Source organism: Aquarana catesbeiana, linkage group LG05 (genome assembly GCF_042186555.1).
Source record: "Aquarana catesbeiana isolate 2022-GZ linkage group LG05, ASM4218655v1, whole genome shotgun sequence".
NCBI lineage: Eukaryota > Metazoa > Chordata > Amphibia > Anura > Ranidae > Aquarana > Aquarana catesbeiana.
In genome coordinates, this window is record NC_133328.1 from 4,879,712 (window position 1) to 5,023,890 (window position 144,179).

A 144,179-nucleotide genomic window follows, 5' to 3' on the forward strand; every position below is an offset into this window, starting at 1 on the left:
CATTTTGCTGTCAGACTGTTCTAAACACGGGAAACATGCGCCCCTTTACAGGCATACTATAGACACCCCCAGCTTCGAAATTTAAAGGGATATTACACTTTTATTGTTTGACTTTAAGCATTATTAAAATCACTGCTCCCGAAAAAACGGACGATTTTTAAAACTTTTTTTTGCATTGATACATGTCCTATGGGGCAGGACCCGGGTCCCCAAACACTTTTTAGGACAATACCATGCATATTAGCCTTTAAAATTAGCACTTTTGATTTCGAACGTTCAAGTCCCATAGACTTAAATGGGGTTCTAAAGTTCTTGCGAAGTTTTGGCCTGTTCACAAGTTCTGGTGCGAACCGAACCGGGGGGGGGTTCGGCTCATCCTTAGTGAGCACCCACAATTGTCCCCATCCCTGCACATTGCGTCCCATCAAGATGCCTATCCACTATATTATTATTTTTTATATATATATATATATATATAAAATTTAAGGTACCCATGTAGCGCCATCAATCTATGCAGCGCTCCACACACACCCACACTGGTCCCCACCCCCAAGGGGTCTGCAATCCAAGGTCCCCAACTCACACCCATAAACCAGGGCCAAATTTTGGACAGAAGCCAATAAACCTAACAGCGTGTCTTTAGAGTGTGGGAGGAAACCAGAGTACCCGGTGGAAACCCACGCAGGCACAGGGAGAACATACAAACTCCAGGCAGGTAGTGTCGTGATTGGGATTCGAACGAGCGTCCCTATTGCTGCGAGGTGAGAGTGCCATCCACTACACCACTGTGCTGCCTCACAAATGCTCTTCTGGAAGAATGGTCAAACATTCCCATAGACACCCTCCTAAACCTTGTGGACGGCCTTCCCAGAAGAGTTGAAGCTGTTATAGCTGCAAAGGGCGGAGCCAACTCAATATTGAACCCTACGGACTAAGACTGGGATGTCATTAAAGTTCATGTAAAGGCAGGCGTCCCAATACTTTTGGTAATATGGTGTATATTACATTCATTTGGGTACAGTGTTGGGTGACTGAGTGATGAATGGTAAGACAAACTGGACGGGACGGGGAATTTAAGATGCCAACCCTGAAGTGGTAAAATTGCGGAGAGCTTTATGGGAGATCCAGACAAGGCGTCTCCAAAGAAGATGTCAGGAGGAGATGATGGGTCAGCACCATTTATGGTCGGAGTGTCAAAGATCATTTCCTCCTGAACAATATCCGTGTTTACACATTCTGTTGTTCCTTTTCATATTTCTGCTTTCGTCATGAAGACCAATATGGAAATTCTGTGGATGTTGTAAAAGCTCTTCACATGGGTAGGGTCAGCTTAAACCCATGTACCCACTGACAGTTCACAAATCATGGGGTCCCATACAGCTTACCTGACAGGCCCCCCCATGACCATCAGTCCTATCCTCTGCAACCTCAGCTGCACAGATGAATGTCAAGTGATTGCCAGACCATTGTTCCTAATTTTTACTGACAGTCTATTGACTGGAATGGTACCAGCTGATTGGAGAAAAGCCAATGTAGCACCAATATTTAAAAAGGGCCAAGATATTCCCTGGGAATTACAGACCAGTTAGCCTAACATCAATAGTATGTAAACTCTTGGAGGAGATGATAAGGGACTATATACAAGATTTTAGTAATAAGAACGGTATCATTAGCAGTAATCAGCATGGATTCATGAAGAATCGTTCTTGCCAAACCAATCTATTAACCTTCTATGAGGAGGTGAGTTGCCATCTAGATAAAGGAAGGCCCGTAGACGTGGTGTATCTGGATTTTACAAAAGCATTTGACACAGTTCCCTATAAACGTTTACTGTACAAAATAAGGTGCGTTGGCATGGACCATAGGGTGAGTACATGGATTGAAAACTGGCTACAAGGGCGAGTTCAGAGGGTGGTGATAAATGGGGAGTACTCAGAATGGTCAGGGGTGGGTAGTGGGGTCCCCCAGGGTTCTGTGCTGGGACCAATCCTATTTAATTTGTTCATAAACGACCTGGAGGATGGGATAAACAGTTCAATCTCTGTATTTGCAGACGATACTAAGCTAAGCAGGGCAATAACTTCTCCGCAGGATGTGGAAACCTTGCAAGAAGATCTGAACAAATGAATGGGGGAGGGGCAACTACATGGCAAATGAGGTTCAATGTAGAAAAATGTAAAATAATGCATTTGGGTGGCAAAAATCTGAATGCAATCTATAGACTGGGGGGAGAACCTCTGGGGGGATCTAGGATGGAAAAGGACCTGGGGGTCCTAGTAGATGATAGGCTCAGCAATGCCAAGCTGCTGCTAATAAAGCAAACAGAATATTGGCATTAAAAAGGGGATCAACTCCAGAGATAAAACGATAATTCTCCCGCTCTACAAGACTCTGGTCCGGCCGCACCTGGAGTATGCTGTCCAGTTCTGGGCACCAGTCCTCAGGAGGGATGTACTGGAAATGGAGCGAGTACAAAGAAGGGCAACAAAGCTAATAAAGGGTCTGGAGGATCTTAGTTATGAGGAAAGGTTGTGAGCACTGAACTTATTCTCTCTGGAGAAGAGACGCTTGAGAGGGGATATGATTTCAATTTACAAATACTGGACTGGTGACCCCACAATATATAAATACCGGACTGGTGACCCCACAATAGGGAGAAAACTTTTTCGCAGAAGAGAGTTTAACAACAAGACTCGTGGCCACTCATTACAATTAGAAGAAAAGAGGTTTAACCTTAAACTACGTAGAGGGTTCTTTACTGTAAGAGCGGCAAGGATGTGGAATTCCCTTCCACAGGCGGTGGTCTCAGCGGGGAGCATTGATAGTTTCAAGAAACTATTAGATAATCACCTGAATGACCACAATATACAGGGATATGTAATCTAATACTGACATATAATCACACACATAGGATGGACTTGTGTCTTTTTTCAACCTCCCCCACAGTAGGTGCCGCCGATATTGTGTCAAGCGGCGAGATTGACACCTGCAAGCCCCGTTGCGGGAGCCAGCGCCAAGCTCTGCCGCTCCTCCCGCTCGCCGCCCCAAATGGATTCCTATGGATGCGCGGCGTCTCGTGGGGGCGGCGAGCAGGAGGAGCACAGCCTCGATCCCACCGCGCTGGAAACACAATATCGGCAGCAGGTACTGTACTTGTAACTAATGAATAGGAAGCACTCTTGCTCATTCACAAACTGAAGCAAAGTAAATACAGTTTTACTATGCTTCAGTGATGAATGGACACAGGAGTGATTGGTACTGATCCCTCACTGTGTTCCTTCATATTTACCTGTCCCCCTTCCCCCACTCTCCATCATAAAACATCCCCAGGAGAGGAGGGAAGCCAGCGGCGCTGTAGGGGAAAGCAGCACAAAGGGGGCAGGGGGGGGGCAAAGAAAGCAGATGGAAGGGGCGCATGTGCTGGAACCCACCCCCCCCCCGAAGTGCAGCCAGAGGGGGGAAGAAGAGGAGAAGCCCGCCGCTCTGCAGGGGGGAGGCAGAAGAGGATCGTTGTCTGCAATAAGACAGTACAGCCGGGCCCCCCGATCAGAGGGGCCCGGGCACAGCACGGGGGGGACGGGTACTACCACCTGATCAGAGGGGCCCGGGCACAGCACGGGGGGGACGGGTACTACCACCTGATCAGAGGGGCCTGGGCACAGCACAGGGGGGACGGGTACTACCCCCGATCAGAGGGGCCCGGGCACAGCACAGGGGGGGGCGGAAACTACCACCTGATCAGAGGGGCCCGGGCACAGTGGGGGCGGGTACTACCCCCGATCAGAGGGGCCCAGGCACAGCACAGGGGGGGCGGGTACTACCACCTGATCAGAGGGGCCCGGGCACAGCACAGGGGGGACGGGTACTACCACCTGATCAGAGGGGCCCGGGCACAGCACAGGGGGGCGGGTACTACCACCTGATCAGAGGGGCCCGGGCACAGCACAGGGGGGGCGGGTACTACCACCTGATCAGAGGGGCCCGGGCACAGCACAGGGGGGGGCGGGCACTACCACCCGATCAGAGGGGCCCGGGCACAGCACAGGGGGGGCGGGCACTACCACCTGATCAGAGGGGCCCGGGCACAGCACAGGGGGGGCGGGTACTACCCCCGATCAGAGGGGCCCGGGCACAGCACAGGGGGGGCGGGTACTACCACCTGATCAGAGGGGCCCGGGCACAGCACAGGGGGGGCGGGTACTACCACCTGATCAGAGGGGCCCGGGCACAGCACAGGGGGGGCGGGTACTACCACCTGATCAGAGGGGCCCGGGCACAGCACAGGGGGGGCGGGTACTACCACCTGATCAGAGGGGCCCGGGCACAGCGGGGGCGGGTACTACCCCCGATCAGAGGGGCCCAGGCACAGCACAGGGGGGCGGGCACTACCACCCGATCAGAGGGGCCCAGGCACAGCACAGGGGGGCGGGTACTACCACCTGATCAGAGGGGCCCGGGCACAGCACAGGGGGGGCGGGTACTACCACCTGATCAGAGGGGCCCGGGCACAGCAGAGGGGGGGCGGGTACTACCACCTGATCAGAGGGGCCCGGGCACAGCACAGGGGGGGCGGGCACTACCACCTGATCAGCGGCCCTGGTAACCGTACCGATTATTACTGATCGTTGTTACTTTATCCGATCGTTCTGCATTCCCCTGAGAGCACACAATCAGAGATACGACAAGTTACCGTTCTTCTCTGTTTTCCAGGGGAAGTCCTTGTTATGGGGAGTCCGTCCCCAGGAGATTCGTGTCCCCCAACATCGTCCTCAGAACCTGGCTGGCAGGGTAGAGTAAACCTTCCAGTGCCGAGGCACCCAACCAGCGGCCTCACCGCACAGCAACCTGGAGGCTGTTTTGGAGTGAAGAAAAGCCCTGGAAGCAGAAGGAACTGTAGTGTAGGGGCTGCATGACTGGGGGGACGCTAAACAGAGATGCATCAGGAAGTAGTGGGCAGGAAAGGGCTCAGGGGGGCGGGACCCACAGGCTTTTACTATGTGGCAGGGACCAGGCCTTGTTTTGGATTTTAGGTGTTTACATGTTTAAAATTGTTTTTTTTGCTAGAAAATTACTTAGAACCCCCCAAACATTACATATTGTTTTTTTTTCTAACACCCTAGAGAATAAAATGGCGGTCATTGCAATACTTTTTTTCACACCGTATTTGCGCAGCGGTCTTACAAGCGCACTTTTTTTGGAATAAAAGAATAAGACAACAGTAAAGTTAGCCCAATTTTTTTTTTAGATTGTTAAAGATAATGTTACGCCGTGTAAATTGATACCCAACATGTCACGCTTCAAAATTGCGCCCGCTCGTGGAATGGCGTCAAACTTTTACCCTCAAAAATCTCCATAGGCGACGTTTAACAAATTCTACAGGTTGCAGGTTTTGAGTTAGAGGAGGTCTGGGACTAGAATTATTGCTCTCACTCTCTACCGATCGCGGCGATACCTCACATGTGTGCTTTGACCACCGTTTTCATATGCGGGCGCTACTCACATATACATTCGCTTCTGTGTGCGAGCTCGTCAGGACGGGGCGTTTTAAAAAAAAAAAAAAATTTCTTATTTATTTTAATTGATTTTATTGATTTTTTTTACACTGTTTTTTTTTAAAAAAATATTTGGGTCACTTTTATTCCTATTACAAGGAATGTAAACATTCCTTGTAATAAAAAAAAGCATGACAGGTCCTCTTATATATGAGATCTGGGGGGTCAAAAAGTCCTCAGATCTCATATTTACACTAAAATGCAATTAAAAAAAAATGACATTGAAAAAATGTGCCTTTAAGACGTATGGGCGGAAGTGACGTTATGACGTCGCTTCCGCCCTGCAGTGTCATGGAGACGGGTGTGGGGGCCATCTTCCCCTCACTCGTCTCCATACACAACAAGTGAGAGGACACGATCGCCTCCGCACCGGATCGCGGCGGGAGAGGGGAGGCCCGGTGCATCACGGATCAAGGTAAATGGCCGCTGATAGCGGCCGTTTACCACATGATCGCTCCGTCAAATGACGGAGCATCACTTGTAAACAAACCGGCGTCCTCCCTCCTCTCTCTGTACCGATCTGTACAATGACAGTGAGAGGAGAGGGGGAGAGATCGTTTGCAGCGCTGTGGGCACTACAGATCCAGCCCACAGCGCTGCTCAGTGCCCATACTATGCAATACTCTGCCAATACTCGCCAATACTCGCCAATACGCTGCAATAAATTTTAACAGAAACAAAGAATTTTTTAATTTTTTTTACCGAATTTTCAGTCTTTTTTGATTAGTAGCGCAAAAAATAAAAAAACCCAGCGGTGATTAAATACCACCAAAAGAAAGCTCTATTTGTGTGAACAAAAAAGGACAAACATTTCATATGGGTACAGTGTTGCATGAGTAATTGTCATTCAAAGTGTGAGAGCACCGAAAGCTGAAAATTGGTCTGGTTAGGAAGGGGGTTTAAGTGCCCGGTGGTCAAGTGGTTAAATACCGTATTTATTGGCATACAACACGCACTTTTTTTCCCCTTAAAATCGGGAAAATCGCGGGTGTGTGTTATACGCAATCCCCTGCGATCCCCCACTGACCGTGAGCTGAGCGATCGCCCGGCCGAGTTTGAAAATGGCGCCGCCGGCGCCGAAATACATAGCCGCGACTTGCGACGGCTCTCGGCCACTTTCGGCTCCACTCGTAATCCCGCCCGGAATGGGCGTGACTGTGAGCCTCGGTTCACACCAGAGGCGGCACGACTTGCAGGTCGCCTCACCGAGGCGACCTGCACACGACTGCCGGGGCGACTTGCAAGACGACTTCTGTATAGAAGTCTATGCAAGTCGCCCCCAAAGTAGTACAGGAACCTTTCTTCTAAGTCGGAGCGACTTGCGTCGCTCCGATTAGAACGGTTCCATTGTACAGAACGGGAGGCGACTTGTCAGGCGGCTAGGTCACCTGACAAGTCGCCCCCGTGTGAACCGAGCCTGAGCGAAGCTAGCTGAACCTAGCCGAGTACACTCGGCTATCTGTATATGGGCGGCGCTCGCTCCACTCACAGTCACGCCTATCCCGGGCGGGACTATGAGTGGAGCCGAGAGCCGTCGCAAGTCACGGCTATGTATTTCGGCGCCAGCGGCGCCACTTTCAAACTGCAGTGACACTGACAAGTAACTGCAGCCTGGGCAAGGCTGCAAATGGACACAGACAAAGCTCCAGATGGGCACTGGCAAGGCTGCAAATGACACCAAGGCTGTAAATGACACTGGACAAGCATGCAGATGGACGCTGTGCAAGGCTGCATTGATGGGCATTTAAAGGTAAGTTTTTTTTCCTTAAAACATTTTTTCCCTTAAAATTTCCTCCTAAACTTGGGGTGCGTGTTATACGCCGGCGCGTGTTATATGCCGATAAATACGGTAACTTTTTCAATATTTTTTTTCGCAGTGCTTCTGGGGAAGGGGGTGGGGGGGTGGTATGGGGACGGTGTCAGTAGTTTTTTGTTTTTTAATAATTGCTTTTTTTTACTTTTTTTAAATAATTGCTTTTTTTTTATTTTATTTTTTTCCTTCTTTTTTTTTTCACATTGCTTTTTGGGGGGAGGGGGTTGGGGCAGGGGAGAGTGGTGTCAGTAGTTTTTTTATTTTATTTTTTTACACTTTTTAATTTTTTTACACTTTTTTATTTTTTTAAACTTTTTTTTTTTAAATATTTTTTGGGGGGCTTTGGTGAGATGTCAGGGGTCTAAACAGACCCCTGACATCTCCCCATTGAGACAGACAAAGGGACTGAGGACACACATTCCCCAGTCCCTTTCTCGGCACTAAAGATGAATGAACAGGAGACAGAGGCTCCTCTCCATTCATAAACTGAGCAGAGTAATTTCAAATTGCCCCGAACATAGAGCTTCCCATGGAAGCACAACCAGGCCAGATCCTTAAATTTAAGGGGGACTCTATCCAAATTAATCAGATTTCCCCACCACTCCCCTCTCACACGGATCACCTGGAGCAGCTTCAGAGAGACACCTTCCTCCTGACACACCTGTGCTCCAATGATGGGTGGGGCACTATTCCACCCACTGACACCAATTATAGAGCACTATTGATCTTTTATTGAAAAGAATCAAGCAACCAATTTTATACAAAAGTAAAAAACAAAACCATAGTACAAAACTTCAACAGAAATCCAAGGAATACACATCCATGATCAGAATATATACAATATATACATAATCCACTACCAAAACATTTTTAGAAAATTATTTACATAAAGCAGCAGAGAGGGCCTAAGAGGCACAACCCATCACCTATGATCACCTATGTACGCAGCCATTTATCAAAAATTAATCCAAAATAATAATAATCTAGGATGATAAGAGACAGACAGCCACACCTGGGAAAGAGACTCCTGGCAGTCAGGGAGGCTTGAAACCCCTCCACGCCTTCAACCAAGCCCCCTGACTCCGCTTGTCTCTCTCAAGTACCCGAATCTTCTCCACCTCATGCAGAATGTCATACACCACCACCTGAACAGGAAGGATTTTATGCCGAATGCTGACCTGACACCGTGCGTTCCAAGTGAAATAACGGACTACTAGGCTAACTAGAAAAAGTGTATCTAAACAAAAAACACCACCAGTATTGAATGCTCCGTACACCCACTCAGCATAACCCAGCCTGGAGAGGAAAGGAACACCGAGGGCCCGCCCCACCTGTTTGTACACTTCTATGTTAAAGGGGCAATGAAGCAGAAAATTGTCCATAGTCTCCTCCTCACCTGCACACTCCTCCCGAGGACAGCTACGATCCACCCCACTGCGGAATTTCAAATTGCCCCTAACATAGAGCCTCCTATGGAAGCACAACCAGGCCAGATCCCTGAATTTAGGGGGTACTCTGTCCAAATTAATAAGTCTTAACCCTGCCCTCAAAACTGGGCCTGGGCATTCCCTTAAGGCCAGTGGGTCATGAAAGACTTCACTCAAGACTCGACTCATAAGGACTTTCCTCTGAACCGATCTGAGATCTTCAGCCGACAATCGCCACTGCCGTAGTAACTTCAGGCACGGAGCAACATAGGCTGGTAGCTGACCACGATGACCCCTGAGATTCTTCACTTGGCCACCTTCTTCCCAAAGTCGTAGAAAAGGCCTAAACCAAGACATGTCTTCCCATCCAGGAGGTTCCACTGCAAGCATATTACCAATGTTAAACTTGAGAAAAAGCAGTGAAAAGAAAAGAACTGGGTTGACCATACCTAAGCCACCCTCCCTCCTGGATAGATAGGTGACATTCCTCTTGATGGGGTTCAGTCTGTTCCCCCACAGCATCTGGAAGAACACACTACTGACCCTAGCATAGAGAGACACTGGCAAGATGCAGACAAAGCTGACATACAAGAAGATCGGAATCAGGTAAGTCTTAATCAGATCAACCCTTTCCCTCATAGATAACTTCCATCTCTTCCAGCTGACCACCTTAGTATTGGCAATTTCCAGTCTGCCTTCCCAGTTTTTGAGGCCATAATCGCCAGGTCCAAATTCAATGCTTAGTATCTTAATTTTTTCCTGGGGCACTGGAAAGGTGTCCGGGAGATCAAACCCCTCACCTTCCTTTCCCATCCAGAAAACGTCACTCTTTTCCTGATTGATCTTGGAGCCTGATGCTTCAGAGTAACATGATGCCAGAGATACCACCTCCTCTGCTTCATCCGCCCCGGTGACAATCACCGACACATCGTCCGCATAGGCAACAACCCTCAAAGGCGGCTCACCCGGGAGCCCCACTGGTACCCCACACAACATGCCTCTCTCTACCTCCTGATGAAGGGGTCGATTGCAAACACATAGAGCAGGGGACAACCCTGACGCACTCCAGAGCCAACCTCAAAGAACTGCCCAACCCAACCATTAACAAGAGGAAAGCTTTCTGCCCCCTTATACAAGACTTTCAACCAATCGACAAAACCACCCGGCAGACCGTACTTACTAAGGAGCAACCACAGGTACTCATGGTTAACACGATCAAAAGCCTTTGCCTGATCCAATGTCAGCTAATACTTTCCCCAGCCTGCAGCCCTGCATCGCTCCAAGGCCTCCCGGACAGCTAAAACCGCTGTGAAGGTGCTCCTACCCTGGACCGAACAGTGCTGATGGCGAGAAAGCAAAGACTCTGCTACTGACGATAGGCGCCAGAAAATGATCTTTGCCAGCACCTTTCTATCGACATTGAGAAGGCTAATGGTGCGCCAATTCTCAATTATTGAAGGATCTTTACCTTTTGAAAGAAGAATCACAGCCGAGTGCCTCATTGAAGGAGAAAGTACCCCCTCAGCAAGGCAACTGTTAAAAACCTCTACCAAATGTGGGGCCAGAATAGACTTAAAGGCTTTGTAAAACTCAGCCGTCAAGCCATCCGGTCCGGGTGACTTTTTGATGGCAAACTGTTCTATTGCCCTCATCACCTCTTCAACTGTGATCTCCTCTGTCAAATTCATTGGGACATCTTCATCAGTCCAAAAAGCTTTCCATCCTGTCACGGTCAAGCTCTTTCCTCCCAAGAAGGTCAGCATAAAAGGTCCTCATGACCTCCAGAATCCCTGACCTGGATTTTGTCATGGAACCTGTAATGTCCTTAAGGCCAGCAACTGTTTTAACTGCTACACCTTGTTTGCAGTTCTGGTAAGGGTCAGGCGAGTGGTACTTCCCATAGTCCCTCTCCAGAACCAAAGAGGCATGCTGGTCATATTGACACTTCTCCTCCTCTCGAGACAAGAATATCCAGCTTCCTCCGTAAACGTTGGTAGGTCATGTATTTATTAAACTGTTTTCTGTTGGCTAGGCCCCTGAAGAATCCAGCGATCCTCTTTTTGGTCAGCTCCCACCACTCAGCCTTGCTACTACAAAAGTCCAGGATGGTCACCTGTGCCTGAAAGAATTCCTCAAAGGATTGTCTAACATGTTCTTCCTTGAGTAGAGTCGAATTCAATCTCCAGATGCCCTTGCCCCTCTGAGGGGCATCTGAAGCATTCAGGACCACAGATAGCATACAGTGATCAGAGAACTCTACTGCCTGCACCACTGGGGGCGAGAAAGCAGAGGTCTCCTTAAAAAAAAAACCTATCTATTCTACTCTGACTATTACCTCTATGAAAGGTGAACCCGGTGTCATCCGGGAAGTGCTTAATGTGCACATCCACAAGACCAGCATCCCTAACCATACTATTTAAAAAAACGCTATCATATCCCAGCCTGTCCTTGAAGTCCTTCCTGTCCTTGGGCCTAGTTACTGTATTAAAGCCATCTCCGAAAACCACACACATTCAGTTTCCCATTAGGAATAGTCAGTTTCTGCTGCAATACCAGCTGTCTCCTGAAGCTGTGCTGTAAAGTCTTCAGCAGCTGTGGGGCAAACAGCTTTGGACTCAGCTAAAGGGGGGTTAATTGGTTGGGCTGACACTTGTAGTTCCTTTGCAGGAATGTCATTTTTTAAATGCAACTTTTGCTGCACTGCAGCTTTAGCAGGTACAGCATTGCCACACATAGGAATAGCAACTTGATTGTCACTGGGCACACTTTCAGCATTACTCATGGTTTTAGATGGCACAAAAACAAGGTGCAAACCATTCATAAGACTGAAGAATAGAAAAGCCAGATTAGACTTTGCCAAAAAACATCTAAAAAAGCCAAGCCAGTTCTGGAAAATAATTCTTTGGACGGATGAAACTAAGATTAATTTGTACCAGAATGATGGGAAGACAAGTGTGGAGAAGGCTTGGAACAGCTCATGATCCAAAGCACACAACATCATCTGTGGTCACATGGTGGAGCTTGCAGTGTGATGGCATGGGCATGTATGGCTTCCAGTGGCACTGGGTCATTGGTTTTTATTGATGATGTGACAGAAGACAGAGCAAGCCTGATGAATTCTGCAGTGTTTAGAGAAATACTGTCGGCCCAGATTCATCCAATGATTGGACGGTGCTTCACAGTACAAATGGACAATGATCCAAAACACACTGCAAAAGCAACCCAGGAGCTTTTGAAGGAAAAGAAGTGGAATATCCTGCAATGACTGAGTCATTCACCTGATCTCACCCCAATTGGGCATTTCACTTGCTAAAGGCAAAACTAAGGGCAGAAAGAGCCACAAGCAAAGAACAACTGAAGACATCTGCAGTTAGAGCCGGGCATATATATATATATATATATATATATATGGACCTAACTGTATGTAAGACTTGTACTTTGACAGGAAGTCAGACATAATTCCTGTACTGCAAAACTTGGCCCAGTCTGCATATTTAATAAATAAAATAAGGTGCACCCCATATACAGATATGATTGATAACTCTAAGCAGAATTTTGATAATAATAATATTCCATACATCAGAATTGTCCTAGCACCATCATTTAGACACATTTACACCATTTTCTACCAGTAACACTTTCTCTGGTGTTTTCAGCCTCCCACACCAACCTGTGACATCCTGAGTACGCGGTGTGATTATGCAACATGACATACTGACAGTCAATTTATAGTGACAGTGACAACCTCCAAATACAAAGATGATTTTAATGGCCCCAAACAAGCAGAATACTCAGAAAGGTGAAAATGTGAAAGTAAGGATTACATGAAACAAAACATGGTTATATATTTTTATATATATTATATATATATATATATATATATATATATATATATATATATATATATATATATATATAAAATAATGTTTTATTTCTTCTATCTTTTCATGTGACAACACTGAAGAAATGACACTTGTCTACAATGTAAAGTAGTGAGTGTACAGCTTGTATAACAGTGTAAATTTGCTGTCCCCTCAAAATAATTCAACACACAGCCATTAATGTCTAAACCACTGGCAACAAAAGTCAGTACACCCCTAAATGAAAATGTCCAAATTGGGCCCAAAGTGTCAATATTTTGTGTGGCCTCCATTATTTTCCAGCACTGCCTTAACCCTCTTGGGCATGGAGGTCACCAGAGCTTCACAGGTTGTCACTGGAGTCCTCTTCCCCTCCTCCATGATGACATCACAGAGCTGGTGGATGTTAGAGACCTTGCGCTCCTCCACCTTCCATTTGAGGATGCCCCACAGATGATCAATAGGGTTTAGGTCTGGAGACATGCTTGGCCAGTCCATTACCTTTACCCTCAGCTTCTTTAGCAAGGCAGTGGTCATCTTGGAGGTGTGTTTGGGGTGGTTATCATGTTGGAATACTGCCCTGTGGTCCAGTCTCTGAAGGGGGGGGATCATGCTCTGCTTCAGTATATCACAGTACATGTTGGCATTCATGGTTCCCTCAATGATCTGTAGCCCCCCAGTGCCGGCAGCCCTCATGCAGCCCCAGACCATGAGACTCCCACCACCATGCTTGACTGTAGACAAGACACACTTGTCTTTGTCCTCCTCACCTGGTTGCCCCCACACACGCTTGTCACCATCTGAACCAAATAAGTTTATCTTGGTCTCATCAGACCACAGGACATGGTTCCAGTAATCCATGTCCTTAGTCTGCTTGTCTTCAGCAAACTGTTTGTGGACTTTCTTGTGCATCATCTTTAGAAGAGGCTTCCTTCTGGGATGACAGCCATGCAGACCAATTTGATGCAGTGTGCGGCGTATGGTCTCAGTATTGACAGACTGACCCCCCACCCCTACAACCTCTGCAGCAATGCTGGCAGCACTCATACGTCTATTTCCCAAAGACAACCTCTGGATATGACGCTGAGCATGTCACCTCAACTTCTTTGGTGGACCATGGTGAGGCCTGTTCTGAGTGGAACCTGTCCTGTTATACCGCTGTATGGTCTTGGCCACCATGCTGCAGCTCAGTTTCAGGGTCTTGGCAATCTTCTTATAGCCTAGGCCATCTTTATGTAGAGCAACTATTGTTTTTTTCAGATCCTCAGAGAGTTCTTTGCTATGAGGTGCCATGTTGAACTTCCAGTGACCAGTATGAGAGAGTGAGAGCGATAACACCAAATTTAACACACCTGCTCCCCATTCACATCTGAGACCTTGTAACACTAACGAGTCACATGATACCGAGGAGGCAAAATGGCTAATTGGTCCCAATTTGGACATTTTCACTTAGGGGTGTACTCACTTTTGTTGCCAGCGGTTTAGACATTAATGGCTGTGTGTTGAGTTATTTTGAGGGGGCAGCAAATTTACACTGTTATACAAGCTGTACACTCACTACTTTACATGGTAGCAAAGTGTCATTTCTTAATTTTTCTCATTTTTTGATCACATACTGCATTCATCTTGCCATCAGTTTTGACCAAATTTCCTGTGCCTTTGTAGCTCACACATCCCCAAAACAACAGCGATCCACCTCTGTGTTTCACAGTAGGGATGGTGGACCATTCATCATAGGCCTTGTTGACTCCTCTCCAAATGTAGAGTTTATGGTTGTGGCCAAAAAGCTCAATTTTGGTCTCATCGCTCCAAATGACTTTGTGGCAGAAGGTTTGAGGCTTGTCTCTGTGCTGTTTGGCGTGTTGTTTGGCGTGTTGTAAGTGGATACTTTATGGCATTTGCGTAGTAATGACTTTCTTCTGGTGACTCGGCCATGCAGCCCATCTTTCTTCAAGTGCCTCCTTATTGTGCATCTTGAAACAGCCACACCACATGTTTTCAGAGAGTCCTGTATTTCACCTGAAGTTATTTGTGGGATTTTCTTTGCATCCTGAACAATTTTCCTGGAAGTTGTGGCTGAAATTTTAGTTGGTCTACCTGACCGTGGTTTGGTTTCAACAGAACCCCTCATTTTCCACTTCTTGATTAGAGTTTGAACACTGCTGATTGGCATTCTCAATTTCTTGGATATCTCTTTATATCCCTTTCCTGTTTTATACAGTTTAACTACCTTTTCCCGCAGATCCTTTGACAATTCTTTTGCTTTCCCCATGACTCAGAATCCAGAAACGTCAGTGCAGCACTGGATGAAAGATGCAAGGGTCTGTCAGGAGTCCAGAAACTCATTGACCTTTTATACACACACACTAATTACAAGGAAACAGATCACAGGTGAGGGTGGTTACCTTTAACAGCCATTCAAACCCCTTTGTGTCAACTTGTGTGCATGTTATCAGGCCAAAATCACCAGGGTATGTAAATTTTTGATCAGGGTCATTTGGGTAGTTTCTGTTGTCATTATGATTTAAAAAGAGTAAACACAGTTGATTGATAATAAATTGGTTCAGCCAAACACTAACCACGAGTGAAAGAAAAGTTTTTGTGTTATCGTTCATATTCTCTGAAAAATGGGCAAGAAATCATAAATTCTGCCAGGGTATGTAAACTTATGAGCACAACTGTATTTCATGTGTATTTAGTGGCTCATCATCTTATGCAAAGGCAGAGCTTGCTTTATCTATACAGCTAAGTCAGGAAATGATCGCCCAGCTGTCCCTTATCTTCACACGCATTATGTCCTGATCACGACTCGTTTGCGTTCAGTTCTGTGATTGATCATCTCTGTTGTAATTATTGATAAGGAATGTGGCCCCCCCCCCGGCTATAGGATTATGTCCATTTCTTACCCAGGTGAGTCAGTGCAGCAGATGTCCCCGGGGAGTGCGGGGGTTATATGGAGGGACGCTGATGGGTTGCTGAATCCTGGTCCTCGTCCTACAATGAAGCAAATCCAGAGATTACTTATCGGGATCCTTTCCATCCAGATTCTTCTTTGCGGTAAGTTTTAAGAGTCAATTCAGCTTTGATTTGCATTTTTTTTTATAGGTAAAAATTTGCTATTTTCCAATCTTTTTTTTTTTTTTTTAAACAGAAAAGTTTTTTTATTTATCTCCAACGGGAGATGTGTTTCCATATACAATATAGTTATACACAAACATAAAATGTTCTATAATAACGGAGATTACATCACGATTCAAGGCGTAACAGTAAAGCAGTGATTTACAACCGTTTCATAATATATCGTGTTAGGAATAAATCGGCAGTGTAAGAAATGATAGGTCTATCTATAAAAAGGTGTTTGCATATGTTCATACAAGACAGCTTACATGTTAGTAATGTGGGGATTCCCTTGTAGGTAGGCGGAAGACCCGTGTAGAGACAGCTCCATGGCTGGTCCAGGATATGGTGGGGTCTTTGCTCATATTGGTGTGGTTTTAGCTTTTGGCAGGCGCCCCATATTTTCACAATTTTTTTTAGGGTATTTATGGCTCATATATGTAAGCTTGTAGAGAGGGAGGGTAGAGTCAATCAGAGCTCTCCACTATGCAGCTGTGGGGGGGGCTCAGGTTGCTTCCATTTAGTTAAGATGACCTTTCTGGCATAGAATGAGGCATAGAAAATTAGTAGTCTTTTGTGTGTGTTTGTGGTGACGGTGTTGGTGATGGTGTCACAGATGCCCAGGAGGAGAATACGGGGGTCACAGATGTCCAGGAGGAGGATACGGGGGTCACAGATGCCCAGGAGGAGGATACGGGGGTCACAGATGCCCAGGAGGAGGATACGGGGGTCACAGATGCCCAGGAGGAGGATACGGGGGTCACAGATGCCCAGGAGGAGGATACGGGGGTCACAGATGCCCAGGAGGAGGATATGGGGGTCACAGATGCCCAGGAGGAGGATACGGGGGTCACAGATGCCCAAGAGGAGGATACAGGGGTTACAGATACCCAGGAGGAGGATACGGGGATCACAGATGCCCAAGATTAGTTTACGGGGGTCACAGATGCCCAGGAGGAGGATGCAGGGGTCACAGATGCCCAAGATTGGGATACGGTGGTCACAGATGCCCAGGAGGAGGATACGGGGGTCACAGATGCCCAAGATTAGTTTACGGGGGTCACAGATGCCCAAGATTGGGATACAGGGGTCACAGATGCCCAGGAGGAGGATACGGGGTCACAGATGCCCAAGATTAGTTTACGAGGGTCACAGATGCCCAAGATTGGGATACGGGGATCACAGATGCCCAGGAGGAGGATACGGGGGTCACAGATGCCCAGGAAGAGGATATTGGGGTCGACTCCAATGCCAATCAGCAGTGTTCAAACTCTAATCAAGAAGTGGAAAATGAGGGGTTCTGTTTAAACCAAACCACGGTCAGGTAGACCAACTAAGGCTGCCTACGGAGTTGATGCTCTGGACCACCCCCTCCAGAACTGTTGGATAAGGGGGCAAGACCACACCTCATGGAAGAATGTGCCCAGTTCAGTGGTGCACCTATGAATGAGCTGGGTATATTCTAGAGAGCCTTTGGGGGGTGTAGTATTCTCTGTGGAGGAATTATAGCTGGATGTATCTGTCCCTAGCTGATATCGATAGGGGAATATATTGTTGGATCCCTTCTTCCCAATCATCATCCGCAAGAGAAGGTATATCCACCTTCCATTTGTGAAAGAGTTTGGTCCCCCTGCCATCATCCTCACAGGATATGCGAAGGTACAAGGAGGAGAGAATGCGGTCGGTTCTGCTGGAAATAAGAAAACGCTCCACCACATGTGACTTCAGATGAATTTCAATGGGGAATTGGGCTTGTATCGCATGTCGCGGTTGCAGGTAGCGGAAGAACATTTTTGCTGGGAGTTGGAGGGTGTGTTTTAGGTCGTTATAAAAGAGAAGTCTGCCCTCCGGCATGATTTGTTATAGAATTTTAATGTCATATCTAGCCCAGACCACTGGGTCCAGGATAGATAGGAGGCGGTGTAGCCTAGGATAGCCCCAGAGCGGAGTATAGGAAGAGAGTGTGTTAGGCGGACATTTGTTCCTAAACTCCGGTCGTCGTGCGCAATGGAGTGGTCATTGCTACGTGTGCTTTTGGACCCCTAAACACTACATTGCTCAGAGCTGAGTAGGACCTCAGGATGGCTGCCTCCAGGTTAACTGAGGGGTTATGTCATGATTGTGTGAACCACCATCGCACTGTCACCACCACCGCTGCCCAGTAGTACTGTTTAAGGCAAGGAAGTGCTAGTCCACCACAGGAGAGAGGTAGTTGCAAGGTAGCTTTAGCCACCCTGGGGGGGTCAAGCCAGCCCAGATGAAGGCGTTCATCACCTGGTCTAGTTTTTGGAAACAGGAATTAGGAATGGGAACCGGGGTGTCTCTAAATACATACAGAAATTTGTGGAGACATTTTGAGGAGGTTGATCCTCCCCACCGGTGTCAAGGGTTGGGTTTTCGAGGCCAGACATCTTCGTGTGAGTTGTTGAAGGACCTCTGTGCCTAGTGCCTCTGTGTAGATAGAAGGTGGGGTGTGAGGGTACCATTTGTTCTGACTCTAGCTGAGGGGTTTTTGTACATCAACTTTATCCATGAAATAAATTTAGGACAGACATTAAACTTCTCTAGGACTTGCCAAAGAAACTCCCACTCAACCAAGTAGAAAGCCACTACCCCCCGAGACCTCGTGGCTACCGCATGGGATATGTTTGTGTACAGCCAACATAAGTTTATGTCCGTGCCTTTGCCTGGCATGAAGCCTATTTGGTCTCCATGAACCAGGGAAAGGATGACCGAGTTAAGACGGTTTTGGGGGCATATTAAAGTCTCCCGCTAGTAGAATAGCAGCAGCTGGATATTGAGCCAATATTGGTGTTAGTTTATGGAGGATATTAAGGGAGGCCAGAGGTGGGTTGTATAGCCCAACGATAACCATCTCAACAGTGGCGTAACTAGAATCTTCAGGGCTCCAGGCAGTGGCGGAATTTCCAGGGTCGCACCAGTCGCACTTGCGACTGGGCCCTGGAGTTCTGCCCATGTGGGGGGGCCCTAAAGCCCGGGATGTGGCTCGGGGGTTGCTGGCTGCAGTTATGAGCAGAGAGTGTCTTTTACACTCTCTGTCACACTACTCGGACCCTCCTCGCACAGACATCGGACAGGAGAGGAGAGGAAAGAGATACAGAGAGCAGGATCTTCTCCTCCCGCCCCCCTCGTGTGTGTCCCCGCCCACATTCCAATCCTCGGCAGCTCCGTACTTAGCAAAGAGAAAATCCAGCAGCCTGCAGGTAGATAGTGGAGGAAAGGCCAGCTTGTACTATGGATGCTGCAACCCTCCACAGAGGATCCACAGCTCTCCAGGTCAGCCAGTCGCCTTGCTTCTTATGAAACTTCTCAGTGACTGAAAAGAAAGCAGCACACAGGTGGGTCAGTCATTGATTGTGTTGTCCCCTCCAGAGCCCCTCAACCAACACAGCAGCCCACTGGGGTTTCCCTAGTGTGGTGCACTACAAGCTCCAGCATGCTCTGCCAGCCCATGGCTACTTTCAGACTGGGGCGGGCATCAGCGGTAAAGCGGCACTATTTTTAGTGCCGCTTTACCGTCGTTTTAGTGGCGCTATTCGGCTGCTAGCAAGGTGGTTTTAACCCCCCGCTAGCGGCCAAAAAAGGGTTGAACCCGCCCGCCAAGCGCCACTGCAGCGGCGCTTTGCCGGCAGTTTTGCGGCACTGCCCCATTGTTTTCAATGGGCAGGGGCGATTTAGGAGTGGTGTATACAGCGCTGCAAAGATGCAGGACTTTTTTTTACTGTCCTGCAAGCGCACCGCTCCAGTGTAAAAGCCCTCAGGCTTTCATACTGGAGAGACAGGAGAGGCTCTTTACAGGCGCTATGCAGGCTCTATTTATAGCGCCTGTAAAGAGCCTCAGTGTGAAAGTAGCCTTAGTGTATGTATAGCACAGGCTAGTAGATCTTGTTTGCTGACCAATCCAGGGCCCAAACCTCCATCTATGGTAAGGGAAGTGTCCCCCACCCTGCCTCTCTTATCTCGCCAGCCCCTGAGCACACTTATGTAAGGGAGAGCTCTGTGAACTGTAATGTAAAGGGGGACTCTGATATACATGGGGGGCTTTGGTGAGCAAAGTCCCCCTTACATCAGGATTCCCAGAGCACCTCTTACATCAGTTTTCCTTTACATTACAGTCCACAGAGCTCCCCCTTAGGGCCCTTTCTCATGGGCGGACACTGCCAAGCAAATCCACCTGCTCAGTGCGGGATCTTTCCGCTGATCCCCACCGAGCAGGCGGATGACAGGTCCATGTCTGCTCCACTTGTGCAGAGTAGACACAGACTGCTGTTCTCTATGGACCGGTCTGACTGTCATCCAATCCGCTAGTCTGTTTTCATTGGAGCGGATGCAGGCAGGTATAAATGGACACGTCTGTTTACATCCGCCTCCCCATAAAAAACAGTGGGTGGTCCGATCGGTTCAAATGTGTAAAAGACGCCAGAAAGGGGTCCTGCTGCAGGACCATAATCAAGGGCCCCGCGATGGGAGAAAAGGACACCGGGATCATTAGAAAGGGCCCCAGGACCAGAGGTCAAGGGGCCCTTCATGGTTCCTTGCACCGGGGCCCTGAAGGTTCTAGTTATGCCTCTGGCCCCAGTGCAAGAAACTATGAAGGGCCCCCACCAGGGGCGTTGGTAGGTCTACAAAAGATCTCGGCCTAGAGCCCATAGCAGCGAAGTAAAGAAAGTCATACATTTGGGTGTGCATACGCAAGTATATAATATAGGATCCCCAAGAGTCCCCCTTACATCAGGGTCCCCAGAGAGCCCCTTACATCAGGGTCCCCAGAGAGCCCCTTCCTTACTTCCTTACATCAGGGTCCCCAGAGAGCCCCTTCCTTACATCAGGGCCCCCAGAGAGCCCCCCTTACTTCAGGGACCCCAGAGAGCCCCCCTTACATCAGGGTCCCCAGAGATCCTGCCTTTGCATCGGGGTCCACAGAGAGCCCCCCACCCGCCTTACTTTAGGGTCCCCAGAGAGCCCCCCCTTACTTCAGGGTCCCCAGAGAGCACCCCTTACATCAGGGTCCCCAGAGATCCTGCCTTTGCATCGGGGTCCACAGAGAACCTTACTTTAGGGTCCCCAGAGAGCCCCCCTTACTTCAGGGTCCCCAGAGAGCCCCCCTTACATCAGGGTCCCCAGAGATCCTGCCTTTGCATTGGGGTTTCCAGAGAGCCCCTTCCTTACATCAGGGTCCCCAGAAAGCCCCTCCCTACATCAGGGTCCCCAGAGAGCCCCTCCTTACATCAGGGTCCCCAGAGAGCCCACCCTTACTTCAGGGTCCTCAGAGAGCCTCCCCTTACATCAGGGTCCTCAGAGAGCCCCCTCCTTACTTCAGGGTCCTCAGAGAGCCCCCTCCTTACTTCAGGGTCCCCAGAGAGCCCCCCCTTACTTCAGGTTCCCCAGGGATTCCTCCTTACATCAGGGTCCCCAGAGAGCCCCCCTTACATCAGGGTCCTCAGAGAGCCCCCCCTTACTTCAGGGTCCCCAGAGAGCCCCTTCCTTACATCAGGGTCCCCAGAGATCCCTCCTTACATCAGGGTCCCCAGAGATCCCTCCTTACATCTGGGTCCCCAGAGAGCCCCCCCTTACATCTGGGTCCCCAGAGAGCCCCCCCTTACATCAGGGTCCCCAGAGAGCCCCCCCTTACATCAGGGTCCCCAGAGAGCCCCCCCTTACATCAGGGTCCCCAGAGAGCCCCCCCTTACATCAGGGTCCTCAGAGAGCCCCCCCTTACTTCAGGGTCCCCAGAGAGCCCCTTCCTTACATCAGGGTCCCCAGACAGTCACCCCCCTTTCAGAGGTTCCCCTTTACCTGGCAGGTCTCCACTGTGCACCTTGGACCCCCAGCACATCTCTGTACCCCCCCCCCCACACCTGGGGGGAGGTGGGAGGCAGCGATCGGCAGCTCTATGGTGTCCACGGGCGGCGGGATCTCCCTGGGGCTTGTAGTTCTCTCTCCGACTATATCCACTGGAGAGGGGAGGGGCCTCTAACCCGGTACGGTCGCCACCTCATCCCTTTAAAACCAAACACATAATAATTACACAGATTCTGTGGCTGATTAAGGTGGTAATTAAACTCACTTGGTGCCTTATCTGCATTAAATCAGCCTCAGAACCCGTGTAATTCATATGTGTTCGGGTTTAAAGGGGTCAGATGGCAACTCTATAACCCGGGCATGTATTGAAGGGTGAAGCCGATACACGTCAGAGGCCCCTCCCCTCTCCAGTGGATACAGTCGGAGAGAGAACTACAAGCCCCAGGGAGATCCCGCGGCTTGCGGGCACCATAGAGCTGCCGATCGCCGCCTCCCATCTCCCCCCCCGCATGTTCAAACGGACAGCCAGGGGTGCAGGGGCTGTATGCAGATGTATGCAATATGCAGATGTGGGGGCTGTATTTTTTAATGTAGTTGAATACAAGGGATCGTTTTACCTTGGACTTCAAACCACAAACGTTCCAAGACAGAATATTAAGGGGAGTCATTCACTTATTTTAGTGAATACCTGAGAGCATCGGATCAACCTCAATAGTATAAATACCCACCATAGCATATCAGCAGACATAGCACCGGTCATCCTCATACATGCACAATTATATGAGTTACCTACTCCCTCTAGTGGAGGTAAATCAGCGTTACATGCCTTAAGATCAGACAAAAAAAAATCAGAAAAAAAAAGAGGAAACAAAAAAAAAAGTGGATAAACATGGAGTATGAACATTTACTTCAGTATGATCCCCAACCCCCCCCCACACACACACACACACACATAGCTCCCAATTGTCCCTGATTTGGAGGGACTGTCCCTGATTTGGAGCAATGTCCCTCTGTCCCTCTTTCCTCCTCATTTGTAGATAAAATGCACTTTTTATCTTTCAAAAAGTGTTTCCCAGCGCTAAACCTTTCATCCAATTTCTAAATTACATTTGTAAATGTTAAAAGCCAATATAAAGGAATAGTAGAGGTAAAAAAAGCTCTTGTGGATTTAATTAACCTTTTTTTTTTTTTTTTTTGGTTAATTCCCCTTTAAGGGGGTGTGGCAGGGGGCGTGTCCTATGCCTACATACGTTTGCTAGTAGGTGTCCCTCATTCCCATCTCAAAATGTTGGGAGGTGTGCCCCCACCGTGCACCGCCCCCCCAAACTGCGGGGTGCCTTCCTCCCAAAACATTTAGTGACAACTGCCCATGGGGCATGTGAACAGTGGAGCACCAGAGCGTCACAGTTTGTACTCAGCGAGTCCAGTTATGGAAAAATTAGGATAAACTATCCCTGCAGATCAATGGTTCGCCCGGAGTGTACCCTTAAACTTAAACTAGTTGCCAACTTGAAACTGCATCCCCCTCTGTCAGTAATGCTTGTAGGAGCGGGGAGATCACCCCGGTACAGTGCCGCATGCAGGTCCCCGATCAACAACGTCTCGTACTCACAGTAAAAGCTCCTATGAAGGGTCAGGGCCGGTGATGTTTAAAGCCGGGTGGATGGGGGAGCTGATAGGAGAGTGCACAGGTCATGTGCCCACATTTCCCGGATTGCCTGGGACATTCCTGCAATTAGCAGCTCTGTCCCGGGTCCCTGGCACCCTCATTCCTGGACAATACAGTGTCCCGGAATTGCCCCCTGGCCCTGGACCCATCTGATGCCTTCTAAAATATCTCTCACATCACTGCTGTCACTCACTGACAGCCTGTGGTGGACCCCCTGGCTGGTGAGACCCCTTTTACATGAGCCACTGGCTCAGTGCCCAAATGGTTGCTAGCCACTGCCCGCCTCGCACCTAGCAACCAGTGACGTCATGAGGAGGAGAGAGACAGAGCCCCAGCATTCACAGCGGGGGGAGATTTAACTTCCTCCTCCGCACCTACTGATTAGCACCACCCACCTCCTCCCTGCATCGTCCAGCCAGCAGCATGCAGAATTGCTCGAAGGAGAGATGAGTTTTGTAGAAAGGCAAGTGAATCCAAAGCACTCACCATGGACAGATCGGGGTTCAAGTCCTCAGTCAGCTCTCCCCCAGCAGCCAGCGTTCTGTGCTGAACTGTCAGCACTTCACAGGAGCTCCAGTGTGCGTCAGCCTGGAGCTAGCACTGATAAGAGGATGGCAGACAAGGGGTCTGCAGATGAGATGTCACCCTTGGAGGGATGAAAGGAGGACACATCCTTAGATGCTGGGATGTGACACCCCCCGAAAGTGAAGGACTACAGGTCCCAGCATGAACCCCTCAGAACTGAAGATGTGATCTCCCCCACCCCAATCTGTGAGGAACTACAGGTCCCAGCATTAGCATGTGAAATCTATGGGGTCACACCCTTAATTCTCAGGGATCCATGCTGGGACCTGTAGTCCTTCAATTTGAGGGGGGCATCACATCCTTAGAAATCAGGGGGTTCATGCTGGGACTTGTAGTCCTTCACTTTTGGGGATCTGACCCCCCAAAAGTGAAGGACTACAGGTCCCAGCATGAACCCCTCAGAGCTGAAGATGTGACACCCCCCCCCCGTCCCCTGCATGGGAGGAGTCACATCAGCAGCCAGGGGCGGGAGGGGCGTTCACTTTCCCGGGACTCCGCTGTGTCCGACTGGTGGCAGGCTATAGGTGACAAGTAGCACACTGCATCTGGTGGCAGGCTACGGGAGGAAAGTGGCATACTGCATCTTCTGGCAGGCAACGGTGGCAAGTAACAAGCTGCATCTAGTGGCAGGCAATGGGTGGCAAGTGGCACACTGCATCAGGTGCCAAGTGACAAGCTCAGGGTCCCCACTGATTCTGCATTATGGTGAGTTGAATAATTTCATTATATATTACAATGTAGTCAACACCAGCTATTCGCCTAGCAAATCAACCCTGCCGCCGAATTCCCTGTCAACCCCGAGACTACATTCCCCCAACCCCCCCCCATATTTTTTTAGGAAGGGGGGCAGGGGGGGGTGTCCCTGAATGGCAGTTTGGAAATGTGGTCACCCTATGTTGTATGGGGTTGAGGGAGGCCTGAGCAGAACAATAAAATAAAAGGGGGGCCATGATGCCATCAGGGTCATCCTCTTGGGAGTGTCTCGAGCCATCGGGACGCATCTTCAGGGGAGGTAAAGATATGTCCCTTCTCCCCATCCTGGACTCTCAATAAAGCGGGGAACAGCATGCAGTATTTGATCTTACAATTGCGGAGGTCAAGTTTAACCACCTCAATACCGGGCACTTTCCCCCCTTCCTGCCCAGGCCAATTTTCAGCTTTCAGCCCTGTCACTTTTTAAATAACAATTGCGCGGTCATGCTACACTGTACCCAAACTAAATTTTTATCATTTTGTTCCCACAAATAGAAATTTCTTTTGTTGGTATTTGATCAACTCTGCGGTTTTTATTTTTTGCTACACTAATAAAGAAAGACCGAGCATTTTGAAAAAAAAAGTTTTCCTTTGTTTTTGTTATAAAATTTTGTAAATAAGTAAGTTTTCTCCTTCACTGATGGGCACCGATGAGGCAGCAACGATGAGGTGGCACTGATGGGTACTGATGATGGGCACTGATAGGCAGCACTGATGGGCACTGATAGGTGGCACTGATATGCTGCACTGATGGGCATTGATAGGCAGCACTGATGGGTACTTATGGGTTGCACTGAAAGGCAGCACTGATAGGCATTGATGGGCACTGATGGCTGACACCGATAGATTTATCTGATAGGCATCACTGGTGGCACTGGCAGGCATTTTACTTTGGCACTGATTGACAGCTGCCTAGACACTGATTGGCAGCTGCCTGGGCACTGATTGGCATTTCCCTGGTGGTCTAGGGTGTCATACCTGGTGGTCCAGTGTGGTGGCCATCCCTGGTGGTCCTGGGTGGGCATCCGAGGGGGGGCTGCGCTGATAGACAATTAGCACAGAACCCCCTGTCAGGAGGTCAGCCGATCAGCTCTCCTCTACTTGCGTCTGTCAGATGTGAGTGAGGAAAAGCCGATCAACGGCTGATCACATGGTAAAGAGTCTCTGTCAGAGGCTCTTTACCGAGATCGTGGTTGCGGCGTGTCAGACTCACACACCGCAACAACGATCGCCGCAATGCGCGCCCCCGGGGGTGCACAATGGCTTGATAGCCTGAAAGAATATCGCAACCACTTTGCTGACGTCATTTTGTTATATGGTGAGCGGCAAGTGGTTAACCTGATCAAAGGATCTCCGCTGCTTTTGTGTGTCGACCGAGTAGTCGGGGGAATATCATAAGCTTTGCCCCCTCATGGCGGAGTATTTCAATCTTCCTTGCTTCCCTCAGGACCAGGTCGCGATCCCTGCAGTTCAGGAGTTTAAGAATAAAAGTACGTGGAGGAGCTCCCGAGATTCCCCACAATAAAGTCAGAGAATTGGGCTCTCGGGAGGAGGGTCAGCAGCAGGTGTTCCGTGAACGCTGTGGGGTCATTACCTTCCGCTCCCTCCGGCAGCCCCACAATACGGAGGTTGTTTCTGCGAGTCCGGTTTTCAGCGTCCTCCACACGTGCCTCCAGGGTCTTCATCTTGGTCTGCATCGTGTCCTCCGCCCCCTCCACGCACCTCTCAGTCTCAGTCAGCCGTGTGCGAAGGCAATCCATATCCCTCCAGTTTAGGCTGACATCGAGTTGCAAAGTCTCAATTTTCTCCGTGAGGGTAGTCTGGCAGGTGGTGATGGGCTGCATCAGAGCGTCAAAGTTAGTCTGCTCCCTCAGCTCCGGATCAGTGTCCTCCGTCTGGGACGCCATATTGACCGCCTTGGAGGGAGGAGGGAGTTTCCCCCCGTTTGGGTCAGGATTCGAGGTAGTGGTCTGCAGGGAAAAGGATACTAATCCGGACGAGGGCTCAGAGCTCTCTCAAGGCACATCTGCTCCAGTGGCCATCTTGGACACGCCCCGCTATTTTCCAGTCTTACCTGAATTGTCTTGCTAAACTGGGGAAAAATATATAGCAGATATGCAGGACGCATACAGAACCGTTTTTTCCTTAATTTTTTTTTTTTTATTAAAAAACTTCCTAGCTGCAGTAAAGCACAGACAATGTAAAAAAAATACAAAAACCGGAGATATTACTTGAGTTTAAAGGCTTATCGGCCACCCCGCGTACATTTACTGCGGCAGGGCGTGATCTGACACTTACAGGTCTGGGGACGCGTGATTGGACACAGCGGGAGCCATTTGGCGGGTTCTGGAGTGCTCGCAGTCTGTTGGGACCCACCGATCGTTCGGGAAGGAAGCAGAACGGCTATGTAATGAAACAAGGCAGATTGCCGTTCTGTCAGTAGGGAAGGTAGTGATCCTGTGTTTCTGCAAGGCAAGAACACGGATCTCTGCCTTCCCATAGTTACAAGCACCCCCCCCCCCCCCCCCAACAGAGTTACCAAGCACATTTTAGGCACACCTTTAACCCTTTGATTGCTCCCTGATGTTAACCCCTTCCCAGCCAGTGTCATTAGTACAGTGACAGTGCATATTTTTAGCACCGATCACTGTATTAGAGTCACTGGTTCCCAAAAAAGTGTCTGATTTGTCCGCTGCATTGTCGCAGTCCTGCTATAAGTCGCTGATCGCCGCCATTACTAGTAAAAAAAAATGAATTAAATAATTTTAAAAATCCATAAAAATATCCCATAGCTTTGTAGAGGACGAACGGGGAGATGCTGATGTAAACAAGCATCTCCCCGTTTTGCCTAGTGACAGTGTCACTGATCTCTGCTCCCTGTGATTGGGAGCGGTGATCAGTGATGTGTCACCTGTAGCCACGCCCCCCCACAGTTAATAACACTCCCCAGGACATACTTAACCCCTCCCTAGCCCCCCAGTGGTTAACCCCTTCACTTCCAGTGTCATTTACACAGGAATCAATGCATTTGTATAGCACTGATCGCTGTATAAATGACAATGGTCCCAAAAATGTGTCAAAAATGTCCGACGTGTCCGCCATAATGTCGCAGTCACGATAAAAAACGCTGATCACCGCCATTACTAGTAAAAAAAAAAAAAATAATAATAAAAATGCCCTAAATCTATCCCCTATTTTGTAGACGCTATAACTTTTGTGCAAACCAATCAATATACGCTTATTGGTATTTTTTTTTTTTTTTTACCAAAAACATGTAGAAGAATACGTATCGGCCTAAATTGATGAAGAAATTAGATTGTTTTAAAAAAATTTAATTGGAGGTTTTATAGCAGAAAGTAAAAAAAATATTGTTTTTTTTTTTTTTTTTCAAAATTGTCACTTTTTTTTTTGTTTATAGCGCAAAAAATAAAAACCGCAGAGGCGATCAAATGCCACCAACAGAAAGCTCTGTTTGTGGGAGAAAGAGGACGTCAATTTTGTGGGGGCGCAGCGTCACACGGCCACGCAATTGTCGGTTAAAGTAACGCAGTGCCGTATCGCATAAAATGGCCTGGTCATGGAGGGGGGTAAAATCTTCTGGAGGTCTGGTGGTTAAACTTGCTGATGTTTGACTGTTAACTGCTTGGCTAATACTTGAACAGGTCTGTGTTATTATCTGGTGTATAGATGTGTTTGGGGGGGGGGGGGTCTCATAGGCTCAGGTGTCGGAGACTCTATCCTCAGCCCAGCCAGGTGTGTCAGAGAGTGAAATGTTGTGTGCAGAGCGGTGGGCACAAGAACAGAGGACCCGGAACATGAAGCGGCTCCTTCGGGGTGAGTGTTACACCTAGCAACAGAGGCAGCAATTTTATTTCAGTACAGCGTCGCACGACCGCGCAATTGTCAGTTAAAGTAACGCAGTGCCATATCACAAAAAATGGCCTGGTCACGAAGGGGGGGGGGGGTAAATCTCCTGGAGGTGAAGTGGTTAAGCATTTCCACAATAACGTTTAATAGTAATACATATTGTTTGTTTTTTTTGGGTTTCTTTTAGCACAAACAAGGCTTTCTTGTGGTTATATTATCTCACGCAATTATTTTATTTTCTATTTATTCCATGAGCAAAATTGTAACAAAAAAAATGATAAAAATCACTTTTTCTCTAATTGTCACCATGGAAAAAAATGTATATTATGGGCTAGTATACACGTTGCTTCAAAACAAGGCTTCGGACAGGCTTTGTTAAGACTCACTGAACGCCAGTCAAAGCTCCTGTCACTAAATAACATGGTTAGCTTACAGTCCAGTTTACACCTTGCTTTTGCTTGGTGCTTTGATGAGGCTTCAGTGAGGCTTCGTGGAGCTTCAATGAGGTTTCAGTGAGGCTTTGTGGAGCTTTGATGAGGCTTCAGTGAGGCTTCATGGGGCTTCGATAAGCTTCAGTGTGGCTTTGTGGGGCTTCAATGAGGCTTCAGTGAGGCTTTGTGGAGCTTCGATGAGGCTTCAGTGAGGCTTCATGGGGCTTCGATAAGCTTCAGTGTGGCTTTGTGGTGCTTCAATGAGGCTTCAGTGAGGTTTCCTGGGGCCTTGATGAGGCTTTGTGAAGCTTTGATGAGGCTTCGGTTGGGCTTCGATGATTCTTCGGTGGGGCTTTGATGAGGCTTCAGTGAGGCTTCATGGGGCTTCGATGAGGCTTCAGTGAGGCTTCATGGGGCTTCGATGAGGCTACAGTGAGGCTTTGGTGAAGCTTTGTGGGGCTTCGATGAGGCTTCAGTGAGGCTTCGTGGGGCTTCAAAGAGGCTTTTGCGGAGCTTCGATGAGGCTTCATGGGGTTTTGATGAGGCTTCGTGGGGCTTCGATGAGGCTTCAGTGAGGCTTAGTGGAGCTTCGATGAGGCTTCGTGGGGCTTCGATGAGGCTTCAGTGAGGCTTCGTGGAGCTTCAATGAGGCTTCGGTGAGGCTTCGTGGGGCTTTGATGAGGCTTCGATGAGGTTTTGTGGGGCTTCGATGAGGCTTCAGTGGGGCTTCACTGGGGCTTCAAGCAAGCTTTGCCATAGACTTCTATGGAGGCTTTGAAGACGCTTTGAAGCACCACTGAAGCTACATGGGGTATCATTTTTGAAGCAAAGCTGAAGCAAAACAAAAGCAAGGTGTAAACAGGACTGTAAGCTGACCATTTTATATAGTGACAAGAGCTTTGACTCGCACTCAGAGAGCTTTAACAAAAGCCTGTCCGAAGCCTTGTTGAAGCCGAAGCAAGTGTAAATGAGCCCTCTAAGTAACATTTGTTCTATAACTTCTATAATGAGATTAATATTGACATGAAATGTAAATATGAATAAATAATAAATAAGAATGAAATAAAGCCTTTTTTTTTTTCAATTTTGTGATCTTTTTGTTATATGACATCAAAAAGAAATAATGAACAAATAAATATTAATGTTAAAAAAAAAAAAACAGAGAGTAGGGAGCATTGAGAACTTTACTACTAACTTTAGAACAGTAGTTCTACATATTATTATTATTATACAGGATTTATATAGCGCCAAAAGTTTATGCAGCGCTTTACAATATAAAAAGGGAGACAATACAGTTATAATAATACAATAAAATACAAGAGAAGTAAGAGGGCCCTGTTCAGAAAAGCTTACAATCTAATAGGGTGGGGCAGGTGGTACAAAAGGTTGTAACTGTGGGGAATGAGCTGATGGAAGTGGTAGGAGATTAGTTGGAGACGTGATAAGCTTCCCTGAAGAGATGCGTTTTAGGGATCGCCTGAAGGCAGCAAGAGTAGGGGATAGCCCGAAAGGTGGAAGTAGAGAGTTCCAGAGGATGGGAGAGGCTTTGAAGAAATCCTGGAGACAAGTATGGGGGGAGGAGATGAGAGAGAGCTTGAGAGTAGGAGGTCTTGAGAAGAGCGGAGAGGACGGTTTGGGTGATATTTGGAGACAAGATTGGTGATGTAGCTTTGGGGGCAGAGTTGTGAATGGCTTTATATGTTGTGGTTAGTATTTTGAATTGAATTCGCTGGGTGATTGGGAGCCAGTGTAGGGATTGGAGGAGAGGGTTGGCAGACACTGAATGGAGACCAGTATAGGGATTGGAGGAGAGGGTTGGCAGACACTGATTGGGAGCCAGTGTAGGGATTGGCGGAGAGGGTTGGTGGACACTGATTGGGAGCCAGTGTAGGGATTGGAGGAGAGGGTTGGCAGACACTGAATGGAGACCAGTGTGGGGATGGGAGGAGAGGGTTGGCAGACACTGAATGGAGACCAGTGTAGGGATTGGAGGAGAGGGTTGGCGGACACTGATTGGGAGCCAGTGTAGGGATTGGAGGAGAGGGTTGGCAGACACTGAATGGAGACCAGTGTGGGGATGGGAGGAGAGGGTTGGCAGACACTGAATGGAGACCAGTGTAGGGATTGGAGGAGAGGGTTGGCGGACACTGATTGGGAGCCAGTGTAGGGATTGGTGGAGAGGGTTGGTGGACACTGATTGGAAGTCAGTGTAGGGATTGGAGGAGAGGGTTGGCGGACACTGATTGGGAGCCAGTGTAGGGATTGGAGGAGAGGGTTGGTGGACACTGATTGGGAGCCAGTGTAGGGATTGGAGGAGAGGGTTGGCAGACACTGATTGGGAGCCAGTGTAGAGATTGGAGGAGAGGGTTGGCAGACACTGATTGGGAGCCAGTGTAGGGATTGGAGGAGAGGGTTGGCGGACACTGATTGGGAGCCAGTGTAGGGATTGGAGGAAAGGGGTGGCAGACACCGAATGGAGGTCAGTGTAGGGATTGGAGGAGAGGGTTGGCGGACACTGATTGGGAGCGAGTGTAGGGATTGGAGGAGAGGGTTGGCAGACACTGAGCAGTTGGTAAGGTTGATAAGTCTGGCAGCAGCATTCATGATAGACTGAAGAGGGGAGGAGCCTATGGAGAGGCAGGCCAAGGAGAAGGGAGTTGCAATAGTCAAGGCGAGAGATAACGAGGGAGTCAATGAGGATCTTGGTGGTTTCATTTGTTAAAAAGGGGCGAATTTTAGAGATGTTACGGAGGTGAATTCTACAAACTTTTGACAACGATTGGACTTAAGGCTGAAATGACAAGTCAGAGTCTAGGATTACACAGAGTACCCTGGCATGAGGGGAAGGACTGATGGTTGCATTGTTAATCTTGGAGGCCAAGGGAATGGAGTTTTTTGAGAAGGAGCGGGTGGTCAACAGTATCAAAGGCCGCAGAGAGGTCAAGTAGTAGGAGTATGGAGTACTGGCTGTTGGTTTTAGCAGTTAGTAAATCGTTAGTGAGTTTTAGTTTCCGTAGAGTGCTGCGGCGTAAGCCAGACTGTAAGGGGTCAAGAAGGTTATTTTCACTGAAGTAAGAGCTAAGACGGTTGTAGACTAAGCGTTCTAGAAGTTTAGAGGTGAATGGGAGCAATGAGATGGGTCTTAGGTTGTTTAAGTTGGTGGGGTCCAGTGAGGGCTTTTTAAGTATGGGAGTGATCTGCGCATGTTTTAGAGGGGAGGGGAAGGTGCCACTAGAGAGGGAGAGATTGAAGATGTGAGTGAGGGAGCATAGGATAGAAGAAGAGTGGCCACGCTCATCCCCCTGAAAATTTCACAACTTTATGAACTCAACTTCCCTCCCCTCTTGAAAACAATTAAGACACTACTTAACCAATGGCACACAGGCCTACATTCTTGATTTGGCTGCTGTAATAACCTTAAAATGACTGTCCTCCCCAAATTCCTCTACCTTTTACAAGCCCTACCTATCCACATCCCTGTAGGCTACTTTAGACAAGTGCAATCAGCATTCATAGAGTTCATATGGGCCCAAAAAAGACCCCGGCTCAACAAAAAAATACTCTCCCTACCTAAACAACACGGAGGTTTGGCGTTGCCGGACATTCGCACCTATTATCATGCTGCGCACTTAGGTAGGCTGGTTGATTGGTCCTGGCATCGTAAAAACCAAGCTGTGGCCTCAAATGGAACAAGCCCAAAGTGAGACCCCCCTCAGTAGAGCCTCGTGGTGCTATTCAGCCGTCCCTACAAATATCAAACACCATCCCTTGATAAGCAACACCACAAAAATTTGTGCACATCTTATCTCCCAAGCTTCTCTCTCATCCCAAAATTCACCCTTATGCCCCATACTGGGGAACCCTCAGTTTTCACCAGGCCTCCATGATGTGGTCTTTCGGGGTCTAGGCGACTCGGGCCTCTACCAAGCCTCCCATTTCAGTTCTGAGGGACGTTGGAAGACGATCACAGAACTCTCAGACTCCAGGGGCCCGTTCCGCCTGGACTTTCTAAGATCACTTCAGTTATGCCACTTCCTGAGATCCATAATGCCTCCTAAGGACTCTAGCCAACCCCTCACGACACTGGAGGAATTCTGTACTGAATCCGGAGTTCTACTGCATACACTCTCCCTCACCTACACCTTGTTAATTACACCCCCAGCAGAGTACCAGCCTCCAGGCCTCATTAAATAGGAAAGGGAACTAAACTGCCAGTTCAGCACCAACAAAAGAAACCTTATCCTCAGATTCACACATAAATCTTCCATCTGCACCAAAATCCAGGAATCCAACTCCAAAATTTTATCAAGATGGTTTAGAACCCCATCACTACTACACACATTTTTTCCCACGACACCTGATCTCTGTTGCCAGAAAGAAAGAGGAACCCTGTCTACAATGTCTTTGTATGATGTAGAATTAATAACAGTACTCTTCACTGGAGACACCTCAACTCCGTCATTGGGTGGGGGGTCTAAAATTGGCCATATAGTGCAGATATCCTTTCGTTTTGTGACTGGCCTCCATATTAAAAGCGGTTACAGTGTTTATGTATATCGCTCCTTAAATAGGTCGTTCCACCAGTCAGTAGACATGTGCAATTACTTTCGTTCTGAACTAGTTTTTTGACAACACTTGATAAATTTGTTAATTCGGAAATATTCCAAAAACAAAAATTAGAAACAACAAAAATCCAAAATTTGAAAATCCAAAAATGCGAAAATTCAAAAATCAGGAAATTCGAAAATTTAAAAATTTGAAAATAAGAACGAAAATCCAAAAATTCGAAAACCTGAAAATTCGAAAACCCGAAAATTTAAAAAAACAAAATAATAACTAGCTAATAATAACTTACTAACTATTAAATTGTAGATATTGGAGTTTCCTTTCAAATTTGGCTGTTAGTGAACGTAATGAATACAAATTTATGTGAAGTTGCGAATTATCCAAAATAACGAATGCCGCATCTAAACGAATGGAACGTAACAAATTAATAATAATAAATAATAATAAAAAAAGTTTTATTATTATTTTTATTATTATTAATTAATTACGTTCCATTCGTTTAGATGCGGCATTCGTTATTTCGGATAATTCGCAACTTCGGATAAATTTGTATTTGTTACGTTCACTAACAGCCAAATTTGAAAAGAAACTGCAATATATAATTTAATAGTTAGTGAGTTATTATTAGTTAGTTGGTTATTATTTGGAATTTTCGGATTTTCAAATTTTGGGCTTTTCAGATTTTCGAATTTTCACGTTTTCGGATTTTCGAATTTTCATATTTCTGAATTTCCGGATTTTTGGAATTTGAAATTCAAATTTTTCCAAAGTTACGAGTTTATTCGAAATAACGAATATTGATCATAACGAATGACCCGAAAAATTAAAAAAAAAAAACCATCAGTTTTCTTGCACATGTGCCTAAATGGATCTGAGATAAAATGTTCTCACTAGAAATGATTTGTTCAGGTATATAGTTCATACAGTGCAACGTGAAAGAAATTTGTTCGAAATCTTTGCAAATTTATAAAAAAAACAAACAAATAAGATCCCATGTACATAAGTATCACAGGCTCCTCTCATGTACATAAGTATCACAGGCTCCTCTCATATACATAAGTATCACAGGCTCCTCCCATGTACATAAGTATCACAGGCTCCTCCCATGTACATAAGTATCACAGGCTCCTCTCATGTACATAAGTATCACAGGCTCCTCTCATATACATAAGTATCACAGGCTCCTCCCATGTACATAAGTATCACAGGCTCCTCCCATGTACATAAGTATCACAGGCTCCTCTCATGTACATAAGTATCACAGGCTCCTCCCATGTACATAAGTATCACAGGCTCCTCCCATGTACATAAGTATCACAGGCTCCTCCCATGTACATAAGTATCACAGGCTCCTCCCATGTACATAAGTATCACAGGCTCCTCCCATGTACATAAGTATCACAGGCTCCTCCCATGTACATAAGTTTAACAGGCTCCTCCCATGTACATAAGTATCACAGGCTCCTCCCATGTACATAAGTATCACAGCCTTTGCTCAATACTTTGGTGAAGCTTCTTTGGCACCAAATACAGCCTCAATCCTTTTCACAGCCAACAGGAACTTCAGGTTTTAGGGCGTGGTAGCCCACTTTTATTAAAAATAACAAAAATGAAAGTTTATACATGGCATGGGTTGCCCACACAGGGGTTCTTCTCCAGAAAGAATTAAAAAACAAAAATGCTAAGCCACCTGGCTCTCAAGGCTCACTCAGCCCTGGTCGCGGTACAAAGCTGTGCAGGCCCACTCCTGGCCTCTAGGAAGGGGTTCTCCTGACACTCCAGGCTTTCACACTCCTCCAGGACTCACAGTCCCCTCTGGTCCCCAGGACTCTCTCTTCCAGTTGTCTCAGCTATGGTCTCCTCGACTCTCTCGGCTGGCCCAACTCTCTCAGTCCACTGACCTGGAATCTCTCCCACATGGAGTGCCATCTCGAGGATATTTTCTGGGTTCATAAACAGTAGCGCACCTCCCTCCTGGCTGCAGTAACTGCTCCAACGCCAACTCCCCCGAGCCTTGCTCATATCTGCCTTATAACGAGTGTGTGCACCTGGACACACACATACAACCTGCAGAATTTCTGGAAAACTTGGACACAGGACTGAAGACTCCACCCCACCCAATGCTCTTTGAAGTCTACAAAAATCCAGTTTCTTATGTCTTTTGTTTCATTATGCAACATTTTCCACCCATTTTGGCTGTCATGATCCTTTGGTCCACCGGTTGGCACTGCATGTGGCCCCTATGGAGCTCTTTGCTTACACCACCTGGTGGGTAGGCTCCATCCGTGCCATGGCCGTGGTTCCGTCAGATTAGGCGACCCGTCAGAATTGGAAACGGAAGTGACGTTCTGTCGCCGCCATCTTGCTACACCCCGCACTCCTCCACAGTAAGGATACATAGAGAAGGGGGCAAGCGGAAATATTGTTACACCCACCGGAGTTTAGCATTTCACAGTTATTTTTTTACAGGAAACAGAGCATATATGGTGAAATACAGGATTTAGAAATCCATCGGACTGTTTATGTGTTGAATGAAAAAATCAGCGGTCTTCTGTCAGATTAGCAAACCTGTGAGATCAGCAGGTTGGCCGTTGCTTTTAAAATTCAACATCTAAACAGTCCGTCGGATTTCTAACTACTGTATTTCACCTTATAAGCTCCGTTTCCTGGTAAAAATAACTGTAAAATGCAAAACTCTGGTGGGTGTAACAAGATGTCCGCTTGCCCCCTTCTCGGTGTATCGTTACTGTGGAGGAGTGCGGGGTGTAGCAAGATGGCGGCGACGGAACGTCACTTCCGTTACCAATTCTGACGGGTCGCCATATCTGACGGAACACCGGCGGACGATGTTGGAGGTTTCACTTCCTGTTGTCCCCACGGCTTGCTTGCGGGGAGGAGCTCCTACCCATCCCCACCACGTCCTGTTTCTGTATTGTGAACCTCTCTATGTAAGTATCCATACAGCCATGAATATATTATAATTGACCTTGTGAAATTATTGGTCCTGCTTACATTTTGTATTGCAGTATGACTATTATGTGACTATGCTTATATCTCAGAAAGAGAAACAAAGTCACCCAAAACACAATCTCCCCTGAGGAAGGAATATACATTAATAATTCCGAAACATGTTGGGATATATGCAAGAAATCTCTATGGACTGACCACAGCATGACTCTGGCAGTGCTTGGGCAGACTTGCTCTTATTGGGTTTGATTACATATGTAATATGTTCATTTTGCTTAATTTTGTATACATTATGCATTTTATACTATCTTGCCTATAAGCCTATGTTTACAATTCTATCATGTGTTGTACTTAATAAAAGTGGCACAATGTTGCCTTTTACCAATACAATTACTTCTACCTGACCTCTGCCTTAAAAGACCAAGGGGATTGCCCCATTTGCACTTTGATGCATGCTCTCTCTATTAATCATTTATTGCTTATCTTTTTTTTTTTTTAGCAACAACTGCGACCACACCAAAGACTTCAGTATCAGTTACTGAACCCTCAACTTTACCCACAACTGAGACTGCAAGTTCAAAAACAACTGAATCCACAACTTTACCTGCTACTAAGTCCAGAAATTTACCCACAACAGTGTCCAGGACTTTAGCCACAACTGAGTCTGCAACATTTACCACTACTGGGTTCTCAAATTCACTTGAAACCGCAAGTGCAACCACACATGAGTCTACACCTGGGTTCATAACTCTACCCACAACACAATCCTCAACTTTACTCAGCACTGAGTCTGCAATAACACCCAAAACCAAGTCTGCAACTTTACGTGAAGCTGAATCCACAACTATCTTCAAAATTGAGTCTACAAGTTTCACCACAACTGAGTCTTCAACTTCAAGCACAAGTGAGCCCACAAATGTAACCCCAACTGAGTCTGAAAGTTTAACCACGACTATGTCCACAACTCTACCCACAACTGGGTTTGCAACTTTAACCCCTACTGAGTTCTCAACTTTACTCAAAATGGAGTCCATTGCTTTAACCACAACTAAGTCCCCGACTGTCCCTACAACTGAATCTGAAATTTTAACTGCAACAGAGTCTGAAACTTTACTTACAACTGAGGCTAAAACCTTACTTACAACTGAATCTGAAACTTTACTTACAACTGAATCAGAAACTTTAACTGCAACAGAGTCTGAAACTTTACTTACAACTGAGGCTAAAACTTTACTTACAACTGAATCTGAAACTTTACTTAAAACTGAATCAGAAACTTTAACTGCAACAGAGTCTGAAACTTTACTTACAACTGAGGCTAAAACTTTACTTACAACTGAATCTGAAACTTTAACTGCAACAGAGTCTGAAACTTTACTTACAACTGAGGCTAAAACTTTACTTACAACTGAATCTGAAACTTTACTTACAACTGAATCAGAAACTTTAACTGCAACTGAGTCTGAAACTTTACTTACAACTGAGGCTGAAACTTTAATTACAACTGACGCTGAAACTTTAATTACAACTGAGACTGAAACTTTACTTACAACTGAAGCTGAAACTTTACTTACAACTGAATCTGAAACTTTAACTGCAACGGAGTCTGAAACTTTACTTACAACTGAGGCTGAAACTTTACTTACAACTGAGGCTGAAACTTTACTTACAACTGAATCTGAAACTTTACTTACAACTGAATCTGAAACTTTACTTACAAGTGAGGCTGAAACTTTACTTACAACTGAGTCAGAAACTTTACTTACAACAGAGACTGAAACTTTACTTACAACTGAGCCTGAAGCTTTAACTGCAACTGGATCAGAAATTTTAACCTCACCTGAGTCTGAAACTTTAACTGCAACTGAGCCTGAAACCATCCTCACAACAGAGTCTGAAACTTTAACCACTACTGGATCGGAAACTTTACCTACAACTGAGTCTCAAACTTTAACTGCAACTGAGTTTGAAACTATCCTCACAACTGAGTCTCAAACTTTAACCACAACTGAGTCTGAAACTTTACTCACAACTGGGTTGGATCCTTTAACCACAACTGAGTCTGAAACTATCCTTACAACTGAGACTGCAACATTAACCACCCCTAAGCCCACAGCCATCCTCACAACTGAATTTGAAACTTCACCCACAAATGAGTTTTCAACTATCCCTATAATTGAGTCTAAATCTTTAACCAGTACTGAGTTCTCAACTTTACTCACAACACAGTCTGCAAATTTAACTACAGTTGAGTCTGCAACTATCCCTACCACTGAGTCTGCAGCTTTAACCACAACTGAGGATGCAACTTTAAACACAAATGAGTCCTCAGCTTTACCCACAACTAACTCCTCAACTCTAAACACAACTGAGTCCTCAAATTTAAACACAACTGAGTCCTCAACTTTAAACACAACTGAGTCCTCAACTTTAAACACAACTGAGTCCTCAACTTTAAACACAACTGAGTCCTCAACTTTAAACACAACTGAGTCCTCAACTTTAAACACAACTGAGTCCTCAACTTTACCCACAACTAACTCCTCAACTTTAAACACAACTGAGCCCTCAACTTTAAACACAACTGAGTCCTCAACTTTAAACACAATTGAGTCCTCAACTTTACCCACAACTAACTCCTCAACTTTACCCACAACTAACTCCTCAACTTTAAACACAACTGAGTCCTCAACTTTAAACACAACTGAGTCCTCAACTTTACCCACAACTAACTCCTCAACTTTAAACACAACTGAGTCCTCAACTTTAAACACAACTGAGTCCTCAGCTTCAAACACAACTGCATCAGTAAGGTCTACCACAACTGAGTCTGCAAATTTAATGACCACTGAATCCACAGCTAGCCTCAAAACTGAGACTGCAAGTTTCACTACAGCTGAGTCCACAACTTTACCCACAACTCTACCCAAAACTGAGCTTGCAATTTTAACCACTATTCAGTCCTCAACTTTACGCACAACTGAGTCTGCAAGTTCTACCACAAGTGAGTCTGCAAATTTAACCATAACTGGATCCACAACTAGCCTCAAAACTAAGTCTGCAAGTTTCACCACAGCTGGGTCTTCAGCTTTAACCACAAGAGAGCCTGCGCCTTTAACCTCAATTGCATCTGCAAGTTCAACCACAACTTTACCCACAACCGGGCCCTCATTGTTAGCTACTACTGGGCCCCCAATTTTATTCACAACTTTAGCCACTACTGAGTCCACAACTTTAACTTTAACCACAAGTGGTTCTGCAACTTTAACCCCAATTAAGTCTGCAAGTTCAACTATGCCTCCAACTTTAACCACAGCTTTAGCTGCTACTGAGTCCACAGCTTTAACCACAACTGAGTCTTCAACTTTAACAGTATCTAGGTCCGCAGCTTTAACCTCAACTGTGTCTGCAAGTTCAAACACAGCTGGGTTGATTACTTTCGCCACAAATGAGCATTTAATTATCCCCACAAATGCTTCCACAACATTAACTTCTGCTGAGTCATCATCTTTACACGCAACTGGGACTGCAAGTTCATCAACAATTGATTCCACAACTTTAACTACAATTGAGTCCCCAACGTTAACTACTACTGGATCCCTAACTTTAACAACAGCTGAGGCCACAACTTTAGTCGCTACTAAGTCTGCAACTTTAACCACTACTCGGCTCTCAACTTTACTCACAACTGCAAGTTCATCCACAAATTTAACCACAACTGCATTCACAATCATCTCCACAACTGAGGCCACAACTTTAAACACAACTGAGTCCACAAATTTACCCACAACTAAGCCCACCACTTTAACCACTATAAAGTCCCCAACTTTACTCACAAATGAGTCCACAAGTTCAACTACAACTGAGTCTGCAAATTTAGCCACAACTGAATCCACAACAAGCCTCAAAACTGTGTCTGCAAGTTCAACCACAAGTTTATCCACAACTGGGTCCACAACTTTACCCACAATCAAGTCTTCAGCTTTACCCACAATTCAGTCTACAAAGGAAACTGCTACTGGACCACCAACTTTAACCACAACTGAGTCTTCTACATTAACAGCTTCTAAGTCTGCAGCTTTAACCTCAACGGATTCCACAACTTTAACTCCAATTAAGGCCCCAACGTTAACTGCTACCGGATCCCCAGCTTTAACCACAACTTTAGCTGCTATAGCGTCTGCAACTTTAACCACTACTCAGCTCTTAAGATTACCCACAACTGAGTCCACAACTTTACCTACAACTGAGTCTGCAAGTTCAACCACAATTAAGTCTGCAAATGTAACCACAACTGAATCCATAACTGGCCTCAAAACTTTAACCCCAATTGAGTCTGCAAATTCAACCACAACTAAGTCCATAACATTATCCACAACTTTACCCACAATCAAGTCTTCAACTTTAACCTCAATTGAGTCCGCAAAATTAACTGCTGCTGGTCTCCCAACTTTAACTAAAACTTTAACCACAACTGAGTCCACAACTTTAGCTGCTAACAAGTCTTTAACTTTAACCACTACCCAGCTCTCAACTTTACTCACAACTAAGTCTGCAAGTTCAACCACAACTGGGTCCACAACTTTACCCACAATCAAGTATTTAACCACAATTGGGTCTGCAACCTTAACTGCTACTGGGCCCCCAACTTTAACCACTACTTTAGCCGCTACTGAGTTCACAGCTTTAACCACTACTGAGTCTGCAACTTTAATAGCTTCTAAGTCTGCAAGTTCAAACGTAACTGGGTTTGCGACTTTCACCACAGCTGGGTTTACAATTATCCCCACAAATGGGTCCACAACATTACCCACTACTGAATCCTCATCTTTAATTGCAAATGGGACTGCAAGGTCAACCAAAACTGATTCCAGAACTTTAACAGCCACTGAGTCCATAACTTTAACAGCTACTGAGTCTACAGCTTTGACCACAACTAAGTCTTCAACTTTAACTTCTACTGGGTCCAAAACAGCTTTAACAACAACTGGTTCTGCAGTTTCAAACACAACTGCATTTGCAACTTTCATGACAAATGAGTTTACGATTATCCCCACAACTGGGTCTTCAACATTAACCACTGCTAAGTCCTCATCTTTGTTTGCAACTGAGACTGTAAGTTCAGCTTTAACCCCAGCCATAACTTTAGCTGCTACTGAGTCAACACATTTAACTGCTACTGAGTCCACATCTTTATCCACAAATGAGTCTGCAACTTTAACCACAACTGAGTCCACAGCTTTACCACTAGCTGAGTCTGCAACTTTAACTGATGCTGAATCTTCAACTGAAACCACTACTGAGTCCACAGCTTTACCCACAACTGAGTCTTCAACTTTAACACTTACTGAGTCCACAGCTTTACCCACAACTGAGTCTTCAACTTCAATGCCTACTGAGTCCACAGCTTTACCCACAACTGAGTCTTCAACTTCAATGCCTACTGAGTCCACAGCTTTACCCACAACTGAGTCTCCAACTTTAACACCTACTGAGTCCATAGCTTTACCAACAACTGAGTCTGAAACTTTAACCGCTGAGTCCACAACTTTAACCGATACTGAATCTTCAGCTTTAACCACTACGGAGTCCACAACTTTACACACAACTGAGTCTTCAACTTTAACACCTACTGAGTCCACAGCTTTACAAACAAGTGAGTCTGCAACTTTAACAGCTACTGAGTCCGCAACTTTAAAGTGGTTCTAATGGTAGAAGTTTCCTTTTACCTTAATGCATTCTCTGCATTAAGATAAAAAAAAATCCTGTGTGCATCCCCCCCCCCCAGCTCCCCTTTATACTTACCAGTAGTGGCTGGTGGTATATTTTTTGGGGGGGGGCATATAACCCCTTGGTTGGTCGCCAGGCCGCCACTGATACTTACCTGAGCCTGATCTTGATCCAGCACTGTGCCAGAGAGCAGCGGCTCTCTTGGCTCTGTAGGAAAGATCATCCACACTCTGGTTGTTGCTCTTAAAAAAATCTTAATTTTATTGAAAAGCCATAGTGCACAAACACAGATAAAAACAGTTGACGTGTTTCAGCCTATAAGGCCTTAGTCATAACTAAATTAAGATTTTTTTTTAAGAGCAGCAACCAGAGTGTGGATCATCTTTCCTACATTACTCTACTAAACCAATGACTTTGGATCGAGCACCCGGGACCTCTACTATCTATATGTTGTATGGGTAGTAGCACTGACTTTTCTGTTTATCTCTTGGCTCTCTCTCCCCTCACTGGAGATGGCAGCAGTGGGAGCCATCGGCGTATGGAGCCAAGCGGACAGGTAACAGGATGCATAGTCAAACAAGTCAGATCAGCGACAGACAGTCAGGTACAGGCATGGACAGCAGGCAGGGGAATGGTCAGGGTACAGGCAGATGAGCAAGAGGCAAGCAAAACCCAAGCAGAAGTTGCCGCCCCCCCCCCCCCTAAGCTATTCACAAAAAGAAAAGGTCACTTTAACCACTTCAGCCCTGGAAGAATTTACCCCCTTCCTGACCAGAGCACTTTTTGCGATTTGGCACTGTGTCGATTTAACTGACAATTTCACGGTCGTGTGACGTTGCACCCAAACAAAATTGAGGTCCACCCACAATGCCGCGTCTTAAAGGGGATGTACCGGTACGCCCATTCGCGCAGCTGTGCCATTGTGCCGACGTATATCGTTGTGCACTGGTCAGAAAGCGGTTAAGAGTGTTCGGGCGCCAGACACACAGCGGTCTATGGGAAGCCTCCCAGCTTGCAATCATCTGATTGCAAGCTGGAAAGCCGATCTGCCCGTATTTAGGGCGTGTTCAGTGTAGCCTATATCTACAGTGCATTCCGTGGTGTACTGTTTCTAATGTACGTCAGTCAGTGTACACAGTATCTAATACAGTCCAGCTGTTGTACAGTTGCTAATACACTTCTGGTGGTGTACACAGTATCTAATACAGTGTAGTGTGGTGTTGCAAAACAAAAAATACATCATGTTCAGAAGGCCACCAAGGAGAGGCAGACACTCACAGGCCACTAAAAAGAGGGCAAGCAGGCTCTGTGTCTACAGTCAACAGTGCTGGTTGTGGACAAGGTGCATCCTCTGCAGGTGGCTGTGGGGCACGCTTGTCCTTTTTTTCTGCTGCTGGCCATGCTATTGAGCCAGAACATGCAGAAGAGTTGGTGGAGTGGATAACAAAGCCGTCCTCATCCTCCTCATCCTCTGTCACCCAGGCTCAGAGTAGTTTGCCTTCCTATGCAGCTGCCAAAGTGGCCTATTCCACCGGCTCCTTGTCCACAGTCACTCCTTCCGTAGCCCCACCATCATGCACGGAGGAGTCCCCAGAATTATTTGACCACAGTGTGGGTTATATGCTGCTGGAGGATGTGCAGTGATTTGAAGGCTCCCATGTTGGTTCCCAAGTTGAGGAAGGGAGTAAAATGAGCCTAGAGAGAGGGGGTGCCACAGATGGACAAGAAACTGGCAGTCATGTTTCACAGAAGAGCCAATTCCTGTGCCCAACAAGAGTAACTGTAAGGGGTTACAGTGTTGTGGCACCACCACCACCCAAGACCCAAATTTTCTGCCCCTGTTTAACAGGGGCATGTAATTACAATTCTTGATATAATATTTCACAGCAGGGCCCGTTCCTGCGCCCAACAAGAGTATCTGTGAGGGGTTACAGTGTTCTGGTACCACCAACACCTAAGGCCCAATTTTCTGCAGAGTATGTAGGGCAGGCCATATAGTATATATACTGCTGTTCAGAGTATATAGTGCCTGGGGGACGCCCACGCCATTTTTTGAAAAATTTGGGTGCGGGGTTCCCCTTAATATCCATACTAGACCTGAAGGCCCTGGTATGGATTTTCGGGGGGACATCCACACCATTTTTTTTGGTATTTTTCCTATATTGCCGGGATCCGACAGTTCATTACAGCCGCGAGCAGTATTAAATGACATTTTTTCCTTTAGAAATGTAATTTTGCCGTGGCACTGTTATAAACACGGGAAAGATGTGCTACTTTACAGACATACTAAAAAAACTTCCCCCCCAGGCACGATAGTTAAAGGAATATTTCATTTTTATTGTTTCACTTTAAGCATTATTAAAATCACTGCTCCCGAAAAAACGTCCGTTTTGGGTCCCCAAACACTTTTTATGACAATAACTTGCATATAAGCCTTTAAAATGAGCACTTTTGATTGTTCACATTCGCATTTTCGAACAAATTTTTTGCCTGTTCGCATGTTCTGCTGCGAACCGAACCGGGGGGGGGGGGGGGGGGTGTTCGGCTCATTCCTAATGGTGATCTATAGACAGTTGGGTAGTCTGCTATAAAGATTGTGTTTTTCCACTATCACTGTACGTCTTTTATTTTACAGGCTCCGTTGCAGTGAAGGCCTACATGCGGAGTTCAAGCCCTGCAGATAAAAACATAATGAACGCATTTGTACAACAGGTAATTTGGCTTAAAACAGATCCTAAGATATCAAGCTGCCTCCATGACAATATTTCTGAACATCTTAAACAGGGCTTGGTATCTGGCGGTCAAAAAACAAAAACAAATTCTCAGCTCAATTACTAGCCAGCCTGCAACAAACCGAATAGTCCTGTCTAACAGAAACCACATAATGGCAACTGGTGTACTGCAGCCCTAACTCTATAATTTGAAAGTCTCCAAAGTTGGAGCACATATACAATAATGGCTAGAGTAAGGGCAGGTATGCCTGAAGGGAGCCCACACCTCCTCAAAGGTACAGGGACAACCAAGCAATAGCACAATGACAGCAAAGGTATCTAGTGCGTCTCCTCACCAATTCACAACAGTACAAACAAATGGCAACCACCCCAACCTTTAACTAGCCTTTACAGCAAGGAACACATTGAAGGGCAATGCATGTAAACAAAACATTTGTTTGTATACATGGTATCTGAAGGCACTGGTTTAGGCCTGTCCCCATCATCTCGGTTAACTACCTGCAAATGACTTTCCTATCTTCTACCATGTGTGTCCAGCCTTTTTCCATTCAGCTGCTATTCTCTAATCATAGACAACTTGTATCTCAAGGTCCTCTGTGATTATAAAAGGACAGCTCAGAAGAGGAAAGCTGGCCATAGACTAATCGAAAATCAGCTGGTTCTGCAGGGACCAACTGAATTTTGGTCAGTGTGTAGCCCCCCCATTCAAATAGAAGGAGTTGAATAGAGCAACATGAGCAGCGGGAGGGTAGGTCTTAATATCAGAGGAGATGGGCTATCAGGAGAATCTGTTATTTTGTCCTAAGTAGGTGAAGTATGAATTTACTTGTTATTATAGTACTTGTACTCTTAATTTATTCAGCATTTGTATGCCTTTGATGTTTACAGGAATTATTTATTTTGCAGACATGTTTAAATCTCTTCAACGAGTTTCAGACTGCAGACTTCACCCTGACCTATGGAAAGGACAGGATCTCAGTGCATTGCTCTTCAGTCCTCCTTCCCAGCTCATAGGAATCATTAAAGAGTAAACTTTCATAGGATCCTAAGGAATATTTCATTCATTGAACTATAGGGTTCGGTTTTTCTGCTGTCATGGGCTCATGGTGAATCCCGGGGATACCTACAGTTGGTAGGAATAGATAACCCAGCTTTATTTTAATTAAAGGGTGGGCTAACAGTAGGGAGAGCTGACAATTCTGTGGGGGGAGAGCTACTGTTTTTTGTTTTGTTTTTTCTTATTAGCTTTAAATGTTGGCATTGGTGCATGCCCCCATGGCGGTGCCTGGAGTTGTTTGACAAAAGATTTCTTATTGGCCTTACAAATGGCCAGAAATTAAAGCGGAGTTCCACCTAAAGATGGAACTTCCGCTTTAAGTGCAGATGACCCCCTGACATGCCACATTTGGCATGTCATTTTTTTGGGGGAGGAGCGGGTACCCTGTTTTTATGGACACCCAGCTCCCATTTCCTCCCCTGGCTCTGTGGCGCTGGTAGGAAGTTCACCTTTCCCCCCTCCCTCCCTGCAATCTTCTGGGACACGTCGCAGAAGATTGCCCGGCCATTCACAGCGTGCAGTGTGGCTCGTGCATGCGCAGTGCGTGCCAGGCTGTGAAGCCACAGCTAGGTGCCCACATTTAGAATGCCGGAGCCTCAGAGAGGAGGGGGAGAGGAGCGAGGCTTCCTGCACCCGCATCGCTGGACCGTGGGACAGGTGGGTGTTCAATGGCGTTCTCAACAAAGTTTGCAATCTTTGAACTTCAAGCAAGATTCGTAAAACTCCTACATCTTCATTGAATGATGGTATCTCATTGTATTCCTTGGTTTATCTAGATAATTTAAGGCACATTTTTGGAGATACATGTACTGAAAATCAACAAAATAAAGCACTGCAAAGCATGGCCCGGGTTCCAAGACTTCTGCTGTACTTCTGCTATTCTCAGAGGCCTGGAGTCAATAAGATAAGCAGGATGAACTATTACTGTCTCCCTCTAAGTTTTTCTCTCAAGGATCTAAATAGCTTTACAGAAAAGCAGCTGGAATCTGAACTCTAAACAAGTCTACCATATGCTAAAGACTATGCTGTATAAATAAGTGCAAAAATAATTAATTATATATTGAGAAACTACAGTAAATGATGAACATGAAAATGTTCTACACACCATTCAAGGATGTGTGTGTAAATTGTCAAATAGTTTATCAATAAATGGTTCGAAGAGCATATTACCAATTTTCTGCTAATTGTGTCCTCCTTAAGGATATTTCCCATTGCATTAAGTGGTATCAAAGGGGTGAAAGGAGTATTGTGGAGAATTTCTATGTATATATACACTGGTATTAAAAAGTAAGTACAGCCCAAGAAAATGTTTGGCTTTTTCAACATTTAAACATAAAATTTCAGAAAAAGGAAATATACTTTAACAAATGACACATAACATGGTGTATTTCTTTCTCATTGTCTAAAAGGAATACAAAGGCAGATTCATCGGGTGGAAAAAGTAAGAACACCTCTACATTTACCACCACTTCAAATCCATGAAAATTAGAATTGGCTGTTTCAGATTAAGTATCAATGATTAAGGGTGCCAACACTGAACCTTGGGTTCACCACTAAAAACACTGAACCTTGGGGCACACTTCTAATAACACTCAACTATAAGGTACACCACAAACAACACTGAACCTTGGGATACACCACTAATATTACTGAACCTTGGTATACACCACTAATAACACTGAACCTTGGAGTACACCACTAATAACACTGTGCCTTGAGATACACTACTAAAAACACTGGACCTTTAGGGGGCACCACTAATAACACTGAATTTTGGGATACACCACAAATAACACTGAATCTTGGAATACACCACAAGTAACACTGAACCTTGGGGTGCACCACTAATAACACTGGACCTTGGGATGCACCACTAATAACAATGGACCTTGGGGTGCACCACTAATAACACTGAACCTTGGGGTACACCACTGATAATACTGGACCTTGGGGTACACCACTAATAACACTGAACCTTGGGGTGCACCACTAATAACACTGAACCTTGGGGTACACCACTAATAACACTGAACCTTGGGATACACCACTGATAACACTGGACCTTGGGGTGCACCACTAATAACACTGAACCTTGGGATACATCACAAATAACACTGAACCTTGGGATACACCACTGAAAACACTGGACCTTGGGGTGCACCACTAATAACACTGAACCTTGGGATACGCTACTAATAACACTGAACCTTGGGATATACCACTGATAACACTGGACCTTGGGATATACCACTAATAACACTGAGCCTTGGGATTTGCTACCAATAACACTGAACCTTGAGATATACCACTAATAACACTGAACCTTGGGGTACACCGCTAATAACACTGAGCCTTGGGATACGCTACTAATAACACTGAACCTTGGGGTACACCACTGATAACACTGAACCTTGGGATACAGCACTAATAACACTGAACCTTGGAGTACACTACTAATAACACTGAACCTTGGGGTACACCACAAATAACACTGAACATTGGGGTACACCACTGATAACACTGGACCTTGGGGTGCACCACTAATAACACTGAACCTTGGGATACACCACAAATAACACTGAACCTTGGGGTGCACCACTAATAACACTGAACCTTGGGATACACCACTAATAACACTGAACCTTGGGGTACACCACTAATAACACTGAACCTTGGGGTACATCACTGATAACACTGGACCTTGGGATACACCACTAATAACACTGAACCTTGGGATACACCACTAATAACACTGGACCTTGGGATACACCACTAATAACACTGAGCCTTGGGATATGCTACTAATAACACTGAACCTTGGGATACACCACTAATAACACTGGACCTTGGGATATACCACTAATAACACTGAGCCTTGGGATACACCACTAATAACACTGAACCATGGGATACACCACTAATAACACTGAACCTTGGGATACACCACTAATAACACTGAACCTTGGGATACACCACTGATAACACTGAGCCTTGGGATATGCTACTAATAACACTGAATCTTGGGATACAGCACTAATAACACTGAGCCTTGGGGTGCACCACTAATAACACTGAACCTTGAGGTACACCGCTAAAAACACTGAACCTTGGGATACATCACTAATAACATTGAACCTCGGGGTACACCGCTAAAAACACTGAACCTTGGAGTACACCACTAATAACACTGAACCTTGGGATACACCACTAATAACACTGAACCTTGGGATGCACCACTAATAACACTGAACCTTGGGATACACCACTAATAACACTGAACCTTGGGATGCACCACAAATAACACTGAACCTTGGGGTACACCACAAATAACACTGAACCTTGGGGTACACCACTAATAACACTGAACCTTGGGATACACCACAAATAACACTGAACCTTGGGGTACACCACTGATAACACTGGACCTTGGGGTGCACCACAAATAACACTGAACCTTGGGGTACACCACTAATAACACTGAGCCTTGGGATACACCACAAATAACACTGAACCTTGGGGTACACCACTGATAACACTGGACCTTGGGGTGCACCACAAATAACACTGAACCTTGGGGTACACCACAAATAACACTGAACCTTGGGATACACCACTAATAACACTGAACCTTGGGATGCACCACAAATAACACTGAACCTTGGGGTACACCACAAATAACACTGAACCTTGGGGTACACCACTAATAACACTGAACCTTGGGATACACCACAAATAACACTGAACCTTGGGGTACACCACTGATAACACTGGACCTTGGGGTGCACCACAAATAACACTGAACCTTGGGGTACACCACAAATAACACTGAACCTTGGGGTGCACCACTAATAACACTGAACCTTGGGATACACCACAAATAACACTGAATCTTGGGGTGCACCACTAATAACACTGAACCTTGGGATACACCACTAATAACACTGAACCTTGGGGTACACCACTGATAACACTGGACCTTGGGGTACACCACTAATAACACTGGACCTTGGGGTACACCACTACTAACACTGAACCTTGGGGTACACCACTAATAACACTGAACCTTGGGGTACACCACTGATAACACTGGACCTTGTGGTGCACCACTAATAACACTGAACCTTGGGATACATCACTAATAACACTGAACCTCGGTGTACACCGCTAAAAACACTGAACCTTGGAGTACACCACTAATAACACTGAACCTTGGGATACACCACTAATAACACTGAACCTTGGGATGCACCAATATTAACACTGAACCTTGGGATACACCACAAATAACACTGAACCTTGGGATACACCACTGATAACACTGAACCTTGGGATACACCACTAATAACACTGAACCTTGGGGTACACCACTAATAACACTGAACCTTGGGATACACCACTAATAACACTGAACCTTGGGGTACACCACTAATAACACTGAACCTTGGGATACGCTACTAATAACACTGAACCTTGGGGTACACCACTAATAAGATAGGAAAAAGAATTTTTTTGACTCGCGCTTGAAACAAAAAAAAGGGGGGGGCTAACGTGTATAAGGCTGAAATATCCCAGCCTGTTGAATATATGTGTCAGGTTGGGAGATGAGTCCCACCTCCCCTTAAAAATTGTGTGACCAATAGCAACTCAAATTAATACATAAAAACAAAGAAAAAACACTTAAAATTTGCAAAATAAGTAAGCTAATTTGAAGAAAAATATAATATAAAAATATATAAAAAAGGGGAAAAAAAGTCCATGTACAGAAAACACCAAAATGTGCTGTGATTAAACCAAAAAGTGTCCAATTGTATATAGTCCTAGATGTGTGGGTCCACCACCATGAATGAAGTGCCTGGCCGCTTACCGGAACCCCATGACCCCCCGTTACAGAGGGTCTAAATGGGCATTGATGTCCTGCTGCTACCGACAACCTGGGGACCCGAAGGGAGACTGGATTGGAACCTCTGGAGTTGGTGGTACTGTAAAAGCTGTGTCACAGGCAAAGCTCAGCCCTCAGTGGAGTATAAACGTCATATAGGGGAAAACAGAAGAAGGCTCCCATAGTGTAAAATCACTCATGTTTATTTAAAAAAATAGTAAACACTCACATTAAAAAAGCACTCGTCCTCTGATGAGAGGCAGTCTGTGACACCGGCCGGAGTGTACACAGGCCGCCCGTCCTACTGGAGTACCAACGACAGAGGGAGGTGACGCGAAGACACCGCTCAGCCCTACGCTGCGTTTCGCAAGAAATTGCGTCTTCCAGGGGCACGGGCGGTGCATCGCGTCACCTCCCTTAAATACAGTAAATGAAATAAAAGAGCCTCGCTCTGGGTTCTCCCTGGCCCGGACGTCCGTGTGGAGCGCAGGGAATTAGACACAGGGGCGCATGCGCGCCCTGTATCACGGCCCCGATCACGTGATATGGCGTCGGGTCATAGGTGAGAGAGAAAGCCAAAACGAAAAATAAAAACAATCTCAATGCGCGTGCGCACTATGAATCTTGAATCGTGTCATATGACACTGTGTTGGATGTGCAACTAAATGACCTTACTGCGCACGGGCAATAGAAACCAAGCACGGGGGGGGGGGGAGGCGGACGGGAGACGTCAGTGAACGATAACTACTCATTGGCCTCACACGTCAAGCCTTACTGAAAGGGGAAAGCCGACCCTCAAGACAAGGTCCGCACTCCGCCGCACCGACATACGTCCGCACCCTCTGTAACGGGGGGTCATGGGGTTCCGGTAAGCGGCCAGGCACTTCATTCATGGTGGTGGACCCACACATCTAGGACTATATACAATTGGACACTTTTTGGTTTAATCACAGCACATTTTGGTGTTTTCTGTACATGGACTTTTTTTCCCCTTTTTTATATATTTTTATATTATATTTTTCTTCAAATTAGCTTACTTATTTTGCAAATTTTAAGTGTTTTTTCTTTGTTTTTATGTATTAATTTGAGTTGCTATTGGTCACACAATTTTTAAGGGGAGGTGGGACTCATCTCCCAACCTGACACATATATTCAACAGGCTGGGATATTTCAGCCTTATACACGTTAGCCCCCCCCTTTTTTTTGTTTCAAGCGCGAGTCAAAAAAATTCTTTTTCCTATCCGATTTTTTGTATGTTTGTGTCATACATAGGACTCTGCAGCATAGATGGTTACGATTTTCTTTTGTTGCGCAGTTAATTTGACATTTTTTCTGTTTCACATATTACACATAAGTTTAATTGCAGCACGGTACATTGGGTTCAAACCAATATGGATGTCTTCGAGTTTCGGGCCAAGAGAGTGGTAGACACATCTGGTGTCTTTGATTCCACCCCCACGGCTGCAGACTCGGGGATTAGCGGTCTCTTCATGAGGTTAAAAAATCTAACCACCTCTGAAACGCACACCCAATGGGACATCGCCTTCCTTGAGACTTATATCAGGGAGGCCATGGTCCCAAGGAGTCTGCGTTGGGATGTTCCCCCACAGAAAGGGGATCCCGATTTGGAAGGGTGGTTTAAACACTTCAATGATGCAGGCATTAGCCTATTACGTTTCTTAGTACAGAGGAAGACTGATAAACTTGCCCGCTTAGACGGGGAAATTAAAGGTATTAAGGACCAGTTAGTCCCACATGTTAATAGTGAGGACTATAAAGAGCAATCTAAGGGTCTGTTAAAAATCCTCGAAAAGGAGGACAAGGATCAGAAAGCTAAAAAGAAAAAGAAATATAATAGAGATAAGCAAGATTACCAATCAGGTTTTGTTTTCATCTGGCAAAAGAAATTGGCTGAACTAAATGAAGAGGAGGGGAGAATGGATACACAGCCCCATGGAGCTATCCTGTCTAACATTGAACCTGCCCCCTCTCGAGTGAAACATCCCTTACCTAAAAGGGATGTGCCCCCTAAAAACACTAACCCCAAACCTAGGGGCCCTGGGCCCGGACCTTATTATGGATCCAGGGGAGGCCCATCTGGATTACCCAGACAGGACTATTATCAGTCCCCACGCCCCAACCAATATCAACGCCCTTATAATACCCCTCCTCCATCAACATGGGAGAATCCACCATGGAGACAAAATCCCCAGAGTTATAATGAAAGGCCTATTCAACATTACTCACCATCCGAGGGCATGGGTAATCCGGTCCCTACATACAACAGGTTTTATCCCTTGTCTGACCTAGATACCCCCGGACACCGGGGTACTAATGTTGATGGATACAGACAGACTTATCCTGAAAGGAATCAGGGTACTCAGTACTCCATGAATTCCCAACTAGATTACAATCACCCTGGCCCTTCCCATCCTCATGGTCCTCCAGGCAGGAATAATAACCAGCATTGGGGTTTTCCCAGGGACGCCCGGCCATCCAAACGTCCCGGGGAACGAAAAGAGGAACCAGAGGGGGGAGGCGGGTCCAGAAACTTAAAAAGAAGAAGAACTTAGGCTCAGGCATTTTCAATCTGTCTAAACAAATACTTACTGATGCCGAGAAGCGACTTCTCGACAAAGGCTTAAAGTTTGCCCCACCTAGGAATCTAAGTAAGTTTCAAACTTACATGGATGTGCATAAGTTTACACGTCGATTAAATATCAAACGGCACATGCTATCTAACCCCATCAGTAGGGCAGACAACATGGTTAGCCAATACCAACATACAAATTTGTCAAATGCTTCCCTTTTTAATCCCCCGGGTTCCCTTGCCCCAGCCATCCGAGTTTTTAGAGACGTAGTTCTACGAGACCTTGAGCAAATCAAGGTTAGGAAGGTGAAATTGCACAGGGATCTCCAAGTTGGATTGGAATCCCTTTGCAATAATAAATCCCTGGTCATTAGGCCAGCAGACAAGGGTGGGGGGATTGTGGTGTTGGATCGTCAGGATTATTACAAAGAAATGCACCGCATTGTAGATGACACTGAGACATATACAGTGTTAAATAGAGACCCTTTGAACAAATATAAAAAGGAACTGGAATCTATTGTCGATAGGGGACTTCGGAGAGGCATTTTGAGTGACAAAGAACGACGGTTCTTGGTTCCGATTGCCCCTCGAACCCCGGTCATTTACTACCTCCCGAAGATACATAAGGATCCCGTTTGCCCCCCGGGACGTCCCATAGTTAGTGGGATTGATTCAATCACGTCCCGGGTGGGCAAATATATTGACTTTTTCCTACAACCGCTGGTGGGAAGAATACCATCATATATTAAGGACACCAAACAGGTGATTAACACACTCTCTAATATCACTCCTAGGGAGGGCCTCTGGATGGTAACCGCGGATGTTTCATCCCTTTATACCATCATTCCCCATCAACTGGGCCTACAGGCGGTTGAATCGTTTTTGGATCGAGATTCTGGTTTACCTTCCATACAAATTCAATTTATTATGGAACTTTTGCGATATGCCGCTAGCCATAGCTACTTCTGGTTTGAACACCAATTTTATCGACAGGACCGTGGAGTAGCTATGGGGGCCAAGTACGCCCCTAGCTTGGCCAATATTTTTATGGCCAAGTGGGAGGAGGACGTCGTTGACGCCCCCAGGAGACCTGAGGTCCTCCTGTGGGCTAGATATATTGACGACGTCCTCCTCCTATGGGATGGTTGCGAGGCCGAACTTTATGGCTTTATGAATACCTTGCATGCCAATGATAGAGGCATCAAGTTTAATTTTGAGGCCAGTCAGGACGTTATCCACTTCCTAGATTTGAAAATCCAGATCATGGATGGACAGTTTGTTACATCCACATATTTTAAGACAACTGACAGAAATGCCTACATCTCTGTAGACAGCTGTCACCATGAACCATGGATTAAGGCCATCCCCCTAGGACAATTTTTGCGCCTCAGACGCAATTGTTCAGATATAGCTACTTTCGACCATCAAGCATCTATTCTGACCAAAAGATTCCTAGAGAAGGGATATGACCAGCTCTCCCTCTCTCAGGCTGTCAAATCAGCAAGGGATAGGGATAGGGCTGATCTCTTGTCCGATGTTTCTAGACCCAGGATGGAGATTTCAGACACTGTCCCATTCATCACTACTTTTTCAGTACAACACCGTGCGATTAAGCAATTAATACGCAAGCACTGGCATGTTCTTGGTAGTGATGCAACTCTTAAGACCATCTTACCACCTAACCCTAGAGTGATATTTAAGGGAGCAGCATCCTTGGGAAGTAGGGTAGCACCTTCAGTCCAAGATCCTCCACAAGGAACCAGATCTTTCCTTCAAAATCTGACAGGGTTCTACAAATGTGGGAAATGCCAAGTGTGTTTCCTTAATATCAATAGATCTAGACGTATTACAACATTTACATCTACCAGCACAGGACGTTCACATATTATTGAACCTTTTATTACCTGCAGCTCTGAAGGGGTGGTTTATCTCCTACAATGTCCCTGTGGGCTTCAATATATAGGGAGGACAAAAAGGGCCCTACGTGTTCGTTTAAATGAACACGTAGGGAATATTAGAAGAGGTTATGATAAACACCCTGTCTCCAGACATTACGATCAGGTCCACAGTAGAGACCCCTCAAAAACACTTTTTGTAGGAATCGACAAGTACAAGCCCCACTGGCGAGGTAGTTCACTTATCAGGGAGATCTCTAAGTTAGAGATGTCCTGGATATATAAAGTTAAAAGTTATGTGCCATTCGGCATGAACGTCGACACCGACGTAAACGCCTTTATTAATAACGCCTAATTTATTTTGAGTTGTAACGGTATACAATATTTGATCATGCAACATATTTATGCTGTATTTATGAATCCATTGTTAAAGCCATCGCTCTGGGTTCACATATCTGGATCACCGGATGTGTTTTTAACGGAATGTATTAATACATCATATATATTTATATCAATTTCTTTCTTTAATTATTTCTGTTAGTACGTACTAACATACTATTTTCACTAATATATTTACAGTACACTTAGATCCACGGATCAATCCTATACATTATTTATTTATTTTTCTACACAATTTTTTCACATTATACTTTTTTTATATTTCATCTTCATGTTTAAGCATCTACATGGGGATAATACTCTTTTGTAAGCAATATTTAGTTTGACCACTGGAGGCTCCCTTCCCTCCTTTTTAATGTCCCCAGAGGCCTCTTTTTTCACTTTTTATGTGTGTCACCACTTGGAGGCTTTATAATTTGTGGTTTGTCCGCCTTAGTGCGGACGTATGTCGGTGCGGCGGAGTGCGGACCTTGTCTTGAGGGTCGGCTTTCCCCTTTCAGTAAGGCTTGACGTGTGAGGCCAATGAGTAGTTATCGTTCACTGACGTCTCCCGTCCGCCTTCCCCCCCGTGCTTGGTTTCTATTGCCCGTGCGCAGTAAGGTCATTTAGTTGCACATCCAACACAGTGTCATATGACACGATTCAAGATTCATAGTGCGCACGCGCATTGAGATTGTTTTTATTTTTCGTTTTGGCTTTCTCTCTCACCTATGACCCGACGCCATATCACGTGATCGGGGCCGTGATACAGGGCGCGCATGCGCCCCTGTGTCTAATTCCCTGCGCTCCACACGGACGTCCGGGCCAGGGAGAACCCAGAGCGAGGCTCTTTTATTTCATTTACTGTATTTAAGGGAGGTGACGCGATGCACTGCCCGTGCCCCTGGAAGACGCAATTTCTTGCGAAACGCAGCGTAGGGCTGAGCGGTGTCTTCGCGTCACCTCCCTCTGTCGTTGGTACTCCAGTAGGACGGGCGGCCTGTGTACACTCCGGCTGGTGTCACAGACTGCCTCTCATCAGAGGACAAGTGCTTTTTTAATGTGAGTGTTTACTATTTTTTTAAATAAACATGAGTGATTTTACACTATGGGAGCCTTCTTCTGTTTTCCCCTATATGACGTTTATACTCCACTGAGGGCTGAGCTTTGCCTGTGACACAGCTTTTACAGTACCACCAACTCCAGAGGTTCCAATCCAGTCTCCCTTCGGGTCCCCAGGTTGTCGGTAGCAGCAGGACATCAATGCCCATTTAGACCCTCTGTAACGGGGGGTCATGGGGTTCCGGTAAGCGGCCAGGCACTTCATTCATGGTGGTGGACCCACACATCTAGGACTATATACAATTGGACACTTTTTGGTTTAATCACAGCACATTTTGGTGTTTTCTGTACATGGACTTTTTTTCCCCTTTTTTATATATTTTTATATTATATTTTTCTTCAAATTAGCTTACTTATTTTGCAAATTTTAAGTGTTTTTTCTTTGTTTTTATGTATTAATTTGAGTTGCTATTGGTCACACAATTTTTAAGGGGAGGTGGGACTCATCTCCCAACCTGACACATATATTCAACAGGCTGGGATATTTCAGCCTTATACACGTTAGCCCCCCCCTTTTTTTTGTTTCAAGCGCGAGTCAAAAAAATTCTTTTTCCTATCCGATTTTTTGTATGTTTGTGTCATACATAGGACTCTGCAGCATAGATGGTTACGATTTTCTTTTGTTGCGCAGTTAATTTGACATTTTTTCTGCTACACCACTAATAACACTGAACCTTGGGGTACACCACTAATAACACTGAACCTTGGGATACGCTACTAATAACACTGAACCTTGGGATATACCACTAATAACACTGAACCTTGGGGTACACAACTAATAACACTAAACCTTGGGATACGCTACTAATAACACTGAACCTTTGGATACACCACTATTAACACTGGACCTTGGAGTGCACCTCTAATAACACTGAACCTTTGGATACACCACTAATAACACTGAACCTTTGGATACACCACTAATAACACTGGACCTTTGGATACACCACTATCAACACTGGACCTTGCCATACACCGCTAATAACAGTGGACCTTGGTGTACACCACTAATACCTGACCTGAACATAGTAGCAATTTCCTTTGTTTTCTTCAACACCCAATCAGTCTTTCTGTCCATGGAATCTTTCAGAGCAGCGGTTGCCCATTGCCCGCAGATGGGCTTCAGCCTCCTTCCTCTTGGACCTCCAGACAGCTGTAAATCTCTTAAATACAGTGTCTCCCAGCTTGCATTGTGCCCCTAACCTTTCATAATTGCCCACAGTACCTCTCAAACAACCACAGTGTCCCAATACCCCCTAAGAACCCTTAGCCCCCACACCACACTACCTCATAACCTCCCACAGTGTCACCGAGCCTCCCACAGTGCCCAAAGCCTGCAGAGCCTCTAGCCCCCCATAATGCTTCCAATCTCCAATAGTGTCCTACACTGCGTGCCAACTGCCAATGGTGCTTCCTAGCCCCTGTAGTGGCATTTAGTCTCCCACAATGCCCTTGCAAAGACCACAGCCCTCTCCAGAACCCTCACCCCTAAAGGTCTGCTGGAGAGTTCCCTAATCCCCCTTATCTTTCATGAACTCTCATCTCGCCCTTCCCCAACAATAGCAGCCATCTCCATTCAGAGCCTTTCAGCATTTCAGTACACACTTTATGTGACGGCACCGCTTGGCCCCCCCTCCCCCCCCGACTAGGTGCTTCTGTTTCTTTTATTGTGTGAATATAACATTCATTTTTACTGTTGGGGCAAAACCACAAGATAGAAAAATGGGGGAAATGTAAGCTCCCACTTACATGGCCAGACATATCCCCTACACCTAAGTCCTTGTGGCCTATTGTATCAGCTCAACAAATATGAAGTGTTCCTCTCAATACATAAACATGCTCAAACAAACCGCGCAATACACAATATATCAATATAAGCAAAGTGAAATAAACTCTACATCTTATGGATAAATGTGGAAACAAATCCAATATGGAATCACACTCAATACCATCTGAAAATAAAATTACACCTAATAGGAAATGTGCAAGTCCAATAAAAGTCCCAGATACTATGCGAATCCTATTGGACCTTGCATGAATAATAGTGACTCAACAGTTCTGTGATGCCCTCCGCACACTTCACCCAAGTGTACTCAAGGATGTGTCCTCTCCTCCTAGGTTGGACCTCCCCAATAAATAAAGAGGTCTAATATTGTTTTAAGAGGTGGATTTCACAGCTCCCACAGGGATTTAGAAGCTCATACAGAAACACAGAAAAGTATTCATAGTGTGTATTGCCTTTTAATAAAAAAAACTAAAATAATTCACTCACTTGTGCACAACAAATACAGACATTTTCACAGACAAGTCTCAGTGGCGCAAGTGTTATCAGACAGACAGACCTCAGTTCCGTCCTGGGCCCATCCACCGTGATGACGTCAGCCAACCACTCCCCCCCGACGTGTTGCGTCCCTCCAGACATTTTCAAAGGTAGCCACTGTGTCCATTGCACAGGCACCCACCTCTACCACAGCCACGGTTTTAATATTGCAATGCCCATCCCCAGGTGCTAACATTATGAACATTTTCCACTTATTTGTTTTTTTCTTTTTTTTCTTAACATATTGTTTTTACAACTTCTTATCCTTTCTTAAATCTCAATATGGTTGATCTCCTGCAGTCTCTTTCTCTACAAGCACTCCAGCAATAGCTGCATGATATTCTTAATAGTATTCTTGACTAGAGAGCTTGTCAAGAAAATTGGAGATATCAAGGGAAAGTTTTGTGCAAAGATGGGCACGATACTAGACAAAAATGGCAAGGACCTGACAGAAGCAGAAGAGATGAAGAGATGGCAAGGATACACAGAAGAACTGCACAAGAAACATCTGAATGTCCCATATAACCACGATGATGCAGTCACTGACCTTGAACCGCATATCCTGGAGAGTGAAGTCAAGTAAGTCTTAGAAAGCATTGCCAGTAACAAAGCTAGCGGAAGTGATGGTATCCCAGTATCACGTACCTTATCGGAGTCTGAAGTGACGAGGTCGGCCTCCCATGTATCTCCACCCCGGGCTCCGCTGAGAGTGGGAACAGAAGGACCCCAAGGAAAGGAGGAACATGAGTGCCTGCAGAAATAGCCCAGGAACCTTCAGGCAGATGATGCGACTTTAGGTATGCAGGAAGTCGCAGCTGATCGCAGGAGCGGAGATGCAGCAACTTGGCAGGCAGCTTGGAGCCAAACAGGAGACAAGAGCGGTGTCACAGGAATAGCCGGGTTCGGAAGCAGGCAGACAGCAAGGTACCAAATCATCAGGCAGGAGCAGAGTCAATAGGAAGCCGAAATCAGGAACCAGTAATTCAAGATGAGGGAGAGTCCAGAAACAAGGTCAGGGGAGCCAAGGGTTCAGCAACGGATATCAGGCAGGCTAGCAAACACAGGGTACTGGTACAGGAACAGCTGAAGATCAGTCAGCATCTGTAACAGTCAGTGTGCCCTTTAAATAGGCCGTCTGGTGCCAAAGGGCCACGTGGACGCGCTCCCGCGGGCGCGCACATTCCTTCGCGCACGCGCATTGGCACGTCTGCGATCCGAAGAGTTCTTTACGAACGTATGCGAGCGTGAGTGAACCCGGAACGCAACAGTTCTCTTACACCCAGCTGAGTTACCGTATATACTCGAGTATAAGTTGATCCGAGTATAAGTCAAGGCCCCTAATTTACCACAAAAAACTGGGGAAAAATTATTGACCCGAGTATAAGACGAGGGTGAGAAATGCAGAGGGTCAACAATGCCCATCTGCAGCTGCCTGCCACCCTGTGTCCTGTGCAGCCTACCTGTATCCTGTTCATGTGTCCTGTACATGTGTATGTGTCCTGTGCATGTGTCCTGTACATGTGTATGTGTCCTGTGCATGTGTCCAGTACATGTGTCCTGTACATGTGTATGTGTCCTGTGCATGTGTCCAGTACATGTGTCCTGTACATGTGTATGTGTCCCTGTGTGCATGTGTCCTGTGTGCATGTGTTCTGTGTGCATGTGTCCTGTGCATGTGTCCTGTACATGTGTATGTGTCCTGTGCATGTGTCCTGCGCATGTGTCCTGTACATGTGTATGTGTCCTGTGCATGTGTCCTGTACATGTGTCCTGTACATGGGTATGTGTCCCTGTGTGCATGTGTCCTGTGTGCATGTGTCCCAGTGCAGCCTCCCTGTGGCGATCTCCATCCTCCGATCAGCGTGTGATAACACTCTTCGGCGGCCATTCCACTGTTCAAAAGCCGCGCCTCCTCCTCGTCTGTGATAGGCAGAACAGTCAGCGGTGAGCCTATCACTGACATTCTCTCATTCTCATACCACGGACGAGGATGAGAGAATGTCCGTGATAGGCTGTACACTGACAGCTGTTCAGCCTATCACAGACGAACAGGAGGCGCGGCTTTTGAAAACTGGAATAGCCTCCGAAGGAATTTTCACACGCCGGCCGCCGTCTGCCTGCATGACACGCTGATCATGCAGACAGACGGCGGTGACTCGAGTATAAGTCAAGGGGGACACTTTCAGCCCAAAAAAAAGGGCTGAAAATTTTGACTTATACTCGAGTATATATGGTATTTAAAATCCTAAAAGATGATGCTGTTATAGTGCTGCACTCAATATGCCAACAAATTTGTAAACCTCAACAATGGCCACACGACTGGAAGAGGTCCGTTTACATTTCGATGCCAAAGAAGGACAGCGCTAAGAATGTTCAAACTATCGCACGATCGCACTCATCTCACACGCTAGCAAGGTTATGCTGAAAATTCTACAGAAGCATGTGAACCGAGAGCTACCAAGCTGGATTTCGAAGAGGCAGAGGAACTAGAGATCAAATTGCTAACCGCTGGATCATAGAGAAAGCAAGGGAGTTCCAGAAAAATGTCTACTTCTGCATGAGGTCACGAAGAGACGGAAACGACTAAATGACTAGAGAGAGAGAGATTGTTGATAGTTGAAAACAGTGGACCATGCCTGTGTAATATGTGTTGAAACAGCCACGTGTATTCTCCATCGGAAGGCCATGTGACAATGCAAAAGCACACTTAGGAGACAGGAACAGAGCGTTGTCACCCTATAACAGGAAATTCAAATACAAAAGTCCTTCATGGCAGGATCACCACAGATTATTTTATTGAATTTATAATGTTTGACAAATATTTACTAATATTAACAGTTAAATAAATCAAATATGAGCTTTTTAGTTGGGCTTACTTATGCTGTAAATATTTTTCTGTGTTAGCTAAAGCTGCAGAAGTGAACATACAGGCCAGGGGAATCCATTATTAGTACTAGCTCAGATTCTTACAGTGACAAAACGGATTCATTTATCATCGTACCTACGCTACACAAAGCAACATTTACATCAGCAGCTGTCAGAAAGCTCACTGTACACAGGATGACATATTTGCTTTTTATGTATAAAGGTCAGGAGCATTATAGGAGCAGCAGGTGGTCATAGTCATCTCACTGGAGGTTAGGGCTCAGGTAGACGGGTGTTTTTGTACAACACTCTCCTGATTTACCTGCAATGCAACTGCATGAAATAGGACTGGCTGAGCCCAAAAAACAGAAAGTAGATCAGGTCAAATGCAGCTTCGGGACGGTCATCCACACTACACCATTGGAGTAAAAGGGAGTATCCAAAAGTCAATGCTGGAGTCCGTACATAATCCGTAGAGTTTATTTATTAAAAATCAAGTAGAAAGCTTAGGCTTATGAAACCTTACCCATAGCTGATGAGGTATTTTTCCTCCTAGAGACTGCTAAATAGTAGTAGTTGGTCACATTCAGCTGCACTTGCTCTGTAATGTTGAAGAGAGCTTATCCAAGCCGCTTCTTCAGTTCTAATGAGTGTAGGAACATACCCCAACATTTATATCCACACAGGTAGCACCAACACCTTCATCCAATCACCATGGAAAGGACTTGATCTGTAAAGTTGAAGATGTTTCAGAGGTTCTCCAAGTCACTATTGTCAATTTTAACGAGTGTCAGGAACATACTCCAGAATTTATGACGTGTGTCTAAAAAGTTCAGTGAATCATCTGATATCTCAACATTCGCAACATTGGCCAGGTGTCTGCGCATGCCTATCCAGAGACACGTTGAGAAGTGCAGAGACCTAGCATGGAGTACACGTGACCACCAGGGTAAACACGCTGCAGACAGTCAAACGTAGTCCGTGTGAGAGGTAGGGTCACAGTGCAATGGAGCAACGAGTGAACACCAAGTTCTGCTACAAATTGGGGAAAACGACAACGGAGACGCATGAAATATTGGTGTAGAAGTAGAAGCCCAGAGCATTTAATTACCATGTGTGACCAGGATCCATCCTTTCTGTAAACCATCGTCACACGGGATGAGACCCAGTGCTATCAGTTTGATTTGGAATCCAAGTGCAATCGATGGAATGATGTTCACCATCTTCCCTGCCACACAAAAAGAGTTGCCTGCAAAAGTCCAAGGTCAAGGCAATGTTGATCGCCTTTTTCGACAACGATGACATCATCCATAAGGAATCAGTTTCTGCGGGTCAAACCGTGAACATCGCGTTCTACGAAGAAGTTTTGAGACGGTAAATATAACGCACCTGCCGTGTTCGTCCAGAGTTGCACAGGATTGGACAGTTTAAGTAAATGTAGCACCAATATTTAAAAAGGGCCCAAAATATATCCCTGGGAATTACAGACCAGTTAGCCTAACATCAATAGTATGTAAGCTCTTGGAGGGGATGATAAGGGATTTTATACAAGATTTTAGTAATGAGAACGGTATCATTAGAAGTAATCAGCATGGATTAATGAAGAATCGTTCTTGCCAAACCAATCTATTAACCTTCTATGAGGAGGTGAGTTGCCATCTAGATAAAGGAAGGCCCGTAGACGTGGTGTATCTGGATTTTGCAAAAGCATTTGACACAGTTCCCCATAAACGTTTACTGTACAAAATAAGGTCCATTGGCATGGACCATAGGGTGAGTACATGGATTGAAAACTGGCTACAAGGGCGAGTTCAGAGGGTGGTGATAAATGGGGAGTACTCGGAATGGTCAGGGGTGGGTAGTGGGGTTCCCCAGGGTTCTGTGCTGGGACCAATCCTATTTAATTTGTTCATAAACGACCTGGAGGATGGGATAGACAGTTCAATCTCTGTATTTGCAGACGATACTAAGCTAAGCAGGGCAATAACTTCTCCGCAGGATGTGGAAACCTTGCAAGAAGATCTGAACAAATTAATGGGGTGGGCGACTACATGGCAAATGAGGTTTAATGTAGAAAAATGTAAAATAATGCATTTGGGTGGCAAAAATCTGAATGCAATCTATAGACTGGGGGGAGAACCTCTGGGGGAATCTAGGATGGAAAAAGACCTGGGGGTCCTAGTAGATGATAGGCTCAGCAATGGCATGCAATGCCAAGCTGCTGCTAACAAAGCAAACAGAACATTGGCATTAAAAAGGGGATCAACTCCAGAGATAAAATGATAATTCTCCCGCTCTACAAGACTCTGGTCCGGCCACACCTGGAGTATGCTGTCCAGTTCTGGGCACCAGTCCTCAGGAAGGATGTACTGGGAATGGAGCGACTACAAAGAAGGGCAACACAGCTAATAAAGGGTCTGGAGGATCTTAGTTATGAGGAAAGGTTGTGAGCTCTGAACTTATTCTCTCTGGAGAAGAGACGTTTGAGAGGGGATATGATTTCAATTTACAAATACTGTACTGGTGACCCCACAATAGGGAGAAAACTTTTTCGCAGAAGGGAGTTTAAAAAGACTCGTGGCCACTCATTAAAATTAGAAGAAAAGAGGTTTAACCTTAAACTACGTAGAGGGTTCTTTACTGTAAGAGCGGCAAGGATGTGGAATTCCCTTCCACAGGCGGTGGTCTCAGCGCAGGGCATCGATCGTTTCAAGAAACTATTAGATAATCACCTGAACGACCGCAACATACAGGGATATACAATGTAATACTGACATATAATCGCACACATAGGTTGAACTTGATGGACTATGTAATTATGGATGCTGCTGCATGATAACACATCTGCGCATTGTGCAATCCGCGTGCGCCATTTCTTGGCTGAGCTCGGCTTATCTGTTCTCGATCATTCACCGTACTCCCCTGATCTGGCGCCTGCAGACTTCTTTCTGTTTCCCCACCTGCAGAGCGTCACGAAAGGCACATGTTTTGCAATCCAAGAAACTGTGACAGCGGTTCTGCGATCAATTCTTAAATTGGCCTTTGATGAGAGTTTCCTGGAGCTTTATGAACGTTGCCAAAAAGTGCGTTGTGAAGGATGGTGATTATTTTGAAAGCCAACAAAGGTCATTTGTTTGTGTCCGCTGTTTTGTTTGTTTTCTGATAACATTCACCAATCTTTTTCGACACACCTTATATATCTTTCTTAACACTTTGTCCCAGCACCTTGATTAGTGCACCATGGAATATGTAAATGTTATTGCTCGAAGAACAGGAAAGAAGGTGTAAAAATTGTGGTACCCCCGTTCTAGTTACATAATCTTTGCTTCGTGTCAGGAAGGCTTCATAATTGTTAATCCATCTCTTCACATGGCTGAAGGCCATAGGATTACCATTTAGATCAAGTCCTTTCCATGGTAATTGGATGAAGGTGTCTGTGCTACCTACAGTATCTCACAAAAGTGAGTACACCCCTCACATTTTTGTAAATCTTTTCTTCTATCTTTTCATGTGACAACACTGAAGAAATGACACTTGTCTACAATGTAAAGTAGTGAGTGTACAGCTTGTATAACAGTGTAAATTTGCTGTCCCCTCAAAATAACTCAACACACAGCCATTATTGTCTAAACCGCTGGCAACAAAAGTTTAAATGTCCAAATTGGGCCCAATTAGCCATTTTCCCTCCCCGGTGTCATGTGACTCGTTAGTGTTACAAGGTCTCAGGTGTGAATGGGGAGCAGGTGTGTTAAATTTGGTGTTATCGCTCTCACTCTCTCATACTGGTCACTGGAAGTTCAACATGGCACCTCATGGCAAAGAACTCTCTGAGGATCTGAGAAAAAGAATTGTTGCTCTACATAAAGATGGCCTAGGCTATAAGAAGATTGCCAAGACCCTGAAACTGAGCTGCAGCACGGTGGCCAAGACCATACAGCGGTTTAACAGGACAGGTTCCACTCAGAACAGGCCTCGCCATGGTCCACCAAAGAAGTTGAGGTCACGTGCTCAGCGTCATATCCAGAGGTTTTCTTTGGGAAATAGATGCTGCCAGCATTGCTGCAGAGGTTGTAGGGGTGGGGGGGGGGGGGGGTCAGCCTGTCAGTGCTCAGACCATACGCCGCACACTGCATCAAATTGGTCTGCATGGCTGTCATCCCAGAAGGAAGCCTCTTCTAAAGATGATGCACAAGAAAGCCCGCAAACAGTTTGCTTAAGACAAGCAGACTAAGGAGATGGATTACTGGAACCATGTCCTGTGGTCTGATGAGACCAAGATAAACTTATTTGGTTCAGATGGTGACAAGCGTGTGTGGCGGCAACCAGGTGAGGAGGACAAAGACAAGTGTGTCTTGTCTACAGTCAAGCATGGTGGTGGGAGGGTCATGGTCTGGGGCTGCATGAGTGCTGCCGGCACTGGGGAGCTACAGATCATTGAGGGAACCATGAATGCCAACATGTACTGTGATATACTGAAGCAGAGCATGATCCCCTCCCTTCAGAGACTGGGCCGCAGGGCAGTATTCCAACATGATAACGACCCCAAACACACCTCCAAGACGACCACTGACTTGCTAAAGAAGCTGAGGGTAAAGGTGATGGACTGGCCAAGCATGTCTCCAGACCTAAACCCTATTGATCATCTGTGGGACATCCTCAAATGGAAGGTGGAGGAGCGCAAGGTCTCTAACATCTACCAGCTCCGTGATGTCATCATGGAGGAGGGGAAGAGGACTCCAGTGACAACCTGTGAAGCTCTGGTGACCTCCATGCCCAAGAGGGTTAAGGCAGTGCTGGAAAATAATGGTGGCCACACAAAATATTGACACTTTGGGCCCAATTTGGACATTTTCACTTAGGGGTGTACTGACTTTTGTTGCCAGCGGTTTAGACATTAATGGCTGTGTGTTGAGTTATTTTGAGGGGACAGAAAATTTACACTGTTATACAAGCTGTACACTCACTACTTTACATTGTAGACAAGTGTCATTTCTTCAGTGTTGTCACATGAAAAGATAGAAGGAAAGATTTACAAAAATCTGAGGGGTGTACTCACTTTTGTGAGATACTGTATATGGATATAAATGTTGGGGTATCTTCCTGACACTCATTAGAACTTAAGAAGTGTCCTGTAACCTGTTATATTGCTTTTTGCGCCACTCGAAGTAGAGGTGAAAGTACATCCCTGTATCTCAGAACATGGAGTGCGGGCATAGGTGTGCGCAGCCTCTTGCATTAGGGTTTGCACCCCAAAGCTCATATACATTTGCATGTGTATATGTACTGATGGTGTCAGTAGGGCAGTGGACAGTGTCAGTAGTTTTGTTTGTATTCTTTTTAAAGTTTTTTTTGGGGATGAAATATCAGTGGTCTAAACAGGGGGGAATATGCACCACACAAGGCGATTAGGGTGTGCCCAGGCACACCTGGCACACCCTGTGCGCACGCCTATGAGTGCGGGCTTATCCTGATACCAATCTAGAGGGCTAGAAAGTGCAAAGAGGAAAAGATCACCACTACTCCCGACCAGCCCAAGTGAACAAACGATAAGAAGTGGCCTCCTCCTACATGTTCCCACCAAACCACATACCCTGATGCATTTTGCCCAGCCCACCGGAACTTAGTCTTCGCTCCAGTGATCGGGACTAAGTGTGTGTGGTGTGGTGGAGACATATAGGTTGAGGCCGCTCCTAATCATTTGTTCACCTGGGCTGGTCGGGAGGAGTAGTGAAGAACTGAGTATCCCACTGGAGTATCCACTGAGTATCCCACTGGAGTATCCACTGAGTATCCCACTGGAGTATCCATTGAGTATCCCACTGGAGTATCCATTGAGTATCCCACTGGAGTATCCCATGGCTCCTCATCCTAAGTTACTCAACAACAAATACTTAGAAGGTATTGAGCGAGAGAAGTGAATGCCATTGTGTGATTGGCTGCCATTGCACTGGTGGGGAAGAGAACCCGGGACACAAACCAGCATCCCATGTGGGGGTAGCACTACATAAGTATAATGAGGTTCCCTCCATATACAGATATCACTGATAACTCGAAGAAGACCTTTTTATAACAATAATATTCTTTACATCAGAATTGTCCTAGCTGAGCTCCATCATTCGGACAGTCTCTTTCTACCAGTAACACTTCCTCCGGTGTTTTCAGCCTCCCACACCAACGTGTGACATGCGGAGACGGTATGCGGTGTGATTACACAACATGACATACTGACAGACGGTGACAACTTCCCCATACACAGATGTATTTCATGGAAGAAAACAAGCAGAGAATACTGGGAAAGGTGAGAGAGAGAGAGTCTCGTGCTGAACAAAGGCAGAATATGACGTCACCGGTGAGGGACAAAAGATGAAAAGCTTTGTTGTATTACAGTTGTATGTACCGGCTATTCTTTGCACTGACACCTTGAATGCGGTATTACAATGTTTTTGAACCTGGTTTTCGTTGAACTCGAAAGTGAAAAATGTGAAAATATAAAGTAAAAAAAAAAAAAAAAAAAGAAATAAAATTATTATTAATCACAATAATAATAACAATAATAATTATATATATATATATATATATATATATATATATATATATTACTGTATATACATGAAAATAGTGAAATGAAAATCTTTCCTTTATCAATACATCCTCCAATCATAGATTGGGTTTCATTCATAGACAATATAAAGCCAGCAGCACTAAGAACACATGGCATTGACATTGGGCCATGAAAATAAGGAGTAAATAAAAATATAAATATTATGTAAATATGTAAATATGATATGATATATTTAAAGAAAAAAAGGGGATATATAACCATATACCAGGAATGTGGGACTTTGTGTGTAAATAATAATACAAAATTATATATATATATATATATATATATATATATATATATATATATGTGTATGTATATATATATGAAAAACACATGGAACGATGCTTTGATGCAAAAAGTGTCCTTTTACTGAAAATTATTCCATTACATGATTCAAAATATAAGCAAGCCACTGTACAGTTCCGAGTGCAAGTCGCTCTTCGTCAGGCTTTTCTGGCTGTGTGTGAAAAGCCAAACCACACTATGTTCTCTTATCACCACCCAGTCCAGTACACACCTGTGTTCACTTAACTAATTATCCTACACAAACCACCTATACACATTCAAGTATTTAACCCTACTACATAAATCTGATTCCAGTAAACCATCCTAAATTTCCTAATAAAGAAATATTTACAACAGGTTCATCCTACTATGTATCATGTATCATCAGCATATCATTTTGAACTGACTAAATTCTCTCACTTAATTAATGAGATCTTTCCAATTATTTATCACAATGTACATATGTTAATATTGTTGATCATGTCTCAAATTTCTTCATAGACTCCAGCTGATATTCTGCTATCTAGTATTCCCAACGGGAGCTCTTTGTGATCGATCTAAAGAAAATACAATACATTCAAAATATGATCGTAACTTCTTTTCAATCTCGTACCAAAAACTTCTACACAAATAGATATAAATCATAGTCCCTGTTCATACCATCAGGATGCAAGGACTGTAATTTATTAATCCACCAAACTTCACGTCTTTTCAATTTCAAAATCCTATCACCGCCTCTTTTGTCATGAGGAATCTCTTCTAGCACCATAAATCGTAAATCGGTGTCTTTGTGTCCCATTTCTGAAAAATGACGCGATACGGGAAGACCTGATTGGGGATGTCTAATTGTACTGCGATGTTGTGCGATACGATCTTTAATTTTTTGGGTCGTTTCACCCACATAAAGGAGATTACAGGGGCATGTGAGAATGTAGATCACATATGATGACTGACAGGTGTAAAAGCCATTGATTATTATCTTATTGTTGGTTCTGGGATGACAGAAATTGTTGCCCTTAATCATTAAGTTGCATTGGATGCAATTAAGACAGGGGTAACAGCCCTTCCTTTTACTACCGAGAAAAGTCATTCTTTTCTCCTCCTGCCTATCAGGTTTAAACTCAGATCGTACCAAAAGATCGCGCAAGGTTTTTATTGCGCCGATACGCTTTGATGGGAGTTAATTGAAACTCCTCTATCTGAGGATATGATCGTTTCAATATCGTCCAATGTTTTCTCAATACGTTAAAAATCCTATCACTATAACTATTGAATTGAAAGACAAATGGAATCCTAGGTTTGTCAGATGAATATCTCTTCTTATTGGAGATCTTAGGGTTCAAAATTGTATTTAATTCCTGTCTAATTAGTTCTGGATATCCCCGCTCCTTAAATTTACAGCACATTTCGTCTAGTCTCTTATCTCTTATTGTGATATCACTCACAATCCGCATCACTCTGAGAAGTTGGCTTCTAATGATAGAATTAAAGACGTGGGGGGGATGGTAACTGTCATATCTTAATAGCTGATTCCTATCTGTAGGTTTAGTGTATATGTCAGTTTCAATACGTCCTTGTTTCGTGTATGCCCGTATATCTAGAAAGGGGACTGAATCCCCGCCGATGTGGATTTTAAACTGAATATTTGGTGAAATACTGTTAATCATCTCATCAAAGGCTTTGAGTGATTCAATGTTGCCCCGCCATATGGCAAAAATGTCATCTATATAGCGCCACCAGGTGGCGCAATGTTCCCGAAAAATATCATTGACAAAAACATGTTTCTGCTCAAAATCATGCATAAATGAACAAGCATATGGCGGGGCAACATTGGAACCCATAGCAACCCCTGTCAGTTGCACATAATAACGATCCCTGAAAAGAAAATAGTTATTATATAAAATCAACTTAAATAACTTTTCAAAAAAGGCAATCTGAGCTTCTGAGTACTCGTGACAGTTCTTAATTAGGCTCAATGCTGCTTCAATGCCGGCCACATGAGGAATTGATGTGTATAGACTTGTTACATCCCAAGTGACAAGGATACATTCATCTTGAATTTGTGGTAGGTCCCTAATTTTAGTCAGAAAGTCACCAGAGTCCTTGATGTAAGATGGGGTAGTTTTCACCAAAGGTGATAGTACTCTGTCCAGTAATTTAGCCGTAGGTACAAAAATCGAATCTCTCCCCGATACAATCGGGCGTCCCGGTGGGGAGTGTTTGTCCTTATGGATCTTGGGGAGTATGTACAAGACCGGGATACGGGTATGTGTTGGTAACAGAAATTCATACAGGTCATGTGAAATTAACCCTTCTTTAAATGCCGGTTTCACAATACTCTCCAAGATCTTTCTAATACTCCATGTGGGATCCGATTGCAGAGGTTTATACACTGTGTCATCATCCAATTGTCGCTTGATCTCATTCTCATACGCCTGAGGGTCCATAATGACTACCGAACCCCCTTTATCAGCAGGTTTACAAATAATATCATTCCGTTTAGTTAATTCCCGCAACGTTGTTCTTTCATGAGGGGACAAGTTGTTGGGTACATGGTCTTTAAAGTCCACTTGTTGTATTAAACGTTTCACATCTCAGGTGACCTCCTGTATAAACATCTCAACAGGTGCATAAGTAGTGGGGGGAACAGATTTAGATTTCATCACCAGTCCCAGACTTTTATTACTCAACCTCCCTTCAGGTATGTTATCATGGACAAATGGTTTGTGAAGAAAATGGACCTTCCATCTAATATTACAGAATAGGCGATACAGATCTTGATCTAACTGGAATGGATCTAGATGGCTCTTAGGGCAATAAGATAAACCACGGTTAAATGATTGAACAAGAATATCAAGAGAAGAGGGTAACCCACCTGATGTTTTTATATATATATATATATATATATATATATATATATATGTATATATACACGTATATATATATATATATATATATATATATATATATATATATATATATATATATATATATATATATATATATATATATGTGTATATATATGTATATATATATATATATATGTATATATATGTATATATATATATATATATATATATATATATATATATATATGTATATATATATATATATATATATATATATATATATATATATATATGTATATATATATATATATGTATATATATATATATATATTACATAAATCAAATAAAAAATACTGTATATGTGAATATATATATATAATTAAAAATGTAAAATACTATAGCATTGAAAATTAAAAAAAAAAAAAAAAAAAAAAATATATATATATATATATATATATATATTGTACATATAAATTTGTAAGTGAAATCAAAAGCTTTCCTTCCTCCTGATTGCGTTTCATTCATAGACGCTAAAAATGCAGCCACACAAGGGACACACGCCATTGATATTGGATGATGAGAATAAAATGAAAATTAAAGTATTATGTAATATAATATTTTATAAAATACATTTTATATATACATACAGTATATATACATTCAATTAAAAATATTCTATATATGAAAAGATTTTTAAATATATATATATATATATATATATATATATATATATTGTACATATAAATGATGCCTGGTATTGAAGTGGTTAACCTATGGTAGGCCCACTGACAGAGCTGTGTAAATCTCGGGAGTGGATAGACAGCTCCCATGTCTGTGTATTCAGTTGCTCGGATCTCTATGGCCCAGGCGTAGAATATTTTGACCTATACAAGCCGAGGAACAATAGCCCAGCTGTCATTTATCTTTAGATGCATTATCTCCCGGTCACGCGTCATTTGTGTTTAGTTCGGTTTATTGATAATCCCTATTGTAATCCCTGATAAGGAATGTGGCCTTTCCTCATCGCCCCTCCCCCGCCCCGATCGTACAATTATGACCATTTTATTCCCAGGTGAGTCAGTGCAGCAGATGTCCCCGGGGAGTGCGGGGGTTATATGGAGGGACGCTGAATCCTGGTCCTGGTCCGGCATCACCAATCCTACAATGAAGCCAATCCAGAAATTACTTATCGGGATCCTTTCCATACACTTTCTTCTTTGCGGTAAGTTTTAATACTCAATGGGCTGGATTTACTGAAGGCAAATAGAATGTACACTTCGCAAGCAGGGTTGTTCTCTGCAAGGGAATTTGCACCAGAGCTTAGTAAATGAGGCGAAGCTTCGCAAAGAATACCCAATCACATGCAAGGATTAAAAAAAAACAAAAAACAAAAAACATTTTGCTTGCACACGATTGGATGATGAAAGTCAGCAGAGCTCCCCTCATTTATTAATCTCTGGAGCAAATTCCCTTTGCAGAGTGCAACTCCGCTTGATTTTAAAAAAAGAAAAGTCTGCGTGGAAATAATAAAAGTAAAAAAAATAATAATATAACTAGTTTAGGGCTTGATCTATTGTATCTTCACTCTACTATGGGTACTAACAACAAATAGTGCGCAAATATACCATTAGGAGGGGAATTTATGTATTTATTTATTTTTGGGGGGTGGGTCATGATAATGGTAAGAAATATACAGCTAAGTGTAACCACTTCAACTCCGGAAGTTTTACTCCCCTTCGTGACCAGGCCATTTTTTTTTGCACGGCCGTATCCAAATACAATTGATGTCGTTTTTTCCCCACAAATAAAGATTTATTTTGGTGGTATTTGGTCACCTCTGTGTTTTATTTATTTATTTATTTTATTGCGCTATAAACAAAAAAAGACAATTTTGAAAGAAAAAAAAAAAAACAATATTTTTTTACTTTCTTTTTTTGCATCCAATAAAAAAAAATGTAAAAAAATAACTAAATTCTTCATCAATTTAGGCCAATATGTATTCTGCTACATATTTTTGGTAAAAAAAACCTCCAATAAGCGTATATTGATTGGTTTGCGCAAAAGTTATTGCGTCTACAAAACTATGGGGTATTTTTATGGAATTTTTATTTATTTAATTTTGTTTTTACTAGTAATGGCGGCGATCAGCGACTTATAGTCGGACTCCGATATATGACGGAAAAATTGGACACTAAGTGTAATAAAACAAATGTTTTACATTGAATTTTATTATCCATCCTTTTTTTTCCCTCAAAAGTGGAAAAATAAACTGGTTCTCGCTATGCTCTTTTCTCCCTCTCCTCATCTCCTCCACTCTCTCCGTCTCTCTTTCCTCTCTCGGTCTTCTCTCCTCTTATCTTTTTTCCTCTTCCACTATCCCACTCTTCCCTTTGCTTCTTTTTTCACTCCTCTTTCACTCTTCTCTCCTTTTCTCTATTTTATTCTCCCTTCCTTACCTTACTTTTGCATCTACTCCTCTCCTCCTTTCTCCTCTTCTTCTCTCCTTTCTTCTTTACTATTACCTTTTTTTCTCCTCTTCTCCTATTCTCTTCTTTTATTCCTGTTATCTTTTTTTTTTTTCACCCTACCTTACTGATGCCATACTCTACTCTCCTATCCTCTTCTCGCTTTTCCTCCTCTACTCCTATCTTCCATTCTCCCTTCCTCACCATTACCTTTCTTTCCCCTCCACCCTTATCTTTTTCTTAGTCTCCTTAATCTTCTCTTCCCCTCTTCTTTCTTTCCTCTAATCTTTTTTTTTTTTTCCTCTTTTCCTCACCACTACCCTACTCTTCCCTTAAAAGAGTCCAGCCTGAGCTCGTTTGGCTGGGCTTCTCCTTTGGGTCACAGGAGTGCAATTCGTTTTGCGCCCCTGTGACCCATTTTCAGCAGAGATCGGGCTTGTCAGAAACCATGAAATCAGACCGAGACAGAAGTACAATTAAATCACACTTGTTTAATAATAAAAGTAAAAAGAACAAAGGTAGTCAAAACATAGCCAGAGTTAGGTGATGGGAACGGATAGTCAGACAAGCCAGAAGTCAGGGATCAATGTAGTGGAACAGCAAGCAGGATCTGGAGCCAGAAGGGATGTCAGCACAGCAAGTCTTGAACAGGATCGCAGGAGATAGTCTCTGTGATGTTGACCAAGGCGAAGGCAGAGATCATCTGGGCTGGACGGCTTAAGTAGGCAGGACTGACGAGCAGGATATAATCAACAGCTGAGTAACTGTGGAGAGATAGGAGCTGGCAATTAGCCAACATCTGAGCGGCCAGCTCAGAGAAGGAACGGCTGAGCCCAGACCTGACAGGGCTGGAGCGACTGGAAGTCCGTATCCGCCAGGTGCCTGGACTGACACCCATCTCAGCCTCTCAGCGAGCCACCGAGAGCCTGAGACGGCCGCTCCCCGCCCCCTCCACAGCCCAGCGCTCCAGTGAGCGAGGAGGGGGGCAGAGCGGAGAGATGCTGATTGACAGTCAGCATCTCTCTGCTCGGGGAGGTGAGAGAACCGAGTCATTGATCGCTCGGTTCTTAGTGTAGAGGTCCCGGGGGGACAGATGCTGCATCCACCTAGGTAAGTATGAAAGGGGAAAAACCCCAAACCCCATACTTCTCTCTTAACTCCTCATCTTTCTTTCTCTCTCTTCTTTCATTCCTATCTATGTTGTTCTCTCTTCCTCATCGCGGCCTCATTCTTATCTCCACTCTTCTCCTCTTCTTCTCCCTCCTCCTCCTCTCCTCTTATCTTTTTCTTCTTCCGTTTTGCTCTTCTCTTTTTTTTTCTTCTTCTCCTTTCTTTTCTTTTCTTTCCCTCCCTTCCTCACAGCTACTTTACTCCCCCCTTCATTCCTCTTCTCTTTCCTCTCTGACTCTTCTTTTTGTCCTCCTATATTTTTCTTCTCCCTTCCTCACCACTACCCACTCCTCTCCTCTTCTTCTCCCTCCTCCTCCTCTCCTCTTATCATTTTCTTCTCCGTTTTTGCTCTTCTTTTTTCTTTTCTTCCCTTTCTTTTTTTCTCCCTTCCTCACAGCTACTTTACTCCCCACCCTTCATTCCTCTTCTCTTTCCTCTCTGACTCTTCTTTTTACCCTCCTATATTTTTCTTCTCTCTTCCTCTCACCACTACCCAACCACTACCCGCTCCTCTCCTCTTCTCTCCCATCTCTCACTCATCTCTGCCACTCCTCTCTCTCTTCTCTTTTCTCTCTTCACCACCTACACAATGAGAGGGGGGGGGGATTTACTATAACCGAAGCACACAGAATCTGGTGCAGCTGTTCATGGTAACCAATCAGCTTGTAACCTCAGTTTTTTCAATTAAGCTTTGACAATAAAACCTGGAAGCTGATTGGTCACACAGTTACATAGTTGAAAAAAGACACAAGTCCATCTGGTTCAATCATAACAAAAGAATAAAAAATAAATAAAATAAATAAAAAATAAATAAAAAATAAAAAAAAATAAATAAAAATTAAAAAATAAAAAAATAAAAAAAATAAAAATATATAATACAATCCCATATACTCAATCCTATACCCACAGTTGATCCAGAGGAAGGCAAAATACACCCCAGAAAAGTGGTCACTATGCACAGCTGCACCAAGATTCTGTTTTGCTCCAGTTTTAGTAAATCTCCCCCCAATAAGTGTTATGTGTTTGTGGAAATAAAAAAATGAAAACATTATTCTGGATACCTCCTGTTCTTTGTAATGAGCCATACATTTTTTCTTTCTTGGGAAAGCAGGAGGATTTGGTGCTGGAAGTCTGGGCTTTATTAGTGTAGGAGTCTGCGGTGATATCAGGACAGAGAATTTGGATTCACAGCTGACCGCATTTCCATGGCGAGGAATTTCCAATGTTTTCTTAGCTTGTGCCTAAATAGATCAGAGATTAGAGCGCCACACCAGGAATTCAATGTCCGGGTATAGATTTATTTCAATATAAATGAGGATAAAGAATGGAGCCAACGTGTTTCAGGAACCTCAATGACACTTCATCAGGGCTATAAAAACACAACAGAAATATATATATATATATACACACAATGTGTAAAAATTTGTAAACATGTACCTGCGCTAGGCAAAGGAAAAGTGGGCATGGGACTTTATATGAGGCATGTCGCTACAAAAATAATGATACACAGAAGGCATATGTTTAGAAAATTTATTACAATTGAAGTTGAATATTTCACGATCACAAAATACACAATACAATTTTTAAGTAGTAAAACCATTGAAAAGGCCATTAACCACTTAAGGACCAGGTCTATTTTTCAAACAGTTTTTTTTTTTTTGCTAGAAGATTCTTAGAACCCCCAAACACTATATATATTTTTTTCAGACACCCTAGAGAATAAAATGGCGGCCGTTGCAATACTTTATGTCACACCGTATTTGCGCAGCGGTCTTACAAACGCAATTTTTGGGGAAAAAAATACACCTTTTTTAATTAAAAAAATAAGACAATAGTAAAGTTAGCCCAATTTTTTTTTTCATATTGTGAAAGATAATGTTACACCAAGTAAATTGATACCCAACATGTCACGCTTCAAAATTGCGCCAACTCGTGGAATGGCGACAAACTGTGCCCCTTAAAAATCTCCATAGGCGAAGTTTAAAAAAATCTACAGGTTACCGGTTTTGAGTTACAGAGGAGCTTTTTTGCGAGAATCATTGCTCTCGCTCTTACGATCGCGACGATACCTCACATGTGCGGTTTGAACACCGTTTTCATATGCGGGCGCGACTTACATATGCATTCGCTTCTGCGGGCGAGCTCGGCAGGACGGGGGAGCTTTAAATTTTTTTTTTTCTCATTTATTTTACTTTTTATCTTTTATTTTTAAACTGTCTCTTTTTAAAAAAAAATGTTATTCCTATTACAAGGAATGTAAACATCCCTTGCAAAAGTAAAAAAGCATGACAGGACCTCTTTAATGTGAGATCTGGGGGGTCAAAAAGACCTCAAATCTCATTTACACTTAGATTCAATACAAAAAAAAAGGCTTTTTTTTTAATAAGAAAAAATATTCCCCTTTAAGGCCGTTGGGCGGATGTGACGTTTGACGTTGCTTCCATCATCCAACGTCACTGAGTCGAGTGGGGACCATCGTTCCCTTACTTGACTCACAGCCTCTGAGGGGAAAGGACCGGATCGTCTCTGCCGCTAATGGCGGCTCGGGTAAGTGGCGGAGACAACTGGATCGGAACACGGCGGGGGGTGGTACCTCTCCCACCAACGATAAAAGTGATCTCTGCCAGGTCTGGGCTCAGCCCTTCCTTCTCTGAGCTGGCCGCTTAGCTGTTGGCTAATTGCCAGCTCCTATCTCTCCACACTTACTCAGCTGTTGATGATATCCTGCTCGTCAGTCCTGCCTACTTAAGCCGTCCAGCCCAGAGGATCTCTGCCTTTGCCCTGGTCAACATCACAGAGACTATCTCCTGCGTTCCTGTATAAAGACTTGCTCGGCTGACATCCCTTCTGGCTCCAGATCCTGCTTGGTGTTTCATTACACTGATCACTGACCTTCTGGCTTGGCTGACTATCTGTTCCGGTTACCGAACTATTGGCTATGTTTTGACTATGTTTGTTCTATTTACTTTTATTATTAAACAAGTGTGATTTAACTGTACTACTGTCTCAGTCTGATTTCACGGTTTCTGACAATCTCGCTGCGAATCCATCGCAGAGACCACTTTTATCCTAAAGAGGACGCCCCCCCCCGTTTCAGAAAATACTGGGGTTATGGAAGCTATCTGCTGCCATAGCCCCCCGGTATTCTATGTCAAAGTACCGATGTACAGCTATGGTGGTTTGCGGTGAGTGGTTAAAACAATCTGACATACAGAATTGCACATGACTGGTGAAAAAAATTCATATTGTACTGATACATGATGGTACATGAGGAAATACATGATGGATGTAAGTTGTAAGAACCCAGCTGTCTTGACATTCTAAAAACTCTACGCATTTCCAGGATCCTGTGCACTCATCAGGAGTATGATGTAGGCAATATCTATAAATGTAGGTAAGTAAACAAAAAAAATATAATATATAAATGGTAGGTAGTAAAATGTTTCCTACACAGGAAAAAATAAATGATCTTAAAGGGGCAAAAGATTTGATATGTACAAGTCAGCCAACAAAGTTGGCCCAGCTTATAAAAGGGGGGGGGGTGTCAGATACAGTGTTTGACCCAGGGCTGAGGCAGGAAAAACCCATCCAGGTCGGTGGAACATCCAAGGAGCAGGCCAGGTTGCCAAAGTGTGGTCCATAGGAAATATGGGATGTGGGGACACATCTAGCCCGCACTGATCTGAAAAAGTGTAAGGATATATGGGTAAGTGTATAAGTAATATATAAAGAGAAGTGTATTGGTGTCTACAAGATGTGTCCAATCTACCCAAGGAAACATAGTGTGAAAAGAAGAAAGGAAAAGTGGGGGGGGTGTACCTGCACTAGGCAATAGAAATGAAATGTGTTCAGGTCCTAAATGACTTCCATATATACAACACATGAGATACTAAAGAGCTGTAACCCCCATGGTAACCCTTACATACTGTATTTATACCAGGAAACAAGGGGTTCTTGGTTCACATTTATTGGAATACACGTTCAGGCTGGCTAACTGAATCGCCTTTATATAGAATATACCTTTAAATTAATGACACACCCTTAAGTGCAAAACATGTGTCCAACGTATCCAATAGAATTGTGATCCAGGGATATGAAAGCTCCTTCAAAATCCCTTGTGACTCCACCACCAATATGTTCTCTTGCCAACCAGTGACGTACCGGTACATCGCTGAACTTCAAGTGGTTATACCGGAATGGTATGCAGCTGGAGACATCGCCCCGCTAGCATTTTTTCAGAGTCGACGGTCGGCTCTCTTGTAAAAGCAATCCTAGTGGCCAACTAAAATAGTGAAACAAAATATAATCAGCGCAATATTCAAACTAAGCAGATAACTTAATCAGTGCAACACAATATTAAACCAATCCAGTGTCAATAGCCTACCTCTAGGCTTATCGTGATTGCTGCCAACACCTCTCCGAGTGTATTCACACGTGACTGTCAATTCAATACTAATAAAACAAGACTGGTGTAGCGCAACCAATATAAACAATGAAACAATAATAAAAGTCCAAACAATGTGAAAAATCCAACTCTAGGTGACAGTTCAAAGAATGTTAATTCATATTATCCAGTGACTTCAGTGACCACCACCTCTAGCTGGAATGCCGGCTCACCTCCAGATGATGACCCCACTACAGAGTCACACACGCCTGATATTTATTTCTCTCAGGAAGCCACGGGATAAATAAATCCTCCTACTGGTGTCCCTGGACAGCGTTGACCTAGAGCTGGTGCAAGGATTTTTCACACCCTAGGCGAAACCTAATTTATCCGCCCCCTCTCCATTGGCTCCACCCCTGACTCTACTCCCTTTGCCCTGCCCAGGTATACCCCAACTTTTTAATAAAGTGCCTGTGACAGACTCACCTGGGACAGAGGCTATTGGAGGGGACTGAATGCAAGCCACTTGCCAACAGATTATGGGCCCTGGATTTTAAGGGAACAATATTCTGCAAGGTGAATTAGAAATTCAGTCTGATCTGTACTAATCAGACTCAATCGTGTATATATGTATATATTGTATGTTGTCTCATTCTGTTGTGGACTGTTTGCTGTGGTCATTTGGGATGTGTGTCCCTGTAGAGGGAGGGGGGATTCCTCCAGCAGCCCCCCTGCTGATAAGACTGATTCATACTGTTGGGACACATCCTGTGAGGAGATGCTGGTGTCATCAACTCCAACTGTCTGTCTGTTGCCTGCTAGAATGTGTATTGTAAATAAGTCTAGTATGGGATCTAAGAGTCATTAGATCCCCATTGTTGTTTGTGTTAATTAACTCTGCTATTGTGTGAAGAAGAGTTCTGTGTTGACTTGGGATAATGTTGATTGTGTTTTCTGAGCTACAAGACGGCCAGTCTGGCCTAAAGGTCATGTCTGAGTCATCTAGGCTGTCTAAAGGGATTAGTTAATTAGCCCATGTTAATTAGGTTTCTGATCACAGGTGTATGTTCAGAGTAATATGAGCAGGAGGTATGCAACTCCTCTTTTACTGTATAAAAGAGCCTGTATTCCTTTCAATAAAAGAGATTCCTGGTTGAACTTACATACAGCCTGCCTGGTGTTTGTTCTGAGCTATCACAACTGGATTCGAATGGCACATAGCTGTAGTTCAATTCCAGGAGCATCAGTTGACCTAACCATCAGACGTTGCAATCTGATTCAATAGCCGCAGAGGAGTGTCGGGAGAGTGGAACCGAGCGAGCAGGGGCTCGTTACATTGGTTGGCAGCCGTGGGATTTGCTCTCCAGTTACTGGGACACTCCAAACCAGCCTGCAGGAGAGCCACGCTGAAAGACTTACTTGAGAGCCGGAGGGAGCGGTGGGATCGTGCTTCCTTGCCGTGAACCCATCCAAACCATCACCTGGATCCAAGGTCCAGATAGCAGGAGAGGAGAGGTACAGATACCAGCCACCATGGAAGAGGAATTCAGAAGGAGGTTGCGAGAGATGCAGATAAAGCACAGAGGACCAGTATCAGAGCAGGTCCTGCTGGGATGGTTTGATTCTATCCGCTTTGAACTCTGGAAGGAATCGCTAGCCCGTGAGCAGCGAAACCAGGGAAAAGTTCTCCCCTCCATCCATGTAAGGTACTGGTCGCAGTATGAAGTGCGAATGCTGTTTTGGGGGGAACAGCCGAACCAGGAGTGTACAGCCGAGTTAAGCAGGCTGATCCGGGCAGAAATGCGGTTGGACGAGAGTTACAGAGCCCTCCCGTGGTATGTAGCCCAAGTGTGCTGTGGACAGCAGATGACAGCCCCACGGAAGGCTTTGACTACGATGGCCTGGGATTGTTATACTGGAGGCTGTCCAGAGACCCTGACTTTGGGAGTGATCGGGAGTGGCGTTTAGAGGAAATAATGGAGCACAGAGAGCGAAGACTGAATGTCTCAGAAGTGCACTGGGCACAGGAAGATTTGGATTTTCTGGCCGTTCAGGAATGGGAGCTGGAGATCGCCTACAGACAGCTGCTAGACTCTGCTCAGCAGCAGGGTGGTGCTCCCTTTGCCTGGGACTATCAGGAAATACCAGTTGACAACTCTGAAATCCTGGCTAAAGAGTTGACAGTGTGGCAGAGTAACGGTGTGCTTTGCCAACCTGCCCCCACAGCTATGGAGGCGGAGGTCTTATGGCGGATGCAGCAAGTGCTGACTGACCTTGATGAACCTGTTTCTGCATTGGATGATCTTGGATGGAGGAATGTGCCTGTCCAGCAGAATGCCAGAGAATCGGCAGTGGAAAATCGGGAGATTGCTATCCCCAAAGCTGAAGTGCTGACAACAGGGCAGAGCTCTGCTAACCTCTGCCCATCACTGATAGCATCTTCTGGGTTCCACGGAGAGGAGATGGTGAACCTTTATCCCCAGACACCAGTTGCAGAGACAGGGGATTTGATAGACTTTTCTGCTGAGGAAGAACAACCTGGTGAGCCTCCAGCAGAAGAAGAGCTGTTATTAGGGCCAAACTTCACTGTGCTCTGCCCAGCACCAACAGCATTATCTGTGGAGGAACTTCCCCAGCTGAAGTGCTGGTCACCAGACAGAGGGTCCAAGACCTCTTCCCTACACCTGTAGCAGTTTCGGGGGCTCGGGGTGAGAAGGTGGCAATCACTTCCCAGCAGAAGATACAGGGGGAGAAGAGAGAGGTGTTCTTCGTCCCTCCCCAAACAGTTGGCCAGGGTGGAGTAAGCGGCCTTTCCTCCCCAGCAAAGATCCGTGTACCTGGGAGACAGTACCACAGACATGTCGTCCCAGCAGCCAGATGAGGGAATGGAACAGGAAGGAGCCGGCTCACCTCCCCAATGGCAGCTGCACAGTTTGAGAGTGGAGGAATCCAGCCTCCTGCCCCAACGGTTAGCCAGAGCAGAGGGTGTGAAGTCCCCAGCAGAAATGCTGGCAACAGGGCAGAGTGCTACCAACCTCTGCCCAGCACCGGCAACAACTGTGGAGATCCAGGGAGCCGGGGCAGTCGGCCCCTCTCTCCAGCGACAAGCTGATGTAGTAAAGCTGCTACTCCCAGCGGAATCACTGGCAACAGGGCAGAGCGCCACTGGCCTCTGCCTAGCACCTACAGTGTCTCTACAGTTTCAGAAAGCTGGGGCGATTGGCCCCTCTGTCCAGCAACAGGCCAAGCCATGGAATGGTAAACACCACCCAGCTGAAGCGCTGACAGCCAGACAGAGAGTAAATGACCTCTGCCCCACACCTACTGAGATCAACTATTCCTTGCAGCCAAGAAAGGAGATCATGCGGGAAGACTATGTGAGTTCACTCTGCCTGACTAACGCATGTCCAGACCAGGTGGAGGTCTGGGACCTTGTTAGTCAACCTTTGATGGGGGAGAAATGTGACAGACTCACCCGGGACAGAGGCTATTGGAGGGGACTGAACGCAAGCCCCTTGCCAACAGATTATGGGCCCTGGATTTTAAGGGAACAATACTCTGCAAGGTGAATTAGAAATCCAGTCTGACCTGTACTAATCAGACTCAATCGTGTATATATGTATACATTGTATGTTGTCTCATTCTGTTGTGGACTCTTTGCTAGGGTCATTTGGGATGTGTGTCCCTGTAGAGTGAGGGGGGATTCCTCCAGCAGCCCCCCTGCTGATAAGACTGATTCATACTGTTGGGACACATCCTGTGAGGAGATGCTGGTGTCATCAACTCCAACTGTCTGTCTGTTGCCTGCTAGAATGTGTATTGTAAATAAGTCTAGTATGGGATCTAAGAGTCATTAGATCCCCATTGTTGTTTGTGTTAATTAACTCTGCTATTGTGTGAAGAAGAGTTCTGTGTTGACTTGGGATAATGTTGATTGTGTTTTCTGAGCTACAAGACGGCCAGTCTGGCCTAAAGGTCATGACTGAGTCATCTAGGCTGTCTAAAGGGATTAGTTAATTAGCCCATGTTAATTAGGTTTCTGGTCACAGGTGAATGTTCAGAGTAATATGAGCAGGAGGTATGCACCTCCTCTTTTACTGTATAAAAGAGCCTGTATTCCTTTCAATAAAAGAGCTTCCTGGTTGAACTTACATACAGCCTGCCTGGTGTTTGTTCTGAGCTATCACAACTGGATTAGAACGGCACATAGCTGTAGTTCAATTCCTGGAGCATCAGATGACCGAACCATCAGACGTTGCAATCTGATTCAATAGCCGCAGAGGAGTGTCAGGAGAGTGGAACAGAACGAGCAGGGGCTCGTTACAGTGCCCATCAAATGCAGCCCACCAGCGCCCATCAGTACAGCCTCACCAGCGCCCCCCAATGCAGTCTACCAGCGCCCCTCAATGCAGCCTCACCAGCGCCCATCTAATGCAACCTCACCAGCGCCCCTCAATGCAGCCTCACCCGCGCCCATCAAATGCAGCCTCACCAGCGCCCCTCAATGCAGCCTCACCCGCGCCCATCAAATGCAGCCTCACCAGCGCCCATCAATGAATGCTTGCTTCCATTAATTCTGGAGTCGGGACACAGACACAGTCCTCCGGTGCCACTGCGCCTCTGACACTGTGTGCAAATGGAATAGCGGCTGCCTGCTGATGCTGAGACTTAATTGCTGGGTGCAGAGAGAAGAGAGTAGGAACACCAGTGACCGGGCGCCCTAGGCGGCTACCTAGTTTGCCTAGTGGTAGCACCAGCCCTGAGTTGACCTCCTCTTCGGATCTCAGTCAATCATGTGTGACCATAAAATGACAAAGGCAAACCATAGTGCTCTCTGCTACAAATATTTATTCAAATTAAAAATACTTACATAGGTATGTGAAAAACATGCATATCATCAACTCTCCATGTTGATATAAAACTGTAAATACGTCCTGAATGGCGGCACCTCACACCTGTATGTATTACGCTCTCCGATGAGCTTCTTCAGAGAGCACTATGGTTTGCCTTTGTCATTTTATGGTCACACACAATTGACTGAGATCCCAGGAGGAGGTCAACACTGTCCAGTTACAGCAGGAGGAGGATTTCTTTTTCCCGTGGCTTCCTGAGAGACATAAATATCAGGCGTGTGTGACTCTTGAATGGGGTCATCATCTGGAGGTGAGCCGGCATTCCAGCTAGAGGGGGTGGTCACTGAAGTCACTGGATAACAGGGGCGGGCTGGGCCGGGGGCAGGGTGGAAATTTCCCCCCAGGCTGCCACAATTTACAGGCAAAACGGCCGGCGGCCGCCAGCTAATTTTTTTTTTTCTCTGAGGAAGTTGGGCCAGGGGCACGGCCGCACGCTGTGACATTGAGTGCAGACTGAACTCCCTGCACTGCTAGTTCCAGTGCTGTCTGCACTGCAGAGTACCGCTGCTGGAGGGAGGCAGGGAGGGAGGGAGGGAGTGGGCGGGGGGGGATGGGGAAGTAGGTGAAAACAGCCTGCCTAGGTGTCTTCTCATCTCCCGTGTGACTCCTCCTTCCCCCCGCCGCTGCTTTTATCCAGAAGGTAGAAGACAAAACATCCAAGCAGAGAGTTGTCCAACTTTTCAAGTTAAATCGCCTGTGATTGGTTGCTAGGGGCGGTCCTAGCAACCAATTATCTGTCTGTTAAATTGAAAGTTGGAAAACTCCTGTCCTCTGATCCGCATCCTCTGTCTTCTACCTGCAGGTAAGAGAGGGGGCAGTGACATGTTGGACTGTGTTGCAAGGAAAGAAGTTGGCTGTGGAGGAGACTGGGATACAAGGGGGGGGGGGGGCTGTATGGAGGAGACTGGGATACAAGGGGGGGCTGTGTGGAGGAGACTGGGATACAAGGGGGGGGGCTGTGTGGAGAAGACTGGGATACAAGGAGGGGGGGCTGTGCAGGGGACTGAGGTGCAAAGAAAGGGGGATGCAAGGAAGGGGGGCTGAGGACATTGATGTAAAGGGGGAAGGTCTGTGATGTAAGGAGGGGAGCTGTGATGTAAATTGGGGGACTTAAATGGATAGAGGTATATGATGTAAAGATGGCACTGTATTGTAAAGGGGTGCTGTATTGCACTATTTTTCTTCAGGCCAGGTCCAGAGACGCAGGTGGAGACCAAGGCTGAAGAAATAGGTGGAATTAGTAGGAGGAATAGTATTCCATCATTGGTATCGGTGGAGGATATAGTGCCCCATTGTTGGTGTCAGTGGAAGGAATTGTGCCCTAAGGGCCGCCTAAAGGCTAGCAAAGGGCCACATCTGGCCCTTGGGCTGCAGTTAGGAGACAAGCCAAGGCTAACGCTGCGCTAACACAAAGAGGTATGGAAGTTCAGCTGCCAGCATCTAAAGTCAGAATACAGACTCCACAGATGATAGTAAAATAAAAAATGCAGCGCTTGAACAGTAGCATAAAATAACAGAAAATCAGGCAGTGATAGAACTAATAAAAGTCCAATATCACAAGTCCATATATTGAAGAATGGATATACTGTAGTAGCCAACATCTGTGCTCTGTGCAGATAAAAGGGCTATAAGTGAAGATACGGTGATATTCCTCCACACCAGAGAGAATCTCGTTCCACAAACAGTGAGAGTAAGTAAGCCTGCTTACCAGTTATCTGTGACCACAGATAAAAGTGGTCTCACCAAGCGTAGGGAAATGGTTTTCCCCAGAAACCTCATAGGCTCTCTTCAATTCTCACCAATCACTCGATACTCCTCTGCTGCCAGAGGAGGAATATTACCTTATCTTCACCTATAGCCCTTTTATCTGCACGGAGCACGGATGTTGGCTACTATACCCATTCTTCAATATATGGACTGGGGATATTGGACTTTTATTAGTTCTATCATTGCTTGATATTCTTTTATTTTATGCTACTGTTCTAGCACTGCATTTTTTTAAATTTAACTGTAGTTTGGAGACCCCTGGCCTAGGGTGTCAAAAATCCTTACACCAGCCCTGATTTTGGGAGTTGTTGTCCACGCACGCTCCCGGTTGGTGGAGAACTGAGAGCAGGGAAACGCAGCCAGGAAACTACAACTCCCAGATCTTGGAGGGAGGCAGCAGGGCGCGCCAGGGAGTCAGCACCCACATGACTGGCTCGGGCTGCATGTTTAGTTGACCCCAGGACAGGAGCATCACATCCCCAGGACTGGAAAAGGCCATGCAAGGACCTGCTGAACTAGCGCGGGCAGCTGCCATCATGTGGTGAGAGACCCTGACACCCGCAGCTAAACCCCACATCCCATTTCCCCCCCATACACCCTATTTACCCTGCCCCAGGCCAGTGCCCACCCAGTAACCTCAAAATAGCCATTAACACTGTGGGTCCTGCTGGGAGCTGTTGATCATGCTGGGTGCTGGCCATGGCCAGCAGGATCAACAGGCCATGGTAAGCTCTCAGCAGGATCCACAGACCAGCGACCAGCAGGACCTACAGGTCCGCGAGCAGCTCCCAGCATGACCCACAGTGCCTGCTGGCCGCTGGCCTTTGGGTCCTGCTGGCCGCTGGCCTTTGGGTCCTGCTGGCCTGTGGGTCCTGCTGGCCGCTGGCCTGTGGGTCCTGCTGGCCGCTGGCCTGTGGGTCCTGCTGACCATGGCCTGTGGATCCTGCTGGCCTGTTGGGCCTGCAGGTCACTAGCCTAGGGTGAAAAGACATCTCTGGTTCCTGGGGACAGTCCCCGGACTGAGGACACTGTGCCTGGACCGAGTCTGTCCCCGGTTTTGTCCCCAATTTGCAAGACCAATCCGGGATGGGTGCACTGCAAGCTGAGACAGTGGGAGGGCACCCAGGACCCACCCTACCAAGGGTCTCGCTGGGCCCAGCGCCACCAGATCACACAGCGAGGATCTCCCACTTACCTGGCGGCCGCTGTCATACGAAGTCCCTCCTCCTGGGCTGGCTCCTGTGATAGACAGGACACTGGTGACGTCTATCATAGCAGCCGGTCCAGGAGACAGGACTTCGTATGGCAGTGGCTGGGCCGGGTAAGCAGGAGATCTCCGCTCTGTGTAATCCCGTTGACTCTTCTCTCTAATCCCCATGCACTGAACAGACTGCATTGATGGGCACTGGCGAGGCTGCATTGATGGGCACTGGCGAGGCTGCATTGATGGGCACTGGTGAGGCTGCATTGATGGGCACTGGTGAGGCTGCATTAATGGGCACTGGTGATGGTGAGCTGATTCAGTGGTTCAATGGGCCACATGACTGGACTTGCCCCCCAGGCCTAAGGCTGCCAGCCCTCCCCTGCTGGATAATATGAATGAACAGTCTATGAACTGTCACCTAGAGTTGCACTACAGTGGATGTTTCACATTGTTTGGACTTTTATTATTGTTTTATTGTTACATTGTTTATATTGGTTGCGCTACACCAGTTTTGGTTTATTACTAGTGGTGGATAACTAGACACTGTATTGCTTTTACAAGCAGAAGGAGAGAACGTCCTCCCCTCCTTCCTTCCCCCTACTTCCGCGACTTTATCGGGATCTCCTGTCCTACCGGCTGAGCATAGAGCTCAGACAAAGGCTGGCTCAGCTTTGATCAGCTCTCTGATATAGTAACTTGGAAGAGATCACCTTACGTGACTTTACCCGGTTTACCCGGATGTAAACGCCGCCATTTTTAAAAATGAAAAGCATTTGATCACACCGATCTTGGTTTTAAGGGCACTGGTCACACGCCTATTGCTGTCACGAAGGATGTTTAAATTCTTTGTGACAACAATAAAAGGAATTAAAAAAAACAAAAAAGTAAAGCGAGTGTAAAGAAGTGTAAAGATAAATAAATAATTAAAGAAAACATTTCAAAGTGCCCCCCCCCCCCCGTGCTGGCACTCAAAAGTGAACACATGCGTCAGTCCTGCACGCACGCAAACAGCGATCGTCCCACACATGTGAGGTATCAGCGCAAACGTCACTTCATGGGCCCTCTATACATCTAAAGTGGTAACCCGTAAAGTCTTTTAAAGCATCACCTATACTTAGTAAAATGTATGTTGTTTGGTTGCCGCCACGCACAATTTTAAAGCGTTACATGTTTAGTATATATTTACTCGGCGTAACATCATCTTTTCTATGTTATCGAAAAATTGGGTTATGTATTGTGGGTTTTTTTTCGCATTAAAATTCAAAAAAGTGTATTCTTTCCCCCAAAAATTGCATTTGAAAAACCGCTGCGCAAATACCGTGTGACATAAAAAATTGTAAAACCCACCAATTTATTCTCTAGGGCCTCTGCTTTAAAAAAAAAAAAGTATACTGTTTCAGGGTTCTAATAAAATTTCTAGCAAAAAGTGCCAGAAAAGGCCCGGGGGGGGGGGGGAGTGAAGTGGATAAAAAATGACAGCCTCTTACAGGATGAACAGAACTCAAAGCTTCAGAGGTCATTTCACACACAATGTAAATGCCTTGGGATGATTGGGAACAATGCAGCACAGCAGTAGAGAGCAAAGAGAATTAATCTGCAGTCAGTACCTCTGCTCAGCATGTGTCAGGATTACACCAAAGAAAACAAATAACAAGCTCCAATGGTGTAAAACCGTTTTAACATTTTATTGTTAACAAAGAGAGGCACTCACATTGAGCAACAGAGTATATAAGCAAAACAAACAACCTAACGACCTCTCAATCTAGCAGCACAGGCTCCACCCCAACGTGTTTCGTCCCAGAAGACGTTCTCAAGGGGCTGGCTACACTACTTAAATTATGCTCACTGTGCTGCAACCCTTTTGTGTTTTGTTTATTTTGGTGGTTTTTTTGAGGGGGACACATCTGGTTGCATGCATAAAGTAGCAAGAGAAAAACTCACCCAAGCTCTACCGCTATGTAGTATAGTTGGTGTGTAGAGTAGTCGGTGCTCTGGCTAATTAAGCTCACAAAAGATCCATAGAAAGTACAGGCTGGCAACCCGACAGCTTCTCCATAGAAAATATTTATTTAAGCATTACAGCAGTAACATCATCCAAAAAACTGACGCGTTTCGGCCTTAGGCCTTCATCAAAAGCATTTTCATCAGGCCTTGCTTTTGATGAAGGCCTAAGGCCAAAACGCGTCAGAATTTATGGATGATGTTACTGCTGTAATGCTTGAATAAATATTTTCTTTGGAGAAGCTGTCGAGTTGCCAGCCTGTACTTTCTATGGTTGCGTGCATAGATAAATATTTTTGCCTGTTGGTGCTGTCCAACATCTTATATACACTGTATTTCTGTTGTGTATTTATAGTCCTGATGAAGGGGACATATATGATATTCAAAAACACATTGGCTTCATTCCTAATTTTCCTAATTCATATTGGAAAAAATATATACCCAGACAATTAATTCCTCGTATGGGGCTGTAATCTCTGATCCATTCATACAATTTGTTTTGTCGCAGATGATTAACAGCTTTCATAAGACCAGAAAACATTTAGGACCTGCAGGTCATTTTCAGGCATTCAGGCTTTATTATTTACCACTCCACCACCTACATAGCCTCCAGTCACAGGGGTGAGGATGACTCCTGGATGTACAGCAGTTCTACTGACCAATCATCATTGAACAATTCCCTGAGGAGGACGTTCAGGTCCCATCATGAGCAGTTGCCATTCATTTAGAGCAACTTGAAAGATTTGCAGAATTTTTCTTTTAAAAAGGTCACCTTACAGTATTTCTGTGACATCTGTCAGTATAATCTAGAATGATAAGTGGTTAATTCCTGATAGTCACGTGATATGTAAAATACAAAATCAATGTAATCATTTTTTTTATCCAATTTCTTCAGAAGGAAATGAGGCCATACAAATAACTATAATAACAGTCACTGAGTCCTCAACTGCACCCACAACTGAGTCCACGAATTCAGCTACAACTGAATCCACAACTATCTCCAAAACCGATTCTGTAAATTTCACCACAACTGAGTCTTCAATATTAACTACAAATGTAACCTCAACTGAGTCTGAAAGTTCCACCACTTCTGAGTCCTCAACTTTACTCACAAGTTCAAATACAACTGAGTACATGACTTTAACCACAACTGAGTCCGCAGCTATCCCTTCAACTGAGTCTTCAACTTTAACCACAACTGAGTCTACAACTATTACTGTTACGTGGTCCACAGCTTTACCCACAACTTTAACCTCTACTGAGGCCACAACTTTAAAAGCTTCTGAGTCCACAGCTTCAACCAATACTGAGCCTGCAACTTTAACCTCTACTGAGTCCACAGCTTTAACAGCTACTGAGTCTGCAACTTTATCTGCTACGGAATCCACAGCTTTACCCATAACTGAGTCTGAGTCCACAACTTTAACTTCTGAGTCTGCAACAATAACAGCTCCTGAGTCCACGGCTTTAACCACTACTGGCTCCACAACATTAACGGCTACTGAGTCCACAGCATCACCCACAACTGAATCCGCAACTTTAACTGCTACTGAGTCCACAGCTTCAGCCACTACTGAGTCCACAGCTTTACCCACGAATGAGTCTTCAACTTTAACTGCTATTGAGTCCACAGCTTTAACTACTACCGAGTCCGCAACTTTAACCAATACTGAGTCCACAGCTTTAACCACAAATGAGTCTTCAACTTTAACTGTTACTGAATCCACAGCTTTAACCACAGCTGAATCTGCAACTTTAACTACTACTGAGTCCATAAATTTAATTTCTACTAAGTCCACAGCTTTACCCACTACTGAGTCTGCAACTTTAACAGCTACTGAGTCCACAACTTTAACCACTACTGAGTCCAAAACTTTACCCACAAATGATTCTTCAACTTTACCGACTACTGAGTCCACAACTTTACCAGGCACTGGGCCTGCAATCGTAACTGAGTCCACAGCATCACCCATGAATGATTCTGCAACTTTAACCACTACTGAGTCCACAGCTTTACCTGTAACTGAGTCCACCACAACTTTAAGTGCTACTGAGTCTGCAACTTTATCCGCTACTGAGTCCACAGCTTCAGCCACTACTGAGTCCACAGCTTTAACCACTACTGAGACTTTGACTTTAATTTCTACTGAGTCCACAGCTTTAACCACTACTAAGTCTGCAACTTTCCCCACCACTGCATCCACTGCTTTATCCACAAATGATTCCTCAACTTTACCCACTACTGAGTCCACTACTTTAACGACCACTGGTTCTGCAATTGTAATGGCTACTGAGTCCACAGCATCACCCACAACTGATTCTGCAACTACAACAGCTACTGAATCACCTACTTTAACCACTACTGAGTCCACAGCTTTATCTTTTACTGAGTCCACCACAACTTTAAGTGCTACTGAGTCTGCAACTTTAAAAGTTACAGAGTTTGCGACTTTAACTGCTACTACTGAGGCCACAGCTTTACTCACAACTGGTTCTGAAACTTTAACCGTTACTGCATCCACAGCTTTATCCACAAATGATTTTTCAACTTTATCCACTACTGAGTCCACGACTTTAACAGATATTGAATCCACTACTTTAACTGCTACTGAGCACACAGGTTTAACCAATACTGGGTCCGTAACTTTACCCAATACTGAGTTTACAACTTTACCCACAAGTAAATCTGCAACTTTAACAACTGCTGAGTCCGCAACTTTAACCAACACTGAGACCACAGCTTTACCCATGAATGAGTCTTCAACTTTAACCGATATTAAGTCCACAGCTTTAACCACGACTGAGTCTGCAACTTTAAGAGCTACTGAGTCCATAACTTTAACCACTACTGAGTCCACAGCTTTAACCACTACTGAGTCTGCAACTTTAACCACTTCTGCATCCACAGCTTTAACCACTACTGAGTCCACAGCTTTAACCACTACTGAGTCCACAACTTTAACCGCTACTGATTCCACAACTTTAACCGCTACTGATTCCACAACTTTAACCGCTACTGATTACACAACTTTACCCACTACTGAGTCCACAAGTTTACCCACTACTGAGTCCACAGCTTTAACCGCTACTGAGTCTGCAGCTTTAACCACTACTGAGTCCACAGCTTTACCCACAAATGATTCTTCAACTTTACCGACTACTGAGTCCTCAACTTTACCAGGCACTGGGCCTACAATTGTAACAGATTCCAAAGCATCACCCACGACTGATTCTGCAACTTTAACCACTAATGAGTCCACAGCTTTACCTGTTACTGAGTCCACCACAACTTTAAGTGCTACTGAGTCTGCAACTTTAACCGCTACTGAGTCCACAACTTCAGCCACTACTGAGTCCACAGCTTTAACCACTACTGAGTCTTTGACTTTAACTGCTACTGAATCCAAAACTTTACCCACTACTGAGTCCACAACTTTAATGGCCACTGGTTCTGCAAATGTAATGGCTACTGAGTCTACAGCATCACCCACAACTGATTCTGCAACTTCAACAGCTACTGAATCAACTACTTTAACCACTACTGAGTCCACAGCTTTATCTTTTACTGAGTCCACCACAACTTTAACTGCTACTGAGTCTGCAACTTTAAAAGTTACAGAGTTTGCAACTTTAACTGCTACTACTGAGTCCACAGCTTTACTCACAAGTGGGTCTGTAACTTTACCCAATATTGCGTCCACAGCTTTACCCACTACTGAGTCCACAACTTTAACCGTTACTGCATCCACAGCTTTATCCACAAATGATTTTTCAACTTTATCCACTACTGAGTCCACAACTTTAACAGATATTGAATCCACTACTTTAACTGCTACTGAGTACAGAGGTTTAACCACAACTGGGTCCACAGCTTTACCTGTTACTGAGTCCACCACAACATTAAGTGCTACTGAGTCTGCAACTTTAAAAGCTACCGAGTCCACAGCTTCAGCCACTACTGATTCCACAGGTTTAACCACAACTGGGTCCGTAACTTTACCCAATACTGAGTCTACAACTTTACCCACAAGTAAATCTGTAACTTTAACTACTGCTGAGTCCACAACTTTAAACAACACTGACACCACAGCTTTACCCATGAATGAGTCTTCAACTTTAACCGATATTAAGTCCGCAGCTTTAACCACGACTGAGTCTGCAACTTTAAGAGCTACTGAGTCCATAACTTTAACCACTACTGAGTCCACAGCTTTAACCACTACTGAGTCTGCAACTTTAACCACTACTGCATCCACAGCTTTAACCACTACTGAGTCCACAGCTTTAACCACTACTGATTCCACAACTTTAACCGCTACTGATTCCACAACTTTAACCGCTACTGATTCCACAACTTTACCCACTACTGAGTCCACAAGTTTACCCACTACTGAGTCCACAGCTTTAACCGCTACTGAGTCTGCAGCTTTAACCACTACTGAGTCCACAGCTTTACCCACAAATGATTCTTCAACTTTACCGACTACTGAGTCCACAGCTTTAACCACTACTGAGTCTTTGACTTTAACTGCTACTGAATCCAAAACTTTACCCACTACTGAGTCCACAACTTTAATGGCCACTGGTTCTGCAATTGTAATGGCTACTGAGTCTACAGCATCACCCACAACTGATTCTGCAACTTCAACAGCTACTGAATCAACTACTTTAACCACTACTGAGTCCACAGCTTTATCTTTTACTGAGTCCACCACAACTTTAACTGCTACTGAGTCTGCAACTTTAAAAGTTACAGAGTTTGCAACTTTAACTGCTACTACTGAGTCCACAGCTTTACTCACAAGTGGGTCTGTAACTTTACCCAATATTGCGTCCACAGCTTTACCCACTACTGAGTCCACAACTTTAACCGTTACTGCATCCACAGCTTTATCCACAAATGATTTTTCAACTTTATCCACTACTGAGTCCACAACTTTAACAGATATTGAATCCACTACTTTAACTGCTACTGAGTACAGAGGTTTAACCACAACTGGGTCCACAGCTTTACCTGTTACTGAGTCCACCACAACATTAAGTGCTACTGAGTCTGCAACTTTAAAAGCTACCGAGTCCACAGCTTCAGCCACTACTGATTCCACAGGTTTAACCACAACTGGGTCCGTAACTTTACCCAATACTGAGTCTACAACTTTACCCACAAGTAAATCTGTAACTTTAACTACTGCTGAGTTCACAACTTTAACCAATACTGAGTCCACAGCTTCAGCCACTACTGATTCCACAGGTTTAACCACAACTGGGTCCGTAACTTTACCCAATACTGATTCCACAACTTTACCCACAAATAAATCTGCTACTTCAACTACTGCTGAGTCCACAACTTTAACCAATACTGAGTCCACAGCTTTACCCACAAAAGAGTCTTTAACTTTGACCGCTATTAAGTCCACAGCTTTAACAACGACTGAGTCTGCAACTTTAAGAGCTACTGAGTCCATAAATTTAACCACTACTGAGTCCACAACTTTAACTACTAATGAGTCTGCAACTTTAACCGCTACTGAGTCCACAACTTTACCCACTACTACGTCCATAGCTTTAACCACTACTGAGTCCACAGCTTTAACCGCTACTGAGTCTGCAACTTTAACCACTACTGAGTCCACAGCTTTAACCACTACTGAGTCCACAGCTTTAACCGCTACTGAGTCTGCAACTTTAACCGCTACTGAGTCTGCAACTTTAATCACTACTGAGTCCACAACTTTAACCGCTACTGAGTCTGCAACTTTAATCGCTACTGAGGCCACAGCTTTACCTGCTACTGAGTCTGCAACTTTAACCGCTACTGAGTCCACAGCTTTAACAACTACTGAGTTTACAACTTTACGCTCTACTGAGTCTGTAACTTTAACCACTACTGGGTCCACAGCTTTACCCTCTACTGAGTCCGACGCTTTAACTACTACTGAGTCTGCAACTTTAACCGCTACTGAGTCCACAGCTTTACCCGCTACTGAGTCTACAACTTTAACCGCTACCGAGTCTACAAGTTTAACCACCACTGAGTCCACAGCTTTAACCACTACTGAGTTCACAAATTTACCCTCTACTGAGTCCGCAGCTTTAACCGCTACTGGGTCTGCAACTTTATCCACCACTGCATCCACAGCTTTACCTACAAATGATTCTTCAATTTTACCCACTACTGAGTCCACAACTTTAATGGCCACTGGGTCTGCATCTGTAACAGCTCATGAGTCTACAGCATCACCCACATCTGATTTTGCAACTTTAACAGCAACTGAATCCACTACTTTAACCACTACTGAGTCCACAGGTTTACCTGTTACTGAGTTCACCACAACTTTAAGTGCTACTGAGTCTGCAAATTTAAAAGTTACAGAGTTTGCGACTTTAACTGCTACTACTGAGTCCACAGCTTTACTCACTACTGAATCTTCAACTTTAACCACTGCTGCATTCACAGCTTTACCGACAAATGATTCTTCAACTTTACCCACTACTGAGTCCACTACTTTAACGCACACTGGATCTGCAACTGCAACTGCTACTGAGTCCACAGCATCAACCAAATCTGATTCTGCAACTTTAACTGCTACTGAGTTAACAACTTTACCTCTTACTGAGTCCACCACAACTTTAGTTGCTACTGAGTCTGCAACTTTAAAAGCTACTGAGTTTGCAACTTTAACCTCTACAGCTTTACCCACAACTCAGTCTGAATTGTTATCCACTATGGAGTCCACAACTGTAACTGCTACTGGGTCCACAGTTTTATCCACAGTTCAGTCCACAGATCCAACTACTACCGAGTCTGCCAATTTGTCCACAACTCGGTCAGAAAGTTTACCCACTACGGAGCCCACAACTGTAACTGGTACTGAGACCACAACTTCAACCACTACTGAGTCTTCAACTTTAACTGTGACTGAGCCTGAAATTTTAAGCTCTACTGAGTCTGCAACTTTAAACTCTACCAAGTTCGAAACTTTAACCTCTACTGAGTCCACAGCTTTAACCAGAACTCAGTCTGAAATGTTAACCACTACAGAGTCAACAACTGTAACTGGTACTGAGTCTACACCTTTATCCACAACTGAGGCTACACCTTTATCCACAACTGAGGCTGCAACTTTAACAGCTACTGAGTCTACAGCTTCACCCATAAAGGAGTCTTCAACTATAGCCATAACTCGGTCAGAAGCTTTAACCACTATGGAGTTTACAAATGTAACTGCTACTGAGTCCACATCTTTACCCACAACTGATTCTGCAACTTTAACAGCTACTGAGTCCACAGCTTTAACAAAAACTGAGTTCTCAACTTTAACCACCTCTACATCTTTATTTGTTACTGATTCTACAGCTTTACCAACCAAGGAATCTTCAACTTTAACAGCTACTGAATCCGCCGCTTACACCACTACTGAGTCTACAACTCTAACCACAAGTGAATCTGCAACTTTAACTGCTACTGGGTCCACAGCTTTACCCACAGCTCAGTCTGAAACTTTAACCACTATGGAGTCCACAACTGTAGCTGCTACTGAGTCCACAGCTTTATCCACAGTTGAGTCCACAGCTTCAACTACTACCGAGTCTGCAACTTTAACTGTGACTGAGCGTGCAATTTTAAGCTCCACTGAATCTGCAACTTTAAAGGCTACCGAGTTTGCAACTTTAACCTCTACTGAGTCCACAGCTTTAACCAGAACTCAGTCTGAAAATGTAACCACTACAGAGTCAACCACTGTAACTGGCACTGAGTCTACACCTTTATCCACAACTGAGTCTACACCTTTATCCACAACTGAGTCTACACCTTTATCCACAACTGAGTCTACACCTTTATCCACAACTGAGTCTACACCTTTATCCACAACTGAGGCTGCAACTTTAACAGTTTCAGTTTTACCCACAAATGAGTCTACTACTTTAGCCATAACTCGGTCAGAAACTTTAACCACTATGGAGTTCACAAATGTAACTGCTACTGAGTCCACAGCTTTACCAACAACTGAGTCCACAGCTTTATCCATAACTGAGTCTGCAACTTTAACAGCTACTGAGTCCACAGCTAATACTGAGTCCACAACTTTAACCACAAATGAGTCTGCAACTTTAACCACAACTGAGTCCACAACTTTAACTGATCCTGAGTCCACCGCTTTAACCTTTACTGTGTCCACAACTTTAGCCACAACTGAGTCTGCCACTTTAACAGCTACTGAGTCCACACCTTTACCCACTACTGAGTCTGCAAATTTAACCACAACTAAGTCCACAGCATCAACTGCTACTGAGTCCACAGCTTTAATCACAACTCAGTCTGAAACTTTAACCTCTACCAACTCTGTAACTTTACCCACACATGAGTCATTAACTTTAACTGCTACAGAGTCCAGAACATTAACAGCTACTGAGTCCACAGCTTTAAATGCTACTGAGTCTGCAAATTTAACCTCTACTGAGTCCACAGCTTTACCCACCATGCTGTCTGAAACTTTAACCACTTTGGAGTTCATAACTGTAACTGCTACTTCATCCACAGTTTCAACTGCTACTGGGTCCACAACTTTACCCAATACTGAGTCTGCAACTTTAAAAGCTACCGACTCCACAACTTTAACCTCTAATGAGTCCACACCTTTATCCACAGCTGAGTCTGCAACTGTAACAGCTATGGATTCCACAGCTTTAACCACAACTGAGTCTGCAACTTCAAAAGTTACTGTGTCCACAGCTTTAGCTACTTCTGAGTCCACGAGTAGTTTAACAGCTACTGAGACCACAGCTTCTTCCACCGATTTAACTACAAATGAGTCTACAACTTCAACTGAGACTGAGTCTGGAACTTTAAAAGCTACCGAGTCCTCAACTTTAACCTCTACTGAGTCCACAGCTTTAACCACAACTCAGTCTGAAAATGTAACCACTATGGACTCCACAATTATAACTGCAACTGAGTCTACATCTTTATCCACAACTGAGTCCACAGCTTCTTCTGCTATTGAGTCCTCAGCTTTACCCACAAATGAGTCTTCAGCTTTAACAGCTACTGAGTCCACAGCCTTAAGCACATCTGAATCTACAACTTTAACCTCTACTGGGTCTACAGCTTTACCCACAACTGAGTTTGCAAGTTTAACTGCTTCCAAGTCCACAGCTTTACCCACAACTGAGTCTGCAAGTATAACAGCTACTGAGTCTGAAACTTTAACCACAACTGAGCCCACAGCTTTAACAGCTAGTGACTCCACAGCTTTACCCACAACTGAGTCTGAAAATATAACCACAACTGAGTCCACAACTTTGCCCACAACTGAGTCTGCAACTTTATCCACTACTGAGTCCACAACTTTACCGACCACTGGGTCTGCAATTGTAACTGCTACTGAGTCCACAACTTTAGCCACAACTGAGTCTGCCACTTTAACAGCTACTGAGTCCATAGCTAGTACCACAACTCAGTCTGACATCGTAACCACTATGGAGTCAACAACTGTAACTGGTACTGAGTCTACACCTTTATCCACAACTGAGTCTACAACTTTATTAGCTACTGAGTCTACAACAAAAACTGAGTTCTCAACTTTAATCGCTACTACATCTTTATTTGTTACTGATTCTACAGCTTTACCCACCAATGAATCTTCAACTTTAACAACCACTGAGTCCACAGCTTCAGCTAATACTGAGTCCACAACTTTAACCACAAATGAATCTGCAACTTTAACCACAACTGAGTCCACAACTTTAACTGATGCTGAGTCCACAGCTTTAACCGTTACTGTGTCCACAACTTTAGCCACCACTGAGTCTGCCACTTTAACAGCTTCTGAGTCCACAGCTTTACTCACTACTGAGTCCACAACTTTAACAGTTACAGAGTTTGCAGCTTCAACCTCAACTGGGTCTGCAAGTTCACACACAACCGGGCCTGCAACTTTCACCACAAATGAGTTCTCAAGTAACCCCACAGGGTCTGCAACTGTACTTCCAACTGAGCCTGCAAATTTGACCACAAAAGAGTCTGTGAGTTTAACCACAACTGAGTTCAAAACTGCCGCTCACACTGAGCTTGCAAGTTCAATCACAACTGAGACCATACCTTTAACCTCAACTGTCCCCTCAACATTAACTATAAGTGACTCTTTAACTTTCCACACAACCGAGTCCATAACTTTGCCCAAAACTGAGTTCGCAACATTACCCACTACTGGGTCTCCAACTTCGATTACAACCAAATCCACAAGTTTAGCCGCTACTGAGTCCACAGCTTTAACAACAACTGAGTCTGCAACTTTAACTGCTACTAAGTCCTCAACTGAGTCCACGACTTTACCCACAACTTTGGCCATTACCGAATCCTCAACTTTACTCACAACTAAATCAACAAGTTCAACTACAATTGAGCCTGTAGCTATCGAAACAACTTTTATCACAACTGAGTCTGCAACTTTAACCACAACTATCCCCACAGCTGAGTCTTCTACCTTACTCACAACTAAGTTCACAACTTTACCTACAACTGGGTCTGTAATTTTGACAACAACTTTTAGCACAACTGAGATTGCAAATTTAACAATACCTGAGTTTGCAACTATAACCCCAACTAAGTCTGCAACTTTACCCACAACTGAGTCCGCAACATTATCTACTACTCTAACAACAGAAATGACAACATCATCTACTACTCCAAAGCACGAGACCCTGGCGTCTACTACACCAGTGCCTCAGTCCACAACATCATCTACTATTCATGTAGATAGTACTACAATACAAACTACAGATCCAGTGGCTAAATCTTCAACAGCCTCTACCATTCCAGTAGCTGATAGAACAACTACCACTTCGGTAGTTGAGACCACTTCAACTAGTACCCCAGTAGCAAAGACTACAATACCTACTGCAACTGCTCAAGTTACTACAAGCACAACACCATCCAACACTCCTTTAGCCGAATCTACAATGTCCTACTCTTCTCCTATTTTCAATACTACAAGACCAAATACTACTCCAGTAGCTGAGATTAAAACACCATCTACCACTGTAGACACTAAGACCACAAACCTATCTACTATACCAATAGGCGAGATAATTAACTCATCTACTAGTCCCGTAGCCAAAAGCACAGCATCACCTACCACTCCTCTAGCTGAGACTGCAACACCATCTACTATTCCTATAGGCAATACTATATCACCATCCACTAGTACATTAGCCAACACTACTACATCATCTACAACTCCAACAGCCAAGACCGAAATGTCATCTACTACTTCAACAGCCCTAACAACACCACCATCTGAAAGGACCACAGAGCCATCTAGTAGTACCATGACCATAATACCATCTGCCACTAAAACAACAACAGCAACAGCTAAGGTGACAGAATCCTCAAATATTTCAACAGCAAAGACTTGGACCACAATACCTTCAACATCTCAGTCTCCAGTGCAAACAACAAGATCTGCCACCATAAAGACCACTACTCATCCTGCATCGTCTGTCTGGTCCACGTCAGCTTATCCAAAAAATAACACTACTAGCATCAGCAGCACACCACGCTCCATTGTTCCAACCGGAAGTCCAGCAGGTAACAGTAATACTTCACCGAAACACCCGCATGACCCATACACAAAAGTGATTTACACCTTGTACTGTGTGGTTCACTGGAATGCATCATAATGTTCCTAAATTGGTATATTAATTATTATTATAAGTATACAGAAAATAAACAACGGCCGTGATTCATAAAGCTTCAGTAATATTTAAAGTGTCAGTAAATCCCACCATTTTTTTTTTTTTTTTGCCATTTGCTCCTAAATTAATTGGTTTTACTGTGTGCTTACAATTTCTTTCATTACTATCATCATAGATAGTAACTACCCAGCTGATTCTGTCATTTCCATCCACAGTGGAACCTTGGATTACGAGCATAATCCGTTCCAGGAGAATGCTTGTAATCCAAAGCACTCGCATATCAAAGCGAGTTTTCCCATAGAAGTCAATGGAAACTAAGGTAATTCGTTCCACATTGACTTCTATTGCATCCAATACCGCATGTGGCCAGAGGTAGGGGGGGCGCCGGAGAGCCTCAGAAATACTCGGGGACAGCTCGGAAAGCCTCGGAAACACTCGGGAACGAAGTATTTCTGAGTGTTTCCGAGTCATTCCGAGTATTTTCGAACGGCTCCGAACGGCTCTGAACTGTTCCAAGTCTCCCCGGCGCCCCCGCACCTCTGGCCAAATGCGGTACTGCACCGCCCATTAGCTTGAATTCTGCTCGTTTCGCGAGACAAGTCAGAATAAAAAAAAAAAGTTGCTCGTCTTTCAAAACGCTCGTTAACCGCGTTACTCGTAAACCAAGGTTCCACTGTACTTCCTTGTTCAGAATGGAAGCGCTGTTATAGCCGATCCTACTTTTTTTTAGCATTACCACTGCACATGCTCCAGGTTTCCCTTTGGAGGAAGCCATCCCTGCATTGGCTTTTGTAGACATTAGCTATGCAATCTGTTCTAGAAGCAGGTATGATAGAGCGCAATCGAGCAACTGATCAGCATATTGCACAGTTGAAGTGTGCATCTCTCCGTGGCCAGCAAGAATGAGCATGCATTTTCATCTGATATTTCCTAGATTTCACCGAATTTTCAGGGAGATTAAAACTTTATGTGTCATTCATCCCCACTTATAGGTGTCCATTGTTACTGTTAAGTTGGTGATTGAGCCTTTGTCTTCCATGGTTTGCCTATGAATGGTTAAGTGATTGGTGATTGAGTCTTTCTCTTATGGTTGGCCTATCGGTTAGGTCAGTGGTTCTCAACCTCAGTCCTCAAGTACCCCCAACAGGACAGGTTTTGGGAATTTCTCTTAGATAAAATAGCTTTCGATGACCTCCCAACTTTTTGAGATGGGAATGAGGGACACCTATCAGCAAAAGTAGGCAAGCATAGGACACACCCCCAGCCACGCCTCCTTAAAGGAGAATTGTACAAAAAAACAAGATTGGTTAAACCCACAAGTGCTTTTTTTTACCACTACTATTCCTTTATATTGGCTTTTGGAATTTACAAATGCAGCAACTTAGAAATTGGATGAAAGGTTTAGCGCTGGAAAACACTTTTTGATAGATAAAAAGTGCATTTTATATACATCTATATAGATCAGACCAAAATGAGGGACAAATGAGGGGGAAAGAGGGACAGAGGGACATTGCTCCAAATCAGGGACAGTCCCTTGAAATCAGGGACAATCCCTCGAAATCAGGGACAGTCCCTTGAAATCAGGGACAGTTGGGAGCTATGAGGTTGAGAACCACTGGTTTAGGTAATGTTTTAGAACATGTGGGATTGATTTAATAAACTCAGTGGCGGCTGGTGCTCAAATTTCCTAGGGGGGGCGGCCCGCGGCCCCCACCCAGGCAGCCAAACCCCCCCCTGCCAGCCATCAATCTATCCGACCACCACCAAATCCCCCTTCCACACTCCCCCGTCACTCGATCGTTCGCCGCTACCTGCCAAACACTGCTTTGCTCGCTCGCCTGTTGTCACCAGCCAGCCCCGCACGTACCTTCATCCCTGTGTCTCTCTCCCCGAGTCCCGACCGTCTCCTCCCGGCCAATCAGGAGTCCTGGATTCTGACCAATGGGGTCTTAGGACTCCCGGCCAATCGGGTCTCAGGACCCGCTGATTGTCAAGGAGGAAAAACAGGAAGACATTAGCAAATATTAATTTGCTAATTGTCACACAAGTGGGTGGGCTCAGGGCCCAGTGCTCTGCGCCTTGAGCCCACCCTTTTTTTTAAGGCAATTAGAGCCTCAGGCTCTAATCTCATGCTTCCAAAAAAAAACAAAAACCTTGAAATGTACCAGATTAGGCACTCTCCAGATTTAGCAAATGCATCCCCTTTGTTTCCAGAACATCACCTAACCGATAGGCCAACCATAAAAGAGAAAAACGCAATCACTTAACCATTCAGCTTCCAACTTCAATCCTGTTCAGCTTTGACAATAAACCTGGAAGCTAGAGTTGCCACCTCAACCCTTTAAACCCCGAACACATAATAATTACACGGATTCTGTGGCTGATTAAGGTGGTAATTAAACTCACTTGTTGCCTAATCTGCATTTAATTAGCCTCAGAACGCGTGTAATTCATATGTGTTCGGGATTTAAAGGGATGAGGCGGCAACCCTACTGGAAGCGGATTGGTTTCTATGTACAGCTGTACCAGATTTTGCACTCTCCAGTCTTAATAAATAAACCCCAATGTATTTTTGCCATTATCACTGTTCTCATTTTATCTTTACAGGCTCCATTGCAATGAGGGTCTACATGCAAAGTTCAATCCCCGTGGATACAAATATAATAAACACATTTGTACAACAGGTAATTTGACTCAAAACAGATCCAAGGGTACCAAACTGCCCCGTGCCAATATTTCTGAACATCTTAAACAGGGCATGGTATCTGGACAACTACCTGCAAATGACTTCCCTATCTTCTACCATGTGTTTTTCCATTCAGTTGCTACTCTCCAATCATAGACTTCCCTTCAATGGCGTCCCTAGGGGGGGCTAGAGGGGGCTCTGACACCAACATTATGCTGTGCCCCACCATGTGCCCCCCAACTAAAAAAAACCTTTTTTTTTACAAAAAGGCAATGTCTTTTTGTTTGCATTCGCCACATCTTACTCGGGCCGCAGCTGGCGTAACACAGTCTCTATTGAGAGGAAGCGCGTCCCCAGTCAGCTCCTGCTGGTGATTCCTCCCCCCTCCCTCTGCTCGCTGACACTGCATAATGAGAGCACTCACACAACCACGGCCGCCAATCTGCTCCTTCCCCTGCATCCTCATTGGCAGGGAGAAGAGTGAGTTGCAGGAAGGACTCCACCAGGACTCTCAGTTACTGAAAAAACAGACTGATTTCTCCCATCCTTAGGACAAGAGAACCAGCTTGTAAATTCCAAGAGATGCCAGACCAGCGCTGTCAATAGCAGGGGCAGGACAGCAAGAGGAGGCTGGGAAACCCCACAGTGGCAGAACACCAGGGCCCCGGTGGCAAGACAACCTTTGCAACCCTGATAGTTCTCCCACTGCTTTGGACCCTTATATTTTCTTGGTATGCTGGTGACATATATCTCTTGTTTTCTGCCACCCTGGGGGGGGGGGGGGCCCAATACAGTAGGAAGGGAGCTCACTGCAGAACATGTGAAAGGGCCCGTTGTGGGATCGTAGTAAAGGGCCCCATGATATATATATAATTGCATTTTATAGTTGCCCCCCTACTTTTGTCCCTGTCCCCCCATGTTCCCCCCCTAAATATGAAAGCTGGAGACGCCACTGCTTCCCTTGTATCTGAAGGTCCTCTGTGGTTATTAAACGAGAAGTATGGGTTGTTTTTATTTTTATTTACTGTCCCCCGCTGCCTCTTCACTGAGAACTGAGCCACCGAACACCGCCGATGGGTCAGTTCTCTCACCTCCCCGAGCGGAGAGCTGCTGCCTGTCAATCAATAGGTTGTTGCTTGGGCCTCAACAGTTGCTGGGCTGAGGGCTTCAAAAAAGAATTGCCAAAGAAAGTACCCTTGCTGAAGGGCACTGTCTCTGAGTCCTGGACAGAAAGAGGGATCCTTATTACCTTCACAGAGGATTTGTCTGGGAATGCTGGATGAAGGACAGCACCTGGGACACTGTGAGACTTCACTGGAACTGATAGAGGAAAGTGCTAGAGGAGGACCAGTTCACAGAGGTTGTTTTATGGACTGCTGTGCATGCCAGCCAGCTAAATTTGGGTTTGCCCTCTGTAGGCAGCCAGCGGTATTGCAGGCTGTGATCACTGTTTCATAGCCCAGATTTATCTGCCCAAAGTACGCGCTCTCTTCATTCCTCCTCCACCAAACAAGGATCTTGCTCCGGTTAGGAAGTCACTGTAGATGTGATTCCCTCCAGGCCTCCAATTAAAAATATGTTATTATAGTAGTTGTACTCTTGAATTAACTTTTGATTCAGCATTGTTATGCATTTGATGTTTACAGGATTTATTTCATTTTGCAGACATGCTCAAATCTCTTCAACAAGTTTCAGACTGCAGACTTCACCCTGACCTATGGGAAGGACAGGATCTCTGTGCATTGCTCTTCGGTCCTTCCTCCCAGCTCATAGGAACCATAAAAAGAGAAAACTTTCCGAGGATCCCAATCAGTGTTTCGTTCATTGAACTAGAGGGATGAGGTTTTCAGCTGCTATGTGTTCACGGTGAATGCCGGGGATACCTGAATTCCAAGAATTTGGATGAAAAAAACTTTGTAGATTGACCAACAAAACAAGGAACAACATCTAATGCAATGCAACGCCTTTGTCTTTGATCAGCTGAGTCACAAGAGCCAACAGTTTGAAGGAATAGATAACCCAGACCTCTTTTTTTATGAAAGGGTGGGCTCACAGTAGGAGGAACTCCCTTTTTTTATTTTCTTTTTTTTTTTGGCATTGGTGCATGCCCCCATGGCAGTTCCTAGATTCTCATGCATTTTGTTTGAGAAAGAAAAATACTTGCCAAATGGACTGAAATGAATAACAGGATTTACCCTCCACAGACTTCAATGGTATTCACCAGAACATTTTCGAACCTTGACGTTCAAGCAAGATTCGTGTAACTCGTCTATCCTCATTAAACTATAGAATCTCTTAGCAATCCTTATTTTATCTAGAAAGAGGCACGCTCTTGAAGATACATCGCATGTGCTGAAAATCAGCAAAATAAAGTATTACAAAGTATGGCCATTTCCAGGACTTCCATGGCACTTCCATGCTAATCTCACAAGCCTGGAGTCTATAGGATGAGTAGGATGAACTATCACTGTCTATGGCCACTAGGTGGCATTAATTGCAATGAGCTTCCTCTCTCGAGGACCGATGTGGCTTTATGGAGGAGGAGCTGGAATCTGAACTCTAAAAAAGTCTACAATATATTAAAGACTGTGCTGTATAAATAAGAGCAAATTATAATGATTAATATATTGAGAAACTAATTTCAATTTTTTTATACACACCATTCAATGATGTGCGTGTGTGACTTTCCAAGTAGTTTTCCAATAAATGGCTTGATGAGCATAGATCTCCAGTGCATCCAGTATTAGTGTTGCATAAGCCAGAAAAGAATCATAATACACTATATTAACAAAAAGTATTGGGACGCCTGCCTTTACACGCACATGAACTTTAATGGCTTCCCAGTCTTAGTCCGTAGGGTTCAATATTGAGTTGGCTCCACCCTTTGCAGCTATAACAGCTTCAACTCTTCTGGGAAGGCCGTCCACAAGGTTTAGGAGGGTGTCTATGGGAATGTTTGACCATTCTTCCAGAAGTGCCTTTGTGAGGTCAGGCGCTGATGTTGGATGAGAAGGCCTGGCTCGCAGTCTCCGCTCTAATTCATCCAAAAGGTGTTCTATCGGGTTGAGGTCAGGACTCTGTGCAGGCCAGTCAAGTTCCTCCACCCCAAACGCGCTCATCCGTGTCTTTATGGACCTTGCTTTGTGCACTGGTGAAAATCATATGGTGGATGGGGGGATTATGGTGGGGGTTTTTTTTTTCAGGGGTTGGGTTTGGCCCCTTAATTCCAATGAAGGGAACTCTTAAGGTGTCGGCATACCAAGACATTTTGGACAATTTCATGCTCCCAACTTTGTGGGAACAGTTTGGGGAAGGCCCCTTCTTGTTCCAACATGACTGCTCACCAGTGCACAATGCAAGGTCCATAAAGACATGGATGAGCGAGTTTAGGGTGGAGGAACTTGACTGGCCTGCACAGAGTCCTGACAGAACACCTTTGGCATGATATAGAACGGAGACTGCGAGCCAGGCCTTCTCGTCCAACATCAGTGTCTGACCTCACAAATGCGCTTCTAGAAGAATGGTCAAACGTTCCCATAGACACGGTCACAAACCTTGAGGACGGCCTTCCCAGAAGTGTTGAAGCTGTTATAGCTGCAAAGGGTGGGCCAACTCAGTATTGAACCCTACAGACCAAGACTGGGATGACATTAAAGTTCATGTGCGTGTAAAGGCAGGCGTCCCAATACTTTTGGAAATATAGTGTATATGTTGCTTTAAAAACCTTCGTATAGAATTTGCGGTGATGGGAGAAGTTGATAAGCCCACAACTTATTTGAACTCTTTCAACATGTTTCAACTCTGATGTCAACGGTCAGATCTTCCCTTTACTATTTTTGTGGTGTCATCATACCAAGATCAAAAGAGCTCTCTAAGGTCCTCAGAAAGAAAATGTGGATGCTATGAGTCTGGCCAATAACTAAATTATTTGAACCCAATCATTTCACTATAAAGAAAATAATCTATGTAGTATAGATTTCCTACTACTGCTAATTTGTCCAGGATTGGCCAGCACAGCAAATTTACAAAAGAGTAGACCATATGATGCTACAAAAAGTCTCCAAGGAGCCCAAAGTTAATTTGCAGAATCTGCTTGGGGTTTCTTTGCTGCTTGAAGGCCTGGACAGCTTACATCATTGAGTCAACTATGAACTCTTCATCATTATCAAACTGTGCTTGAGGAGAATGTGAGGCCATCTGTCCAAAAGTGAATCCATTAAATGGACCTTTCAACATGATAATGTTGTAAAACACAGTAGCAAATCGACCAAAGAATTTCTCAAGAAATGGAGGGCTATAGACTGACCTGTTTAAAGCCTCGATTTTAGTTTATTTGAAATTTTGCAGGGAATTAGAAATAGGTAGTTCATGCAAGGTTAAAAAAAATACAAGGTTGAGGGATCATCCTCAGCATTCAGACTTTATAAAGAATGCAATAAGAAATGTAAGGGTACAATTAGGACGGCTAAGATAGAACATGAAAGACACATAGCGGAGGAGAGCAAAAAAAATCCCAAGAAATTCTTTAAGTATGTAAACAGTAAAAAAGGGAGGACAGACCATATTGGCCCCATAAAGAATGAGGAAGGACATCTGGTTACAAAGGATGGGGAGATGGCAAAGGTATTGAATTTATTCTTCTCCTCAGTCTTCACGAGTGAATCGGGGGGCTTCAGTAACCAAAACTGCAGTGTTTATCCTCATGACACAACACAGGAAGCACCTCCATGGTTAACAGAGGACGGAATTAAAACTAGACTTGAGAAACTTAACATTAATAAATCACCGGGACCAGATGGCTTGCATCTGAGGGTACTTAGGGAACTCAGTCAGGTGATTGCCAGACCGTTGTTCCTAATTTTTACAGACAGTCTATTGACTGGAATGGTACCAGCTGATTGGAGAAGAACCAATGTAGCACCAATATTTAAAAAGGGCCCAAAAAACATCCCTGGGAATTACAGACCGGTTAGCCTAACATCAATAGTATGTAAACTCTTGGAGGGGATGATAAGGTACTATATACAAGATTTTAGTAATAAGAACGATATCATTAGCAGTAATCAGCATGGTTTCATGAAGAATCGTTCTTGCCAAACCAGTCTATTAACCTTCTATGAGGAGGTGAGTTGCCATCTAGATAAAGGAAGGCCCGTAGACGTGGTGTATCTGGATTTTGCAAAAGCATTTGACACAGTTCCCCATAAATGTTTACTGTACAAAATAAGGTCCGTTGGCATGGACCATAGGGTGAGTACATGGATTGAAAACTGGCTACAAGGGCGAGTTCAGAGGGTGGTGATAAATGGGGAGTACTCAGAATGGTCAGGGGTGGGTAGTGGGGTCCCCCAGGGTTCTGTGCTGGGACCAATCCTATTTAATTTGTTCATAAACGATCTGGAGGATGGGATAAACAGTTCAATCTCTGTATTTGCAGACGATACTAAGCTAAGCAGGGCAATAACTTCTCCGCAGGATGTGGAAACCTTGAAAAAAGACCTGAACAATTTAATGGGGGAGGGACAACTACATGGCAAATGAGGTTCAATGTAGAAAAATGTAAAATAATGCATTTGGGTGGCAAAAATATGAATGCAATCTATAGACTGGGGGGAGAACCTCTGGGGGAATCTAGGATGGAAAAGGACCTGGGGGTCCTAGTAGATGATAGGCTCAGCAATGACATGCAATGCCAAGCTGCTGCTAATAAAGCAAACAGAATATTGGCATTAAAAAGGGGATCAACTCCAGAGATAAAACGATAATTCTCCCACTCTACAAGACTCTGGTCCGGCCGCACCTGGAGTATGCTGTCCAGTTCTGGGCACCAGTCCTCAGGAAGGATGTACTGGAAATGGAGCGAGTACAAAGAAGGGCAACAAAGCTAATAAAGGGTCTGGAGGATCTTAGTTATGAGGAAAGGTTGTGAGCACTGAACTTATTCTCTCTGGAGAAGAGACGCTTGAGAGGGGATATGATTTCAATTTACACATACTGTACTGGTGACCCCACAATAGGGAGAAAACTTTTTCGCAGAAGAGAGTTTAACAAGACACGGGGCCACTCATTACAATTAGAAGAAAAGAGGTTTAACCTTAAACTACGTAGAGGGTTCTTTACTGTAAGAGCGGCAAGGATGTGGAATTCCCTTCCACAGGCGGTGGTCTCAGCTGGGAGCATTGATAGCTTCAAGAAACTATTAGATAATCACCTGAACGACCGCAACATACAGGGATATACAATGTAATACTGACATATAATCACACACATAGGTTGGACTTGATGGACGTGTGTCTTTTTTCAACCTCACCTACTATGTAACTATGCAAAAAAAACAACAAACATCTTGCAACTAAAGGCATTGCGCAGGGATGAGAGGTCAGAAATATCAGTACCAGAGTCTTATGGGCAGTTATACAAAATGCCTACAAGAAGTCCAGCTTCTGAGGGCAAGGGTGTACTTACTTTTTACACAGTACGCCATTACATCTATATGTTTTGTTTAATAAACTATTGAAAAGGTGATATTTTTAATTTAAAAAATATCATCGTCATCTCTAGGCACTTAATTTGGAAAAAGGTCTAATGTTTGCTTGTTTAATTGTGTTAAAAAGACACGGGGATGTACTTACTTTTCCACAGGACTTTATATGTATGAATGTAAGAATGTGAACGTTCCACTCCATATACTGCATGTATGCAGTATATATATATATATATATATATATATATATATATATATATATATATATACAGTGGGGACGGAAAGTATTCAGACCCCCTCAAATTTGTCACTTTTTGTTATATTGCAGTCATTTGCTAAAATCATTTAAGTTCATTTTTTTCCTCATATTGTACACACAGCACCCCATATTGTACACACAGCACCCCATATTGTACACACAGCTCCCCATATTGTACACACAGCACCCCATATTGTACACACAGCCCCCCATATTGTACACACAGCATTCCATATTGTACACACAGCCCCCCATATTGTACACACAGCACCCCATATTGTACACACAGCTCCCCATATTGTACACACAGCACCCCATATTGTACACACAGCACTCCATATTGTACACAGCACCCCATATTGTACACACAGCCCCCCATATTGTACACACAGCCCCCCATATTGTACACACAGCCCCCCATATTGTACACACAGCACTCCATATTGTACACACAGAACCCCATATTGTACACACAGCACCCCATATTGTACACACAGCCCCCCATATTGTACACACAGCCCCCCATATTGTACACACAGCCCCCCATATTGTACACACAGCACTCCATATTGTACACACAGCACCCCATATTGTACACACAGCCCCCCATATTGTACACACAGCACCCCATATTGTACACACAGCACCCCATATTGTACACACAGCCCCCAATATTGTACACACAGCACCCCATATTGTACACACAGCACCCCATATTGTACACACAGCACCCCATATTGACAGAAAAACACAGAATTGTTGACATTTTTGCAGATTTATTAAAAAAGAAAAACTGATTGGACTTGATTAGGAAAGCCACACACCTGTCTATATAAGACCTTACAGCTCACAGTGCATGTCAGAGCAAATGAGAATCATGAGGTCAAAGGAACTGCCTGAAGAGCTCAGAGACAGAATTGTGGCAAGGCACAGATCTGGCCAAGGTTACAAAAACATTTCTGCTGCACTTAAGGTTCCTAAGATCACAGTGGCCTCCATAATCCTTAAATGGAAGACGTTTGGGACGACCAGAACCCTTCCTAGAGCTGGCGGTCCGGCCAAACTGACCTATCGGGGGAGAAGAGCCTTGGTGAGAGAGGTAAAGAAGAACCCAAAGATCACTGTGGCTGAGCTCCAGAGATGCAGTCGGGTGATGGGAGAAAGTTGTAGAGAGTCAACCATCACTGCAGCCCTCCACCAGTCGGGGCTTTATGGCAGAGTGGCCCAACGGAAGCCTCTCCTCAGTGCAAGACACATGAAAGCCCACATGGAGTTTGCTAAAAAACACCTGAAGGACTCCAAGATGGTGAGAAAAAAGATTCTCTGGTCTGATGAGACCAAGATAGAACTTTTTGGCCTTAATTCTAAGAGGTATGTGTGGAGAAAACCAGGCACTGCTCATCACCTCTCTAATACAGTCCCAACAGTGAAGCATGGTGGTGGCAGCATCATGCTGTGGGGGTGTTTTTCAGCTGCAGGGACAGGACAACTGGTTGCAATCGAGGGAAAGATGAATGTGGCCATGTACAGGGATATCCTGGATGAAAATCTTCTCCAGACTGCTCAGGACCTCAGACTGGGCCGAAGGTTTACCTTCCAACAAGACAATGACCCTAAGCACACAGCTAAAATAATGAAGGAGTGGCTTCACAACAACTCCGTGACTGTTCTTGAATGGCCCAGCCAGAGCCCTGACTGGAGAGACCTAAAAATGGCCGTCCACCAACGTTTACCATCCCCCCTGACAGAACTGGAGAGGATCTGCAAGGAGGAATGGCAGAGGATCCCCAAATCCAGGTGTGAAAAACTTGTTGCATCTTTCCCAAAAAGACTCATCAAAAGGAGCTTCTACTAAATACTGAGCAAAGGGTCTGAATACTTAGGACCATGTGATATTTCAGTTTTTCTATTTTAACCACTTCCCGCCCAGCCTATAGCAGATTGATGGCCGGGCGGTGGTTCCGTTATCCGGACTAGGCATCATATGATGTCCTTCAGGATAATAGCCGACGCGCACCCGCAAGGGCGTGCATCGCAGCGATCGCTGGAGCGCTGTGTCAGTCTGTCCGGCGGAAGCTCTTTACAACGTGATCAACCGTGTCCAATCACGGCTGATCACGATGTCAATAGGAAGAGCCGTTGATTGGATTTTCCTCACTCACATCTGACAGACGCGAGTAGAGGAGAGCCGATCGGCGGCTCTCCTGGCAGGGGGGGGTCTGTGCTGATTGTTTATCAGCGCAGCCCCCCTCAGATGACCACACTGGACCACCAGGGATCGCCACTAGGACCACCAGTGAAGGGGGCAACATGTAGATGGCCAGGTATGTACCCCATGGCCATCGACATGTGCCCAATGTGCCCAGTCAGTGCCCAATATGTGCCAATCAGTGCTCACAAATGGGCACTGATTGGCACCATTATATTGCAGTGATGCCCAGCAATGCCACCCTTAGGGGCATCAGTGCCACCAATCAGTGTCATCAGTGCCATCCAGTGTCCATCGGTGCCACCTGTCAGTGCCCATCTGTGCCCATCAGTGCCCACCTATCAGTGCCCATCCATGCCACCTATCAGTGCCAACCATAAGTACCCATCAATGCCACCTACGAGTGCCCATCAGTGCCGCCTATGAGTGCCCATTGGTGCCACCTATGAGTGCCCATCAGTGCCGCATACCAGTGCCACCTATCAGTGCCCATCAGTGCTGCCTATCAGTGCCCGTCAGTGCCGCCTATCAGTGCCCATCAGTGCCACCTCATCAGTGCCACCTCATTGGTGCCACCTCATCGGTGCCCACCAGTGCCGCCGTATCAGTGCCCGTCATTGAAGAAGAAAACGTACTTATTTACAAAAAATTTTAACAGACACAAACAAAAACGTGTTTTTTTTCCCAAAATTTTCGGTCTTTTTTTATTTGTTGCGCAAAAAATAAAAACCACAGAGGTGATCAAATACCACCAAAAGAAAGCTCTATTTGTGGGAACAAAATGATAAAAAAATTGTTTGGGTACAGTGCTGTATGACCGCGCAATTGTCATCCAAATTGCGACAGCGCTGAAAGCTGAAAATTGGCCTGGGCGGGAAGGTGTCTAAGTGCCCGGTATTGAAGGGGTTAATAAATCTGCAAAAATGTCAACAATTCTGTGTTTTTCTGTTAATATGGGGTACGGTGTGTACAATATGGGGGGCTGTGTGTACAATATGGGGGGCTGTGTATACAATATGGGGGGCTGTGTGTACAATATGAGGTGCTGTGTGTACAATATGGGGGGCTGTGTGTACAATATGGGGGGCTGTGTGTACAATATGGGGGGCTGTGTGTACAATATGGAGGGCTGTGTGTACAATATGGGGGGCTGTGTATACAATATGGGGGGCTGTGTGTACAATATGGAGGGCTGTGTGTACAATATGGGGGGCTGTGTGTACAATATGGAGGGCTGTGTGTACAATATGGGGGGCTGTGTATACAATATGGGGGGCTGTGTATACAATATGGGGGGCTGTGTGTACAATATGAGGTGCTGTGTGTACAATATGGGGGGCTGTGTGTACAATATGGAGGGCTGTGTGTACAATATGGGGTGCTGTGTGTACAATATGGGGTGCTGTGTGTACAATATGGGGGGCTGTGTGTATAATATGGGGTGCTGTGTGTACAATATGGGGTGCTGTGTGTACAATATGGGGGGCTGTGTGTACAATATGGGGTGCTGTGTGTACAATATGAGGTGCTGTGTGTACAATATGAGGTGCTGTGTGTACAATATGGGGGGCTGTGTGTACAATATGGGGTGCTGTGTGTACAATATGAGGTGTTGTGTGTATAATATGGGGTGCTGTGTGTACAATATGGGGTGCTGTGTGTACAATATGGGGGGCTGTGTGTACAATATGGGGTGCTGTGTGTACAATATGAGGTGCTGTGTGTACAATATGAGGTGCTGTGTGTACAATATGGGGTGCTGTGTGTACAATATGAGGTGCTGTGTGTACAATATGAGGTGCTGTGTGTACAATATGGGGTGCTGTGTGTACAATATGGGGGGCTGTGTGTACAATATGGGGGGCTGTGTGTACAATATGGGGTGCTGTGTGTATAATATGGGGTGCTGTGTGTACAATATGGGGGGCTGTGTGTACAATATGGGGGGCTGTGTGTACAATATGGGGTGCTGTGTGTACAATATGGGGGGCTGTGTGTACAATATGGGGTGCTGTGTACAATATGGGGTGCTGTGTGTACAATATGGGGTGCTGTGTGTACAATATGGGGGGCTGTGTGTACATTAATGAGGAAAAAAAATGAACTTAAATGATTTTCGCAAATGTCTGCAATATAACAAAGAGTGAGAAATTTAAGGGGGTCTGAATACTTTCCATCCCCACTGTGTATATATATACATAAATCAAATAAAAAATACTGTATATGTGAATATATATATATAATTAAAAATGTAAAATACTATATCACTGAAAATTAAAAAAAAAAATATATATATATATATATTGTACATATAAATTTGTAAGTGAAATCAAAAGCTTTCCTTCCTCCTGATTGCGTTTCATTCATAGACGCTAAAAGTGCAGCCACACAAGGGACACACGCCATTGATATTGGATGATGAGAATAAAATGAAAATAAAAGTATTATGTAATATAATATTATATAAAATACATTTTATATATACAGTATATATACATTCAATTAAAAATACTCTATATATGAAAAGATTTTTAAATATATATATATATTGTACATATAAATGATGCCTGGTATTGAAGTGGTTAGCTTATGGTAGGCCCACTGACAGAGCTGTGTAAATCTCGGGAGTGGATAGACAGCTCCCATGTCTGTGTATTCAGTTGCTCGGATCTCTATGGCCCAGGCGTAGAATATTTTGACCTATACAAGCCGAGGAACAATAACCCAGCTGTCATTTATCTTTAGATGCATTATCTCCCGGCCACACGTCATTTGTGTTCAGTTTATTGATAATCCCTATTGTAATCCCTGATAAGGAATGTGGCCTTTCCTCGTCGCCCCTCCCCCGCCCCGATCGTACAATTATGACCATTTTATTCCCAGGTGAGTCAGTGCAGCAGATGTCCCCGGGGAGTGCGGGGGTTATATGGAGGGACGCTGAATCCTGGTCCTGGTCCGGCATCACCAATCCTACAATGAAGCCAATCCAGAAATTACTTATCGGGATCCTTTCCATACACTTTCTTCTTTGCGGTAAGTTTTAATACTCAATGGGCTGGATTTACTGAAGGCAAATAGAATGTACACTTCGCAAGCAGGGTTGTAATCTGCAAGGGAATTTGCACCAGAGCTTAGTAAATGAGGTGAAGCTTCGCAAAGAATACCCAATCACATGCAAGGATTAAAAAAACAAAAAAAAAAAAAACACAAAAAAAACCCCATTTTGCTTGCACATGATTGGATGATGAAAGTCAGCAGAGCTTCCCCTCATTTATTAATCTCTGGAGCAAATTCCCTTTGCAGAGTGCAACTCTGCTTGACTGAAAAAAAAAAAAAAAAAAAGCCTGCGTGGAAATAATAAAAATAAAAATATAATAATATAACTAGTTTAGGGCTTGATCTAGGATAGTTTCAAGGGCAGTGTTAAGGTCAAAGGTCAGGGTCAGAATGTTTTAGGCACGATAAAAAACAAAAAAAAAGTTTGGTGTCAGTGTGTTTAGGAAGGATGAAAAATAAAAATACAATTAATAAAATAAAAAACAATTGTGCACTATTGTATCTTCACTCTACTATGGGTACTAACAACAAACAGTGCGCACATACACCATTAGGAGGGGAATGTATGTATTTATTTATTTTTGGGGGGTGGGTCATGATAATGGCAAGAAATATACAGCTAAATGTAACCACTTCAACTCCGGAAGATTTACCCCCGGCCATTTTTATTGCACATCTGTGCAACGCTGTATCCAAATACAATTGATGTCTTTTTTTCCCCACAAATAGAGATTTATTTTGGTGGTATTTGGTCACCTCTGTGTCTTATTTTTTTTTGCGCTATTACCAAAAAAAGACAATTTAAAAAAAAAACAAAAAAAAAAAAACAATATTTTTTACTTTCTTTTTTTGCATCCAATTAAGAAAAATTTTTTTAAAAAATCTAAATTCATCATCAATTTAGGCCAATATGTATTCTGCTACATATTTTTGGTAAAAAAAAAATCTCAATAAGCGTTTATTGATTGGTTTGCGCAAAAGTTATAGCGTCTACAAAACTTTGGGGTGCTTTTATGGAATTTTTATTTATTTCATTTTGTTAGTAATGGCGGCGATCAGCGACTTATAGTCGAACTCCGATATATGACGGACAAATCAGACACTAAGTGTAATAAAGCAAATGTTTTACACTGGATTTTATTATCCATCCTTTTTTTCCTCAAAAGTGGAAAAATAAACTGGTTCTCGCTATGCTCTTTTCTCCCTCCCCTCATCTCCTCCACTCTCCCCATCTCTCTTTCCTCTCTCAGTCTTCTCTCCTCTTATCTTTTTTTCCTCTTCCACTACCCCACTCTTCTCTCCTTTTCTCTATTTTGTTCTCCCTTCCTTACCTTACTTTTCCATTTACTCCTCTCCTCCTTTCTCCTCTTCTTCTCTCCTCCCTTTTTTACTATTACCTTTTTTTCTCCTCTTCTCCTATCCTCTTCTTTTACTCCTGTTATCTTTTTTTTTTTTTTCACCCTACCTTACCGATACCATACTCTACTCTCCTATCCTCTTCTCACTTTTCCTCCTCTACTCCTATCTTTCATTCTCCCTTCCTCACCATTACCTTTCTTTCCCCTCCACCCTTATCTTTTTCTTAGTCTCCTTTCTCTTCTCTCACCTTTTTTCCCCTCTTCTTTCTTTCCTCTAATCTTTTTTTTTTTTTCCTCTTTTCCTCACCACTACCCTACTCTTCCCTTAAAAGAGAAGTCCAGTCTGAGTTTGTTTGGCTGGGCTTCTCCTTTGGGTCACAGGAGTGCAGTTCGTTTTGCGCCCCTGTGACACGTTTTCAGCAGAGAGCGGGCTTGTTAGAAACCATTAAATCAGACCGAGACAGAAGTACAGTTAAATCACACTTGTTTAATAATAAAAGTAAAAAGAACAAAGGTGGTCAAAACATAGCCAAAGTTCAGGAACCGGAACGGATAGTCAGCCAAGCCAGAAGTCAGGGATCAATGTAGTGGAACATCAAGCAGGATTTGGAGCCAGAAGGGATGTCAGCAAAGCAAGTCTTGAACAGGATCGCAGGAGATAGTCTCTGAGATGTTGACCAAGGCGAAGGCAGAGATCCTCTGGACTGGACGTCTTAAGTAGGCAGGACTGATGAGCAGGATATAATCAACAGGTGAGTAACTGTGGAGAGAGATGGGAGCTGGCAATTAGCCGACAGCTGAGCGGCCAGCTCAGAGAAGGAACGGCTGAGCCCAGACCTGACAGGGCTGGAGCGACTGGAAGTCCGTATCCACCAGGTGCCTGGACTGACACCCATCTCAGCCTCTCAGCGAGCCACCGAGAGCCTGAGACGGCCGCTCCCCACCCCCTCCACAGCCCAGCGCTCCAGTGAGCGAGGAGGGGGGCAGAGCGGAAAGATGCTGATTGACAGTCAGCATCTCTCTGCTCGGGGAGGTGAGAGAACCGAGTCATCGATCGCTCGGTTCTCAGTGTAGAGGTGCCGGGGGGGACAGATGCTGCATCCACCTAGGTAAGGTGATAGGGGAAAAACCCCAAACCCCATACTTCTCTCCTAACTCCTCATCTTTCTTTCTCTCTCTTCTTTCATTCTTCCCATCTATGTTGTTCTCTCTTCCTCATCGCGGCCTCACTCTTATCTCCACTCTTCTCCTCTTCTTCTCCCTCCTCCTCCTCTCCTCTTATCTTTTTCTTCTCCCTTTTTGCTCTTCTCTTTTTTCTTTTCTCCTCCTTTCTTTTTTTCTCCCTTCCTCACAGCTACTTTACTCCCCCCCCCCTTCATTCCTCTTCTCTTTCCTCACTGACTCTTCCTCCTATAATTTTTCTTCTCTCTTCCTCTCACCACTACCCGCTCCTCTCCTCTTCTCTCCCGTCTCTCACTCGTCTCTGCCACTCCTCTCTCTCTTCTCTTTTCTCTCTTTGCTCTTCTCTTTCTCTCTTTACCACCTACACAATGAGGGGGGGGGGGGATTTACTATAACGGGAGCGCACAGAATCTGGTGCAGCTGTTCATGGTAACCAATCAGCTTGTAACTTCAACTTGTTCAATTAAGCTTTGACAATAAAACCTGGAAGCTGATTGGTCACACAGTTACATAGTTACATAGTTAGTCAGGTTGAAAAAAGGCACAAGTCCATCTAGTTCAACCATAACAAAAAAAAAAATAAAAAAAAAACAAAAAAAAACAAAAATAAATAAATAAATAATAAATAAATTTAAAAAATATATATATATAATATAAAAAATAAATAAATAAATAAATAAAATAAAACATATTATACAATCCCATATACCCAATCCTATGCCCACAGTTGATCCAGAGGAAGGCAAAATAAACCCCAGAAAAGTGGTCACTATGCACAGCTGCACCAAGATTCTGTTTTGCTCCAGTTTTAGTAAATCTCCCCCCAATAAGTGTTAGGCCTCTTTCACACGAGGGATCCGTATGTCCATTTTTCATCCTTCCATTTCCGGATGAAAAACGGACATACATTCATCCCTATGGAGCGTGGGATGTCAGCGGTGCCATGTCCGCTGACATCCGACCCGCTCCGATCCGAAAAGTGTAACGGAGGAAAAACCTACTTTTCCATCTGTTTTCGGATCGGATCCGGTGACGACGGACACTACGGTCCGTCATCATCCGATCCCCCCATAGGGGAGAGCGGCGCTCTGACAGGTCCGTCGCTGCACAGTGTGCAGCGATGGACCTGTCATCTTCCTGCTCAGCGGGGATCGGCGGAGTGATCCCCGCTGAGCAAGCGGATGTTCACGGGGCGGATCATCACTGATCCGCCCAGTGAGAAAGAGCCCCCTTATGTGTTTGTGGAGATAAAAAATGAAACCATTATTCTGGATATCTCCTGTTCTTTGTAATGAGCCATACATTTCTTCTTTCTTGGGAAAGCAGGAGGATTTGGTGCTGGAAGTCTGGGCTTTATTAGTGTAGGAGTCTGCGGTGATATCAGGACAGAGAATTTTGATTTACAGCTGACCGCATTTCCATGGCGAGGAATTTCCAACGTTTTCTTAGCTTGTGCCTAAATAGATCAGAGATTAGAGCGCCACACCAGGAATTCATTGTCCGGGTATAGATTTATTTCAATATAAATGAGGATAAAGAATGGAGCCAACGTGTTTCAGGAACCTCAATGACACTTCATCAGGGCTATAAAAACACAACAGAAATATATATATATATATATATACACACACAATGTGTAAAAATTTGTAAACATGTACCTGCACTAGGCAAAGGAAAAGTGGGCATGGGACTTTATATGAGGCATGTCGCTACAAAAATAATGATACACAGAAGGCATATGTTACATAGTACATAGTTACATAGTAGGTGAGGTTGAAAAAAGACACAAGTCCATCAAGTCCAACCTATGTGTGTGATTATGTGTCAGTATTGCATTGTATATCCCTGTATGTTGTGGTCATTCAGGTGCATATCTAATAGTTTCTTGAAGCTATCAATGCTCCCCGCTGAGACCACCGCCTGTGGAAGGGAATTCCACATCCTTGCCGCTCTTACAGTAAAGAACCCTCTACGTAGTTTAAGATTAAACCTCTTTTCTTCTAATTTTAATGAGTGGCCACGAGTCTTGGTAAACTCTCTTCTGCGAAAAAGTTTTATCCCTATTGAGGGGTCACCAGTCCGGTATTTGTAAATTGAAATCATATCCCCTCTCAAGCGTCTCTTCTCCAGAGAGAATAAGTTCAGTGCTCGCAACCTTTCCTCATAACTAAGATCCTCCAGACCCTTTATTAGCTTTGTTGCCCTTCTTTGTACTCGCTCCATTTCCAGTACATCCTTCCTGAGGACTGGTGCCCAGAACTGGACCGCATACTCTAGGTGCGGCCGGACCAGAGTCTTGTAGAGCGGGAGAATTATCGTTTTATCTCTGGAGTTGATCCCCTTTTAATGCCAATATTCTGTTTGCTTTGTTAGCAGCAGCTTGGCATTGCCTGCCATTGCTGAGCCTATCATCCACTAGGACCCCCAGGTCCTTTTCCATCCTAGATTCCCCCAGAGGTTCTCCCCCCAGCGTATAGATTGCATTCATATTTTTGCCACCCAAATGCATTATTTTACATTTTTCTACATTGAACCTCATTTGCCATGTAGTCGCCCACCCCATTAATTTGTTCAGGTCTTTTTGCAAGGTTTCCACGTCCTGCGGAGAAGTTATTGCCCTGCTTAGCTTAGTATCATCTGCAAATACAGAGATTGAACTGTTTATTCCATCCTCCAGATCGTTTATGAACAAATTAAAAAGGATTGGTCCCAGCACAGAACCCTGGGGCACCCCACTACCCACCCCTGACCATTCTGAGTACTCCCCATTTATCACCACCCTCTGAACTCGCCCTTGTAGCCAGTTTTCAATCCATGTACTCACCCTATGGTCCATGCCAACAGACCTTATTTTGTACAGTAAACGTTTATGGGGAACTGTGTCAAATGCTTTTGCAAAATACAGATACACCACGTCTACAGGCCTTCCTTTATCTAGATGGCAACTCACCTCCTCATAGAAGGTTAATAGATTGGTTTGGCAAGAACGATTCTTCATGAATCCATGCTGATTACTGCTAATGATATCGTACGTATTACTAAAATCCTGTATATAGTCCCTTATCATCCCCTCCAAGAGTTTACATACTATCGATGTTAGGCTAACTGGTCTGTAATTCCCAGGGATGTATTTTGGGCCCTTTTTAAATATAGGTGCTACATTGGCTTTTCTCCAATCAGCTGGTACCATTCCAGTCAGTAGACTATCTGTAAAAATTAGGAACAACGGTCTGGCAATCACTTGACTGAGTTCCCTAAGTACCCTCGGATGCAAGCCATCTGGTCCCGGTGATTTATTAATGTTAAGTTTCTCAAGTCTAATTTTAATTCCGTCCTCTGTTAACCATGGAGGTGCTTCCTGTGTTGTGTCATGAGGATAAACACTGCAGTTTTGGTTACTGAAGCCCCCCGATTCACTCGTGAAGACTGAGGAGAAGAATAAATTCAATACCTTCGCCATTTCCCCATCCTTTGTAACCAGATGTCCTTCCTCATTCTTTATGGGGCCAATATGGTCTGTCCTCCCTTTTTTACTGTTTACATACTTAAAGAATTTCTTGGGATTTTTTTTGCTCTCCTCCTCTATGTGTCTTTCATGTTCTATCTTAGCTGTCCTAATTGCACCTTTACATATCCTGTTGCATTCTTTATAAAGTCTGAATGCTGAGGATGATCCCTCAACCTTGTATTTTTTGAAGGCCTTCTCCTTTGCTTTTATATGCATTTTTACATTGGAGTTAAGCCATCCAGGACTTTTGTTCGCTCTTTTAAATTTATTACCCAATGGGATACATTGGCTAATGCCCTTATTTAATATGCTCTTAAAGCAAACCCATCTCTCCTCCGTATTCTTTGTTTCTAATATTTTATCCCAGTTTATGCCTTTTAGCAAGGTTTGTAGTTTAGGGAAGTTGGCTCTTTTGAAATTCAGTGTCTTTGTATTCCCTTTATGTTTCCTATTTGTGTGATTTATACTGAAACTAATTGACCTGTGATCACTGTTACCTAAATTGCCCCGTATTTCCACATCCGTGATCAGGTCTGTATTGTTGGTAATCAGTAGATCCAGTAATGTTTTATTTCTAGTTGGTGCGTCTACCATCTGACCCATAAAATTGTCCTGCAAGACATTAAGGAACTGGCGAGCCTTAAATGAATGTGCGGTTCCCTCCGCCCAGTCTATGTCTGGATAATTAAAATCCCCCATTATGATAACACTTCCCATTCTTGCTGCTAATCCAATTTGTGATAGGAGATCCGTCTCCACTTCCTCCCTCAGGTTTGGGGGCCTATAGCATACTCCCAGTATTATTTTCCCCTTAGCTTTATCCCTTTGGAGCTCTACCCATAAGGATTCCACCTCCTCTCTAGCTCCCTCAGTGATGTCATCTCTCACATTCACTTGTACATTATTCTTGATATATAGGCATACCCCTCCCCCTTTTTTACCCTCTCTATCCTTGCGGTATAGGGTATACCCTTGAATGTTTGCCAGCCAATCATGAGAGCTGTTGAACCAGGTCTCTGAAATTCCCACAAAATCCAAATCCTCCTCGTACAACAGTATCTCTAGTTCACCCATCTTGTCCGCCATGCTCCTGGCATTGGTGAACATGCCACATAGTTTAGACCGGTCGCATATTGTCCTCGTATTGGGTGTTTCGAGATTGCAACTAGGACTTGCTACTATACTCACCTTGTGTTTTTGTGCTTTGGTTAACCTACCACTAATGCCCCCAATACTACCCTCTGGAATATCTTCCGCGCTGGCTATCTCTGCCTCTGGACCCTCCCCCCCATCGCCTAGTTTAAAAACCCCTCTAACTTTTTGGCCATCTTCCTTCCCAGCAGATCTGCACCCTCCTCATTTAGGTGCACTCCGTCCCTTCTATTGTACCGGTTACCAACTGAGAAGTCGGCCCAGTCCTCCAGGAACCCAAACCCCTCCTTACTACACCAGCTCTTCAGCCACTTGTTTACTTCCCTAATCTCCCTCTTCCTTTCTGGTGTGGCTCGATGTACCGGTAGTATTCCTGAGAACACTACCTTGGAGGTCCTTTTCCTCAATTTAGCTCCTAAGTCCCTAAAATCGTTCTTTAGGACACTCCATCTGCCTCTGACTTTGTCATTGGTGCCAACGTGCACTATGACAGCCGGGTCTTCCCCAGCCCCTCCCAGTAATCTGTCCACAAGATCCGTGATGTGCCGAACCCATATGTTTAGAAAATTTATTACAATTGAAGTTGAATATTCCACGATCACAAAATACACAATACAATTTTTAAGCAGTAAAACCATTAAAAATGCCATTAACCACTTAAGGACCAGGTCTATTGTTCAAACTTGTTGTTTACGGGTTAAAATCAAGTTTTTTTTTTTTTGCTAGAAAATTACTTAGAACCCCCACTATATATTTTTTTTTCAGACACCCTAGAGAATAAAATGGCGGTCGTTGCAATACTTTATGTCACACCATATTTGGGCAGCGGTCTTGCAAACGCAATTGTTTGGGGAAAAAATACACCTTTTTTATTTAAAAAATAAGACAACGGTGAAGTTAATCCAATTTTTTTTTTCATATTGTGAAAGATAATGTTACGCCGAGTAAATTGATATCCAACATGTCACGCTTCAAAATTGCGCCAACTCGTGGAATGGCGACAAACTGTGACCTTTAAAAATCTCCATGGGTGACGTTTAAAAAAATCTACAGGTTACCAGTTTTGAGTTACAGAGGAGTTTTTTTTGCGAGAATTATTGCTCTCGCTCTAACGATCGCGGCGATACCTCACATGTGTGGTTTGAACACCGTTTTCATATGCGGGCGCGACTTATGTATGCATTCACTTCTGCGCGTGAGCTCGGTGGGACAGGGGAGCTTTAAATTTTTTATTTTTTTTCTCATTTATTTTACTTTTTATCTTTTATTTTTACACTGTCTCTTTAAAAAAAAAATTTTTGATCACGTTTATTCCTATTACAAGAAATGTAAAGATCCCTTGTAAAAGAAACAAATCATGACTCTTTAATGTGAGATCTGGGGGGTCAAAAAGACCTCAGATCTCACATTTACACTTAAATGCAATACAAAAAAAAGTCCCCTTTAATATTCCCCTTTAAGGCCGCTGGGCGGAAGTGACGTTTGACGTTGCTTCCATCATCCAACGTCACTGAGTTGAGTGGGGGCCATCCTTCCCTCACTTGACTCACAGCCTCTACCCGCTACCGGCGGCTCGGGGAAGCAGCAGAGACAACGGAATGTGGCGGGAGGGGGGTGGTACCTCTCCCACCAACGATAAAAGTGATCTGTCAGGGCTGGGCTCAGCCCTTCCTTCTCTGAGCTGGCCGCTCAGCTGTCGGCTAATTGCCAGCTCCTATCTCTCCACAGTTACTCAGCTGTTGATGATATCCTGCTCGTCAGTCCTGCCTACTTAAGCCGTCCAGCCCATAGGATCTTTGCCCTCGCCTTGCCAACATCACAGAGACTATCTCCTGCGTTCCTGTTTAAAGACTTGCTTGGCTGACATCCCTTCTGGCTCCAGATCCTGCTTGCTGTTTCACTACATTGATCCCTGACCTTCTTGCTTGGCTGACTATCTGTTCCGGTTACCGAACTATTGGCTATGTTTTGACTATGTTTGTTCTATTTACTTTTATTATTAAACAAGTGTGATTTAACTGTACTTCTGTCTTGGTCTGATTTCATGACTTCTGACAATCTTGCGGCGAATCCATCGCAGAGACCACTTTTATCATAAAGAGGATCGCCCCTGTTTCAGAAAATACCGGGGTTATGGCAGCTATCCGCTGCCATAGCCCCACGGTATTCTACGTCAAAGTACCGACGTACAGCTACGCTGGTTTGCGGTGAGTGGTTAAAACAAGCTGACATACAGAATTGACTGGTGAAAAAAATTCATATTGTACTGATACATGAAGGTACGTGAGCAAATACATGATGGATGTAAGTTGTAAGAACCCAGCTGTCTTGACATCCTAAAAACTCTACGCGTTTCAAGGATCCTGTCAACTCATCAGGAGTATGATGTAGGCAATATGTATAAATGTAGGTAAGTAAACAAACAAATATATAATATAGAAATGGTAAGTAGTAAAAGGTTTCCTACACAGGAAAAAATAAATCATCTTAAAGGGGCAAGAGATCTTATATGTACAAGTCAGCCAACTAAGTTGGCCCAGCTTATAAAAGGGGGGGGGGTGTCAGATACAGTGTTTGACCCAGGGCTGAGGCAGGAAAAACCCATCCAGGTCGTTGGAACATCCAAGGAGCAGGCCAGGTTGCCAAAGTGTGGTCCATAGGAAATATGGGATGTGGGGACACATCTAGCCCGCACTGATCTGAAAAAGTGTAAGGATATATGGGTAAGTGTATAAGTAATATATAAAGAAAAGTGTATTGGTGTCTACAAGATGTGTCCAATCTACCCAAGGAAACATAGTGTGAAAAGAAGAAAGGAAAAGTGGGGGGGATGTACCTGCACTGGGCGATAGAAATGAAGATGTGTGTTCAGGTCCTAAATGACTTCCATATATACAACACATGAGATACTAAAGAGCTGTAACCCCCGTGGTAACCCTTACATACTGTATTTATACCAGGAAACGAGGGGTTTCTTGGTTCACATTTATTGGAATACACGTTCAGGCTGGCTAACTGAATCGCCTTTATATAGAATATACCTTTAAATTAATGACACACCCTTAAGTGCAAAATATGTGTCCAACGTATCCAATAGAATTGTGATCCAGGGATATGAAAGCTCCTTCAAAATCCCTTGTGACTCCACCAATATGTTCTCTTACCAACCAGTGACGTACCGGTACATCGCTGAACTTCAAGTGGTTATACCGGGATGACATGCAGCTGGAGACATCGCCCCGCTAGTATTTTTTTAGAGTCGATGGTCGGCTCTCTTGTAAAAGCAATCCTAGTGACCAACTAAAATAGTGAAACAAAATATAATCAGCGCAATATTCAAACTAAGCAGATAACTTAATCAGTGCAACACAATATTAAACCAATCCAGTGTCAATAGCCTACCTCTAGGCTTATCGTGATTGCTGCCAACACCTCTCCGAGTGTATTCACACGTGACTGTCAATTCAATACTAATAAAACAAGACTGGTGCAGCGCAACCAATATAAACAATGAAACAATAATAAAGGTCCAAACAATGTGAAACATCCACTGTAGTGCAACTCTAGGTGACAGTTCATAGAATGTTAATTCATATTATCCAGTGACTTCAGTGACCACCACCTCTAGCTGGAATGCCGGCTCACCTCCAGATGATGACCCCACCACAGAGTCTCACACGCCTGATATTTATGTCTTTCAGGAAGCCACTAGCTAAATAAATCCTCCTCCTGGTGTCCCTTGTCAGCGTTGACCTAGAGCTGGTGCAAGGATTTTTCACACCCTAGGCGAAACCTAATTTATCCGCCCCCCTCCCCATTGGCTCCACCCCTGACTCCACTCCCTTTGCCCTACCCATGTATAACTCACCTTTTTAATAAAGTGCCCATCAAATGCAGCCCACCAGCGCCCCTCAATGCAGCCTCACCAGCGCCCATCAAATGCAGCCTCACCAGCGCCCATCAATGCAGCCTCACCAGCGCCCCTAGATGCAGCCTACCAGCGCCCCCTCAATGCAGCCTACCAGCGCCCATCAATGCAGCCTCATCTGCGCCCATCAAATGCAGCCTCACCCGCGCCCATCAAATGTAGCCTCACCAGCGCCCATCAAATGCAGCCTCACCAGCGCCCATCAATGCAGCCTACTAGCGCCCCCTCAAAGCAGCCTCACCAGCGCCCCTCAATGCAGCCTACCAGCGCCCCTCAATGCAGCCTACCAGCGCCCCTCAATGCAGCCTACCAGCGCCCCTCAATGCAGCCTCACCAGCGCCCCTAAATGCAGCCTACCAGCGCCCCCTCAATGCAGCCTACCAGCGCCCCTCAATGCATCCTCACCCGCACCCATCAAATGCAGCCTCACCAGCGCCCATCAAATGCAGCCTCACCAGCGCCCATCAAATTCAGTCTCACCAGTGCCCATCAAATTCAGCCTCACCAGCGCCCATCAATGCAGCCTCACCAGTGCCCATCAATAAATGTTTGCTTGCTTCCATTAATTCTGGAGTCGGGACACAGACACAGTCCTCCGGTGCCACTGCGCCTCTGACACTGTGTGCAAATGGAATAGCGGCTGCCTGCTGATGCTGAGACTTAGTTGCTGGCTGCAGAGAGAAGTAGGAACACCAGTGGCCGGGCGCCCTAGGCAGCTGCCTAGTTTGCTTAGTGGTAGCACCGGCCCGGCATTGACCTCCTCCTGGGATCTCAGTCAATCATGTGTGACCATAAAATGACAAAAGGCAAACCATAGTGCTCTCTGCTACAAATATTTATTCAAATTAAAAATATTCACATAGGTATGTGAAAAACATGCATAATATTAACTCTCCACGTTGATATAAAACGGAAAATATGTCCTGAATGGCGGCACCTCACACCTGTCTGTGTTACGCTCTCCAATGAGCTTCTTCAGAGAGCACTATGGTTTGCCTTTGTCATTTTATGGTCACACACAATTGACTGAGATCCCAGGAGGAGGTCAACACTGTCCAGGGACACCAGGAGGAGGATTTATTTATCCCGTGGCTTCCTGAGAGACATAAATATCAGGCGTGTGAGACTCTGTATTGGGGTCATCATCTGGAGGTGAGCGGGCATTCCAGCTAGAGGTGGTGGTCACTGAAGTCACTGGATAATATGAATACACATTCTATGAACTGTCACCTAGAATTGCACTACGGTGGATGTTTCACATTGTTTGGACTTTTATTATTGTTTTATTGTTACAATGTTTATATTGGTTGCGCTACACCAGTTTTGGTTTATTACTAGTGGATAACTAGACACTATTGCTTTTACAAACAGAAGGAGAGAACGTCCTCCCCTCCTTCCTTCCCCCTACTTCCGCAACTTTATGGGCATCTCCTGTCCTACCGGCTGAGCATAGAGCTCAGACAAAGACTGGCTCAGCTTTGTTCAGCTCTCTGATATAGTAACTTGGAAGCGATCACCTTACGTCACTTTACCCGGTTTACCCGGATGTAAACGCCGCCATTTTTAAAAATGAAAAGCATTTGATCACACCGATCTTGGTTTTAAGGGCTCCATAAAGAGCACTGGTCACACGCCTATTGCTGTCACGAAGGATGTTTAAATTATTTGTGACAACAATAAAAGTAATAAAAAAAAAGTAAAGTGAGTGTAAAGAAGTATAAAAATAAATAAATAATTAAAGAAAACATTTTAACCACTTGCCGACCGCTGCACGCCGATATACGTCGGCACAATGGCAGCAGTGGGCAAATGGGCGTACCTGTACGTCCCCTTTAAGAGGTGGGGATAGCAGACACGCTCGCCTGCCACGTACAGCGTGACCGTGCCCGCGGGACCGGCGGATTCGATGTCCGCCCGTCTCCCGGCGATCATGTCACGGAACCTCAGAATGGGGAAGTAAACAAGGCATTTCCCCGTTCTGCCTTATTTCATGACATATCACTGCCTCCTGTCATCAGGAGCAGTGATCGCTGTCATGTGACTTGAAGCCCACCCCCCCCTGCAGTTAGAATCACTCCCTAGGACACACTTAACCCCTTGATCGCCCCCTAGTGTTTAACCCCTTCACTGCCAGTGTAATTTACACAGTAATCAGTGCATTTTTATAGCACTGATTGCTGTATAAATGACAATGGTCCCAAAATAGTGTCAAAAGTGTCCGATGTGTCCGCCATAATGTCGCAGTCCCGATAAAAATCGCAGATTGCCTCCATTACTAATAAAAAAATTAATTAAAATAAAAATGCCATAAATCCATACCCTATTTTGTAGATGCTATAACTTTAGTGCAAACCAATCATTATACGCTTATTGCGATTTCTTTACCAAAAATATGTAGAAGAATACGTATCGGCCTAAACTGAGGAAAAAAATCGTTTTTTTTTATATATTTTTGGGGGATATTTATTATAGCAAAAAGTAAAAAATATTGCGTTTTTTTCAAAGTTGTCGCTCTTTTTTTGTTTATAGCGCAAAAAATAAAAACCGTAGAGGTGATCAAATACCACCAAAAGAAAGCTCTATTTGTGGGGAAAAAAGGTTGTCAATTTTTGTTTGGGTGCAACGTCGCACGACCGCGCAATTGTCAGTAATAGCGACGCAGTGCCAAATCGCAAAAAGTGCTCTGGTCAGGAAGGGGGTAAAATCTTCCGGGGTTGAAGCGGTTAAAGTGCCCCCCCCTGTGCTGGCATGCAAAAGTGAATGCATGCGTCAGTTCTGCACGCACGCAAACAGCGATCGTCCCACACATGTGAAGTATCAGCGCAAACGTCACTTCATGGGCCCTCTATACATCTAAATTGATAACCCATAAAGGCTTTTAAAGCATCACCTATACTTAATAAAATGTATGTTGTTTGTTGCCGCCACGCACAATTTTAAAGCGTTGCATGTTTGGTATATATTTACTCGGCGTAACATCATCTTTTTTATGTTATCGAAAATTGGGTTATGTATTGTGGGTTTTTTTCGCATTAAAATTCAAAAAATGTATTTTTTCCCCAAAAATTGCATTTGAAAAACCGCTGCGCAAATAACGCGTGACATAAAAAATTGCAAAACCCACCAATTTATTCTCTAGGGCTTCTGCTTTAAAAAAAATGTATACTGTTTCAGGGTTCTAATAAATTTTCTAGCTTAAAAATACTGATTGTTACATGTACACAAAAAGTGCCAAAAAAGGCCGGGGAGGGGGTCAGGTGGATATAAAATGACAGCCTCTTACCAGGTCAACAGAACTCAAAAGCTTCAGAGGTCATTTCACACACAATGTAAATGCCTTGGGATGAATGGGAACAACGCAGCACAGCAGTAGAGAGCAAAGGAATTCATCTGCAGTCAGTACCTCTGCTCAGCATGTGTCAGGATTACACCAAAGAAAACAAATAACAAGCTCCATGGTGTAAAACCATTTTAACACTTTATTGGCAACAAAGAGAGGCACTCACATTGAGCAACAGAGTATATAAGCAAAACAAACAACCTAACGACTTCTCAATCTAGCAGCACAGGTTCCACCCCAACGTGTTTCGTCCCAGAAGACGTTCTCAAGGGGCTGGCTACTCTACTTAAATTATGCTCACTGTGCTGCAACCCTTTTGTGTTTTGTTTATTTTGATGTTTTTTGGGGGGACACACCTGGTTGCATGCATAAAGAAGCAAGAGAAAAACTCACCCAAGCTCTACCGCTATGTAGTATAGTTGATATGTACAGTAGTCGGTGCTCTGGCTAATTCAGCCCACAAAAGATCCATAGAAAGCATAGGCTGGCAACCCGACAGCTTCTCCATAGAAAATATTTATTTAAGCATTACAGCAGTAACATCATCCAATAAATTCTGATGCGTTTCAGCCTTAGGCCTTCATCAAAAGCATTTTCATCAGGTCTTGCTTTTGATGAAGGCCTAAGGCCGAAACGCGTCAGTTTTTTGAGATAGATAAATATTTTTGCCTGTTGGTGCTGTCCAACATCTTATATACACTGTATTTCGTTGTGTATTTATAGTACTGATGAAGGGGACATATATGAGATCCAAAAACACGTTGTCTTCATTTCTAATTTTCCTAATTCATATTGGAAAAAATACAGTCAGGTCCATTAATATTGGGACATCGACACAATTCTAATCTTTTTGGCTCTATACACCACCACAATGGATTTGAAATGAAATGATCAAGATGTGCTTTAACTGCAGACTTTCAGCTTTAATTTGAGGATATTTATATCCAAATCAGGTGAACGGTGTTGGAATTACAACAGTTTGTATATGTGCCTCCCACTTTTTAAGGGACCAAAAGTAATGGGACAGATTAACAATCATCCATCAAACTTTCACTTTTTAATATTTGGTTGCAAATCCTTTGCAGTCAATTACAGCCTGAAGTCTGGAAGGCATAGACATCACCAGACGCTGGGTTTCATCCCTGGTGATGCTCTGCCAGGCCTCTACTGCAACTGTCTTCAGTTCCTGCTTGTTCTTGGGGCATTTTCCCTTCAGTTTTGTCTTCAGCAAGTGAAATGCATGCTCAATCGGATTCAGGTCAGGTGACTGACTTGGCCATTGCATAACATTCCACTTCTTTCCCTTAAAAAACTCTTTGGTTGCTTTTGCAGTATGCTTCGGGTCATTGTCCATCTGCACTGTGAAGCGCTGTCCAATGAGTTCTGAAGCATTTTGCTGAATATGAGCTGATAATATTGTCCAAAACACTTCAGAATTCATCCTGCTGCTTTTGTCAGCTGTCACATCATCAATAAATACAAGAGAACCAGTTCCATTGGCAGCCATACATGCCCACGCCATGACACTACCACCACCATGCTTCACTGATGAGGTGGTATGCTTTGGGTCATGAGCAGTTCCTTTCCTTCTCCATACTCTTCTCTTCCCATCACTCTGGTGCAAGTTGATCTTGGTCTCATCTGTCCATAGGATGTTGTTCCAGAACTATGAAGGCTTTTTTAGATGTTGTTTGGCAAACTCTAATCTGGCCTTCCTGTTTTTGAGGCTCACCAATGGTTTACATCTTGTGGTGAACCCTCTGTATTCACTCTGGTGAAGTCTTCTCTTGATTGTTGACTGTGACACACATACACCTACCTCCTGGAGAGTGTTCTTGATCTGGCCAACTGTTGTGAAGGGTGTTTTCTTCAACAGGGAAACAATTCTTTGGTCATCCACCACAGTTGTTTTCCGTGGTCTTCGGGGTCTTTTGGTTTTGCTGAGCTCACCGATGCGTTCTTTCTTTTTAAGGATGTTCCAAACAGTTGATTTGGCCACACCTAATGTTTTTGCTATCTCTCTGAAGGATTTGTTTTGTTTTTTCAGAATAATGATGGCTTACTTCACTGATAGTGACAACTCTTTGGATCTCATATTGAGAATTGACAGCAACAGATGCCAAATGCAAATAGCACACTTGAAATGAACTCTGGACCTTTTATCTGCTTCTTGAAAATGGGATAATGAGGGAATAAAACACATCTGGCCATGGAGCAGCTGAGCAGCCAATTGTCCCATTACTTTTAGTCCCTTAAAAAGTGTGAGGCACATCTACAAACTGTTGTAATTCCTACACCATTCACCTGATTTGGATATAAATATCCTCAAATTAAAGCTGAAAGTCTGCAGTTAAAGCACATCATGTTTGTTTTATTACAAATCCATTGTGGTGGTGTATAGAGCCAAAAAGATTAGAATTGTGTCGATGTCCCAATATTTATGGACCTGACTGTATATACCCAGACAATTAATTCCTCGTATGGGGCTGTAATCTCTGATCCATTCATACAATTTGTTTTGTCGCAGATGATTTACAGCTTTCATAAGACCAGAAAACATTTAAGACCTGCAGGTCATTTTCAGGCATTCTGATTTCTCTTTATTATCTACCACTCCACCAGTCACAGGGGTGAGGATGACTCCTGGATGTACAGCAGTTCTACTGACCAATCACCATTAAACAATTCCCTAAGGAGGACGTTCAGGTCCCATCAGGAGCAGTTGCCATTCATTTAGAGCAACTTGAAGGATTTGCAGAATTTTTCTTTTAAAAAGGTCACCTTACAGTATTTCTGTGACATCTGTCAGTATAATCTAGAATGATAAGTGGTTAATTCCTGATAGTCATGTGATATGTAAAATACAAAATCAATGTAATCATTTTTTTTTATCCACAAATTCAGCTACAACTGAATCCACAACTATCTCCAAAACCGATTCTGTAAATTTCACCACAACTGAGTCTGAAAGTTCAACCACTACTGAGTCCTCAACTTTACTCACAAGTTCAAATACAACTGAGTACATGACTTTAACCACAACTGAGTCCGCAACTATCCCTTCAACAGAGTCTTCAACTTTAACAACAACTGAGTCTACAACTATAACTGCTACGTGGTCCACAGCTTTACCCACAAATGAGTATTCAACTTTAACCACTACAGGCTCCACAACATTAACAGCTACCGAGTCCACAGCTTTAACTACTACTGAGTCTGCAACTTTAAACACTACTGAGTCCACAGCTTTCACCACTACTGAGTCCACAGCTTTCACCACTACTGAGTCCACAGGTTTAACCACTACTGAGTCTGCAACTTTACCCAATACTGAGTCCACAGCTTTAACCACTACTGAGTCCACAACTTTAACCATTACTGAGTCTGCAGCTTTAACCACCACTGCATCCACAGCTTTACCCAGAAATGATTCTTCGACTTTACCCACTACTGAGTCGACAACTTTAATGGCCACTGGGTCTGCAATTGTAACTGTTACTGAGTCCACAGCACCACCCACAACTGATTCTGCAACTTCAACAGCTACTGAATCAACTACTTTAACCACTACTGAGTCCACAGGTTTAACCATAACTGAGTCTCTAACTTTAACCACTACTGAGTCCACAGCTTTACCTTTTACTGAGTCCACCACAACTTTAAGTGCTACTGAGTCTGCAACCTTAAAAGTTACAGAGTTTGCAACTTTAACTGTTACTACTGAGTCCACAGCTTTACTCACAACTGGGTCTGTAACTTTACTCAATACTGCATCCACAGCTTTACCCACTACTGAGTCCACAACTTTAACTGCTACTGCATCCACAGCTTTATCCACAAATGATTCTTCAACTTTACTCACTACTGAGTCCACAACTTTAACAGATATTGAATCCACTACTTTAACTGCTACTGAGTCCACAGGTTTAACCACAACTGAGTCTGTAACTTTAACCACTACTGAGTCCACAGCTTTACCTGTTACTGAGTCCACCACAACTTTAAGTGCTACCGAGTCTACAACTTTAAAAGTTACCGAGTCCACAGCTTCAGCCACTGTTGAGTCCCCAGGTTTAACCACAACTGGGTCCGTAACTTTACCCAATACTGAGTCCACAACTTTACCCACAAGTAAATCTGCAACTTCAACTACTGCTGAGTCCACAACGTTAACCAATACTGAGTCCACAGCTTTACCTACGAATGAGTCTTCAACTTTAACCGCTATTAAGTCCACAGCTTTAACCACGACAGAGTCTGCAACTTTAAGAGCTACTGAGTCCATAAATGTAACCACTTCTGAATCCACAGCCTTAGCTACTAATGAGTCTGCAACTTTACGCATTACTGAGTCCACAACTTTAACCACTACTGAGTCTGCAACTTTAACCGCTACTGAGTCCATAGCTTTAATCGCTACTGAGTCTGCAACTTTAACCACCACTGCATCCACAGCTTTACCCACAAATGATTCTTCGACTTTACCCACTACTGAGTCCACAACTTTAATGGCCACTGGGTCTGCAATTGTAACTGCTACTAAGTCCACAGCATCACCCACATCTGATTCTGCAACTTCAACAGCTACTGAATCAACTACTTTAACCACCACTGAGTCCACAGCTTTACATTTTACTGAGTCCACCACAACTTTAAGTGCTACTGAATCTGCAACTTTAAAAGTTACAGAGTTTGCGACTTTAACTGCTACTACTGAGGCCACAGCTTTACTCACAACTGGGTCTGTAACTTTACCTAATACTGCATCCACAACTTTAACCACTACTGAGTCTGCAACTTTAACCACCACTGCATCCACAGCTTTACCCAGAAATGATTCTTCCACTTTACCCACTACTGAGTTGACAACTTTAATGGCCACTGGGTCTGCAATTGTCACTGCTACTGAGTCCACAGCACCACCCACAACTGATTCTGCAACTTCAACAGCTACTGAATCAACTACTTTAACCACTACTGAGTCCACAGGTTTAACCATAACTGAGTCTCTAACTTTAACCACTACTGAGTCCACAGCTTTACCTTTTACTGAGTCCACCACAACTTTAAGTGCTACTGAGTCTGCAACCTTAAAAGTTACTGAGTTTGCGACTTTAACTGTTACTACTGAGTCCACAGCTTTACTCACAACTGGGTCTGTAACTTTACCCAATACTGCATCCACAGCTTTACCCACTACTGAGCCCACAACTTTAACCGCTACTGCATCCACAGCTTTATCCACAAATGATTCTTCAATATTACCCACTACTGAGTCCACAACTTTAACAGATATTGAATCCACTACTTTAACTGCTACTGAGTCCACAGGTTTAACCACAACTGAGTCTGTAACTTTAACCACTACTGAGTCCACAGCTTTACCTGTTACTGAGTCCACCACAACTTTAAGTGCTACTGAGTCTACAACTTTAAAAGTTACCGAGTCCACAGCTTCAGCCACTGTTGAGTCCACAGGTTTAACCACAACTGGGTCCGTAACTTTACCCAATACTGAGTCCACAACTTTACCTACAAGTAAATCTGCAACTTCAACTACTGCTGAGTCCACAACGTTAACCAATACTGAGTCCACAGCTTTACCCACGAATGAGTCTTCAACTTTAACCGCTATTAAGTCCACAGCTTTAACCACGACGGAGTCTGCAACTTTAAGAGCTACTGAGTCCATAAATGTAACCACTCCTGAGTCCACAGCTTTAGCTACTAATGACTCTGCAACTTTACGCACTACTGAGTCCACAACTTTAACCACTACTGAGTCTGCAACTTTAACCGCTACTGAGTCCACAGCTTTAACCGCTACTGAGTCTGCAACTTTAACCACCACTGCATCCACAGCTTTACCCACAAATGATTCTTCGACTTTACCCACTACTGAGTCCACAACTTTAATGGCTACTGGGTCTGCAATTGTAACTGCTACTAAGTCCACAGCATCACCCACATCTGATTCTGCAACTTCAACAGCTACTGAATCAACTACTTTAACCACCACTGAGTCCACAGCTTTATATTTTACTGAGTCCACCACAACTTTAAGTGCTACTGAATCTGCCACTTTAAAAGTTACAGAGTTTGCAACTTTAACTGCTACTACTGAGGCCACAGCTTTACTCACAACTGGGTCTGTAACTTTACCCAATACTGCATCCACAACTTTAACCACTACTGAGTTTGCAACTTTAACCACGACTGCATCCACAGCTTTACCCAGAAATGATTCTTCGACTTTACCCACTACTGAGTCGACAACTTTAATGGCCACTGGGTCTGCAATTGTAACTGCTACTGAGTCCACAGCACCACCCACAACTGATTCTGCAACTTCAACAGCTACTGAATCAACTACTTTAACCACTACTGAGTCCACAGGTTTAACCATAACTGAGTCTCTAACTTTAACCACTACTGAGTCCACAGCTTTACCTTTTACTGAGTCCACCACAACTTTAAGTGCTACTGAGTCTGCAACCTTAAAAGTTACTGAGTTTGCGACTTTAACTGTTACTACTGAGTCCACAGCTTTACTCACAACTGGGTCTGTAACTTTACTCAATACTGCATCCACAGCTTTACCCACTACTGAGTCCACAACTTTAACTGCTACTGCATCCACAGCTTTATCCACAAATGATTCTTCAACTTTACTCACTACTGAGTCCACAACTTTAACAGATATTGAATCCACTACTTTAACTGCTACTGAGTCCACAGGTTTAACCACAACTGAGTCTGTAACTTTAACCACTACTGAGTCCACAGCTTTACCTGTTACTGAGTCCACCACAACTTTAAGTGCTACCGAGTCTACAACTTTAAAAGTTACCGAGTCCACAGCTTCAGCCACTGTTGAGTCCCCAGGTTTAACCACAACTGGGTCCGTAACTTTACCCAATACTGAGTCCACAACTTTACCCACAAGTAAATCTGCAACTTCAACTACTGCTGAGTCCACAACGTTAACCAATACTGAGTCCACAGCTTTACCTACGAATGAGTCTTCAACTTTAACCGCTATTAAGTCCACAGCTTTAACCACGACAGAGTCTGCAACTTTAAGAGCTACTGAGTCCATAAATGTAACCACTTCTGAATCCACAGCCTTAGCTACTAATGAGTCTGCAACTTTACGCATTACTGAGTCCACAACTTTAACCACTACTGAGTCTGCAACTTTAACCGCTACTGAGTCCATAGCTTTAATCGCTACTGAGTCTGCAACTTTAACCACCACTGCATCCACAGCTTTACCCACAAATGATTCTTCGACTTTACCCACTACTGAGTCCACAACTTTAATGGCCACTGGGTCTGCAATTGTAACTGCTACTAAGTCCACAGCATCACCCACATCTGATTCTGCAACTTCAACAGCTACTGAATCAACTACTTTAACCACCACTGAGTCCACAGCTTTACATTTTACTGAGTCCACCACAACTTTAAGTGCTACTGAATCTGCAACTTTAAAAGTTACAGAGTTTGCGACTTTAACTGCTACTACTGAGGCCACAGCTTTACTCACAACTGGGTCTGTAACTTTACCTAATACTGCATCCACAACTTTAACCACTACTGAGTCTGCAACTTTAACCACCACTGCATCCACAGCTTTACCCAGAAATGATTCTTCCACTTTACCCACTACTGAGTTGACAACTTTAATGGCCACTGGGTCTGCAATTGTCACTGCTACTGAGTCCACAGCACCACCCACAACTGATTCTGCAACTTCAACAGCTACTGAATCAACTACTTTAACCACTACTGAGTCCACAGGTTTAACCATAACTGAGTCTCTAACTTTAACCACTACTGAGTCCACAGCTTTACCTTTTACTGAGTCCACCACAACTTTAAGTGCTACTGAGTCTGCAACCTTAAAAGTTACTGAGTTTGCGACTTTAACTGTTACTACTGAGTCCACAGCTTTACTCACAACTGGGTCTGTAACTTTACCCAATACTGCATCCACAGCTTTACCCACTACTGAGCCCACAACTTTAACCGCTACTGCATCCACAGCTTTATCCACAAATGATTCTTCAATATTACCCACTACTGAGTCCACAACTTTAACAGATATTGAATCCACTACTTTAACTGCTACTGAGTCCACAGGTTTAACCACAACTGAGTCTGTAACTTTAACCACTACTGAGTCCACAGCTTTACCTGTTACTGAGTCCACCACAACTTTAAGTGCTACTGAGTCTACAACTTTAAAAGTTACCGAGTCCACAGCTTCAGCCACTGTTGAGTCCACAGGTTTAACCACAACTGGGTCCGTAACTTTACCCAATACTGAGTCCACAACTTTACCTACAAGTAAATCTGCAACTTCAACTACTGCTGAGTCCACAACGTTAACCAATACTGAGTCCACAGCTTTACCCACGAATGAGTCTTCAACTTTAACCGCTATTAAGTCCACAGCTTTAACCACGACAGAGTCTGCAACTTTAAGAGCTACTGAGTCCATAAATGTAACCACTCCTGAGTCCACAGCTTTAGCTACTAATGAGTCTGCAACTTTACGCACTACTGAGTCCACAACTTTAACCACTACTGAGTCTGCAACTTTAACCGCTACTGAGTCCATAGCTTTAACCGCTACTGAGTCTGCAACTTTAACCACCACTGCATCCACAGCTTTACCCACAAATGATTCTTCGACTTTACCCACTACTGAGTCCATAACTTTAATGGCCACTGGGTCTGCAATTGTAACTGCTACTAAGTCCACAGCATCACCCACATCTGATTCTGCAACTTCAACAGCTACTGAATCAACTACTTTAAACACTACTGAGTCCACAGGTTTAACCATAACTGAGTCTCTAACTTTAACCACTACTGAGTCCACAGCTTTACCTTTTACCGAGTCCACCACAACTTTAAGTGCTACTGAGTCTGCAACCTTAAAAGTTACTGAGTTTGCGACTTTAACTGTTACTACTGAGTCCACAGCTTTACTCACAACTGGGTCTGTAACTTTACCCAATACTGCATCCACAGCTTTAACCACTACTGAGTCTGCAACTTTAAGAGCTACTGAGTCCATAAATGTAACCACTCCTGAGTCCACAGCTTTAGCTACTAATGAGTCTGCAACTTTACGCACTACTGAGACCACAACTTTAACCATAACTGAGTCTGCAACTTTAACCGCTACTGAGTCCATAGCTTTAACAGCTACTGAGTCTGCAACTTTAACCACCACTGCATCCACAGCTTTACCCACAAATGATTCTTCGACTTTACCCACTACTGAGTCCACAACTTTAATGGCCACTGGGTCTGCAATTGTAACTGCTACTAAGTCCACAGCATCACCCACATCTGATTCTGCAACTTCAACAGCTACTGAATCAACTACTTTAACCACCACTGAGTCCACAGCTTTACATTTTACTGAGTCCACCACAACTTTAAGTGCTACTGAATCTGCAACTTTAAAAGTTACAGAGTTTGCGACTTTAACTGCTACTACTGAGGCCACAGCTTTACTCACAACTGGGTCTGTAACTTTACCCAATACTGCATCCACAACTTTAACCACTACTGAGTTTGCAACTTTAACCACGACTGCATCCACAGCTTTACCCAGAAATGATTCTTCGACTTTACCCACTACTGAGTCTACAACTTTAATGGCCACTGGGTCTGCAATTGTAACTGCTACTAAGTCCACAGCATCACCCACAACTGATTCTGCAACTTCAACAGCTACTGAATCAACTACTTTAACCACTACTGAGTCCACGGGTTTAACCATAACTGAGTCTCTAACTTTAACCACTACTGAGTCCACAGCTTTACCTTTTACTGAGTCCACCACAACTTTAAGTGCTACTGAGTCTGCAACCTTAAAAGTTACTGAGTTTGTGACTTTAATTGTTACTACTGAGTCCACAGCTTTACTCACAACTGGGTCTGTAACTTTACCCAATACTGCATCCACAGCTTTACCCACTACTGAGTCCACAACTTTAACTGCTACTGCATCCACAGCTTTACCCACAAATGATTCTTCAACTTTACTCACTACTGAGTCCACAACTTTAACAGATATTGAATCCTCTACTTTAACTGCTACTGAGTCCACAGGTTTAACCACAACTGAGTCTGTAACTTTAACCACTAATGAGTCCACAGCTTTACCTGTTACTGAGTCCACCACAACTTTAAGTGCTACTGAGTCTACAACTTTAAAAGTTACTGAGTTAAAAGCTTCAGCCACTGTTGAGTCCACAGGTTTAACCACAACTGGGTCCGTAACTTTACCCACTACTGAGTCCACAACTTTAATGGCCACTGGGTCTGCAATTGTAACTGCTACTAAGTCCACAGCATCACCCACATCTGATTCTGCAACTTCAACAGCTACTGAATCAACTACTTTAACCACCACTGAGTCCACAGCTTTACATTTTACTGAGTCCACCACAACTTTAAGTGCTACTGAATCTGCAACTTTAAAAGTTACAGAGTTTGCGACTTTAACTGCTACTACTGAGGCCACAGCTTTACTCACAACTGGGTCTGTAACTTTACCCAATACTGCATCCACAACTTTAACCACTACTGAGTCTACAACTTTAATGGCCACTGGGTCTGCAATTGTAACTGCTACTGAGTCCACAGCACCACCCACAACTGATTCTGCAACTTCAACAGCTACTGAATCAACTACTTTAACCACTACTGAGTCCACGGGTTTAACCATAACTGAGTCTCTAACTTTAACCACTACTGAGTCCACAGCTTTACCTTTTACTGAGTCCACCACAACTTTAAGTGCTACTGAGTCTGCAACCTTAAAAGTTACTGAGTTTGTGACTTTAACTGTTACTACTGAGTCCACAGCTTTACTCACAACTGGGTCTGTAACTTTACCCAATACTGCATCCACAGCTTTACCCACTACTGAGTCCACAACTTTAACTGCTACTGCATCCACAGCTTTATCCACAAATGATTCTTCAACTTTACTCACTACTGAGTCCACAACTTTAACAGATATTGAATCCTCTACTTTAACTGCTACTGAGTCCACAGGTTTAACCACAACTGAGTCTGTAACTTTAACCACTAATGAGTCCACAGCTTTACCTGTTACTGAGTCCACCACAACTTTAAGTGCTACTGAGTCTACAACTTTAAAAGTTACTGAGTTAAAAGCTTCAGCCACTGTTGAGTCCACAGGTTTAACCACAACTGGGTCCGTAACTTTACCCACTACTGAGTCCACAACTTTAATGGCCACTGGGTCTGCAATTGTAACTGCTACTAAGTCCACAGCATCACCCACATCTGATTCTGCAACTTCAACAGCTACTGAATCAACTACTTTAACCACCACTGAGTCCACAGCTTTACATTTTACTGAGTCCACCACAACTTTAAGTGCTACTGAATCTGCCACTTTAAAAGTTACAGAGTTTGCGACTTTAACTGCTACTACTGAGGCCACAGCTTTACTCACAACTGGGTCTGTAACTTTACCCAATACTGCATCCACAACTTTAACCACTACTGAGTTTGCAACTTTAACCACGACTGCATCCACAGCTTTACCCAGAAATGATTCTTCAACTTTACCCACTACTGAGTCTACAACTTTAATGGCCACTGGGTCTGCAATTGTAACTGCTACTGAGTCCACAGCACCACCCACAACTGATTCTGCAACTTCAACAGCTACTGAATCAACTACTTTAACCACTACTGAGTCCACGGGTTTAACCATAACTGAGTCTCTAACTTTAACCACTACTGAGTCCACAGCTTTACCTTTTACTGAGTCCACCACAACTTTAAGTGCTACTGAGTCTGCAACCTTAAAAGTTACTGAGTTTGTGACTTTAACTGTTACTACTGAGTCCACAGCTTTACTCACAACTGGGTCTGTAACTTTACCCAATACTGCATCCACAGCTTTACCCACTACTGAGTCCACAACTTTAACTGCTACTGCATCCACAGCTTTATCCACAAATGATTCTTCAACTTTACTCACTACTGAGTCCACAACTTTAACAGATATTGAATCCTCTACTTTAACTGCTACTGAGTCCACAGGTTTAACCACAACTGAGTCTGTAACTTTAACCACTAATGAGTCCACAGCTTTACCTGTTACTGAGTCCACCACAACTTTAAGTGCTACTGAGTCTACAACTTTAAAAGTTACTGAGTTAAAAGCTTCAGCCACTGTTGAGTCCACAGGCTTAACCACAACTGGGTCCGTAACTTTACCCAATACTGAGTCCACAACTTTACCCACAAGTAAATCTGCAACTTCAACTACTGCTGAGTCCACAACTTTAACCAATACTGAGTCCACAGCTTTACCCACGAATGAGTCTTTAACTTTAACTGCTATTAAGTCCACAGCTTTAACCATGACTGAGTCTGCAACTTTAAGAGCTACTGAGTCCATAAATGTAACCACTCCTGAGTCCACAGCTTTAGCTACTAATGAGTCTGCAACTTTACGCACTACTGAGTCCACAACTTTAACCACTACTGAGTCCACCACAACTTTAACCGCTACTGAGTCCACAGCTTTAACCGCTACTGAGTCTGCAACTTTAACCACCACTGCATCCACAGCTTTACCCACAAATGATTCTTCGACTTTACCCACTACTGAGTCCACAACTTTAATGGCCACTGGGTCTGCAATTGTAACTGCTACTAAGTCCACAGCATCACCCACATCTGATTCTGCAACTTCAACAGCTACTGAATCAACTACTTTAACCACCACTGAGTCCACAGCTTTACATTTTACTGAGTCCACCACAACTTTAAGTGCTACTGAATCTGCAACTTTAAAAGCTACAGAGTTTGCGACTTTAACTGCTACTACTGAGGCCACAGCTTTACTTACAACTGAGTCTGTAACTTTACCCAATACTGCATCCACGGCTTTACCTACTACTGAGTCTGCAACTTTAACCGCTACTCCATCCACAGCTTTATCCACAAATGATTCTTCAATCTTATCCACTACTGAGTCCACAACTTTAACAAATATTGAATCCACTACTTTAACTGCTACTGAGTCCACAGGTTTAACCATAACTGAGACTCTAACTTTAACCACTACTGAGTCCACAGCTTTACCTTTTACTGAGTCCACCACAACTTTAAGTGCTACTGAGTCTGCAACTTTAAAAGCTACCGAGTCCACAACTTCAGCCACTACTGAGTCCACAGTTTTAACCACAACTGGGTCCGTAACTTTACCCAATACTGAGTCTACAACTTTACCCACAAGTAAATCTACAACTTTAACTACTGCTGAGTCCGCAACTTTAACCAATACTGAGACCACAGCTTTAACGACGACTGAGTCTGCAACTTTAAGAGCTACTGAGCCCATAACTTTAATCACTCCCAAGTCCACAACTTTAACCGCTACTGAGTCCACAGCTTTAACTACTACTGAGTCTGCAACTTTAAACACTACTGAGTCCACAACTTTAACCACTACTGAGTCCACAGCTTTAACTGCTACAGAGTCTGCAACTTTAACCACCACTGCATCCACAGCTTTACCCACAAATGATTCTTCAACTTTACCCACTACTGAGTCCACAACTTTAATGGCCACTGGGTCTGCAATTGTAACTGCTACTGATTCC

General features: G+C 44.4%; 1 protein-coding gene across 1 annotated transcript; it reads left to right on the plus strand.

Annotated features, from left to right (window-relative positions):
* Positions 1–52,219: 52,219 nt before the first annotated feature.
* LOC141145745 (uncharacterized) lies at positions 52,220–106,744 on the plus strand. The gene is made up of 6 exons (XM_073632627.1): positions 52,220–53,211; positions 59,434–59,712; positions 85,856–85,908; positions 90,536–101,230; positions 103,945–104,021; positions 105,689–106,744. The coding sequence occupies exons 1-6, from the start codon at positions 52,220–52,222 to the stop codon at positions 105,794–105,796; spliced, it is 12,204 nt and encodes a 4,067-aa protein (XP_073488728.1). The 3' UTR covers positions 105,797–106,744.
* The last annotated feature ends 37,435 nt before the right edge of the window (positions 106,745–144,179 follow it).

Bases quoted from the DNA above. Each gene is read 5' to 3' on its own strand.
- LOC141145745 (XM_073632627.1), top strand. From the start codon at position 52,220: ATGGATGTCTTCGAGTTTCGGGCCAAGAGAGTGGTAGACACATCTGGT. The intron at 59,713-85,855 runs GTAAGTCTTAGA...ATTTTTCTTCAG, and splicing joins ATCCTGGAGAGTGAAGTCAA to GCCAGGTCCAGAGACGCAGG. The intron at 104,022-105,688 runs GTAATTTGACTC...TTCATTTTGCAG, and splicing joins TAAACACATTTGTACAACAG to ACATGCTCAAATCTCTTCAA.